This window comes from Hyperolius riggenbachi, chromosome 2 (assembly GCF_040937935.1).
Source record: "Hyperolius riggenbachi isolate aHypRig1 chromosome 2, aHypRig1.pri, whole genome shotgun sequence".
NCBI classification, from domain to species: Eukaryota; Metazoa; Chordata; class Amphibia; order Anura; family Hyperoliidae; genus Hyperolius; species Hyperolius riggenbachi.
Window position 1 is genome coordinate 564,981,038 of NC_090647.1, and position 126,723 is coordinate 565,107,760.

General features: G+C 46.3%; 1 protein-coding gene across 2 annotated transcripts; it reads right to left on the reverse strand.

The window, feature by feature from the left end:
- Positions 1-1,481: 1,481 nt before the first annotated feature.
- NR1I2 (nuclear receptor subfamily 1 group I member 2) lies at positions 1,482-96,662 on the reverse strand. Of its 2 annotated transcripts, none has more exons than XM_068270970.1 (9): positions 96,582-96,662; positions 47,395-47,665; positions 21,688-21,818; positions 15,311-15,498; positions 11,504-11,646; positions 8,978-9,123; positions 6,480-6,596; positions 5,149-5,257; positions 1,482-2,752 (listed from the first exon to the last, which is right to left on the reverse strand). In XM_068270970.1, the coding sequence occupies exons 2-9, from the start codon at positions 47,583-47,585 to the stop codon at positions 2,608-2,610; spliced, it is 1,170 nt and encodes a 389-aa protein (XP_068127071.1). In that variant the 5' UTR covers positions 47,586-47,665; positions 96,582-96,662; the 3' UTR covers positions 1,482-2,607. The 2 variants fall into 2 exon arrangements, with proteins under 2 accessions (XP_068127071.1, XP_068127072.1); XM_068270971.1 differs by lacking the exon at positions 96,582-96,662 and adding an exon at positions 67,355-67,506.
- Positions 96,663-126,723: the final 30,061 nt, after the last annotated feature.

Genomic DNA, 126,723 nt, shown 5'->3' on the forward strand with positions numbered 1-126,723 from the left:
ACCTCAGGAAATGGGGGGGATTGTAATAGAGGGAACCCAGACACTGGCAGCAATAACAACTGACAGACTCCATCCATTCCCTGCTTTGCCATGTGCCATTACTGGTGCCTGTGATCCAGTGCAGCAGCTCCTCCCCTTCCTGCTGCTGCCAACACAACAGGAAGTGCAGGGAAAACTTGCCCATTGGGGTGGAGACAGTCATAAAAATGCAAGTTTCAATCCCATAAAAAAGAAAAAAAAACAACCATTTGGCTGGAATGTCCCTTTACAGGATATAGAGAGAGAGAGAGAGAGAGAGAGAGAGAGAGAGAGAGAGAGAGGCCAATCAGCGCGATTTACTGAAGCTTCTATGCTGGAGAACGTTAGAAAAGCAATCGCGCCAGGATTTATTATAGAGTGTCAGTTCTGAGGTGACAAACGTCTGAAGCCCTTTCCTGGGTCATATAAGGATATAGCGAGGATGGCTGAGCGCTCAGCGATATAGCGGCCGTGTAATCGCAGTCACACCGACACTGAGAATGGTTTGCAGTAAATCTAACTGCTTCTGGATGGATCACAAAATACCTTCCAAGCTGTACATATCTGTCACTACACAGCCCTCGTTCTGATGTGACCCGGGCAGAAGCTGCAGACCTTCCCCAGCGCACAAGTCCAGACCAGGATTGCTGCATCACCCATGTTCTTCCAGCCTGGGGCATCTCAGGCCCAGTAATGGAATGTAAATGGTCAGTTGGTCCATGTGGTCATAGATTAGGAGTGTGACTAGGTCGGAGGACTTCTTAAAGAGGAACTCCAGTGAAAATAATGTAGTAAAAAAAGTGCTTCATTTTTTACCATAATTATGTATAAATGATTTAGTCAGTGTTTGCTCATTGTAAAATCTTTCCTCTCCCAGATTCACATTCTGACATTTATTACATGGTGACATTGTTACTGTGGGCAGGTTATTTAGCTGCTTCTAGCTGCTCTGTCTGTTACAGACAGCTAATAACAGCTATTTCCTGTCTCTGAACATTGTTACATTGTGGCAGTTTGCCAGCAGTACCGCGGTATTCAGAGCCTCTTGTGGGAGGGGTTTCAGCACAAAATCAGTCACACAGCGCCCCCTGATGGTCTGTTTGTGAAAATCATTGTCTTTCTCATGTAAAATGGGGTATCAGCTACTGATTGGGAAAAAGTTCAATTCTTGGTTGGAGTTTCTCTTTAAAGCTCCCTGCGGTCATTTATACGTCACTCTACCCTCAGCTAGAGAGGGACAATGATATGCTAATTACTTCTGCATGCAAATTATATGCAAACTGAAATTGGGCCAATGAATATCAGCACCACATGCGTCCGACTGGCTCCATTTCAAGGTGGATACAATATGCATAAAAGACGACATTAGCATTGATTTATAAAGCGCCAACATATTCCGTGGCGCTGTACAGAGTAAGAAACAAACATGGGGTACATCAAATAACAATAATAAATTAATAACATCTCATTAACCAGGTTTACTGAGAATGGACATTTCAATGTTTGGTGGAGGCTGAAGAGTTAAACTATATTAATGGCTTCTAACATCTCTTGTGGACTTCAGCGGAGAAATCTCTGCATTTCTGAGATCCCAGCTTTGCATACCTGCCACACCCATGGCCAAGGGTACCGCCCCCGCTGGACTTCCCATTTATATATTATTTATAATAATATTCATATTACATTTTACATTATGGAAAATTCAGTTGGAGAAGGAACACCACATGAAAGAACCACAAGGCCCAGAAAGTGAACTACAAGTCCCAGGATCTGACCCACGGGGCCCAGGATCTGAACCGTGAGGTCCAGTAGCTGGACCGCAAGGCCCCGGAATCTGAACAACAAGGCCCAAGAACTGAACCATGAGGCTCAGAAATTGAACCATGAGGCCCAAGAACTAAACCATGAGGTCCAGGAACAGAACTGTGTGGTTTCTAAGGAGACTAAGGAGCTAGAAACCAAGAGGCGCAGGAATTATGGTTGGTTGGTAGATCTCACACTAGAGCCCACAAGAGAGAAGAATACTCCCCCAACTATAACAAGTGTCACCTTTGGGGTGACTGAGCCTTTAATCCACCAGGCCAGATGACCAGCCACATTTGCATATCATTTGCATACTTGAGAGGGTGATACTGAGGTCACTGCTTTGTAATAGGTATATCTGGAGCTCCAGACACTGGACTGTTGGCTCGTGGTTGCAGCCGATTGGCTGCCGTTTGGGCAGTGGGTGGTTCCCACCACACCCGTGCAGCTTGCGAGTCTGTGGATAGGCATCAGCGGTTCCTGGACATCCAGCAGATCGGTTTCCCTGATCAGCGATTGTTCTGAGGCCAAACTTCACGCTTTGAGAGCAGAAATTGTGCAATGGCCGAGAATTCACATTCGTAAATCGATTCCGGTACCCGTTTCTGTTGAGAGAGAGAAGCAGCATCGCTCTGTGAGAACGTTTAGTGTTTCAGGTAAGTGATATCGTCTGTAGGTGGCGCTCTGTACACCAGCTGAGGAACCCCTGGCAACGTCCAGAAGTCTGTCTGCTCCCTGATTGGACAGATTGTTGCGTGATCCCACCCCCCTGCTGGCGGGTGCAAGTCACTCTTGCAGTTGGCTGAAGACCTCCAGCATGAGGGGGGTGCAGTCCGGCTGGATGTCCCAGGTTTGGAGCACCTGCTTGCTGTGTTCATCATTCATCGAGCGGAGTTCCGTCAGACACTCCGTGATCTTTGCAAACAAAAACCTGCAAACGACAAATCACAACCCAGGTCAATAAAGACAAGGGAAAATAGGCTCCGCCTCCAGCAGCTGCGATGTTCTAGCCCCACCCACTTCCTGCAGGTGCCGCCATTTATCTGCACATAGACACGGCTCAGAGACAAATCCCCTCATACCGGGAACTGCACTCCGTGGTCATTATAAATGAGAAGATCTTTCTGAGGCTTGTGTGAAATATCGCCCTGAATTTACTAACGCGAGCGATTTCACCTCACAGTCCTTCTCCTTACTGCTGCGGTGACCACTGTAAGAGGAACTTTACAGAAAGACAGTAATAGAGGGAATAATAAATCAGTACATTGTAAAGTGAGAAGTTCAAAAATTCACCGTGAGCCTGCAGGTCATCATCATAACTACTGGCAGACAAGGAAAAAAAGAAAGACGGAACCAACTGCAATTATCTATAAACATAAATAAACACACATATTTATAAATGCAAATACTAATTGGAGGCTTCATCAGGAGAAAGGGTGCAAAGTGCTAAGGGTGCAAAAATAGCATTCAAAAAAAAAATACAATATACTGTATACAACTATCTATGCACTTTGCACCATTTCTCCTGATGAAGCCTCCAATTAAAGGGGTGAAACTTGTTGAGTTGGTGGGGGGTTTAATGCAAATCGCAGCATTTCTAGTTGAGGGTATAGGGAAGGGATCTAGATCTCAATAGCCTAATTGTATATGGGGCTTAAAGAGACTCCGTAACAAAAATTGCATCCTGTTTTTTATCATCCTACAAGTTCCAAAAGCTATTCTAATGTGTTCTGGCTTACTGCAGCACGTTCTACTATCACCATCTCTGTAATAAATCAACGTATCTTTCTCTTGTCAGACTTGTCAGCCTGTGTCTGGAAGGCTGCCAAGTTCTTCAGTGTTGTGGTTCTGTGATGCATCTCCCCCCTCCAGGCCCCTCTCTGCACACTGCCTGTGTATTATTTAGATTAGGACAGCTTCTCTCTTCTCTCTTATCTTTTACAAGCTGGAAATCCTCCTCTGAGCTGGCTGGGCTTTCACATACAGAGGAATTACATACAGGCAGAGCTGTCTGCACTCTACAGGAAGAAACAGCCTGACACTTCAGTGGAAGATAGCTGCAGGGGGAAAGAAACACACAAATGATCTCTTGAGATTCAAAAGGAAGGGTGTATACAGCCTGCTTGTGTATGGTTGTATTTTCTATGTGTGGACATACTGTACATCAACCTAATTCCTGTTTTGGTGGCCATTTTGTTTGTTTATAAACAAACTTTTAAAAACTGTTTTTAACCACTTTTAATGCGGCGGGGAGCAGCGAAATTGTGACAGAGGGGAATAGGAGATGTCCCCTAACGCACTGGTATGTTTACTTTTGTGCGATTTTAACAATACAGATTCTCTTTAAAGAGACTCTGAAGCCTCTGAAAATGACCCTTTTTATTAGCCAGTCTTGTTGACCACTAATGTATTCGCTTAACCGCCGATATCCCGCGGCAAAACGAGCCCTAATCACCCCCAAACACTGAGGCAAAAATCCACGACTTTGGATTTTGTTGCCGGGGGAGGCAGAGCTTTGGGCTGTAGCTCCGCCTTCATTCACTTCTTATCTCCCGCGGTTATCCGCCTCCTCCCCGCCCCTCTCAGTGAGGGAAGACTGAGTGGGGCGGGAGGAGGCGGAGATCTACGGGAGATAGACGTGAATGGAGGCGGAGCTGCAGCTGAAATAGTTCTTCACTTCAGCACAGGACCTGGACTAATGATAATCTGGACTGTGTCTATCTGATCATCTGTGCTACATCTGCTGTTACTTAAAAAAATGTTCTCCTGGAATAATAGGATCTGCTTTAAAGGACAACTGTAGCGAGAAGAATATGGAGGCTGCCATATTTAGTTCCTTTTAAATAATACCAGTTGCCTGGCAGCCCTGCTGATCTATTTGGCTGCAGCAGCGTGTGAATTGCACCAGGAACAAGCATGCAGCTAATCTTGTTAGAGCTAACAATAATGTCAGAAACACCTGATCTGCTGCATGCTTGTTAAGGGGCTATGGCTAAAAGAGGCAGAGGACCAGCAGGACAGCCAGGCAACTGGTATTTCTTAAAAGGAACTAAATATGGCAGCCTCCACATACCTCTCACTACAGTTCTCCTTTAAACACAGAGATGAATCCCTCCCATTTGCCAGAGCCTTGGCTTGGGGGCACGGCCTGCATTGATAGCTGTAATTACAGGCAATGGGTGTTTTTTGTCATCTGTGGCTCTCATATCACTTTTCACAGAACCAGGGGGATGAAGAGGTCCTGGACGTCCCCAAAGCTTGGCAGCTGTTTTTTAGCTCAGAATATGAGAGATTTGAGAATGGCGTGTCTGCCAGATCTCCGCTCACCTGCTTTCCTCCGCCGGCTGCCGCTCCGCCTCTATGTACGCCACCAGCGTCAGGGCAAAGTCTTCCTGGATCTTATTGATGGTTTTGTGGTCGGTGACGCCGGGGCGATCTACAGCACAGGAAAGACAAAATGTCAGCTGATCAGAGTGATCACATGATCCTCCATGCTACACACGATGCTTGTCATGATGTTATTGACCAATATAGCGTTATTAGGGACTCCCTAGATGAGCAACCATTGGCAGCTGGAAATCTGATTCACTGGGTTTAGTTTTTCACACAAATGTTGGTTTTAGCCTTGTGTATCCATGGAAACTGCAAGTAATAGTGAATGGGCGATTTCCATTCACCACAGTACACAGGGCCGGGCTGAGGCTCAGTAGGCAGCAGCCTCTGGGAGCAGAGCCTTGAGGGCACAGTATGCAGGGCGGGGGCCAAGGCAGAGGCTCAGTAGGCAGCAGCCTCTGGGAGATGAGCCTTGAGGCCACAATATACATGGATGGGCATGGCAGAGTCTCAGTAAGCAGCAGCCTCTGAGAACAAAGCCTTGAGGCCACAGTATGCAGGGTGGGGCCGAGGCAGAGACTCAGTAGGCACCAGCCTCTGGGAGCAAAGCCTTGAGGCCACAGTATGCAGGGTGGGGCCGAGGCAGAGACTCAGTAGGCACCAGCCTCTGGGAGCAAAGCCTTGAGGCCACAGTATGCAGGGTGGGGTCGAGGCAGAGGCTCAGTAGGCACCAGCCTCTGGGAGAAGAACCTTGAGGCCACAGTATGCAGGGTGGGGCCGAGGCAGAGGCTCAGTAGGCACCAGACCCCTCCTCACCCGACCATTGTAGAGTTGTGGGTGGAGCGCTGTAGAAGTTACTCACCTCTTGGCACTGGAATCTCTTCAGCCATGTTGCAGCATCTCTTCTCTATGACTCCCTCTAGTGGCAGCTCTCATTACCTGCACCAGTGGTGGGAGCCATAGAGAGGAGACGCTGCGATCAGATCCCGGAGCCAAGAGGGGAGTAAATTCTGCAGCCCTTCTACGCCGCTTCACCTATTTCTGGCCTAATACTGGAGGTGCATCTGGCTATATAACTTGGTGAGTGAAGCCACCTATACTGGGGCCACATCTGGCTAACCTGGGGAGGAGGGGCTACCTAATATTGAAAAATAATATGGGGGGGGGGGGCTACATAACATAAGGAGCAAATATGCCTAAATCTAAACCGTGGGTGGAGCCTGCTTAATACTTGGGGGCACATCTGGCTACCTATACTGGGGTGGCCTCCAGCACCGGAGAACCTCGTTCTGCACAGAATAAAAGCAGGAAGGTAACAGAGGTACCTGAGGAGAAGAGGGAGATGGCCTGCATGAGAGCGTACTCCTCGTTCCTCAGCTTCAGCTTCTTCAGCATGCTGTGTACACGCACCAGAGGCTCCAGGAAGAGCTGGCGGAACCCCGCTACAGGGCGACACAGAGGGTGAGACAGAGAGGGTGAGACAGAGAGGGTGAGACAGAGAGGGCGAGACAGAGAGAGGGTGAGAGAGAGGGCGACACACAGAGAGAGACAGAGGGCGAGACAGAGAGGGTGAGAGAGAGGGCGAGACAGAGAGGGCACCACAGAGGGAGAGACAGAGAGAGAGAGACAGAGGGCGAGACAGAGAGGGCGAGAGAGAGGGCGAGACAGAGAGGGCAAGACAGAGAGGGCGAGACAGAGAGGGCGACACAGAGAGGGCGACACAGAGAGGGCGACACAGAGAGGGCGACACAGAGAGGGCGAGACAGAGAGGGCGAGACAGAGAGGGCGACACAGAGGGCGAGACAGAGAGGGCGAGACAGAGAGGGCGAGACAGAGAGGGCGACACAGAGGGAGAGACACAGAGAGGGTGAGACAGAGGGAGAGACACAGAGAGGGTGAGACAGAGGGCGAGACAGAGGGAGACACAGAGAGGGCGAGACAGAGGGAGACACAGAGAGGGCGAGACAGAGGGAGACACAGAGAGGGTGAGAGAGAGGGAAAGACAGAGAGGGCGAGACAGAGAGGGCGAGACAGAGAGGGCGAGACAGAGAGGGTGAGACAGAGAGGGCGAGACAGAGGGCGAGACAGAGAGGGCGAGACAGAGGGCGACACAGAGAGGGCGAGACAGAGAGGGCGACACAGAGAGGGCAAGACAGAGAGGGCAAGACAGAGGGAGAGACCGAGAGGGCGAGACACAGAGAGGGCGAGACACAGAGAGGGCGAGACACAAAGAGCGAGACAGAGAGGGCGAGACACAAAGAGCGAGACAGAGAGGGTGAGACACAGAAAATGAGACGCAGAGGGCGAGACACAGAGGGTGACTCAGAGAGGGCGAGACACAGAGTGCCACACCAAGAGGGCGACACAGAGAGGGTGAGACAGAGGGCGACACAGAGAGGGCGAGACAGAGAGGGCGACGCAGAGAGGGTGAGACAGAGAGGGTGAGACAGAGGGAGACACAGAGAGGGAGACACAGAGAGGGCGACACAGAGAGGGTGAGACAGAGAGGGTGAGACAGAGAGGGTGAGACAGAGGGAGACACAGAGAGGGCGACACAGAGAGGGTGAGACAGAGGGAGACACAGAGAGGGCGACACAGAGAGGGTGAGACAGAGGGCGAGACAGAGAGGGTGAGACAGAGGGAGACACAGAGAGCGCGACTCAGAGGGCGAGAGACACAGAGGGCGAGAGACACAGAGGGCGAGACAGAGGGAGACACAGAGAGCGCGACTCAGAGGGCGAGAGACACAGAGGGCGAGAGACACAGAGGGCGAGAGACACAGAGGGCGAGAGACACAGAGGGCGAGACACAGAGAGGGTGAGACACAGAGAGGGTGAGACACAGAGAGGGTGAGACACAGAGAGGGTGAGACACAGAGAGGGTGAGACACAGAGAATGAGATGCAGAGTGCCACACCAAGAGGGCGAGACAAAAACAGTGACACAGAAAGGGCGACACCGAGAGTGAGAGAAACAGAGGGGGACACAGAGGACACCGAGAGGGCGATTCAGAGAGGGCGAGACACAGAGGGCGACTCAGAGGGGCAAGACACAGAGGGTGAGACAGAGAGGGTGAGACAGAGGGCGAGACAGGGAGGGCGAGACAGAGAGGGCGAGACACAGAGAGGGCGACAGAGAGGGCGAGACACAGAGAGGGCGAGACACAGAGAGGGCGAGACACAGAGAGGGCGAGACACAGAGAGGGCGAGACACAGAGAGGGCGAGACACAGAGAGGGCGAGACACAGAGAGGGCGAGACAAAGAGGGTGAGACACAGAGAGGGCGAGACACAGAGGGCGACTCAGAGAGGGCGAAACACAGAGTGCTACACCAAGAGGGAGAGACAGAGAGGGCGAGACAAAAACAGTGACACAGAGAGGGCAAGATACAAAGGGCGACACCGAGAGTGAGAGAAACAGAGGGGGACACAGAGTACACCGAGAGGGCGACTCAGAGAGGGCGAGACACAGAGAGGGCGAGACACAGAGAGGGCGAGACAGAGAGAGGGCGAATGCTATTGGATGGAAAGATGACGGAGTTGCTTAGTCTTATCCATATTATTTCTATCCATTTCATATTATTCACTAGTAATGTTGCAAAAACTTTTCACTTCTACAAAACAAAAACATTCCCAGTCAGACATGCTTACATTACACATGTGAAGAATGTGATCGGCAGATCCTCATATGTGCAGAAAGACCAGTCACGTGGGAGGGGATTTATAATGAAATGATGGAATGCCTTATACTGTCTCCGCCCTCTGGACTCCGCCCCCTTAGGGTTATATAGTGTGATGTATATATCTGGGGGACGGCGACACTCACCCATCCCCAAGTCAGGGACGCTATAGGTCAGGTCTCCGCACTCCCAGGTACACGACTTCATGTTAAACACGGTATTGAAGCGGATGACACACAGCTCCAGCGCACAGCCCTTCAGAAGAGCGATCTGGTCCTCGATGCTGAGATTCCTGATAACAGAGAGAATTATATCTGTATCATACACAGTATATAGCAAACCGTGCTGTGTAAGGATTATACCATTTATGGCCAACACAAATCCTTTGGCTTGAGCATAACTTCAGTTCCCAAAACATGGTGTTTAGGGGTAATATTTGACTCCTCCCTCTCTTTTATTCCTCACATTCACTCCCTAACCAGCTCCTGTCATCTCCAACTCAAAAACATATCTTGCATCCTTTTCTTACTCAAGACTTAACTGTATGTTATTACCAGGGCTGTGGAGTCGGAATTGTAGTTGGAGTCGAGGAGTCGGGGCAGTTTTGGGCACCCGGAGTCGTTGATTTCATAAACTGAGGAGTCGGAGTCAGGAGTCGGATGATTTTTGTACAAAATCCACAGCCCTGTTAAGTATTAGACTAAGGAGTCGGAGTCGGGGCCATTTTGGGTACCCGGAGTTGGAGTCGTGGTTTTATAAACGGAGAAGTCGGAGTCGAAAGATTTTTGTACCGACTCCACAGCCCTGGTTATTACATGCTCATACAAGATCTCGTCTGGACTATTGTAACATAGTGCTTTGTGGACTACCAACTAACAGACTGACACCGCTCCAATCTGTACTGAACTCGGCTGCTCATCTCATTCATCTCTCTTCCCGCTCTTCCTCTGCTGACCCTCTCTGTCAAGCTCTTCATTGCTGCCAATTACCCAGAGGATCCAGTTCAAACTCCTAACCCTAACCTACAAAGTTCTCCACAATCGCTCTCCCTGGTACATCTCCTCACTAGTTTCCAGACACCAACCCAACCGCAATCTCAGATCTGCACATGACTTTCTTCTGTCCTCCTCTAGAATCACCTCCTCGCATTCAAGATTTCTCATGTGCCTCACCCCTCCTCTGGAATGCCCTTCCACAGCACATCCGCCACTCTCCCACCTTTGAAATCTTTTTAATTAACCAAAAGTGTTTTTTGGAGGATTTTGACAGTATAAGGAAATTGTTTTATTCAAATAACGAGTACAGCAATGTTATATAGACAACTGTTGACATTATCAATATTAAGGCAACTAATGACAAAGATATTGGAGGCTAGAACCATCATACATATTACCGGAGACCCAAATCCGGTAGTCATGTACTAAAACATAATAATAGTGTGTGCCTGTGGTGTGGACCTTAGAGTGTAAGCTCCTCTGGTGCACACACTATTATTATACATTATAGCTCTGACATATTCCACAGCGCTGTACAGAGATTACTGATCCATTCACATTAGTCTCTGCACCAGAGGAGCTTACACTCTAATGTCCTCACCACAGTCACACACTATTATTATTATACATTATATAGCTCTGACATATACCACAGCGCTGTACAGAGATCACTGATCCACTCCCATCAGTCTCTATACCAGAAGAGCTTACACTCTAATGTCCTCACCACAGTCACACACTATTATTATTATACATTATATAGCTCTGACATATACCACAGCGCTGTACAGAGATCACTGATCCATTCCCATCAGTCTCTGCACCAGAGGAGCTTACACTCTGTCCTCACCACAGTCACACACTATTATTATTATACATTTATATAGCTCTGACATATACCACAGCGCTGTACAGAGATCACTGATCCATTCCCATCAGTGTCTGCGCCAGAGGAGCTTACACTCTGTCCTTACCACAATCACACACACTATTATTATTATACATTTATATAGCTCTGACATATACCACAGCGCTGTACAGAGATCACTGATCCATTCCCATCAGTCTCTGCACCAGAGGAGCTTACACTCTGTCCTCACCACAATCACACACTATTATTATTATACATTTATATAGCTCTGACATATACCACAGCGCTGTACAGAGATCACTGATCCACTCCCATCAGTCTCTATACCAGAAGAGCTTACACTCTAATGTCCCCACCACAGTCACACACTATTATTATACATTTATATAGCTCTGACATATACCACAGCACTGTACAGAGATCACTGATCCATTCCCATCAGCCTCTGCACCAGAGGAGCTTACACTCTAATGCCCTCACCACAGTCACACACTATTATTATTATACATTATATAGCTCTGACATATACCACAGCGCTGTACAGAGATCACTGATCCACTCCCATCAGTCTCTGCACCAGAGGAGCTTACACTCTAATGCCCTCACCACAGTCACACACTATTATTATTATACATTATATAGCTCTGACATATACCACAGCGCTGTACAGAGATCACTGATCCACTCCCATCAGTCTCTGCACCAGAGGAGCTTACACTCTAATGTCCTCACCACAGTCACTAATATTTGCATATAGTTTCACACAGTTAAAATACTATAATGTATGACACATTTCACAGATGTACCTGAACTGGGGGATGATTTTGGCGAAGTTGATGACCCCCTCGATGATGTAGGTGACGAGATCGGATATGTGAGGTAGCATTAAGAAGACAGTGGAGGAGGTGGGCTGTAAGATGTCGGTAGGTTCTTGCTGTCGCTGTACTGGCTGCGAGATACAGAGACATGTACATCAGAAGTATCGCAAGCTGCATAGAGGTGGAGGTCGGGCAGAGATCAGGCAGGATATAAATACTGGGCTATCCACGAATTCACCTCCAGGGGGTGCTGCATTCTCCCCCACAATCTATAACCAGTACACAGAATTATCTCATACATATTACAGGAGCAAAGAAAAAAAAAATGACCTAGAGGTAAACAAACAAAGAAAAACTGGTTAACCACTTCACCTCCAAGGGTTTTTCCCCTCAAAGTGGACCCGAATTGAAAATACAAGATTTCAGAAATAAAATCTATTTTCTAACTTCTAATAATAAATAGCAGCCTTTTTTCAGCTGCATGATGACAAATAAATATTTTACATTTATTGGAGGAACCCCTCCCTTCCTTTCATATTGCCGGGACAGAATCCGGCAGACTGGTGGAGGAGATAAAAAGCAAAACACAGACTGCTACTGATGATGTCACAGGGGAGGTGATCTCAGCTTGTGTGAGATTTCACATAGACGACGCCCCTGTGAGGGAGGGTAGCTGATGACAAACACACCCATTATCTACAACCTCCCACTAAGCTCAGAAGTAATGGCTGCCACCTGTATAACCCTAGTGATGAAAAGAGAAGGGTGAAAAGCATGCACTGAAATGCTCATAGTGTTTATTTATCTTTGTATGTGTCAGAGTGGTGCAACGAAATATTTTGAATTAAAAAATAATATTTGGTTTGGGTCCGCCTTAAAGAGACTCTCTACTAAAAAAAAAAAAAAAAAAAAAAAAAAAAAGGTCAGGCTGTGTAATATTTACCTTTCCTTGTTCCGATACTGCGCCTGTGTTGGAGCCGGGAAGGTAAATATTTACATCCTCTCTGTTCAGAGGGGCACAGCGAGACCACCGTGGGACACAGGAGGACGGGGGAAACCTTGATAGGATCCAGAAGCTTCCCCCTCCCGAGGTGAGCCCCCCAAGGGGTGTTTTTTTTTAATACAGATTCTCTTTAAAAACCAGAGCAATTTTCACCTTTCAGCGCTGCGTCCATTAATCTGTCAATAACCTTTATCAGTACTGATCACACTGAAATGCTTTGGGGGTTTTTTTGTCACCAATTAGGCTTTCTTTGGGTGATACTTTTTGTTAAGAATAATTTTATTCTAAATGCGTTTTGATGGGAATAATATAAGAAAATGGAAAAAAAAAAATCATTATTTCTCAGTTTTCGGCCATTATAGTATTAAAATAATACATGCTACTGTAATTAAAAGCCACACATTTTATTTGCCCATTTGTCCCGGTTACACCATTTAAAATATTTCCCTAGTACAATGTATGGTGCCAATATTTTATTTGGAAATAAAGGTGCATTTTTTCAGTTCTGCGTCCATCACTATTTACAAGCCCATAATTTAAAAAGTAACAGTAATATACCCTCTTGAAATACATATTAAAAAAAGTTCAGTCCCTAAGGTAACTTTTAATGTATTTTGTTTTAATTGTAATTTTTTTTTTTACAAACATTTTTTGGGGGGTAACTATTGGGGAGTTTGGGAGGTAAGGGGTAACTTAATTTAAAAAAAAAAAAAATGTCTTAATGAAAAAAAATTTGTAAATGTAATTTTACTATTTGGCCACAAGATGTCCTCACTCATAACTTTCCTGTGCGTAGTATTACTATGCACACAGGAAGTAATGCGGACGTGTAAGTATCGGTTCTTGTGAATAACGTCGCCATCTCATTAATGGCGTCGGTCATTCACAGGGGGACTTGATCAATGAATGTGAACTGTGTTCCCTTTCATTGATCTCCCGTCTAGAGATCGGTGATGGTAACGAGCGCGGGAGCGCACAGGGGGGGCAAGCGGGCGTGCGCGGAGGGACGTAGCAGGTACGTCCCAGCAAGGGGAAGAGGGATTTTGCAGGGACGTAGTTACTCGTCCCGGGGGAGGGGAAGTGGTTAATAAGAGGCACAGCTTTTGAGGAGGAAGCAGTTAAAAAAAAATATAAATAAGAAAGTAGTTAAAGGACAACCTAAAGAGGAACTCTAGTGAAAATAACGTACTGAATATAACAGCTTTTTATAATATTTTTCATAATATTTATTTATAATCTATTTAGTTAATGTTTCCCATTGTAAAATCTTTCCTCTCTCTGATTTACATTTAGAAATGTATCACAAGAGGCAACATCTTTTACTGCTGGCAGGTGATCTCTGTGGAATGTTTGTTCACTGATAGCTCGAAGCCAGTACAAAATCTCCCGGGTCTCCCAGAATCCCTCTGGGAGTGAGAATGCCACATAGCTAACCATGCATCCTACGCTGAACATCACTGGGTGGGCGGGGCCACATGCCAATATACAACATAGTGGCTGGATAGCGTACTGGTTAATATGGATGTTTGCTTTTGAACAATACCAGTTGCCTGGCAGTCCTGCTGATCTCTTTGGCTGCTGTAGTGGCTGAATCACACACCTGAAACAAGCATGCAGCTAATCCAGTCTGGCTTCAGCCAGAGCACCTGACCTGCATGCTTGTTGAGGGGCTGTGGCTAAAAGTATTAGAGATACAAGATAAGCAGGAGAGTCAGGCAACTGGTATTATTTTAAAAGGAAAAAATATGGTGACCATAAGGGTACTAGTCCCTTTAACCCTCCTGGCGGTTTGTCAAAATCTGCCAGGGGGCAGCAAATACGTTTTAAAAAAAATGTTTTTTTTTCATGTAGCGAGACGAGGTCTCGCTACACGATAGCCGCTGCTCAGCGGCATCCCCCCAGCCCCAGGAGATCCCGTTCAAAGAACATGGCCATGGCGACGGGGCCGGATGACGTCAGTACGGGCTTACCGCCAGGGAGGTTAAGAGCACTACCTTTGACATGGGAGACCAGAGAGTTTGAATCCTGGCTAGGGTAATTTCCTATTCAGTAATAAGTCCTTGGGCAAGACTTCCCAACACTGCAGGGTGGTCTCGTCTCAGTAGCTGCAGCTCTTGAGAGCTTTGAGTCCAACAGGAGAAAAACGCTATACAAATGTTAGGATTATTATAATATATAGATTTCGGAAGTGTTTCTGATGCAGAAACCAGAGAGATTACTGAAAAAGTGGCTATGCAGAATAATTTGCTGTGTTATACTGAGTCACTAAAGGGCCTCTTTCAGAATTAAGTTTTTAGATGGTTTGGAAAGGAAATGGAAATGGAAATGTTTGGGTTTTTACTCACTTCAGTCATCAGTAAATCTACCCAGCTGGGGCAGAGACGGCAAGATTTGAACATATTTTGGGAAAGGGCCAGAAGCTCAAACCAACCTTTCAGCATTGCCCATGTCTGGGGCCGAGAGGGTTTATATCAGCGCTGAGGAGAGACAGGAAGTGGGGGACCGACAACAGTAAAAACCCATGAGGTCGTGACCGCTTTCTACAATATCCACAACAACCAGTAGGACCCCCTCTCCTGTCACATGACCCGCCCTCTCCTGTCACATGACCCCTCCCACTCCAGTCACATGACCCCTCCCACTCCAGTCACATGACCCCTCCCACTCCAGTCACATGACCCCTCCCACTCCAGTCACATGACCCCTCCCACTCCAGTCACATGACCCCTCCCACTCCAGTCACATGACCCCTCCCACTCCAGTCACATGACCTCCCCTTATGTTCTCCTTACCCGGAAATCCCTGAAGTAGGTGAAGTTGTAGTCGAATGTCCTCTTGTGGGCTTCGGTCATCTGTTCCACCAGCAAGCGCTGCTCGTCAGTCATGGTGGGGGAGGGGGACATGGTCTCCAGGAGCGTCACCTTCTGCCGCCTCTTAATGAGAGCGCGCCGCTTCTTCACTGCCTCGTCCGACATGATCACTGCAGGAGAAAGCTCGTGTGAGAACTCCAGAACATGGAGGAACCAACCAGAGCAACGCCAGGGAGGAAATCAAGCCAAAGAGCAGGACCTCTGCTGGGATTGTATACCTGTCTGTGCTCCAACTGAAGGAACGTTCACTTCCTGTGACTAACCACACCCACAGGAAGTAGGAGGAGTTTCCTCAGTGGAGTCAGACATCACCTGGGAGGTCCTCCCCCTCCTCCACTCCAATCAGAAAGAAATAAAAAGATCTACCATACTTTAAACTTGCTAGAAAGACGATTATTCTGACGTCTTAGCTTCCATGAAAGCAGGAAGTAGACAAACTGCACAGTTATTGCAGGATTTGTATCAGTTGTAACAAAGAATTTTTTTTGTGTGAAGATTATGATGATGTTGTGTAACTTTTTAGAGCAGAGAGGAAGTTCTGAGTTCAGGTCCGCTTTAAAAGTTAATTGGCCCAAGCCTTGAAAGGTTGTTTTTTGCTTCCCTCTGGATCAATTGTGATATGTGAGGGGGAGGGAGAGAAAGGTACCCAATGTTTTCTCATTTATTTATTTGGGGGGGGGGGGTTGGTTGGACCTGATGAATAAAGGTCTTCTTTCAACTAAACTGTGTAAATGTAAATAATGTATAATTGTTCTGACTGTAATGGTTCATTTAGTGCACCTGTTATGTAGTTATACAGATTTTAGGGCAGGTTTAAATATAGGGCGGGGCTAGAAGGGGGGTGTATTAGGATGGCGTTGTCATTGGTTGGCACCAGGCCTATACTGACTGACATATACAGCATCACATGACCGATATGGAACAATGTAAACAAACCGATATGCGATCCATGCACAATGCTAGATTATGGTTATTTGGAGCTTGATTACTTTAACCACTTAACGACCGCCTAACGCAGATAGGCGCCGACTGGTCGCAGTGGTGTTTCCATGGCGGCTGTTCCATGTCAGTTCACGGAGGGAGTCTCCGTGAACAGCCTGCGAGCCTCCGATCGCGGCTCGCAGGCGAAATGTAAACACGCGGGGAAGAAATCCCTGGTGTTTACGTTGCTGCTGTTGCAGCAGCGCCGTAAAGGAGATCGGTGATCTCCGGCATATGATAGGCTGAAGCCTATCAGAGGCGGTACAGGACTGATCGCCGTCCTGTGCCGCCCACAGAGAGTAGGAGAGGGAGGGAAGGAGAGGGAGGGGGGAATAGCGCTGCGGAGGGGGGCTTTGAGGAGTCCCCCCCGCTAGGCACACGTAAGCTGCGGCGATCAGACTCCCCCAGCAGGACATCCCCCTAATGGGGAAAAAGGGGGGGGGGGGGGGGAGGTCTGATCGCCATGCCTGCCTGCTGATCTGTGCTGGGGGCTGAAGTGCCCACCCAGCACAGATCCTGGAAAACACCATTGGTCCTTAAGTGGTTAAAGTGGACCCAAACCAAACATTTTTTTAATTCAAAATATTTACGGTAGTTGCAGCACTCTGACACATACAAAGATAAATAAACACTCCTTCAAGCCTATGAGAATTTCAGTGCATGCTTTTCACCCTCCTCTTTGCATAACTAGGGTTATACAGGTGGCAGCCATTAGCAATTCCTCCTTTGCTGGACACCTGCTACTCCACCAGTCTGCCGGATTCTGCCCCGGCAATATGAAAGGAAGGGAGGGGTTCCTCCAATAAATGTGAAATATTTTATAATTGTCATCATGCAGCTGAAAAAAGGCTGCTATTTATTATAATTTAGAAAATATATTTTATTTCTGAAATCTTGTTTTTTTAATTTGGGTCCACTTTAACCTCCCTGGCGGTATGAGTTTTTTAAACTTTTTTTTTAGCATGTAGCTAGCCTAGCGCTAGCTACATGCTTCCCTTCTCCCTGCGGCGTCCTCCCGTACCACCCGATCACCGCCGTATGCCCATCCGGAAATCCCGTTCTGAACGGGATTTCTATGAGGGCTTCCCCCGTCCTCCGCTGCGGCTTACCCAGTGTCCAGCACGGGGTTACCGCTAAGGAGGTTAACACTGCTGAAAAGTTTTAGAACTCCCCAATATCTCTATTGGAATTGGTCCATTTCAATGTCTCATTGAACTCTGAAATGAAAGCACAAGGCAAATAAACAACTAATGTTATAAAAGAAATGATGGAATCCATGTACACTCCAAACTTTTGACTCAGAGGAACCTGAAGGGAGAGGGATATGAAGGCTGCCATAATTATTTCCTTGTAAACAATGCAGATTGCCTGGCTGTCCTGCTGATCATCTACCTCTAATACTTCTAGCCACAGACCCCAAACAAGCATGCAGCAGATCAGGTGTTCTGACTGAAGTGTGGCTGGATTAGCTGCATGCTGGTTTCTGGTGAGCGATTCAGACACTACTGCAGCCAAAGAGATCAGCAGGGATGCCAGGAAACTGGTATAGTGACACTGAAGAGAAAAAAAAACCCCTTATGATATAATGAATTGTACAGTATGAATAGTACGGATAATAGTACATTAGTAGCAAAGAAAATAGTCTCATTTTTATTTTCCGGTATATAGCTTTTTTTTATAACATTGCATCATTTTCTAATATTTGCAGGTTACACGCTACACTCTGCATTTTAAATGATGAAACAGAGCAGCGCTAATGACCTTTTCAACTTTCCTCTGTAGTAAACAACATAAAAATGAGACAGTTGAGATAAAAGCTTCAGAAGACAGAGCTCTCTGGGACTTGACAAGTGGCAGAGCTCAGAGAAACTCTTTTGCATGGAAAACAACTGGAGTTTCTTAACTCTTCCTGTACTGGAAACAATATGAGACTCATATCTGTGCTGCTAATTTTGTATTTATTTCTTAGCTGTACTACACATACAATTCATAATAGAAGTTTATTTTCACTTCAGATTCCAAATAAATATGGCAGCCTCCGTATCCCTCTCACTTCAGGTTCCCTTTAAAGGATACCAGAAGTGACATGTGACATGAAAAGATAGACATCTGTACGTACAGTGCCTAGACCACAAATAACTAGGCTGTGTTCCTTTTTTTCTTTCTCTGCCTGAAAGAATTAAATATCAGGTATGTAAGTGGCTGACTCAGTCCTGACTCAGATAGGAAGTGACTACAGTGTGACCCTCACTGATAAGAAATTCCAACTATAAAACACTTTCCTATCAGAAAATGGCTTCTGAGAGCAAGAAAGGGATAAAAAAGGGAATTTCTTATCACTGAGGGTCACACTGTAGTCACTTCCTGTCTGAGTCAGGACTGAGTCAGCCACTTACATACCTGATATTTAACTCTTTCAGGCAGAGAAAGGAAAAAAGGAACACAGCCTAGTTAGTTGTGTGCATGGTACTGTACATACCCATGTCTTTCTCATCATGTCACACGTCACTTCGGGTGTCCTTTAAAGTTGACACCTCTGATAGGTAAACATTAACACTTGTAGCATTCCTTCTACAATGGAAATAAAATATTCTTCAGAAAGCTCCTCCCAGCCCTGCAGCAGAAGTTTCCATAAACGTGTGTTGTAGGTTACTTTTCTTCTACTCTTCTGTCCAGTTCATTCTGAACCAGCTGGATGGGGGTTACGTCTGGGGACTTTGCTGGCCACTTCATGTTTACAAGCTTTTTTTCCTAAGGTAGTTCTGACATAGCTTGGACTTATGCTTTGGGTCATCATCTTGCTGTAGAATAAAATAGGCGGATAACAGAGGGTGCTACATGGTGCTGTAGTGGCCGTTTTGGTCCCAGGTGCCTCTCACTGTATAAGTCACGGACCCTGCATCCACTCATGACCATCCCACTTCCTCCTCCATGTCTCACAGTTGATGTCACACACAGAGGAACCATACTTTCACCTGCTTGACGGCATCTTCCTGCCTGCGTGATAGACAAAAGATGTTGAATTTGGATTAATCATTCCATACCACCTTCTTCCAGTCTTCAGTAGTCCATTGGTGGTGTCCGCAGCCCAGACAAGCCTCACCATCTTATTCTGACGTCTTAGCTATGGCTTTCTTGCTTCATCTCGAAGTCTTCTCTTACAGCTGAAACTGAGACTTGCTTCTAATGACTGCAATGACTATGAATCTGTGCTGGAAGCTGTGGTCCGTGAGCCGCCCATCAGGCAAGCCGGTGTCTCTCGGGAACTTGTCTTCTCATGCGGTTGTGGCCTCTTCCTGTCAGAGGTTGCCCCAGTTTCTGAGGGCCTTCTGATGGTGAAGGAGATGTCCTCACCGACACCTTCACCTTCTTCATAATTTCTATGTAGCTCAAACACAAGGAGAGCAGAGCCGGATCATCCACAAGGCAGTTGCCTAGGGCCTACAGAGATTGTAGGGGCCTGGTGGATGCTAGCCCCACCAAACCTTACTAAAAAAAAAAAATGCCAGGTGGTCATCAGCGGTGGGCAAAGACTGCTATCTTGCCTAGAGCACCACTTTATCTGAAGGATAGGCAACTGTTTACTCACCAAGCAGCACTGGGTATTTGACCGGTCCGCAGGGAAAGCCAATCGTCTAATTTAAAGGCGCAATAAGGTTTCCTGGACCTGCACTACCAGATCTAGCATGGGCAGAACCCCTTACACTATCTCCTCTATCCTAAAAGCAGACATTCAGTTTCACATTGCAATATGGTAGCAGTGGCAGCCAGTCTCCATGGCACCCGCACTGCTATGTGACCTGGGAGCTACACAGGCCTGTTTCTAGGCTAAACTGCTCCCGGGGCAAGAGTGTAAGAGCAGAGACCCCTACCCCCAATTAACAATTAAAGAGGGACAGACCATAATAACACTTAAAAGGATACTGTAGGGGGGGTCGGGGGAAAATGAGTTGAACTTACCCGGGACTTCTAATGGTCCCCCGCAGACATCCTGTGCCAGCGCAGCCACTCACCGATGCTCCGGCCCCCGCAGACATCCTGTGCCAGCGCAGCCACTCACCGATGCTCCGGCCCCGCCTCCGGTTCACTTCTGGAATTTCCGACTTTAAAGTCAGAAAACCACTGCGCCTGCATTGCCGTGTCCTTGATCCCACTGATGTCACCAGGAATATATAGCACAATCCCAGTATGGTCTGTGTCTGCGCAGTACGCTCCTAGTGACATCAGCGGGATTGAGGACACGACAACACAGGCACAGTGGTTTTCTGACTTCAAAGTCGGAAATTCCAGAAGTGAACCAGAGGCGGGGCCGGAGCATCGGTGAGTGGCTGCGCGGGGCGCAGGATGTGTGCGGGGGACCGTTAGAAGCCCCGGGTAAGTTCAACTCATTTTCCCCCGACCCCTACAGTATCCCTTTAAAGGGCAACTGTAGCGAGAAGGATATGGAGGCTGCGATGTTTATTTACTTTTAAAGAGTAACTGTCAGGCTGCAGAAGCTAATTTAAACCTCTATTCTCCTGTGTTAAACAGTTTAGAAGGAAGCCCAAAAGCAATTAGTGAAGATAAAAATCTCAGTTACCTTTGATGTGTGCTTATCAGCAAGGCTGTTATTCTTAAGAAGACGCAAGCCGCATACCATACTGCAAAGCATTCTGGGGCTCTCCCCTCGGCTGCTAATGAGACGTTACAGCAGCTTGTAATCGAGTAGCACTGATAAATCTCGGGCAGAGTACACTGCAGGAGTCAGCTATTGTTACTAGCCACATGGCTCATTAATATTCACTGCACACTGTGTTATTCAAGTACAAGCTTATCTGTGATCAGGAAGCAGGCAGGACATGACGACACATTTGACAGAAAAACATGGAACCTGCCATGAGCTGTCAGGAGCATCATTCTCTGCAAATACTATATACAAATTCTGTGAAATCCAAACGTGGACAGTGAAATGCATATGTAATGTAAGTACAGCCAATCTTTAGCTACTGATATATGTGTTTATTTTCTCTGAGACCTTATACCTAACAGCTCCTCTTTAAGCAATACCAGTTGCCTGGCTATTCTGCTGATCCTCTGCCTCTGTTTTTAGCCAGAGCCCCTGAACAAGCATGCAGCAGATCAGGCGTTTCTGACATAATTTCAAGCTAATTAACGGACTTACACTTCAGTTTGAATTTCAAGAAAATTTGGGGTGTTCTAAAATGTCTGACCAGTGCAGCCCATTTGCGCATGTTTTCTATGGCCTGTGTTAGCACGCCCATAGTTCACAGTGGACACGCCCCTAAAAGATAAAGCCACACCTCATCCCACCAACTCACGCTCTTTCTTCATCCCGATGTCCAGGCACTTTTTCAGACGGCAGGCCTGGCAGTGGCGTCGGTTGCTCCGGTTGATGACGCAGGAGTTCTGGAAAGGGCAGCTGAGGCGTAAATTCCTTTTCATAGCTCGCCTGCAAGAGATCACATGACCCGGGTCACATGGGAGGGGCATACATAGTCTGGCGACAAAGAGCTAAACCCTATGTCTGTAATAAGGGATACCCCCGACTATAAGCAGAAAGAGGAGATACTCCCTGGGGGACTCTGACGCATAACCCCAGACTGAGATTATTAGATTGGATTGTGAGCTCCTCTAAGGACATGGTAGTGCAACAGCTCTGGGGTTCTCTGTTCCTTAGGACTGAGTTCCCGTTTTTCTGTTGAGGTAAGAAACCTCGTTTTTATCACATTTTAATTTTCACCTAGTACCTACATCCTGGGCGCCTCCCCACAACACCTATCCTCTGAGGACAGTCAGTGACATGACTATGTACTCTGTAATGTGCTGCAGAAGGTGTCAGTGCTATATAAATACATAATAATAATATGGTAGGACATTAGACTATGACTATGGTAGGATTAGAGTGTGAGCTCCTCTGAGGACAGTCAGTGACATGACTATGTACTCTATAATGTGCTGCAGAAGATGTCAGTGCTATATAAATACATAATAATAATATGGTAGGACATTAGACTATGACTATGGTAGGATTAGAGTGTGAGCTCCTCTGAGGACAGTCAGTGACATGACTATGTACTCTGTAAAGTGCTGCAGAAGAGGTCAGTGCTATATAAATACATAATAATAATATGGTGTCACAGGAGCCCCACTGGCCGTGAACATGCAAAACCGTCCGATCCGATTCTAGCACACAGATTGAGAGCTATGGACGCAATCTGCGTAGAATTGGCGGAGTTTGAGCGTCACGACGCAGTAGGGAGCCTGTGAGGTTACGAAAATACACTTTTACTCCAACCCAGGGGTAGATTCGCCACCATCTCTGTTTTCTATCAGCCCAGAGATAACTGCTAACTGGCTATAGACCTGTGAAACAAACAACCGGTTAAAACTGTGCAATTCCTATCTATCTATCAAAACAGTAGCGTCCCTTCGGAAGTTTAGGTCTCGTCTGTGTATACTGAATAGAAGGTTTTACTGAGAGGTAAAGACCTTTTAAAAAGCCTTTATTTGTTACAATATAAATAATTAATATATACAGACAATCGTGAACAATTAAACGATGAGAGACAGTGATAACACAGTACATAAAAGAAAAAGGGATAAAAAGAACGAATACTTATGATTCTGTGGAAAGTCCGTTCGGGAAAAGACAAAGTTCCTTTGTTGCAGTTAGTTCGCAATATGGCCGAACCACATGGCCGTTGCTCCGCCTGCAAGATGGCCACTGCTATTTCCCCAAGCAGTGGCAGTCTTTTCGGTATGATGGAAAGTGGGGGAATTGGCTGGGGGTCCTCATGCAATCAGTTTTGAGCACTGACATTTCTGGGCGGAGTCTCAAGCTCAGCCCAGGGGCGTGTCAGGCAGTGAGTTCTCAGGGGAGGAACTTCCAGCCATCCACAAAATATGTCCAATTTCATACCCCGCCGGGGTTTTGTCGCACATGCAAACCGATTTCATATTCAGATTGGGCTGAGAATACACGTTCATAGGACATCAAACTTGCAATATTTGGGGCGCACGGGGACCCCATTATTCATATCTCAGCCCCTGCTCGGGTTACCTGGCTATGTCTAGTATCACCATATTCTACAGAATTAGGGAAACAAAATTATGTAATTTTCATATTCCTCCCATGGATGGTATTTGCAAAATGTGACAAAGTTATCAACACCATGCATTCCATACTCAGTTTAGTCGGTGCCGTCAAGACTGGGAGGAATGTAGGTGTCAATAGACCTCATGCTGTGCTAGCTTCCCCTGTTGAATAGACTCTGTTGGTATTTCAGCTCTGCCCAATTAGCACATTAGTGTCACCAGAGCTTTTCCGGGAGCCTTAACAGGATTTCTTGCTAAACCAGGTTGCTTTAGCCATATGCTAACGCAGGCCCATTCAGCCCTCATGGCAAAAGGGGGGGGGGGGGGGGGAAGGCAGGAAGGAAAAACTTCTATTTTAAAATAAAGAATGTCAGTTTTCCGATCACGGTTGCGATCGGACAATCGGCCGCGAATCCTCGGACGACTGGGCGTCGCCCGGCGTCACACCTCCCCCTTCCCGAGCTCTGCTCAGGGAGGTGTCAACAGGACGCCTTCCGTAGCAGCTATTGGCGCTGTTGGGTCGGGTTCCCCCTGACACCGCGACAGCCCATCAGCGTTCTGGTGTCGGCTGCCTGCTTTGTGTTGGATCGTAAAGTCGTACTGCTGCAATGACAGGCTCCACCGTAGGAGCTTGCCGTTGGTTCCAGCAGTACGGTTTAGCCAACTCAGGGGATTGTGATCAGTGACGATCGTGAAGGAGCGGCCGTACAGATACGACTGCAGTTTCTGTAGGGCCCACACGATCGCCAGGCACTCCTTTTCAGTTGTGGAGTAGGCTACCTCTCGGGGCAGGAGCTTCCGGCTCAGGTAGAGGATAGGGTGTTCATCCCCCTTTCCATCCACCTGGCTGAGGACTGCGCCGAGACCGTAGTCAGAGGCATCGGTTTGCACCACAAACCGACGACTGAAGTCTGGGGCCTGAAGCACAGGGGCGCTTGCGAGGGCCTGCTTCAAGGCCTGGAAGGCATTCTCGCAAGCGGGGGTCCAGCTAACAACCTTGGGGTGCTTCTTGCTAGTGGCATCGGTCAGGGGCTTCGCCAGTGTACTATAGGCGGGAACAAATTTCCTATAGTAGCCGGCGGTCCCCAGGAACGCCTGGACCTGCTTTTTCGTGATAGGTCGAGGCCATGCCAGGATGGCGTCCACCTTTCCCGTGTCAGGTTTCAGGGTGTTACCCCCCACCCGGTGACCTAAGTACTGCACCTCGGTCATGCCAATCTGACACTTACTCGGTTTAACCGTCAGATTGGCCATGGCCAGCCTCTCTAGTACCTGGGACAGGTGTTTGAGGTGTTCTTCCCAGGTGGGGCTGAACACCGCAATGTCATCCAGATACGCTACAGCGAACCCTTGCATTCCCTCTAGCAGGTCGTTCACGGCCCGCTGAAACGTGGCAGGGGCGTTCTTCATCCCAAAGGGCATCATCGTGAACTCGAAGAGGCCGAAAGGGGTGATGAAGGCCGACTTTTGCCTCGCGTCAGGTGCAAGTGGTATCTGCCAATACCCCCGGCTCAGATCCATGATTGATAGGTACCTGGCTGATGCCAGTGTATCTAGCAGCTCATCAATGCGAGGCATGGGGTAGGCGTCTGTAGTGGTGATGGCGTTCAGTTTCCTGTAGTCTACGCAGAACCGAGTTGTCTGGTCCTTCTTGGGGACCAGGACAACAGGGGCTGCCCAGGCACTACTGGACTTTTGAACCACCCCTAACTCCAGCATCTCCCTCACCTCCTTCTGCATGTCCGCCTGTACCTCGGGAGAGACACGGTAAGCGGACTGCCTGATGGGGGGATGGGTACCTGTATCTACCCCATGCACCGCCATACTGGTCCGCCCCGGGATACCGGAGAAGGTGTGCTGGTACTGGCCCAGCACCTTCTGTAACTGCTCTTGCTGGGCTGAGGCGAGCTGTGGATTGACGTTTAGGTCGCCGTCCACATCTCGTACGTCAGCCAGCAGGTCTAACAGGGGGTCTGCCTCTCCCTGCTCTAACCGGCTGCACACTGGCAGCGCATACTGGGTCCTGTCATGGTGGGCCTTCAGCATGTTTACATGAAAGCTCTTCTGCTTCCTGCCCCCCATGCTCACTAGATACGTCAGAGGGTTTAACCGCTGCACTACAGTAAAAGGCCCCTCCCAGGCTGCTTGCAGCTTGTTCTGCCTCACGGGAAGAAGGGCATATACCTTGTCACCCACATCAAATGACCGCTCTCCAGCCAGCTGGCCCGTGGCATATGCAGTTAGTGGCTGAAGGCTACCATCCCTGTGGTCAGAGGAGGGGGAGGAGGCCGGAACCTCTTCCACCTGCTCTGAGCCCAGGTTCTGAGCAGCGCGGCTGCGTGTTACTGCCAGTACAGGTACACCTTCAGACTGGCACATACTGGCATTACTCACACCCTGGCTGCATGCATGAATTACAGTGACAGGTACAACAACATTTTCATCACAAACAATCGGTATATCAAACACAGGTACCTGTGACACAGGTACTATTGGACTCGGTACCCCTGGACTGGGCACATTCAACCCACCTCCCCCCTGTTCTTGCCCCTTGGTGCAAAGTACCTTAGTGTGGGCGGAGAGTCCGTCTCCCTCCTGGCAGTCTGAGGGGCTTGGGGCAGGTTCATAATAGGACACAAGCTTGCCCAGGTCGGTCCCCAACAAAACTGGGACCGGCAGTTGGTCCAGGACCCCAACAACCTTCTCTTGAACCCCCACCCCCCAATCGATGGACACCCGAGCCTGGGGAATGCGAGAAAGAGTGCCCCCCACTCCAGTGAGGGTAAGGTATTTGTCAGGGAGGATATTTTCCGTCGGGACCAGGTGCGCACGCACCAGGGTGACATCCGCTCCAGTGTCGCGGAAACCGGTAACAAGCTGGTCGTTCACTGTAACCAGCTGGTGGTTGCTCGTAGCGGAGTGGATCCCTCTCCCACCTGCGAACATGACGTTGTTGGGTGCTCCCGGCTGGGGTGCGCTGGCTGGCGGCAGTTGCCGTGGGCGAGGTGTAGGTGGTGCAGGAGCTGGCGCTGTCTGCCTCCGCTCCGGGCAGTTAAACTTCATGTGTCCGGGCTTGCGGCAAAAGTGACAGGTGATGCCCTCTGTTACTGCAGGCCTGGACGCAGCAGCTGCGCTGGATGGCCTCTGGGGCGCACGGCTCACAGAGGTAGGAGAGTCTGCAAAATTGTGGGACTGACCTCCTCTCCAGCTAGATGGGGCAGTCCTGCGGGTCTCCGGCACCCTGGTCGTTGCAAAGGTCTCAGCGAGGTCTGCAGCGACCGTCGCTGACGCCGGTCGGCGCTCCAGCACAAACTGGCGTACGTCAGCCGGGCAAATGTTCAGAAACTGCTCCAGGACGATTAAGTCCTCCAGGACACCGTAAGACCCTTTAGTGAGGCCTAGCGTCCACTGGCGGAGTGTGGTGAGCAGACTGCTGACCACATCTTGATAAGAATCAGTAGATTTTTTCTGCCAGGACCTGAACCTTTTCCGGTAGGCTTCTGGCGTCAGCTGGTACTTAGTGATTATAGCCTCCTTTATAGCGGTATAATCATTGTCCTTTTCCACAGGCAACTCTGAGAAAGCATCAAGCGCTTTGTAGCGCAGCAAGGGTGTCAGATGTCTGGCCCACTGGTCTTGGGACAGACGATACTGACGGCAGGCCTTTTCAAAAGACCTCAAAAACAAGTCAATGTCAGTGTCTTTTTCGATAATAGCAAATTTAAATTTTGCACTTACTGGAGCGGCAGTCCCTTCAGCAGGGAGGCTGGGCGTTGAACTCCGGCTGGCTTGCTGCACTTTCGCCATGTTCAGCTCATGCTGTCGTCTCTCCCGCGCCTCTGCAGATTGGCGTTCCTCTCGCTTTTGCTCCGCCATGTACTGCAGGTACTTGTCCACATCAGTTTCCATCAGCTTTTGCAATGCCTGCTGCATTACTGGATCAACATAACTGGACAGTCCAGTACTGGCCGGTTCCAGGCGAGTACTTTCAGGGGTTCTGGGGTCGGGGATCACACTGACAGCCTCCTGCGTATCTGTTGCCGCATTGCCCGCGGGTTGCTCAACCTCGGTACGCACAGGATCTTCAGTCTCTGGTTCCCCTCGACTTGCGTTAGATGAGCCGGTGTCCTCCACAGTGGACACCTCCAGCGTCCGCAGATTCTGGCTATCCCATCGGTACAAGTCCGTTATCAGGTCCTGCTGTTTCTTGCCGCGGATGTCCATGCCTCTCGCCTCGCACAGACTCTGCAGGTCGGATAGGACCATGACCTTGTAATTCCCGGACATTTCCATGCCAAATAAAAGAAAACTTAGGGGAGGGGTACTGGTTACACAGTCTCTCTGTATATATGAAAAATATATTGCACTCAGTCACTACCAACGAATTAGTTCGTTTCTCGATAGGGCTAATTCGATAGCCCTACCTGAGATACTATCAGCACACACAGATCCCACCACTGCCACCACTGTCACAGGAGCCCCACTGGCCGTGAACACGCAAAACCGTCCGATCCGATTCTAGCACACAGATTGAGAGCTATGGACGCAATCTGCGTAGAATTGGCGGAGCTTGAGCGTCACGACGCAGTAGGGAGCCTGTGAGGTTACGAAAATACACTTTTACTCCAACCCAGGGGTAGATTCGCCACCATCTCTGTTTTCTATCAGCCCAGAGATAACTGCTAACTGGCTATAGACCTGTGAAACAAACAACCGGTTAAAACTGTGCAATTCCTATCTATCTATCAAAACAGTAGCGTCCCTTCGGAAGTTTAGGTCTCGTCTGTGTATACTGAATAGAAGGTTTTACTGAGAGGTAAAGACCTTTTAAAAAGCCTTTATTTGTTACAATATAAATAATTAATATATACAGACAATCGTGAACAATTAAACGATGAGAGACAGTGATAACACAGTACATAAAAGAAAAAGGGATAAAAAGAACGAATACTTATGATTCTGTGGAAAGTCCGTTCGGGAAAAGACAAAGTTCCTTTGTTGCAGTTAGTTCGCAATATGGCCGAACCACATGGCCGTTGCTCCGCCTGCAAGATGGCCACTGCTATTTCCCCAAGCAGTGGCAGTCTTTTCGGTATGATGGAAAGTGGGGGAATTGGCTGGGGGTCCTCATGCAATCAGTTTTGAGCACTGACATTTCTGGGCGGAGTCTCAAGCTCAGCCCAGGGGCGTGTCAGGCAGTGAGTTCTCAGGGGAGGAACTTCCAGCCATCCACAAAATATGTCCAATTTCATACCCCGCCGGGGTTTTGTCGCACATGCAAACCGATTTCATATTCAGATTGGGCTGAGAATACACGTTCATAGGACATCAAACTTGCAATATATGGGGCGCACGGGGACCCCATTATTCATATCTCAGCCCCTGCTCGGGTTACCTGGCTATGTCTAGTATCACCATATTCTACAGAATTAGGGAAACAAAATTATGTAATTTTCATATTCCTCCCATGGATGGTATTTGCAAAATGTGACAAAGTTATCAACACCATGCATTCCATACTCAGTTTAGTCGGTGCCGTCAAGACTGGGAGGAATGTAGGTGTCAATAGACCTCATGCTGTGCTAGCTTCCCCTGTTGAATAGACTCTGTTGGTATTTCAGCTCTGCCCAATTAGCACATTAGTGTCACCAGAGCTTTTCCGGGAGCCTTAACAGGATTTCTTGCTAAACCAGGTTGCTTTAGCCATATGCTAACGCAGGCCCATTCAGCCCTCATGGCAAAAGGGGGGGGGGGGGAAGGCAGGAAGGAAAAACTTCTATTTTAAAATAAAGAATGTCAGTTTTCCGATCACGGTTGCGATCGGACAATCGGCCGCGAATCCTCGGACGACTGGGCGTCGCCCGGCGTCACATATGGTAGGACATTAGACTATGACTATGGTAGGATTAGAGTGTGAGCTCCTCTGAGGACAGTCAGTGACATGACTATGTACTCTGTAATGTGCTGCAGAAGATGTCAGTGCTATATAAATACATAATTATAATATGGTAGGACATTAGACTATGACTATGGTAGGATTAGATTGTGAGCTCCTCTGAGGACAGTCAGTGACATGACTATGTACTCTGTACAGTGCTGCAGAAGATGTCAGTGCTATATAAATACATAATAATAATATGGTGGGACATTAGACTATGACTATGGTAGGATTAGAGTGTGGGCTCCTCTGAGGACAGTCAGTGACATGACTATGTACTCTATAATGTGCTGCAGAAGATGTCAGTGCTATATAAATACATAATAATAATATGGTAGGACATTAGACTATGACTATGGTAGGATTAGAGTGTGAGCTCCTCTGAGGACAGTCAGTGACATGACTATGTACTCTGTAAAGTTCTGCAGAAGATGTCAGTGCTATATAAATACATAATAATAATATGGTAGGACATTAGACTATGACTATGGTAGGATTAGATTGTGAGCTCCTCTGAGGACAGTCAGTGACATGACTATGTACTCTGTACAGTGCTGCAGAAGATGTCAGTGCTATATAAATACATAATAATAATATGGTGGGACATTACACTATGACTATGGTAGGATTAGAGTGTGAGCTCCTCTGGGGACAGTCAGTGACAGGATTATGTACTCTGTAATGTGCTGCAGAAGATGTCAGTGCTATATAAATACACAATAATAATAATATGGTAGGACATTAGACTATGACTATGGTAGGATTAGAGTGTGAGCTCCTCTGAGGACAGTCAGTGACATGACTATGTACTCTGTAAAGTTCTGCAGAAGATGTCAGTGCTATATAAATACATAATAATAATATGGGAGGACATTACACTATGACTATGGTAGGATTAGAGTGTGAGCTCCTCTGAGGACAGTCAGTGACATGACTATGTACTCTGTAATGTGCTTCAGAAGATGTCAGTGCTATATAAATATAAAATAATATGGTAGGACATTAGACTATGACTGTGGTAGGATTGGATTGTGAGCTCCTCTGAGGACAGTCAGTGACATGACTATGTACTCTGTAAAGTTCTGCAGAAGATGTCAGTGCTATATAAATACATAATAATAATATGGGAGGACATTACACTATGACTATGGTAGGATTAGAGTGTGAGCCCCTCTGAGGTCAGTCAGTGGCATGACTATGTACTCTGTAATGTGCTGCAGAAGATGTCAGTGCTATATAAATACATAATAATAATATGGTAGGACATTAGACTGACTATGGTAGGATTATATTGTGAGCTCCTCTGAGGACAGTCAGTGACATGACTATGTACTCTGTAATATGCTGCAGAAGATGTCAGTGCTATATAAATACATAATAATAATATGGTAGGACATTAAACTATGACTATGGTAGGATTAGAGTGTGAGCTCCTCTGATGACAGCAGGGCTGTGGAGTCGGTCCAAAAATCCACCGACTCCGACTCCTCAGTTTAGGATTCCACCGACTCCGACTCCACGACTCCGACTCCTCTAATTTGCATATTACAATTTTGTTGATTAAAAGTATGTAACATGAAATTCGTCTCTTAACTGCCAACGCTTAGGAATTTTACAAGACAACTGAAGTGAGAAGGATATGTAGACTACTATATTTATTCCCTTTAGACTAAAACTAGTCCTTGGTAAGAGTACTTGTAAAAGGTACAAACCGGAACAAAGACCATCTATCAGGCCCTAGGCAATGTAAGTGTGGGTACATGTAAGAATGATGTGCAGGTACTCTGCAGGGGAATGAGGAGATTGTAAACAGACAACACCTCTGTGTTCAATGTGCACAGCATTCTCAGTGGATTCCCTGCAGCTCTGTGGGGAGTGCATATGTAGAGTATAGTACTACTGTGTAACAAAGTAAACCTGAGACAGATGAAATTAAAGTTTTATACATACCTGGGGCTTCCTCCAGCCCCCTTCAGGATAATCAGTCCCTCGTTGTCCTCCTTCGCCACCTGGATCTTCTGCTATGAGTCCAGGTACTTGAGCCAGTCAGGCGTAGTGCGCATGCACACACTCCGCCGCCAGGAGCATACTACACCTGTGCAGCACTATTGCACAGGTGCAGAATGTTCCTGGCTGTGGGAGCGGCATGCGGCCGGACAGCGCTGACTGGCTGAATTACCGGGACTCATAGCAGAAGATCCGGGTGGTGAAGGACAGCGAGAGACTGATTAGCCTGAAGGGGGCTGGAGGAAGCCCCAGGTATGTATAAAACTTTACTTTTCATCCGTCTCAGGTACCCTTTAATTTGTAGTCACCAAACCAAATTTTAACAACATATCAAATTATTTGATTTCATCAGCAAAGGGAGTGCATACATTTGCATAAATCAGCATCAATGCAGAATTATTTCCATCTCGTTGACCATCTCTATTAGTGACACAGCTACACATCAGGCTTTATTCTTACAGCATAGATGTTATTTAGTATATATAAGAGATTCCTGTGTACACATCATATATACAGTCACAATCTGATATGTATATCTGACCTTAAAAATACGGGGACTGCTTTATTGAAGCAGCACAAGTAACTAATTTTGATTGGTTTATTTCATTTTTGTGGGCTATTACTGTATATATACTGTATATATACATTATTTTTAATGACTATTATCTGAGAAATAGAACATTTTATCATATTTTCTATTTTAATTACAGTTACAAATTCATTAGGAGTCGGAGTCAGTGCATTTTTTCCCGACTCCGACTCCAGGCACCCAAAATTGCCCGACTCCACGACTCCGACTCCACAGCCCTGGATGACAGTCAGTGACATGACTATGTACTCTGTAATGTGCTGCAGGAGATGTCAGTGCTATATAAATACATAATAATAATAATAATAATATGGTAGGACATTAGACTATGACTATGGTAGGATTAGATTGTGATCTCTGAGGACAGTTAGTGACATGACTATGTACTCTGTACAGTGCTGCAGAAGATGTCAGTGCTATATAAATACATAATAATAATAATAATAATAATATTATAGGACATTAGACTATGACTGTGGTAGGATTAGCGTGTGAGCTCCTCTGAGGACAGTCAGTGACATGACTATGTACTCTGTAATGTGCTGCAGAAGAGGTCAGTGCTATATAAATACATAATTATAATATGGTAGGACATTAGACTATGACTATGGTAGGATTAGATTGTGAGCTCCTTTGAGGGCAGTCAGTGACATGACTATGTACTATATGTACTACATAAATACATATTATAATAATATGTACTAGCCAACCCGCGTCGTAGCATACGCCGCATCTATCTATCTAATAGAGTGCGTGCCTGAACCTTGAAGCAAGAAGAAGTAGGCATTCCATGAGAAAATGTATGCGTGCTCAAACACCAAGTTTAACCCTAGCAAGTCTGGCTTTGCAAATCCGGCCTAATTGGCTATTCATGAGGCAATGCTCATGCAAATATGCATTTGCTTTCGCATGCAGGGTCAAAAAACCAATACTGCAAAGTGCTCTCTCGCTGCCTGGGAACCACAGCGGCACCCCGGAGTGGGAGGCTGGGTGGCGCAGCCGCCCCCCCCCCCCCCCACAAGCGTGGCCAGCGCTGGGGAGAGCCGTCCGCACCCACCTCCTAATATTAAAAACAGCCACTTACCTTAACGTCCGTTGGGTTCTGCTACATGCGCATCAATTTTCTCATGGAAAGCATTTTTGTGCAGTTTGTATCCTTTGGAGGCAGGTGGTGGATGGCTTGCTCCGGTGGTGTGAACCCTGGAGTGAGTGCGCCTGTCCTCCCCCCCCCCCCTCTGGAGTGCTGCATGTGAGCCAGCCCTGAGCTCTAAAGCTCGGGGTGACCCATGCTTCTCTCCTTTCTCATGTGGTGCCCCCAAATTAATGCGCATGTAGCAGAACGCAATAGACGTTAAGGTAAGTGCCTGTTTTTAATATTGGGAGGTGGGTGCAGACGGCTCTCCCCGGCGCTGGCCACACTTGGGGGGGGGGGGTCGTCCACGCCACCCAGCCTCCCCCTCCGGGGTGCCGCTGTGTTTTCCAGGCAGTGAGAGAGCCTGGGACCCTGCGGTCCCCCCAGTTGTATAAAAAGGGGGCATTGGGAATCCTCCCCATGGCGCTCCTGGAGGCCTGGAGCACACCAAAAACTGCTAGCAGATCCGCAAAATGCTAGCAGATTTTTAAACGCTTTTTCTTATTTTTCTGTAGCATTTCACCTAGCATTTTGCGGTTTTGTAAAGCGTTTTTGGTGTAGTAGATTTCATATATTGTTACAGTAAAGCTGTTACTGAACAGCTTCTGTAACAAAAACGCCTGCAAAACCGCTCTGAACTGCCGTTTTTCAGAGCGGTTTGCGTTTTTCCTATACTTTACATTGGAGGCAGAAACGCCTCCGCAATCCAAAAAATGCCTCACCTCGGGAGTATGCGTTTCAGCAAAACGCCTCCCGCTCTGGTGTGCACCAGCCCATTGAAATACATTACCCAAGCGTATCCGCAGCCGCAAGTGGATCGTAAAATGCTGCCGAACCGCTCTGGTGTGCACTAAGCCGGATAGTGCTAATGTAGCATGTAGCAGGGTGACTGCTTTGTGGTATTGGTTTGTGCATGCATTTGCATGAGCATTGCCTCATGAATAGCCAATTAGGCCAGATTTGCAAATGTCAGACTTGCTAGGGTAAGGCCTTTTTTCCATGGACTGTGAATAGGCAGTGCAATGGCTCTCAAACTCTCACAACTGCTCGCTGCTGCCTGGTAACTGCTCGCTGCTGCCTGGTAACTGCTCGCTGCTGCCTGGTAACTGCTCGCTGCTGCCTGGTAACTGCTCGCTGCTGCCTGGTAACTGCTCGCTGCTGCCTGGTAACTGCTCGCTGCTGCCTGGTAACTGCTCGCTGCTGCCTGGTAACTGCTCGCTGCTGCCTGGTAACTGCTCGCTGCTGCCTGGTAACTGCTCGCTGCTGCCTGGTAACTGCTCGCTGCTGCCTGGTAACTGCTCGCTGCTGCCTGGTAACTGCTCGCTGCTGCCTGGTAACTGCTCGCTGCTGCCTGGTAACTGCTCGCTGCTGCCTGGTAACTGCTCGCTGCTGCCTGGTAACTGCTCGCTGCTGCCTGGTAACTGCTCGCTGCTGCCTGGTAACTGCTCGCTGCTGCCTGGTAACTGCTCGCTGCTGCCTGGTAACTGCTCGCTGCTGCCTGGTAACTGCTCGCTGCTGCCTGGTAACTGCTCGCTGCTGCCTGGTAACTGCTCGCTGCTGCCTGGTAACTGCTCGCTGCTGCCTGGTAACTGCTCGCTGCTGCCTGGTAACTGCTCGCTGCTGCCTGGTAACTGCTCGCTGCTGCCTGGTAACTGCTCGCTGCTGCCTGGTAACTGCTCGCTGCTGCCTGGTAACTGCTCGCTGCTGCCTGGTAACTGCTCGCTGCTGCCTGGTAACTGCTCGCTGCTGCCTGGTAACTGCTCGCTGCTGCCTGGTAACTGCTCGCTGCTGCCTGGTAACTGCTCGCTGCTGCCTGGTAACTGCTCGCTGCTGCCTGGTAACTGCTCGCTGCTGCCTGGTATCTGCTCACTGCTGCCTGGTAACTGCTCGCTGCTGCCTGGTAACTGCTTGTTGCTGCCTGGTATCTGCTCACTGCTGCCTGATAACTGCTTGTTGCTGCCTGGTAACTGCTCGTTGCTGCCTGGTAACTGCTCGTTGCTGCCTGGTAACTGCTTGCTGCTGCCTGGTAACTGCTTGCTGCTGCCTGGTAACTGCTTGTTGCTGCCTGGTAACTGCTTGTTGCTGCCTGGTAACTGCTTGTTGCTGCCTGGTATCTGCTCACTGCTGCCTGATAACTGCTTGCTGCTGCCTGGTAACTGCTTGCTGCTGCCTGGTAACTGCTTGCTGCTGCCTGGTAACTGCTTGCTGCTGCCTGGTAACTGCTTGCTGCTGCCTGGTAACTGCTTGCTGCTGCCTGGTAACTGCTTGTTGCTGCCTGGTAACTGCTTGCTGCTGCCTGGTAACTGCTTGTTGCTGCCTGGTAACTGCTTGTTGCTGCCTGGTAACTGCTTGTTGCTGCCTGGTATCTGCTCACTGCTGCCTGGTAACTGCTTGCTGCTGCCTGGTAACTGCTTGCTGCTGCCTGGTAACTGCTTGCTGCTGCCTGGTAACTGCTTGCTGCTGCCTGGTAACTGCTTGCTGCTGCCTGGTAACTGCTTGTTGCTGCCTGGTAACTGCTTGCTGCTGCCTGGTAACTGCTTGTTGCTGCCTGGTAACTGCTTGTTGCTGCCTGGTAACTGCTTGTTGCTGCCTGGTATATGCTCACTGCTGCCTGGTAACTGCTTGCTGCTGCCTGGTAACTGCTTGCTGCTGCCTGGTATCTGCTCACTGCTGCCTGGTAACTGCTTGCTGAGCACACAGCTCAACAGTCCGTGGAAAAGAGGCCTTAAACTTGGTGTTTGAGCACGCATAAATTTTCTCATGCAAAGTACTTCTTCTTCTTGTTTGAAGGTTGAGGCACTTAGTCTATTATATATATAGATATGATAATAATATGTATAGGAATACATAATAATAAACATTTGTCTTGAGTTCCTTTAAGTCACTTTTACTGCAGTGTTGAATTACAGTTGGCTGATCATATATTATTTGAACATAAGGAGACACATGTATGAGGAGACACATGACGGTAAGCACTCCTTGCTCCCATAAGAAGCCTGCTTGAATGCCACCACCCCCCCCCCCCCCCCCCCCCCCCCCGAGACAATTCTGCTCTATGAATAAACCTTCATCCTACGCGTAAGTAATGGGCTGAATAAGAGGTGCCCCCTCCCCCTTCCATCTTACTCCTCTGGATGCTGAAAATACTCCGGAAATTACAGGAAGAATGCGTCTCCTATAAGCTGCTCTGCTGTATGAATAGATCCCGGCAGACAGGAGGACCTCGACTCGAGTTCTCCATCTACAAGAATATAATTCTGAACTCATTCATCTGACTGAACAAAACACAAAATAATCACAATGCCGATACTCTATGACCTTCCAGGAGAGAGAAAGCCATGGAGAGAGAGCTGCGCCTTCTTCTGCAGAGCGAGACCTTGAAAAGCTCCTCCAAGGATTCGATTCAGGACTCCACGACAACGTTTAATGATTTAATTACTGAAGCTGATGGCACGAGAGCAGAAAAGCCACGAGAGACTTCATACAATCCCTAAGCCACGGCCACCAGAGCAGAGCAAGGCGAATGTCACAACAGAGGTGCAAGAATGTCAGTGCCACAACCTCAATGCAACAGAAAGGCTGTGGCATTCACTGGAAGACCTTGCTGCTCAAATGTTTTTCTAGAAATTTCAAATTTTTTGTTTTCATAGATTTGCATGGCGAAGAAGCAAAAGGGGAGCGATAAGAAGAATAAAAAGTCTTGCTACTGCATTCATGACAGATTGTAGACACCCGCCATTGTGGTCCAAATACAACATTAGCGAATCCTGTAATAGTCTATGTGAGAGATAATAAGAGCAGGTACCAGGAGTTGTTAGCTATGTAAGGATTTGAAGGGACAGCTAGAGATACAGTATGTCCCAGAGGAGGGGAACAAAGGGAAGGGGACTAGCTCAGTTTTATTCAGGTAGAATTTCAGGTGCCTGTCAAACATCCATGAATGATATGAGGCAACATTAACCATTTTGCAGGACATAGATGGAGACAAGTCGGGGTCAGAATGGTATTTGAGGGGGTCATCAGCATACAAATAGTACTGAGGCCAAAGGAGGTGTAAAGAGAGAAGGGAACAGGTCCAAGGACTGAGCCTTGGGGGACGCTGATAGGAAGGGATTTAGAGAAAGAGCTACCACTGAAAGAGACCTGGACTGAGCAGGCAGATGTGTAAGAAGAGCTACCAATTTGTAAAGGATACACAAATTATTACCAGGCCATATACATCCCACTGGCCCAAAGTCACTGAACACACGCAAGTTCTTCCAATAACAGTTTTGAGGGGAGTGTATCCACTTTATAAGCATTATACTGTTTATGTACAGCCTGGGTCTTTACAGGTTACAATATTGTCCTGGAAACCCAATCAGAGCTGCAACAATCAATACAGCGGCAACCATTTAGGTGTTAAAATGACCATCCATTCCTTTCTTAAAGGGAACCTTAACTAAGAGGGATACGGATGTTTCCTTTTAAACAATACCAGTTGCCTGGCTGTCCTGCTGATTTCTTTGGCTGCAGTAGCGGCTGAATCACACACCTGAAACAAGCATGCAGCTAATCCAGTCTGACTTCAGTCAGAGCACCTAATCTGCTGCATGCTTGTTCAGGGGCTGTGGCTAAACGTAGCAGAGACAGAGGATTAGCAGGAGAGTCAGGCAACTAGTATCATTTTAAAAGGAAAAATTCAAATCTTCCTACAGTTGTGAAGCACACAAAAAGTACGCTGTGCACCTTACTCTTGCATGTTTCTTTTATTCCATCCTTCAGCCAACAGCCAGCATGAATGACATAGAAAAACAGAACAGTCAAACCTGGATCGATGTGGGTGCCAGGGTGAGCGGGGAAGAGGTGACCAGGGGATAGGTGGACGGCACTACAGCCGTTTCACGCCGTCTGGCGCTTGTTCACGTGCGTGTGTCCAATAACGGGGCAGCGCTGTGCGGCTTCCTACATAGAGTCTTCAAGCCGCGCCCCCAGCGCTGTCCCATTGGTGTAAGTTACGTGGGAGTGAAGGTCGGGGGTGAAGAGGCGGAGACTCGCCGCTAGAATCGAGCGTGCAGCTTATATCATCATGCTAGGCTGCGCTATGCAGCCGGGTAAAAGTGACAAGTGCAAACCAAGTAATTACGTGAGATACACACATTACATTTGTGGACACAATTTCATGCCAAAACCATTCGTTTAACCTAAATAACATATTAATCGAACAAAGTGCATATAGTCAAAGTGCTACAGTGCATAATTAAGGGCATACATAGACGCCGGCATTCTGGCTTAGCTGCCTGGGATCCTGAAACATTAAATGTTTAAAATTAATCCCTTTATTAGTATACACTTAAAAAAGGGGGAAACAAAGGATACCACCCCATAGACCCACCCCAAGGGGGCTCCCACTTAAAAACAAGATTAGGGGGTAAAGTTGCGTGCAAAGAGATCTAAATGGGGCACACTCACATTCTCATCACGATTCGGGCCTGCCCCCGTATGGAATCCATGGGTGTTCCCCCATTTCGTGGGTCCCACTTTTCCCTCCCTTTCTCTCCCAATGACCAATTAGACATCTGCTGGTCACTTGATTCTGATTCAAAACGCATCTGGCTTAAATCCAGGGCGCTGGCTCTTTAAAGCGCTCCCCGTCAAGGGGATGATCTGTCCCCCTCTCTTTGAATATACAAAAATGAGGTGGCCTCCGGTCATTTGTATGTGGGGTGGGCAGTCCGGAACCTTCACTCCCTGTAGGAGTATAGGCACACTATAGAATGTGAGTGTGCCCCATTTAGATCTCTTTGCACGCAACTTTACCCCCTAATCTTGTTTTTAAGTGGGAGCCCCCTTGGGGTGGGTCTATGGGGTGGTATCCTTTGTTTCCCCCTTTTTTAAGTGTATACTAATAAAGGGATTAATTTTAAACATTTAATGTTTCAGGATCCCAGGCAGCTAAGCCAGAATGCCGGCGTCTATGTATGCCCTTAATTATGCACTGTAGCACTTTGACTATATGCACTTTGTTCGATTAATATGTTATTTAGGTTAAACGAATGGTTTTGGCATGAAATTGTGTCCACAAATGTAATGTGTGTATCTCACGTAATTACTTGGTTTGCACTTGTCACTTTTACCCGGCTGCATAGCGCAGCCTAGCATGATGATATAAGCTGCACGCTCGATTCTAGCGGCGAGTCTCCGCCTCTTCACCCCCGACCTTCACTCCCACGTAACTTACACCAATGGGACAGCGCTGGTGGCGCGGCTTGAAGACTATGTAGGAAGCCGCACAGCGCTGCCCCGTTATTGGACACACGCACGTGAACAAGCGCCAGACGGCGTGAAACGGCTGTAGTGCCGTCCACCTATCCCCTGGTCACCTCTTCCCCGCTCACCCTGGCACCCACATCGATCCAGGTTTGACTGTTCTGTTTTTCTATGTCATTCATGCTGGCTGTTGGCTGAAGGATGGAATAAAAGAAACCTGCAAGAGTAAGGTGCACAGCGTACTTTTTGTGTGCTTCATGTCCAAGTTTGTGCTCTGCACTGTTTTTAAGCTAGCTGCACTACTCTCTGCTTGGACTGTGAGCTAACTATCAGGTGCCAATGCATGGGTGAATCCTTTTGCAGGCTCATTGGAGCTACTTCTATCCCCCACCTAACCAGCTGTGTGCCAAGTGATTTTTTCTACTAAAGTGTACTTCCTACAGTTGTCACCCCAGGCATCTGCCTGGTTCACCTATGTCTAAAAACGGCCTTGACAACTAGATCTACAGCTGGAGTGGATGATTAGCAGGTGAAAAGCGGAAGACACAGGAAAGTTGTGTTGATTTAATCGGTTTTACGCAGGGGGTGACTCCAGGCATGCGCTTTGTGCCACTCACAGAAGGCAATGGAAGCTGTGAAATCATCTTATCAGCAGATCCTGCGGCCCTCTGGGGGGCATCATCTGAACTTCTGAGAAAAGCTCTTCTGAATTTGCCAACGTCCTGACTTTCAGAGTTTTGCCGGCAAAAACTTTGTTTTTCCAAATACTTAGGTGCCCATTTGTACTGTACCTAGGCAAATTCGCACTGAAAAAAATGCATGCAAATTTGCATGCATATGCGAATTCGCATGTACTTGTATATGCGTTTTCGTGCGAATTCACATTTTTTCCCCATGCTGTAATATGTAAAAAAAAATTTTTTTTTTTTTTTACAGACATTAAACTGTGACTTGAGAGAAGAAAAAAACAAAAAACAAAACAAAAAAACGTTGTCAGCGAAAACACTTGTGGAAAAAAACGTGCAATGAAACCGCAAGCAAATTTCCCATTAAATACATAACGTGCGATTTACACCTCCCACTCGCAGCATGCAGAAAATTGTGACAGAGCCATCCGATTTACATCACATTCACATTAAAACACATTGCTAGACGAATTTGCGTGTGACTAATGCACGCAAATTCGCCATAATGGAAACGGGCCCTAACAGTTGCAGCACTGATTTTTGTTATTTTATTGGCACAGCTGACAGCCTATTGTGAAGGGATTAGAAGAGAGCCAATTACAAGAGCAGGGGAGGGAGATCCTGGAACATCTTAGCTGTGAGCGGCCGCCGTGACGTAGGGAAGAGATATTTGATCTCCGCAGCCGTTACAGAATATCCTGCTCTGATAATAATAACAACCGTATAGCTGTAACCGGACCGTGTGTGTGATAATCGCTACGCAGCTCTGCGATGCTAGGATAGTGCGATTTCCATCAGCCGCTGTGTAGGAGTCACAGAGTTCTAGGAATACGCCATGAATTCCCAGAGTTCCCCTCTTCCTCCCATCCATCCCAGGTCTAGCGAGACACTAATGAACCCTCTGCTCCTCCAGCAGCACTTCCACTATGGAGTCCGCCCGGTCACCTAGCAACCCCCATCTTTCCCTGGTAACCCATGGAAATGGGATGATGGAGGGTGAATGGGCCTCGCCTGGATGGCCTTTTATGTCACTCGCCACATCAAGAGCCTCTTTCAAACAAATCCATCGCTTCTTCAAGGATAATGGTGCCCTTATTACATACATGTGTTTACATGTGCGGCACCTGGTCTGCCTAGCACTGCATGGGAACAGGTCTGCTGATCCCCTCCCCCATCATAAGATCATCTCTGTCTTACATGGAGGATCAGTGTCAGAGTTCGGCGAGTTCAGCGCCCGCCTGGCGCCACGCAGGGCCCGATTTGGGCGCTGCCCTAGGCCGTAATATTAAATACAGCCCAAATTACGCTAGACTTAGTCTAATTCGGGTGCTGGCAATATCCAGATCCGGAGATACACATCCAGAGGAAGAAATTACATAATCAGTAAAGGTGGCCACTAACGATACAATTTGCCGAACGATTCTTTGTATGAACGATTAGAAATGATCGTTTGCAACCACTAATGGACAAAAATCTCCTAACCAATCCGATCAGATTATTGAAATCTACCCGAAAACTTGGTTAGGAGATTTTTGTCCATTAGTGGTCCCAAACGATTATTTCAGAACCTTCATATGAAGAATCGTTTGTAAACGATCGTTCAGCAAATTGTAACGTTAGTGGCCACCTTAAGGCGACATATTTATTATATTACACCATATCACCCTAACCAATTAATGACCACCATACCGACAGGTGGGGAGACTTAACCTGACCCCACTCGGGTTTTAAAAGTCGCTCTTTATGGACAATTGAGGGTAAGAAGGTGCAGAGAGGAGCTGCTGACCAGTCCCAGCAGAGTAGTCCTGATATGGAGCCCCAAAACCTACCAAGGACAGCTGCAGTGTCAGAGAGGTGTAAGCAGGGGAGGGGACAGCTGCAGTGTCAGAGAGGTGTAAGCAGGGGAGGGGACAGCTGCAGTGTCAGAGAGGTGTAAGCAGGGGAGGGGACAGCTGCAGTGTCAGAGGTGTAAGCAGGGGAGGGGACAGCTGCAGTGTCAGAGAGGTGTAAGCAGGGGAGGGGACAGCTGCAGTGTCAGAGGTGTAAGCAGGGGAGGGGACAGCTGCAGTGTCAGAGAGGTGTAAGCAGGGGAGGGGACAGCTGCAGTGTCAGAGAGGTGTAAGCAGGGGAGGGGACAGCTGCAGTGTCAGAAAGGTGTAAGCAGGGGAGGGGACAGCTGCAGTGTCAGAGAGATGTAAGCAGGGGAGGGGACAGCCGCAGTGTCAGAGAGGTGTAAGCAGGGGAGGGGACAGCTGCAGTGTCAGAGAGGTGTAAGCAGGGGAGGGGACAGCTGCAGTGTCAGAGAGGTGTAAGCAGGGGAGGGGACAGCTGCAGTGTCAGAGAGGTGTACGCAGGGGAGGGGACAGCTGCAGTGTCAGAGAGGTGTACGCAGGGGAGGGGACAGCTGCAGTGTCAGAGAGGTGTACGCAGGGGAGGGGACAGCTGCCGTGTCAGAGGTGTAAGCAGGGGAGGGGAGAGCTGCCGTGTCAGAGAGGTGTAAGCAGGGGAGGGGACAGCTGCAGTGTCAGAGGTGTAAGCAGGGGAGGGGACAGCTGCCGTGTCAGAGAGGTGTAAGCAGGGGAGGGGACAGCTGCCATGTCAGAGAGGTGTATGCAGGGGAGGGGACAGCTGCAGTGTCAGAGAAGTGTAAGCAGGGGAGGAGACAGTTGCAGTGTCAGAGAGGTGTATGCAGGGGAGGGGACAGCTGCAGTGTCAGAGAGGTGTAAGCAGGGGAGGGGGCAGCTGCAGTGTCAGAGAGGTGTAAGCAGGGGAGGGGACAGCTGCAGTGGCAGAGAGGTGTAAGCAGGGGAGGGGACAGCTGCAGTGTCAGAAAGGTGTAAGCAGGGGAGGGGACAGCTGCAGTGTCAGAGAGATGTAAGCAGGGGAGGGGACAGCCGCAGTGTCAGAGAGGTGTAAGCAGGGGAGGGGACAGCTGCAGTGTCAGAGAGGTGTAAGCAGGGGAGGGGACAGCTGCAGTGTCAGAAAGGTGTAAGCAGGGGAGGGGACAGCTGCAGTGTCAGAGAGATGTAAGCAGGGGAGGGGACAGCCGCAGTGTCAGAGAGGTGTAAGCAGGGGAGGGGACAGCTGCAGTGTCAGAGAGGTGTAAGCAGGGGAGGGGACAGCTGCAGTGTCAGAGAGGTGTAAGCAGGGGAGGGGACAGCTGCAGTGTCAGAGAGGTGTACGCAGGGGAGGGGACAGCTGCAGTGTCAGAGAGGTGTACGCAGGGGAGGGGACAGCTGCAGTGTCAGAGAGGTGTAAGCAGGGGAGGGGACAGCTGCCGTGTCAGAGGTGTAAGCAGGGGAGGGGAGAGCTGCCGTGTCAGAGAGGTGTAAGCAGGGGAGGGGACAGCTGCAGTGTCAGAGGAGTAAGCAGGGGAGGGGACAGCTGCCATGTCAGAGGTGTAAGCAGGGGAAGGGACAGCTGCCGTGTCAGAGAGGTGTAAGCAGGGGAGGGGACAGCTGCCGTGTCAGAGAGGTGTATGCAGGGGAGGGGACAGCTGCAGTGTCAGAGAAGTGTAAGCAGGGGAGGAGACAGTTGCAGTGTCAGAGAGGTGTATGCAGGGGAGGGGACAGCTGCAGTGTCAGAGAGGTGTAAGCAGGGGAGGGGGCAGCTGCAGTGTCAGAGAGGTGTAAGCAGGGGAGGGGACAGCTGCAGTGGCAGAGAGGTGTAAGCAGGGGAGGGGACAGCTGCAGTGTCAGAAAGGTGTAAGCAGGGGAGGGGACAGCTGCAGTGTCAGAGAGATGTAAGCAGGGGAGGGGACAGCCGCAGTGTCAGAGAGGTGTAAGCAGGGGAGGGGACAGCTGCAGTGTCAGAGAGGTGTAAGCAGGGGAGGGGACAGCTGCAGTGTCAGAGAGGTGTAAGCAGGGGAGGGGACAGCTGCAGTGTCAGAGAGGTGTACGCAGGGGAGGGGACAGCTGCAGTGTCAGAGAGGTGTAAGCAGGGGAGGGGACAGCTGCCGTGTCAGAGGTGTAAGCAGGGGAGGGGAGAGCTGCCGTGTCAGAGAGGTGTAAGCAGGGGAGGGGACAGCTGCAGTGTCAGAGGTGTAAGCAGGGGAGGGGACAGCTGCCATGTCAGAGGTGTAAGCAGGGGAAGGGACAGCTGCCGTGTCAGAGAGGTGTAAGCAGGGGAGGGGACAGCTGCCGTGTCAGAGAGGTGTATGCAGGGGAGGGGACAGCTGCAGTGTCAGAGAAGTGTAAGCAGGGGAGGAGACAGTTGCAGTGTCAGAGAGGTGTATGCAGGGGAGGGGACAGCTGCAGTGTCAGAGAGGTGTAAGCAGGGGAGGGGGCAGCTGCAGTGTCAGAGAGGTGTAAGCAGGGGAGGGGACAGCTGCAGTGGCAGAGAGGTGTAAGCAGGGGAGGGGACAGCTGCAGTGTCAGAGAGGTGTAAGCAGGGGAGGGGACAGCTGCAGTGTCAGAAAGGTATAAGCAGGGGAGGGGATAGCTGCAGTGTCAGAGGTGTAAACAGGGGAGGGGACAGCTGCAGTGTCAGAGAGGTGTTTTTAGAATAAGAAGACAGTTAGCTAAGGATTACCACTATACAATGCACATATAGAGGAGTATATTACCAGCATAGCACCAATGAAAAGCTAATAAGATAGATGAAGCAAGTCCCCTAGTGGGCCCCTCTGGTCCAGGGGCCCGGCGCAGTGACAACCTCTGCATCACCTATTGCTTAGTCACTGCATTGTGTTATTTTCACTACAGGTCCTCGTTAAGGGAGTGGAATATGGAATGTCTCCAGAGACTTTGTGATGAAATGTAAGAATGCGGAAGACGTGGAACATCGCCTTACACAACACAACGGGGTATTATCAGTTTCATCCTTCTCTTAGCGGGCTTGCCTTACTCTGCTGACAACCTAACTGACTGGTTACCGTAAAATGAACCGGAACTGGGAGGGGCTTCTCTCTGATAAAATGATAAACCTCTCATCGGTTTATGGGATCTCTCAGTCTTCACCTATCCTCACCTCTTCTATTGTAGATTGTGCTAGCATTCACCAATAGCAGCTGCTCCCTGCTGGGCCAGATTTAACTGTAGGCACACTAGGCAGAAGCCTAGGGCCCCCAGTGTACAGAGAGGTGACTGTCGCAGGAGTCTTGGCTCACTATCCTGGAGTGCCGATGACATCACTGCCCCCGGATGATAAGGAGCCAGCCAGGGAATAAGGGCAGCCAGCACAATCGCAGGTCGGTGAGATTTTTGGGTTCATTGGAGGGCGGAGTTTATTGTGCCAGAGCTTCATTGCCGATACGCCACCAAGATGTAAATCTAGCTCTGGCTACATTGTGCGTTTGCGGCTTCCACTGGGGTATATTCTGAAGCAGATGTCACAACAGCTGCTATGACCCAGTGGGAAAACTCTCTAGTCCTTGCGGAGTTGTCCTTTAAGTCACATGACTTGTTGCGGAGTCACTTCGCCAGTAACCATCACTAGGGAGGATATACAGGTGAGAGGAAGCTTCAATCTCAGCATTCAGCAGCCAACAATAGCTCCGTGTAGAACAAGGACCAGAGAGGTAGAACCAGTTCTACAGCCCGGACCATATAGCAGCCCTGGGAGGAGCCTCTGTGCTGCTGGGGTCACATGACACGCGTTCAGCCGGCCCCGCCCACACATTGCACAAGAGCCTCTGCAGAGGAGATTTTACTCTTTATATAGCTGGTTCATGCTTGTGTATTGTGAGGAATAGATCATACTCTGAAATGCACAAAATTTTCTGCCTTACAGGTAAATCATCTTTGCATTATATACGTTTATTACCTGAGCAGCTGGATTTACAATGCGGACTACCTGGGTAAATGTCAGATGCAGCTTGGTTTGACTGACCAGCAGTATATAAGCTATCCAAACCCCTCCCCCATCCAATCATCACTCACAGGAGGAAGTCAGGGAGGAACTGGGAGGGGCATTAGCCAATCCTTTTCTGTGAGCAAAGCGCTGATCCCACCCACAAGAGGGAGGAGAGGGAGGGGGTGGGGGAACCTCTGATAAGGAGCAAAGGCAGGAACCAGTGTCAGACGAAACACAGGACATTCCGTACAGCACTCTGAGGATGAAAATGCCAGGATATAAATGAAAATATAATATAAGAAAATAACTTTTACGTTATGTTAAATGTGCTGGACATGTGCACAGTCACTATATAGTCAAAGTCCAGGCAAAGGCCGGCGCTACCCCGGAGCCAAACTAGGCAACTGCCCAGGGCCCCAAGTCAGTTTTCAGAGGTCACAATAACTTTACTGTCAGCAGAGTAGCATACGTTACTTTACATAGCATAAGCTACGTTAATTAGTATAGTAATAGTTCAATATAAAATATAAGCTATGTTAATGTTTGTCCAGGGCCTCAGTTTTATTTTTAAGACCACTGCTGGTCCAGGAATAGATCTGAACATGGTATTCACAATACAACAACATTTCTAAGGTGCTTTTCTCCCATAGGGCTCAAAGGGAATAGATCAGATGCAGATCAATATATACTTGCAGGGAGAATGCATTACAAAGGGAATATACAAGTGTTTCTAAATTCCAGACATAACAAGTGGCATTTTTGGTTTGGCTTTAAATGCCTCCAGGGTTGGAGCTATACTGTTTAGGTATGGGAAGGTGTTCCAAAGGGCAGGGGCAGCATGACAGATGGCTGTGGCCCCAAAGGTTTTAAAGTGGATTCTGAGATTTACCAAGTTATTAGATCCTTTTGATGCTAGAGCAGAGTAACCAAATGTTATTGGTTGCTGCTAAAAATCCAATGGTAAACAATATGGTGGCATGACCTGACGCGGCAGAGCTGAAAGAGTTAAAAGCAGGTTCCTCATATTGGGTTAATGGTTGGTCCATCATGAACATGGTGTGAAAACTGCAAGGGGGAGGAACATGGACAGAGCAGCCTGACATGATCAAAGCCTGAGGTCTGGCAGTCTGACACACAGAGGAGCTCACAATCTAATCCTACCATAGTCACAGTCTAATGTCCTACCATATTATTATTATGTATTTATATAGCACTGACATCTTCTGCAGCACATTACAGAGTACATAGTCATGTCACTGACTGTCCTCAAATAGCTCACAATCTAATCCAGGCATGGGCAAACTTGGCCCTCCAGCTGTTAAGGAACTACAAGTGCCACAATGCATTGCAGGAGTCTTACAGCCACAGTCATGACTCAAAGGCAAATGCATTGTGGGACTTGTAGTTCCTTAACAGCTGGAAGGCCAAATTTGCCCATGCCGGATTTCTAATCCTACCAGTCATAGTCTAATGCAATTCCAAGCTGCAGACAATTTGCATTATACTTTCATGCAAGCTGGAATCCCTGGCACCCACCTGAAGAAGCCCTTGCAGCCCTCACAGGTCATGGCATTGAAGTGGTAGCCGGTGGCCTTGTCCCCGCACGCCTTACAGATCTTGGGTTCCCCATCGTCCTCCTCGTCCAGCGTCACAGGGCTGTTGGGGGGCTCATCTTCCTCCTCTTCCGCTTCTTCCTCCATTGAGAAGTCGTCCTGCTCCACAGACATTGCTGGGTGGCGGAGACCCGACGCCCGGCGGCCGCCACTTCTCGTCCGGTGCGTGCGACTTCCTGGGAGTCCGGCGGCCGCTATAAGGAAGAAGAGAACTGCGTTAGTAGGATCACCCTGAAGGATGGCCGACAGCAGAGACTGTTAGAGATTTAAAAACACAGTTACTTTAAACTGCAGTATAGTAAAACAACCACAAGACGTCACTGTCTGTAAAATGTGATCTATATGGGATTGTTATTTCCTGTATTCACTCTGTATTCTCTCTGTTCTGAGTAAGCTGCATTTCCTGATGGCGGTGTATGATATATCGCTGCATGTTTTTCTTCAGTAATAAGAGTTCTGACTTGTTATACTGGGTGCTGATCTGTATCTACAGACCACTCTGCTCCAACAGAGACCACCTTTCTGTACAGAGGAGAAAACGCCAATCTAATATTTACACCGCAATAATGTGATAAAGACTCACTGACAGCATACGAGCCTCTGCTATAGTCTGGCGATCGTGCGCAATGCGATCTTTACCTAAGCGCAACCATACCGCTTGCTGCATCTTCCTGCGATTGTGCGTAGGATGGAGGCTATGGGAGTGCATGAAAAATCACATTTAAAAATAAATAAAATAGGCAGATTTATAAAAAAAACAAAATCACAGTACTGTCATTTTTCTTTTTTGTAATTTCCCTATGCAACCTGAAACCCTGCCCCTTATCATGGCAAACATAACAACGAACATACACCCCCCCCCCCAAAAAAAAAAAAGTTGAGGCTGCCATATTCATTTTCCGTTTATACAATACCAGTTGCCTGGCAGTCCTGCTGATATATTTGGCTGCAGTACTGTCTGAATCAAACTCCTGAAACAAGCATGCAGCTAATCCAGTCTGACTTCAGTCAGAGCACCTGATTTGCATGCTTGTTCAGGGGCTGTGGCTGAAAGCATTAGAGGCAGAGTGTCAGCAGGGCAGCCAGGCAACTGGTATTGCTTAAAAGGAAATAAACATGGCAGCCTCCATACACCTCTCACTTCAAGTGCGATTTATCTTCTTGTGTAATTAGGAGAACGCCTGGAAGATGTATTTCTGCAGAAAGTTAAATACAATGTGAAATGTTTATGGAAAGGGGGCTTACAGTACAGATTAATCAAATAACAAGAAAAGGGTTAAGTACACAGCATGCACAAGCGCTTGGTTGTACTGGGCATGCTCTGAGCTGACTCGCACGTGCCCAGTACAGATGTGAGCATCCATGGGAGGGGCGTGGCTGGAGTTGCATCTTCTGAAGCACTTTACAGATTACAAAGTGATGTAGAATATGTATAGAGGGTCTCTGCGCTGTGTGGTGGGCTGCAGATCCCTCTGGACCATCCTTCCCACTACTCAGGTAAGTATCTCATTTAAGAGAACCTGTGCTGAAGCTGGGGGTCAGCAACAAATACTTACCTATGGAGAGGGAAGCATCCTGATGAGACTCCCCTCGCTGTCCTCTGGTCACCCCTCGCTGCCTGGGACCCTCCAGCTGATGGGGGCTGCTCTCCTCTCCAGGCAGGAGCGTGTTTATGCAGCTGATTACTGTGCAGGCGCGGGTGTACTCGCGCAGGTGTACTATGGCTGCACAAGTGCTTGAAGAAGAGCGCAGCCTGCATCAGATTACAGACAAGCACTTGTTGGGAATCTTTGTAGGGTCCGCCCTCTGGGACTGGAGGAGGACGGTGAGGGGCATCATTAGGGTCCACAGGATTCCATCTTTTTAGGCAAGTATGCAATTTTGTACCTGTGACCTTCAGCTCAGATACACTGTAAAGAGTCCCTGTAAGGACATATAGTGGAATGCAGTAAATTATTCAGGATATCCACTTTGACTGTCATTTTTTCTCGTTTCAGCTTCAGGCTTCAGGCCAGCTTTTGCACTTTACTCTTTTACCCTCATCAAGATGTTTCTTAACTACATAACGACCGGGTCACGACGATAAGCGTGAACGCGGCGGCTGTAAAAAAATGGAAAAAATTCATTATTTGTCAGTTTTCGGCCATTATAGTTTTAAAATAATACATGCCTCCATAATTAAAACTCACGTATTGTATTTGCCCATATGTCCCGGTTATTTCACCATTTAAATTATGTCCCTATCACAATGTATGGCGACAATATTTTATTTGGAAATAAAAGAGCATTTTTTCCGTTTTGCATACATCACTATTTACAAGCTTATAAAAAAAAAATATAGAAATATTTCATCTTTACATAGATATTTAAAAAGTTTAGACCCTTAGGTAAATATTTATGTTTTTTTTTTTTATAGTAATGTTTTTTTTGATTAAACATTTTATGTGGGCATTTTTGGGAGGGTGGGATATAAAAGTGTTTTATTTGGGGAAATATTGGTGTATTGTAATGTTTTTGGGCATTTACTTGTAGTTTTACTTTTTGGCCACAAGATGGCAATCTCGATTTTTTTTACATGACGTCACTCTAAGCGTACAATGTACGCTTAGAGGGACACAGCTTCAGAAAGAGCGAAGCTTCCGAGAGAAGCTGCTGCTTTTTCAGCGGGGGAGAGGAATCAATGATCGGGCTCCCTAGCCCGATACATTGATTCCGTGGCTACCGACTCCGCGGCCGGGAGTGCGCGTGCACGCGCGCGATCGGGCGCGGGAGCGCGCCTGTCCTCCTTGACGTTTTTATACGTCAAGGAGGACAAAGTGGTTAAAAGACAAACCAACAAAAAACATCCCAGCAGCGATCAGAGCCCAACAGAAAGCTGTGTTGCTGAGCAGAAGGGGGGGGAGGGGGAAATCACTTGTGTGTTGAGTTGTACAGCCCGGCAGCAAGCCCTTAAAGCTGCAGTGGCCTGAATTGTAAAACAAATAGCCTGGTCACTGGGGGGGTGTAAGCCTACAGTCTTCAAGTGGTTAATTCTTCTTTACTTTCTGCCATAACAGTCGTATCACCCGCATATCTGAGGTTGCTGATATTTCTTCTAGCAATCGTAAATGTGTAATAACGATAATCTTCCCGCTCGCTGTATGATGTCTGCCGCTCTGCGCAGATCTCCGGCACATATATCTTCATTATCAGAGGACAGAGGCAATGGGAGGAATGTCGGAAGTGGAGAGAATTGATTAACCTTTCAGCGCTTATAGAAGGGTCGGTTAAAATGTTACTTTCCAAATCAATCGGTCCGGAGGGACAGAAGTCATTTCATCTGACGTTAGAAGTCACAAGCTATTCTCACTACAAGACAGCTATAGAATTCCAACAAACGTGTGCTGGAAATAAGACGACGGACCAATAATTCTCAGAACAAGTGAGAGGAACCAGGCAGACAAGGATGTAAAGCTGCAATTACTCTTTAGAACCTCAGAAAGTCCAGCCGGAAACACATCCCAATTCTCAGCAAGATTCTCGGTTCTTCACATCACTTGAATTCTAACTGAAGGGATAAGCATGTAGAAGCAACGCAAGATAAACCATCATGCTTGCAATCAAAGGAGGCTACATGTGTCGTGCATCGATGGTGGTTTCCTCCCGATTCGGGCTGCCGGTCCAACAATTCTACCTCCAGAAACCACACTAAATATATTCAGTCGCTTTACGCTTCTGCTGAAAAGATTTTGGTACAATTTTCACCCTGACCTCTCACCAGACTATAACAATGACCCTTCTCTAGACTCCAACACTGACCTTTGACCCAGCCATGACCCTGACCTTTCACCCAGCCATGACCCTGACCTTTCACCCTGCACTATTCCTGACCTTTCACACAGCCATGACCCTGACCTTTCACCCAGCCATGACCCTGACCTTTCACCCTGCACTATTCCTGACCTTTCACACAGCCATGACCCTGACCTTTCACCCGGCCATGACCCTGACCTTTCACCCGGCCATGACCCTGACCTTTTCCCTGACCGTAACCTAAACTTATTGTGCAGACTTCTGGAAATAGCGATACTGGATTTTCTGGATTTGGGAGGCCTACAGAAGGTTAGACCATCCAATGCCAAAGGCAGCTGCTGTGCTCTATTACCTACATTACTCCCATTTGTATCACATCCACTGTGTACAGACAGATTGTATGACTAGCAGATCCTGTATTATGTCAAGTTTATGCACGACTATTGAAAACAACTACATAACTGTACAGATCTGCTGGTTTATAGCACAGATACAGCCTAAATATACAGCCATTTATCCAACTGTACCTCCAGATCTGCTGGTCTATAGCACAGATACAGCCTAAATATACAGCCATTTATCCAACTGTACCTCCAGATCTGCTGGTTTATAGCGCAGATACAGCCTAAATATACAGCCATTTATCCAACTGTACCTCCAGATCTGCTGGTTTATAACACAGATACAGCCTAAATATACAGCCATTTATCCAACTGTACCTCCACATCTGCTGGTTTATAGCACAGATACAGCCTAAATATACAACCATTTATCCAACTGTACCTCCAGATCTGCTGGTTTATAGCACAGATACATCCTAAATATACAGCCATTTATCCAACTGTACCTCCAGATCTGCTGGTCTATAGCACAGATACAGCCTAACTATACAGCCATTTATCCAACTGTACCTCCAGATCTGCTGGTCTATAGCACAGATACATCCTAAATATACAGCCATTTATCCAACTGTACCTCCAGATCTGCTGGTTTATAGCACAGATACAGCCTAAATATACAGCCATTTATCCAACTGTACCTCCAGATCTGCTGGTCTATAGCACAGATACAGCCTAACTATACAGCCATTTATCCAACTGTACCTCCAGATCTGCTGGTTTATAGCACAGATACAGCCTAAAATACAGCCATTTATCCAACTGTACCTCCAGATCTGCTGGTCTATAGCACAGATACACCCTAAATATACAGCCATTTATCCAACTGTACCTCCAGATCTGCTGGTCTATAGCACAGATACATCCTAAATATACAGCCATTTATCCAACTGTACCTCCAGATCTGCTGGTTTATAGCACAGATACAGCCTAATATACAGCCATTTATCCAACTGTACCTCCAGATCTGCTGGTCTATAGCACAGATACACCCTAAATATACAGCCATTTATCCAACTGTACCTCCAGATCTGCTGGTTTATAGCACAGATACAGCCTAAATATAAAGCCATTTATCCAACTGTACCTCCAGATCTGCTGGTTTATAGCACAGATACATCCTAAATATACAGCCATTTATCCAACTGTACCTCCAGATCTGCTGGTCTATAGCACAGATACAGCCTAACTATACAGCCATTTATCCAACTGTACCTCCACATCTGCTGGTTTATAGCACAGATACAGCCTAAATATACAGCCATTTATCCAACTGTACCTCCAGATCTGCTGGTTTATAGCACAGATACAGCCTAATATACAGCCATTTATCCAACTGTACCTCCAGATCTGCTGGTCTATAGCACAGATACACCCTAAATATACAGCCATTTATCCAACTGTACCTCCAGATCTGCTGGTTTATAGCACAGATACAGCCTAAATATACAGCCATTTATCCAACTGTACCTCCAGATCTGCTGGTCTATAGCACAGATACAGCCTAACTATACAGCCATTTATCCAACTGTACCTCCAGATCTGCTGGTCTATAGCCCAGATACATCCTAAATATACAGCCATTTATCCAACTGTACCTCCAGATCTGCTGGTTTATAGCACAGATACAGCCTAAATATACAGCCATTTATCCAACTGTACCTCCAGATCTGCTGGTTTATAGCACAGATACAGCCTAAATATACAGCCATTTATCCAACTGTACCTCCAGATCTGCTGGTTTATAGCACAGATAAATCCTAAATATACAGCCATTTATCCAACTGTACCTCCAGATCTGCTGGTCTATAGCCCAGATACATCCTAAATATACAGCCATTTATCCAACTGTACCTCCAGATCTGCTGGTTTATAGCACAGATACAGCCTAAATATACAGCCATTTATCCAACTGTACCTCCAGATCTGCTGGTTTATAGCACAGATACAGCCTAAATATACAGCCATTTATCCAACTGTACCTCCAGATCTGCTGGTTTATAGCACAGATAAATCCTAAATATACAGCCATTTATCCAACTGTACCTCCAGATCTGCTGGTCTATAGCACAGATACAGCCTAACTATACAGCCATTTATCCAACTGTACCTCCAGATCTGCTGGTCTATAGCACAGATACATCCTAAATATACAGCCATTTATCCAACTGTACCTCCAGATCTGCTGGTTTATAGCACAGATACAGCCTAATATACAGCCATTTATCCAACTGTACCTCCAGATCTGCTGGTCTATAGCACACATACACCCTAAATATACAGCCATTTATCCAACTGTACCTACAGATCTGCTGGTTTATAGCACAGATACATCCTAAATATACAGCCATTTATCCAACTGTACCTCCAGATCTGCTGGTCTATAGCACAGATACAGCCTAACTATACAGCCATTTATCCAACTGTACCTCCAGATCTGCTGGTTTATAGCACAGATACAGCCTAAATATACAGCCATTTATCCAACTGTACCTCCAGATCTGCTGGTTTATAGCACAGATACATCCTAAATATACAGCCATTTATCCAACTGTACCTCCAGATCTGCTGGTTTATAGCACAGATACAGCCTAAATATACAGCCATTTATCCAACTGTACCTCCAGATCTGCTGGTTTATAGCACAGATGCAGCCTAAATATACAGCCATTTATCCAACTGTACATCCAGATCTACTGGTGTATAGCACAGATACAACCTAAATATACAGCCATTTATCCAACTGTACCTCCAGATCTGCTGGTTTATAGCACAGATACAGCCTAAATATACAGCCATTTATCCAACTGTACCTCCAGATCTGCTGGTCTATAGCACAGATACAGCCTAACTATACAGCCATTTATCCAACTGTACCTCCAGATTTGCTGGTCTATAGCACAGATACAGCCTAAATATACAGCCATTTATCCAACTGTACCTCCAGATCTGCTGGTTTATAGCACAGATACAGCCTAATATACAGCCATTTATCCAACTGTACCTCCAGATCTGCTGGTCTATAGCACAGATATACCCTAAATATACAGCCATTTATCCAACTGTACCTCCAGATCTGCTGGTTTATAGCACAGATACAGCCTAAATATACAGCCATTTATCCAACTGTACCTCCAGATCTGCTGGTTTATAGCACAGATACATCCTAAATATACAGCCATTTTTTCCAACTGTACCTCCAGATCTGCTGGTCTATAGCACAGATACAGCCTAACTATACAGCCATTTATCCAACTGTACCTCCACATCTGCTGGTTTATAGCACAGATACAGCCTAAATATACAGCCATTTATCCAACTGTACCTCCAGATCTGCTGGTTTATAGCACAGATGCAGCCTAAATATACAGCCATTTATCCAACTGTACATCCAGATCTACTGGTGTATAGCACAGATACAACCTAAATATACAGCCATTTATCCAACTGTACCTCCAGATCTGCTGGTTTATAGCACAGATACAGCCTAAATATACAGCCATTTATCCAACTGTACCTCCAGATCTGCTGGTCTATAGCACAGATACAGCCTAACTATACAGCCATTTATCCAACTGTACCTCCAGATTTGCTGGTCTATAGCACAGATACAGCCTAAATATACAGCCATTTATCCAACTGTACCTCCAGATCTGCTGGTTTATAGCACAGATACAGCCTAATATACAGCCATTTATCCAACTGTACCTCCAGATCTGCTGGTCTATAGCACAGATATACCCTAAATATACAGCCATTTATCCAACTGTACCTCCAGATCTGCTGGTTTATAGCACAGATACAGCCTAAATATACAGCCATTTATCCAACTGTACCTCCACATCTGCTGGTTTATAGCACAGATACAGCCTAAATATACAGCCATTTATCCAACTGTACTCCCAGATCTGCTGGTTTATAGCGCAGATACAGCCTAATATACAGCCATTTATCCAACTGTACCTCCAGATCTGCTGGTCTATAGCACAGATACACCCTAAATATACAGCCATTTATCCAACTGTACCTCCAGATCTGCTGGTTTATAGCACAGATACAGCCTAACTATACAGCCATTTATCCAACTGTACCTCCAGATCTGCTGGTCTATAGCCCAGATACATCCTAAATATACAGCCATTTATCCAACTGTACCTCCAGATCTGCTGGTTTATAGCGCAGATACAGCCTAATATACAGCCATTTATCCAACTGTACCTCCAGATCTGCTGGTCTACAGCACAGATACAGCCTAAATATACAGCCATTTATCCAACTGTACCTCCAGATCTGCTGGTTTATAGCACAGATACAGCCTAAATATACAGCCATTTATCCAACTGTACCTCCAGATCTGCTGGTTTATAGCACAGATAAATCCTAAATATACAGCCATTTATCCAACTGTACCTCCAGATCTGCTGGTCTATAGCACAGATACAGCCTAACTATACAGCCATTTATCCAACTGTACCTCCAGATCTGCTGGTCTATAGCACAGATACATCCTAAATATACAGCCATTTATCCAACTGTACCTCCAGATCTGCTGGTTTATAGCACAGATACAGCCTAATATACAGCCATTTATCCAACTGTACCTCCAGATCTGCTGGTCTATAGCACACATACACCCTAAATATACAGCCATTTATCCAACTGTACCTACAGATCTGCTGGTTTATAGCACAGATACATCCTAAATATACAGCCATTTATCCAACTGTACCTCCAGATCTGCTGGTCTATAGCACAGATACAGCCTAACTATACAGCCATTTATCCAACTGTACCTCCAGATCTGCTGGTTTATAGCACAGATACAGCCTAAATATACAGCCATTTATCCAACTGTACCTCCAGATCTGCTGGTTTATAGCACAGATACATCCTAAATATACAGCCATTTATCCAACTGTACCTCCAGATCTGCTGGTTTATAGCACAGATACAGCCTAAATATACAGCCATTTATCCAACTGTACCTCCAGATCTGCTGGTTTATAGCACAGATGCAGCCTAAATATACAGCCATTTATCCAACTGTACATCCAGATCTACTGGTGTATAGCACAGATACAACCTAAATATACAGCCATTTATCCAACTGTACCTCCAAATCTGCTGGTTTATAGCACAGATACAGCCTAAATATACAGCCATTTATCCAACTGTACCTCCAGATCTGCTGGTCTATAGCACAGATACAGCCTAACTATACAGCCATTTATCCAACTGTACCTCCAGATTTGCTGGTCTATAGCACAGATACAGCCAAAATATACAGCCATTTATCCAACTGTACCTCCAGATCTGCTGGTTTATAGCACAGATACAGCCTAATATACAGCCATTTATCCAACTGTACCTCCAGATCTGCTGGTCTATAGCACAGATATACCCTAAATATACAGCCATTTATCCAACTGTACCTCCAGATCTGCTGGTTTATAGCACAGATACAGCCTAAATATACAGCCATTTATCCAACTGTACCTCCAGATCTGCTGGTTTATAGCACAGATACATCCTAAATATACAGCCATTTTTTCCAACTGTACCTCCAGATCTGCTGGTCTATAGCACAGATACAGCCTAACTATACAGCCATTTATCCAACTGTACCTCCACATCTGCTGGTTTATAGCACAGATACAGCCTAAATATACAGCCATTTATCCAACTGTACCTCCAGATCTGCTGGTTTATAGCACAGATGCAGCCTAAATATACAGCCATTTATCCAACTGTACATCCAGATCTACTGGTGTATAGCACAGATACAACCTAAATATACAGCCATTTATCCAACTGTACCTCCAGATCTGCTGGTTTATAGCACAGATACAGCCTAAATATACAGCCATTTATCCAACTGTACCTCCAGATCTGCTGGTCTATAGCACAGATACAGCCTAACTATACAGCCATTTATCCAACTGTACCTCCAGATTTGCTGGTCTATAGCACAGATACAGCCTAAATATACAGCCATTTATCCAACTGTACCTCCAGATCTGCTGGTTTATAGCACAGATACAGCCTAATATACAGCCATTTATCCAACTGTACCTCCAGATCTGCTGGTCTATAGCACAGATATACCCTAAATATACAGCCATTTATCCAACTGTACCTCCAGATCTGCTGGTTTATAGCACAGATACAGCCTAAATATACAGCCATTTATCCAACTGTACCTCCAGATCTGCTGGTTTATAGCACAGATACATCCTAAATATACAGCCATTTTTTCCAACTGTACCTCCAGATCTGCTGGTCTATAGCACAGATACAGCCTAACTATACAGCCATTTATCCAACTGTACCTCCACATCTGCTGGTTTATAGCACAGATACAGCCTAAATATACAGCCATTTATCCAACTGTACCTCCAGATCTGCTGGTTTATAGCACAGATGCAGCCTAAATATACAGCCAGTTATCCAACTGTACATCCAGATCTACTGGTGTATAGCACAGATACAACCTAAATATACAGCCATTTATCCAACTGTACCTCCAGATCTGCTGGTTTATAGCACAGATACAGCCTAAATATACAGCCATTTATCCAACTGTACCTCCAGATCTGCTGGTCTATAGCACAGATACAGCCTAACTATACAGCCATTTATCCAACTGTACCTCCAGATTTGCTGGTCTATAGCACAGATACAGCCTAAATATACAGCCATTTATCCAACTGTACCTCCAGATCTGCTGGTTTATAGCACAGATACAGCCTAATATACAGCCATTTATCCAACTGTACCTCCAGATCTGCTGGTCTATAGCACAGATATACCCTAAATATACAGCCATTTATCCAACTGTACCTCCAGATCTGCTGGTTTATAGCACAGATACAGCCTAAATATACAGCCATTTATCCAACTGTACCTCCACATCTGCTGGTTTATAGCACAGATACAGCCTAAATATACAGCCATTTATCCAACTGTACTCCCAGATCTGCTGGTTTATAGCACAGATACAGCCTAACTATACAGCCATTTATCCAACTGTACCTCCAGATCTGCTGGTTTATAGCGCAGATACAGCCTAATATACAGCCATTTATCCAACTGTACCTCCAGATCTGCTGGTCTATAGCACAGATACACCCTAAATATACAGCCATTTATCCAACTGTACCTCCAGATCTGCTGGTTTATAGCACAGATACAGCCTAACTATACAGCCATTTATCCAACTGTACCTCCAGATCTGCTGGTCTATAGCCCAGATACATCCTAAATATACAGCCATTTATCCAACTGTACCTCCAGATCTGCTGGTTTATAGCGCAGATACAGCCTAATATACAGCCATTTATCCAACTGTACCTCCAGATCTGCTGGTCTACAGCACAGATACAGCCTAAATATACAGCCATTTATCCAACTGTACCTCCAGATCTGCTGGTTTATAGCACAGATACAGCCTAAATATACAGCCATTTATCCAACTGTACCTCCAGATCTGCTGGTTTATAGCACAGATAAATCCTAAATATACAGCCATTTATCCAACTGTACCTCCAGATCTGCTGGTCTATAGCACAGATACAGCCTAACTATACAGCCATTTATCCAACTGTACCTCCAGATCTGCTGGTCTATAGCACAGATACATCCTAAATATACAGCCATTTATCCAACTGTACCTCCAGATCTGCTGGTTTATAGCACAGATACAGCCTAATATACAGCCATTTATCCAACTGTACCTCCAGATCTGCTGGTCTATAGCACACATACACCCTAAATATACAGCCATTTATCCAACTGTACCTACAGATCTGCTGGTTTATAGCACAGATACATCCTAAATATACAGCCATTTATCCAACTGTACCTCCAGATCTGCTGGTCTATAGCACAGATACAGCCTAACTATACAGCCATTTATCCAACTGTACCTCCAGATCTGCTGGTTTATAGCACAGATACAGCCTAAATATACAGCCATTTATCCAACTGTACCTCCAGATCTGCTGGTTTATAGCACAGATACATCCTAAATATACAGCCATTTATCCAACTGTACCTCCAGATCTGCTGGTTTATAGCACAGATACAGCCTAAATATACAGCCATTTATCCAACTGTACCTCCAGATCTGCTGGTTTATAGCACAGATGCAGCCTAAATATACAGCCATTTATCCAACTGTACCTCCAGATCTACTGGTGTATAGCACAGATACAACCTAAATATACAGCCATTTATCCAACTGTACCTCCAGATCTGCTGGTTTATAGCACAGATACAGCCTAAATATACAGCCATTTATCCAACTGTACCTCCAGATCTGCTGGTCTATAGCACAGATACAGCCTAACTATACAGCCATTTATCCAACTGTACCTCCAGATTTGCTGGTCTATAGCACAGATACAGCCTAAATATACAGCCATTTATCCAACTGTACCTCCAGATCTGCTGGTTTATAGCACAGATACAGCCTAATATACAGCCATTTATCCAACTGTACCTCCAGATCTGCTGGTCTATAGCACAGATATACCCTAAATATACAGCCATTTATCCAACTGTACCTCCAGATCTGCTGGTTTATAGCACAGATACAGCCTAAATATACAGCCATTTATCCAACTGTACCTCCAGATCTGCTGGTTTATAGCACAGATACATCCTAAATATACAGCCATTTTTTCCAACTGTACCTCCAGATCTGCTGGTCTATAGCACAGATACAGCCTAACTATACAGCCATTTATCCAACTGTACCTCCACATCTGCTGGTTTATAGCACAGATACAGCCTAAATATACAGCCATTTATCCAACTGTACCTCCAGATCTGCTGGTTTATAGCACAGATGCAGCCTAAATATACAGCCATTTATCCAACTGTACATCCAGATCTGCTGGTGTATAGCACAGATACAACCTAAATATACAGCCATTTATCCAACTGTACCTCCAGATCTGCTGGTTTATAGCACAGATACAGCCTAAATATACAGCCATTTATCCAACTGTACCTCCAGATCTGCTGGTCTATAGCACAGATACAGCCTAACTATACAGCCATTTATCCAACTGTACCTCCAGATTTGCTGGTCTATAGCACAGATACAGCCTAAATATACAGCCATTTATCCAACTGTACATCCAGATCTACTGGTGTATAGCACAGATACAACCTAAATATACAGCCATTTATCCAACTGTACCTCCAGATCTGCTGGTTTATAGCACAGATACAGCCTAAATATACAGCCATTTATCCAACTGTACCTCCAGATCTGCTGGTCTATAGCACAGATACAGCCTAACTATACAGCCATTTATCCAACTGTACCTCCAGATTTGCTGGTCTATAGCACAGATACAGCCTAAATATACAGCCATTTATCCAACTGTACCTCCAGATCTGCTGGTTTATAGCACAGATACAGCCTAATATACAGCCATTTATCCAACTGTACCTCCAGATCTGCTGGTCTATAGCACAGATATACCCTAAATATACAGCCATTTATCCAACTGTACCTCCAGATCTGCTGGTTTATAGCACAGATACAGCCTAAATATACAGCCATTTATCCAACTGTACCTCCACATCTGCTGGTTTATAGCACAGATACAGCCTAAATATACAGCCATTTATCCAACTGTACTCCCAGATCTGCTGGTTTATAGCACAGATACAGCCTAACTATACAGCCATTTATCCAACTGTACCTCCAGATCTGCTGGTTTATAGCGCAGATACAGCCTAATATACAGCCATTTATCCAACTGTACCTCCAGATCTGCTGGTCTATAGCACAGATACACCCTAAATATACAGCCATTTATCCAACTGTACCTCCAGATCTGCTGGTTTATAGCACAGATACAGCCTAACTATACAGCCATTTATCCAACTGTACCTCCAGATCTGCTGGTCTATAGCCCAGATACATCCTAAATATACAGCCATTTATCCAACTGTACCTCCAGATCTGCTGGTTTATAGCGCAGATACAGCCTAATATACAGCCATTTATCCAACTGTACCTCCAGATCTGCTGGTCTACAGCACAGATACAGCCTAAATATACAGCCATTTATCCAACTGTACCTCCAGATCTGCTGGTTTATAGCACAGATACAGCCTAAATATACAGCCATTTATCCAACTGTACCTCCAGATCTGCTGGTTTATAGCACAGATAAATCCTAAATATACAGCCATTTATCCAACTGTACCTCCAGATCTGCTGGTCTATAGCACAGATACAGCCTAACTATACAGCCATTTATCCAACTGTACCTCCAGATCTGCTGGTCTATAGCACAGATACATCCTAAATATACAGCCATTTATCCAACTGTACCTCCAGATCTGCTGGTTTATAGCACAGATACAGCCTAATATACAGCCATTTATCCAACTGTACCTCCAGATCTGCTGGTCTATAGCACACATACACCCTAAATATACAGCCATTTATCCAACTGTACCTACAGATCTGCTGGTTTATAGCACAGATACATCCTAAATATACAGCCATTTATCCAACTGTACCTCCAGATCTGCTGGTCTATAGCACAGATACAGCCTAACTATACAGCCATTTATCCAACTGTACCTCCAGATCTGCTGGTTTATAGCACAGATACAGCCTAAATATACAGCCATTTATCCAACTGTACCTCCAGATCTGCTGGTTTATAGCACAGATACATCCTAAATATACAGCCATTTATCCAACTGTACCTCCAGATCTGCTGGTTTATAGCACAGATACAGCCTAAATATACAGCCATTTATCCAACTGTACCTCCAGATCTGCTGGTTTATAGCACAGATGCAGCCTAAATATACAGCCATTTATCCAACTGTACATCCAGATCTACTGGTGTATAGCACAGATACAACCTAAATATACAGCCATTTATCCAACTGTACCTCCAAATCTGCTGGTTTATAGCACAGATACAGCCTAAATATACAGCCATTTATCCAACTGTACCTCCAGATCTGCTGGTCTATAGCACAGATACAGCCTAACTATACAGCCATTTATCCAACTGTACCTCCAGATTTGCTGGTCTATAGCACAGATACAGCCAAAATATACAGCCATTTATCCAACTGTACCTCCAGATCTGCTGGTTTATAGCACAGATACAGCCTAATATACAGCCATTTATCCAACTGTACCTCCAGATCTGCTGGTCTATAGCACAGATATACCCTAAATATACAGCCATTTATCCAACTGTACCTCCAGATCTGCTGGTTTATAGCACAGATACAGCCTAAATATACAGCCATTTATCCAACTGTACCTCCAGATCTGCTGGTTTATAGCACAGATACATCCTAAATATACAGCCATTTTTTCCAACTGTACCTCCAGATCTGCTGGTCTATAGCACAGATACAGCCTAACTATACAGCCATTTATCCAACTGTACCTCCACATCTGCTGGTTTATAGCACAGATACAGCCTAAATATACAGCCATTTATCCAACTGTACCTCCAGATCTGCTGGTTTATAGCACAGATGCAGCCTAAATATACAGCCATTTATCCAACTGTACATCCAGATCTACTGGTGTATAGCACAGATACAACCTAAATATACAGCCATTTATCCAACTGTACCTCCAGATCTGCTGGTTTATAGCACAGATACAGCCTAAATATACAGCCATTTATCCAACTGTACCTCCAGATCTGCTGGTCTATAGCACAGATACAGCCTAACTATACAGCCATTTATCCAACTGTACCTCCAGATTTGCTGGTCTATAGCACAGATACAGCCTAAATATACAGCCATTTATCCAACTGTACCTCCAGATCTGCTGGTTTATAGCACAGATACAGCCTAATATACAGCCATTTATCCAACTGTACCTCCAGATCTGCTGGTCTATAGCACAGATATACCCTAAATATACAGCCATTTATCCAACTGTACCTCCAGATCTGCTGGTTTATAGCACAGATACAGCCTAAATATACAGCCATTTATCCAACTGTACCTCCAGATCTGCTGGTTTATAGCACAGATACATCCTAAATATACAGCCATTTTTTCCAACTGTACCTCCAGATCTGCTGGTCTATAGCACAGATACAGCCTAACTATACAGCCATTTATCCAACTGTACCTCCACATCTGCTGGTTTATAGCACAGATACAGCCTAAATATACAGCCATTTATCCAACTGTACCTCCAGATCTGCTGGTTTATAGCACAGATGCAGCCTAAATATACAGCCAGTTATCCAACTGTACATCCAGATCTACTGGTGTATAGCACAGATACAACCTAAATATACAGCCATTTATCCAACTGTACCTCCAGATCTGCTGGTTTATAGCACAGATACAGCCTAAATATACAGCCATTTATCCAACTGTACCTCCAGATCTGCTGGTCTATAGCACAGATACAGCCTAACTATACAGCCATTTATCCAACTGTACCTCCAGATTTGCTGGTCTATAGCACAGATACAGCCTAAATATACAGCCATTTATCCAACTGTACCTCCAGATCTGCTGGTTTATAGCACAGATACAGCCTAATATACAGCCATTTATCCAACTGTACCTCCAGATCTGCTGGTCTATAGCACAGATATACCCTAAATATACAGCCATTTATCCAACTGTACCTCCAGATCTGCTGGTTTATAGCACAGATACAGCCTAAATATACAGCCATTTATCCAACTGTACCTCCACATCTGCTGGTTTATAGCACAGATACAGCCTAAATATACAGCCATTTATCCAACTGTACTCCCAGATCTGCTGGTTTATAGCACAGATACAGCCTAACTATACAGCCATTTATCCAACTGTACCTCCAGATCTGCTGGTTTATAGCGCAGATACAGCCTAATATACAGCCATTTATCCAACTGTACCTCCAGATCTGCTGGTCTATAGCACAGATACACCCTAAATATACAGCCATTTATCCAACTGTACCTCCAGATCTGCTGGTTTATAGCACAGATACAGCCTAACTATACAGCCATTTATCCAACTGTACCTCCAGATCTGCTGGTCTATAGCCCAGATACATCCTAAATATACAGCCATTTATCCAACTGTACCTCCAGATCTGCTGGTTTATAGCGCAGATACAGCCTAATATACAGCCATTTATCCAACTGTACCTCCAGATCTGCTGGTCTACAGCACAGATACAGCCTAAATATACAGCCATTTATCCAACTGTACCTCCAGATCTGCTGGTTTATAGCACAGATACAGCCTAAATATACAGCCATTTATCCAACTGTACCTCCAGATCTGCTGGTTTATAGCACAGATAAATCCTAAATATACAGCCATTTATCCAACTGTACCTCCAGATCTGCTGGTCTATAGCACAGATACAGCCTAACTATACAGCCATTTATCCAACTGTACCTCCAGATCTGCTGGTCTATAGCACAGATACATCCTAAATATACAGCCATTTATCCAACTGTACCTCCAGATCTGCTGGTTTATAGCACAGATACAGCCTAATATACAGCCATTTATCCAACTGTACCTCCAGATCTGCTGGTCTATAGCACACATACACCCTAAATATACAGCCATTTATCCAACTGTACCTACAGATCTGCTGGTTTATAGCACAGATACATCCTAAATATACAGCCATTTATCCAACTGTACCTCCAGATCTGCTGGTCTATAGCACAGATACAGCCTAACTATACAGCCATTTATCCAACTGTACCTCCAGATCTGCTGGTTTATAGCACAGATACAGCCTAAATATACAGCCATTTATCCAACTGTACCTCCAGATCTGCTGGTTTATAGCACAGATACATCCTAAATATACAGCCATTTATCCAACTGTACCTCCAGATCTGCTGGTTTATAGCACAGATACAGCCTAAATATACAGCCATTTATCCAACTGTACCTCCAGATCTGCTGGTTTATAGCACAGATGCAGCCTAAATATACAGCCATTTATCCAACTGTACCTCCAGATCTACTGGTGTATAGCACAGATACAACCTAAATATACAGCCATTTATCCAACTGTACCTCCAGATCTGCTGGTTTATAGCACAGATACAGCCTAAATATACAGCCATTTATCCAACTGTACCTCCAGATCTGCTGGTCTATAGCACAGATACAGCCTAACTATACAGCCATTTATCCAACTGTACCTCCAGATTTGCTGGTCTATAGCACAGATACAGCCTAAATATACAGCCATTTATCCAACTGTACCTCCAGATCTGCTGGTTTATAGCACAGATACAGCCTAATATACAGCCATTTATCCAACTGTACCTCCAGATCTGCTGGTCTATAGCACAGATATACCCTAAATATACAGCCATTTATCCAACTGTACCTCCAGATCTGCTGGTTTATAGCACAGATACAGCCTAAATATACAGCCATTTATCCAACTGTACCTCCAGATCTGCTGGTTTATAGCACAGATACATCCTAAATATACAGCCATTTTTTCCAACTGTACCTCCAGATCTGCTGGTCTATAGCACAGATACAGCCTAACTATACAGCCATTTATCCAACTGTACCTCCACATCTGCTGGTTTATAGCACAGATACAGCCTAAATATACAGCCATTTATCCAACTGTACCTCCAGATCTGCTGGTTTATAGCACAGATGCAGCCTAAATATACAGCCATTTATCCAACTGTACATCCAGATCTGCTGGTGTATAGCACAGATACAACCTAAATATACAGCCATTTATCCAACTGTACCTCCAGATCTGCTGGTTTATAGCACAGATACAGCCTAAATATACAGCCATTTATCCAACTGTACCTCCAGATCTGCTGGTCTATAGCACAGATACAGCCTAACTATACAGCCATTTATCCAACTGTACCTCCAGATTTGCTGGTCTATAGCACAGATACAGCCTAAATATACAGCCATTTATCCAACTGTACCTCCAGATCTGCTGGTTTATAGCACAGATACAGCCTAATATACAGCCATTTATCCAACTGTACCTCCAGATCTGCTGGTCTATAGCACAGATATACCCTAAATATACAGCCATTTATCCAACTGTACCTCCAGATCTGCTGGTTTATAGCACAGATACAGCCTAAATATACAGCCATTTATCCAACTGTACCTCCAGATCTGCTGGTTTATAGCACAGATACATCCTAAATATACAGCCATTTTTTCCAACTGTACCTCCAGATCTGCTGGTCTATAGCACAGATACAGCCTAACTATACAGCCATTTATCCAACTGTACCTCCACATCTGCTGGTTTATAGCACAGATACAGCCTAATATACAGCCATTTATCCAACTGTACCTCCAGATCTGCTGGTTTATAGCACATATACAGCCTAAATATACAGCCATTTATCCAACTGTACCTCCAGATCTGCTGGTTTATAGCACATATACAGCCTAAATATACAGCCATTTATCCAACTGTCCTACCAGATCTGCTGGTTTATAGCACAGACACAGCCTAAATATACAGCCATTTATCCAACTGTACCTCCAGATCTGCTGGTTTATAGCACATATACAGCCTAAATATACAGCCATTTATCCAACTGTACCACCAGATCTGCTGGTTTATGGAATAAGACAGATCAAGAGACAAAATTAATGATTTCTAATGATCCTCTGCAGATAGCGGAACTACAGACAGTTTACCTTTTGTGAATTGCAGATTCAGCAGAATTCTCACACTGCCTGTGGGGGAGACAGCAGCCTCCTCTCACATGATTCTGTCTTGCCCCCCTCTCATGCTCGGGGCGTGGGCAGGCCTGTAGGGGGCAGCGCGGGTAATAAGCTGGATGCAGTGATGCTGGCAGTCATCGGTTATCGCCCCAGTGCTATCAGTGGGCTGCAAACAACCGATGTGACGTGTTTCAGGCAGAGGAGGCCTCGTCACACATGTTGTCACCACCATGGGGTACACAGGGGACCGGAGATTTAGGTGAGAAGTCGTCAGCCCCGGGGGAGGGGAAGCTGCAGAACAAGTTTACCTTGTGTTGTCACTCGTCAGTCTGACAGGACTAATAAGGGTGACAACTGTACACCGAGGACAGAAGAGGCTGCTATTTCCACATGACAGCCAGGCACAGGGAACCGCAGATTTAGGTGACAAGAAAATCGGGAATTGCAGCAATTTTACAGCGATTTTAATGCAAGTCAACGGGAGCGTTTTTGTTAACGCTGAGAAAGCGCTGATGGTCAGAAAAGCTCTCAGAAAGCGCTCATGGTGTGTCTACAACCTAAGGGCCCATTCACATTGGGGATCGCAAACCGCTAGGGATTAGCGCTAGCATTTAACGCAAATGTTTTGCTGTACATTTTTGCGATTGACCGATTGCAAATTGCACTTTAACATTTCAATTGCAATCGAAGAAAAAAAAAAGTGCTGTATGCGCTGCGTTTGCATTTACCACGAATCCCTGGCGATCGCGGCGGTGAGATCACTGCCATATACTTTAAATCATACTAGCGCTTTAAAAAGTGCTAGCAATCATCGGCGGTTAGCGGTAAACGGCCGCTAATCTCCACAATGTGAATGAGCCCTTACGGTGATTTTCCTGGTTTCAGACTCAGGAACACTTCCTGTATCTGTACCCCGATCACAATGGCGATCATGTTGCCCCTTTACTAGTAACGGTAATGCGATTGGATAATTCCGGCAATGCTTGGCATGTTACGTTTTTCATGCGTTCGGGTTTCAATTTTCTACAAACGTTTGAGAAAACCCGAACGCAATCACAGTGTGAAAGTGACCAATCGCATGAAAGTCACGCAGCAAAAAACGCTCTGTGTAACATAAAAATCATAGTCGTAGTGTGATCACCATTTTCAGAGGAAAAGGGCCCGAGGCCTGGAACCCGCTACAAATCGCAAATCGCTAGCATTTATAATGAGCATTTTGTAAGCGATTTCATGAGCCTTTTCTGGCAATTTTGGTAGCGATTTTAAAAAGTGTAAGCTTTTTGCCAGCGATTGTGATAGCGATTTTAATTCTGATTGGTCCTTTTAATTTATTTTAATTTCTTTACAATTTGCAGATCGCACACAAATCACTATGTGTAGAGATTCATGAGTGATTTGCCAGCCCTTCAATACTTTACATTGAAGCGCAAATGCTCCCAAAATGCTGCATGTCCTGGGATTGCAATTTTGCTAAACGCAATCGCTACATTTATTTACAAGCCAAACCAATTGTGATAACCAATACTGCTGCATGTGCATATAAAAATTTAAATTTTATTATGTGACAAACTTCACAATATTACACCGGTCAAAAAAGGACAACACTTTAAAAACAAATGCCTAAAAACATGGACCAGCACAGTGAGCACATGATGCTAATCCATATGGACCTTAGATTGCTTACGGTCCATCCAAATCGCCTGGCGCAAGCCTATGCGAAAACAGGGTGACCCCACATAATAAAATTTAAATTTGTATATGCACATGCAGCAGTATTGGTTATCACAATTGGTTTGCCTTGTATAAAAAATTTTAACCAGTAGAGCGCCTCTTTTTGAGTAGTGCATTTTGCAAACAGGGCAGGACGCTCACACTATATTTTCCTGTGGTTGCTACATTTATTTACACTGGTAGAAGGCTTAGGGAAAATCGCTAGTGATTTAAAGTGATCCCTGAATGCTCAAAAAAATCTCTCTAGTGGGTTCCAGGCAGCACGGTGGTGTAGTGCTAAGCACTCTCGCCTTGCAGTGCCGGGTCCCTGGTTCGAATCCCAGCCAGGTCAACATCTGCAAGGAGTTTGTATGTTCTCCCCGTATCTGTGTGGGTTTCCTCCGGGCACTCCGGTTTCCTCCCACATCCCAAAAACACACAAATAAGTTAATTGGCGTCCCCCTAAAATTGGCCCTAGACTACAATACATACACCACACCATACATACATAGACATATGACTATGTAGGGACTACATTGTGAGCCCCTCTGAGGGACAGTTAGTGACTAGACAATGTACTCTGTACAGCGCTGCGGAATATGTCAGCGCTATATATATACTTAAATAAATATATCTCCCTACTCTAGGGCTAGACATACACTCTTGACCCCGGCAGTATCTGCGTGCCTGGAGGCACCTCCTGCAATCCTGTCTGAAACGAACACACGGGGGGGGGGGGGGGGGGGGGGGTTGAAGCCAGTTCTGTGAGACAGGGTGTTTTTTGTTCTTTTTGCAGAGCCCCAAAGTCAACCGTTTACTGTAACAGAAAACATACAAATACTGTCACAGCATTGTGGAGTTCTTCTGAAGTTAATTAAAAGACTGAAACAGAAATGAGGTCCGATATCTCGGAAACCTGGTTCTCCCCATCCATTGCATCAGCGATTGGGCGGGAATGTTGTGGCACAGATTCTCATCCAATTCGATATCAGATGCTCAATCAGGCCGCAAAATCGCTAGATCTCCCTTAAAGCGGATCTGAACTCAGAACTTACTCTCTTCTCAAAAAGATAAGCAACAGCATAATAACCTTTACAGAAAAACATTTGTTACAGCTGATACAAATCCTGCAATAAATCTGCAGGGTGTCTACTTCCTGCTTTCATGGAAGCAGACATAGGTTTAACATCCTGGGTTTACAAATTAGCCCCTCTGCCATGGCAGTCAGCTGAGGGAACAAATTACAACTTGTGATTAGACATGAATGAGGGGGGGGATTAGACAGGCTAAACTCTCTAAATACACACAGGGTGCATTTCTCTGTGTTTTCCTTCTGTCCTGTGCAAGGGTTCAGCTCCACTTCAAAAGTGTATATTACTGACTCAGACCTTTCCAGATAATAAATGTCAATGACCTTAAAAGGAGATTAAATACTGGTAAGAGATCAGGGTTCTCGGAGGTGAACCTTCAGGGTCGTTCCTCTGACTCCTTCTATTCAGGGTGTGCACACAGGAAGATTACAGAATTGAATGGAAATCATTTATGAGAATAATCAGCTGTTGGGTTTCAGGCCATCCAGAATGAAACATTTCTATATGTGGAGGTAACTCCACCATTCGTCGTATTTCTGGGATGTCAGAGGAGACCGGAGCACCTGGAGAATAGATACAAACTCCATGCAGACGTTGTGCTGGTCAATATCCCAAACTATAGCTGCTAATCCTAGCTTAAAGCGGTATTGTCACCATAAAAATCAAATTTCAACAGCAACTGGTCTGAGTGTATTAAGTGATAAAGAAGCTAATCCTGCATTCAAAACTTTCAAAACTTTTTCTGCTGTTATGATTTGGAGTTATCACATACTTAAGGAGCACTGGCCCTTTAGTAGTCGTGCCAAAGAATTGCATGCTGGGGGTTCTTTTTATCTATAATCTATTCCTCCTCTTCCCTTTATTTCCCTGCCAGCTTCTTATCTGAAACCTAATCCCCTACTCACTTGTGTTTACAAGCAAGGCTGAGGTGACTCAGCGATTGGAGGAGACAAGAAAAAAAGTAAAGGGCAGAAATGACATCACGAGTTAGCCTTAACTGTGGGCAATAGACATGGCCCCCACCAGGAACAGAATTCTCGTAATTTACTATATAACATTCACTGCAATCAAAACGAGGACAGTACAATACATGTGTTATGTAAGTAGATCAAGTATTTATCTACTTATATGTGTGTTTTTTTTTTCAATGGAATAGTATGGCTGATTCTACTGCTTTAAAGGGAACTAAGCACCCTTTATTTCCCTGTAATTTCTCCTAGTTTGTAGTAGCTATCGGAGCTGCAAAGTTCCCCCCTCCCCTTCCTTATTTACAGAAGTCACAGATGCTATCTTCACACATTCCCTCTAGATAAGCTCTTTGAAGAAATTGTCCTAATTACCCCTCCCCCCCCCCCCCCCCCCCCTCTGTTGATGAAAAGGTATCGTTTACTTCTTGGTAATGAGCGCAATAAAACAATTACTTAAGTCTTTAGCTTTCTGAATTCTCTGCATAGGGGTCTGATGGGCAGGCCTGCTGAAGTAGGAGGTTTTTGTTTGAACTCAGATTACTCCTTTGAATCAAAACACAGTAACATAAATGTATAGTGGTTGAACTGAAGTGAGAGGGATATGGAGGCTGCCATATTTATTTCCTGTTAAACAATACCAGTTGCCTGGCAACCCTGCTGGTCTATTTGGCTGCAGTAGTGTCTGAATAACAGAAACAAGCATGCAGCTATTCCAGTCACCCTCATTTAGAGCACCTGATCTGCCGCATGCTCGTTCAGGGGCTGTGGCTAATAGTATAAAGCTAGCCATACATCTAGCGATTCTGATTCAACTGACAAAGCGATCGACTTTATTGGGGAATCGACTTCAGTATGGTTGATCGAAAGTCTATCGACTAGTGGCCCACACACTACAGGCGATATCCTGGCGATTAACCTTCACTAATCGATCTGACCGATGTTGTGTCTCCATGCTCTGATTGCAACAATCGATTCAGAGTCGATCGGATGATACGTAAACAGTAGCAGATTCCTGTGCGATCGACCGATTTCTTGCATCCTGCTCGATCCACTAAGCTGGTCAATTTGACAGGATATCAGCCACTTTTCATCGATTGTGCCCACTGGTACACACTCGATTCCCTCTCGACTCGATAACATGATTGAATCGAATAATCGATCGTACAGCTAAATCAGTAGACATATGGTCACCTTTAGAGGCAGAGGATCAGAAGGGGAGCCAGGCAATCTGCATTGTTTAAAAGGAGACACATATGGCAGCCTCCATATCCCTCTCAGGTCAGTTGTGCTTTAAGTTGGCCATATATTAGCCGATCTGCCAACAGATCGACCAGCAAATACATCACTCCTTGATCAAATCTTATCAAAACTTACCTGGCCACACAGTGTAGACAGATTTCCAATAGAGAGGAAGAGAGGCAAAGCTGGCAATGCAATTAGGGATTGTTATTAGTAATTGTGTGAAGTCACTTGTGGCCGCCAGGTCACAGTCCCCCTGCGGACGACCGTTTCACACCGCTGGCGCTTGTTCACCGCAATGGGGATTTTGGAGAAATTGTTCTCCCCATTGCGGTGAACAAGCGCCAGCAGCGTGAAACGGTTGTCCGCAGGGGGGCTCTGACCTGGCGCCCACTTGATCCGCTGTAGCTCTCTTCTGCTTTGTTGACTGTAAGTGACTTTACACAATTACTAATAAAAATCCCTAATTGCAGAGCCAGCTTTGCCCCTCTTCCTCTCTCAGAATCATTGTCACATATTCACAGCTTGGACACGCTACTTAAAGCGCATCCGAGATGAAAAACTAACTAACAAGTAACTTGCCTATATATCTTATCCAAAGTTTAGATAGTTTACACAGCAAATCTAGCTGCAAACAGCTTCAACAGTATATGATTATTTCTTTCTGTGATACACTGACAGCAGCCATGTTGTTTGTAAGCATTACACACGGGCAAGCTTATCTGCATCTTCAGCACTCAGCCTGTGAAAAAAACCTAACCCCCCCCCCCCCCCCCTCCTCTGAAATCTCTAGCTAGTAACACCTCCCCCTCCTCCTGCCCAGACTGAGCTCCCATGAGCCCTTGCTACTGTCTGAAAATGCCAAGGCACTCTGAAGAAGCTGTGGGTGAGGCTTGTTTAGTTTATAGGGAATTAGAGTATTAAAACAAAAACAAAAACAGTATTTGGCTTGAGGAATGCCCTATAAACAATAGGAAAGGAACACAATTATGCAATGAGTACAAGTTCATCTCAGATCCACTTTAAAAGGGACTAGTACCCTTATGGTCACCATATTTTTGCAGACCAGTCCGGCCTCCTGCCGCAGCGTTTCTGAGTGCTGGAACCTTCAGCTCCTCTTCCAACAGATATCCAATAGATTCCAGCATGAAATTATAGAAATCCTCATATAGTCGCCCTCTCCTCCTGCCGCCCTCCCCTCCCTGTGGTGAGAGCTGCAAGCTCACCTGTCACGCTTCCTAGCCCCCTGCTGTGTTCAGCAGCTTTCTGAATTGTCACTGTAAGCGGCTGTACCATGTGACACCAGTGCATGTAATGACATCAGTACATGTGGCGGTGTACAATACGATTACTACGCTTTGTGTTGGTCAAGACTTACAGACACACATCAATAACAAAAACGGTCGAGAGAATTCACTAACGACTCAGCAGACAAATCAATCGATTGAGATGCAGATTGGATGGCGTGAGCTTACCTGCTGGGATGGAGAGTATTGATAATTCCCTTCCACAAATATCAGCTGTTTGGATCGGCCGTCGCACGCTGCATTATTGTACACAGACTGAAGCCGTTCTCACCACAAAACAACCGAAATGTCTAAAAATACCACAACAACATGTTATTAAGTACCCCAGCTGCATGGCGTGTGCTGTGCGCCTGAACGCCTGGTGTGTGTTATGTCTGAGTGCCGGCCCCCAGGAAACTCTTATCTATACAACCTCACCTATAGAGGCAGATAGCACCCCTCCCCCACCCACTAGCAGAGCGAGTTGTACACAGCCAGGAATAGAAAGCGACTCTAGGATGGAGGAATCCTACACACACACAGATTCATAGCAGATCTGGCTATCAAGCGATAAAACGCAAGTTTGAAAGCCGTTTGATCGCCTCCTTCGTAATTACTATATCAAGCGAGTGATCCGATCGACATTCAAAGCTGAAATCGATCGATTGTACAACAAAGCTACATACATTCGCAATTTTTGTTTTTCAAATTTATATTTTTTGAATGGTCAGTACAGGGGCGTGGGGGCAGCACGATGGTGTAGTGGATAAAGCTCTTGCCTTGCAGCGCTGGGTCCCCAGTTTGTCTCCCAGGCAGTGCATTATCTGCACAGAGTTTGTATGTTCTCCCTGTGTCTAGAAAAACAAAAGTTTTCTTTCCTAAAGGCCCATACACACGGGCTACAACTGTTGCTTGAAACACATGGCGCGCGCATGTTGCGGCAACAGGTCCTCCATGTGTATGAGGCGCGCGCAAGCAACTGTTGCTAATCAGAGCTGTCTCCAGGCGATTGACTTGTTCAATCCCCGGCAACAGCTGTTGCAGCAACCGTCCCTAGTCTCAAGTCGGTGCGGTCCTGTGTGTGCTAGTCTCTAGCAACTCTTGTGAGTCCGACAGTTCATTGAACCTGCGACAGAAGTTGCTGAGCAACAGTTTCCGCTATGTTGCAGACAGGTTGTTGCCGCGTGTATACAATCGTTGCTTGTATACAACTGTCGTTGCTGGAGACTTTCAACTGTTGCTTGTCTCCATGCAACTGCAGACATCCGTGCCTCGTGTGTATGTAGCTTAAAACAGAAAGCATCTGCGATAATTCAGGTTGGAGTGAGCTCCGAGATGTCTCCCAGTGCATCACTGCTGAATATATGCAAATTAACCATTGTACCCTTAGAAGCTAAACACACCTCCAGAACTGCTGGAATGCAATGATCTGTCAGCTTGTTAATTTGTACAGAGCCATAATAATCCAACATGCATACAGACTGTTTCGGATTGTTTGATCCTCATCAGTGCATGGCATGGATTAATTTGGCTCTATGCAGTAGGGCTTGTAACACCGAGAGGCACAGACTAACCAGCAAGCTCATGGTGACCCAGAACTCATTGGAGTGTGTAAGGGACTACAATGGTCCTAAAAGCCCCCTTAGGCCTCTTGCACACTACAAGCAATTCAGATTCAGATTCCGCTTTTTAATCTGTTTTTACTTCCGATTCAGATTCAGATTTGCAGTTTGCTCCTTGCACACTGTAAATCTGAATCTGAATCGGAGGTAAAAACTGATTAAAAAGCGGAATCTGAATCGGAATCGCGTGCAGTGTGCAAGAGGCCTTACTAAGATGTGTCTGCGTGGGTTTTCTCCTGGCACTCCGGTTTCCTCCCACATCCCAAAAATACAGATAAGTTAATTGGCTTACCCCTAAATTGGCCCAAGACTATGATACACACACTACACGATACAGACACTACACCATACATACATAGACATATGACTACGGTGGGATTAGATATGCAAAAAGCATCTTCAAAGCTCCCACCAGGGCACCCCATTGGTCCACTATAAGTAGGCTAATGTGCAACAAGCAGAATCCTCCTCTGCCAGGGGGTGTCAGAGATCAGTATGTGCCGGGGGGAGCCAGAGATGTGCCAAGGTGGGGCTGTCCGATTGGCGTGTGCCGGTGGGGGGATTGTCAGATCGGAGGGTGTCAGAGATTGGTGTGTCCCGGGAAAGGAGGTGTCAGAGATCGACGTGTGCCAGAGGGGTGTCAGAGAATGGTGTGTCAGATATCAGAGATTGGTGTGTCCCGGGGCAAGAGGGAGCGGTGTCAGAGATTGGTGTGTCAAGGGGTGTCAGATATTAGAGATCGGTGTCAGACATCGGTGTGTGGCGGGGGAAGAGGGAGTGGTATCAGAGATCGGTGTGTGCCGGGGGAAGAGGGAGCGGTGTCAGAGATCGGTGTGTGCCGGGGGAAGAGGGAGCGGTGTCAGAGATCGGTGTGTGCCGGGGGAAGAGGGAACGTTGTTAGAGATCGGTGTGTGCTGGGGGGTGTGAGAACGGTAAGTGTCGATGTGTGTGTGCCAGAGATTGGTGCGTACCGGGGAAGGGGGTGTCAGATCAGTGTATACCAGCGGGGGCGGGGTGTCAGAGATTGGTGTGTGCCAGCGGGGGTGGGGAGTCAGAGATCGGTGTGTGCCGGGTAGTGGGAGATACCTGCGTCTGCCGGGGCGGGTAACAGTGATCAGTCTGTGTATTATGAGTATTTGCAGTTTGGAATATTGCTGTATCTGTCTCTCTGCAGCAGACGGCCAGAGCTGGCACTCCCTGCTTAGGGTGAAGGGTTCATTGTAAAGTTACTCTGCAGAGCTGGTGTCTGAGTCTTGCCCTGCGGTCATGGGCCGTGCTGGCAGATATCTGTGTGTATGTGGACATGGCTGGCCCATAGCTCTCCTCTCACTCTGCTGGTAAATAGATTGTGTATGCAGAGGACACAGCTGAGAGGGACACTGTCACACTTCTGATCATTTTTCGAATAACAACCAACCCTATATCAACTGAAAGTGTCCAGGACAACAGATGTCTGGCAGATTCGATAAAAGTGTCGCGAGACATATATGGCCAGGTTTAGGCGACCTTAGTAGATCAGGGCCACTGTGTGACCTTCAACAAAATTATTACATGTCTGCCACAATCTGTATCTCTTCCCCAAAGACACTCCCTCTCTGGAAACCAGCGCCCTCCTGTGCCAGTACCAGTACTGCAGCCTGGAACACCAACTGCCTCTGAAAATTAAAAAAAAAAAACAAAAAAAAAAAAACCTCAAAATAAACACACACATCATACTTACCTCCCATGTGGTCTACTCAATCATCTCTTTCTCTTCTCCTGCATCCTTTTTGTCCACTGCGATCAATGGAATTCTCCATCCTCCATTTGGCCATTACCCCATATCAGCTTCCTTGTCAGCAAACTGTTAAACTGTAGTATCGCCCACTTGAACCATAGGGAAACATGGACATTACCTTGCACATCATTTGTCCTTTCAGTTATAACGGACAGCAACTGATATATAACTGACACGGTGGGAGTTTGGTAGCGTTCCCTGAGACAGCAGGAACTCAACAGGAAAGTGGCGCCCCAAAGCATAAAGTCTACGGCAAACACACAACCATTTAGCGGTAATGCATGACATGCAGTGTGTCACCATAACATAACCAGTCAAACCGCCGCGCACCCGCCCACTGTCTACGTCACACAGGTGGTGCATTGCAGTACGGTAACCCGCGTTACAAAGCGTCAGTTACACCGCACTGCGTCGCACCACTGGGACCGAGGCCTAAGACTTCAGCTATACACAAATGCCGAAGCGACCCCAATAGAGTTATCCTTACCCAAACTCCTGCAAAAGTTGTTCTAAGGACCAGCTGATGACTTCAGTGGGGAGACCGAGAAACGGACTTGGGTGATTGACACCGATTGGTCCTGCTGGTCTCACAGAGGAACTACAAATCCCAGCCAGTAACGCAAGTTCCGCTCCTGGTGTCAGTGAAGGCCGCAGAGCCAGGCTGGTCTGATCTGTGGAAGAGTTAACCCTGCGCAGAGTCTGGTAGAGATATGTGTGGGCGTCTCCACGGATACAGCGACTTCATGAATGATCAATTACCATATTATTAAACCAGTGTGAGTATAACATAAAGCAACATACGACGTCTGTAGAGAGACACGTGAGCGATCACGCCTGTCAGGTGTATTATGGAACGACGTACTCTGTACAGCGCGATAACAGACGTGGGCTCTGCAGCCGCGACGCAGCGGAATGTCTATGAAACGCGTAGGAGTGCTCACAGGATTTTCAATGGTTTTCAAAGGGAATCTGAAGTAAAAATAAAGTACTTGTGATAATGATATAATGAATTGTATGTGTAGCACAGCTAAGAAATAGAACATTCATAGCAAAGAAGAGTCTCATATTGTTTCCAGTACAGGAAGAGTTACAAAACTTCAGTTATCTATGCAAAAGAGCTTCTCTGAGCTCCCCGACTAATTTAGTCAGAGAGCAGTACTATTTTCTGAAGCACTTATACATCAAAGGAACAGTGAAAGGCCAGTGCACACCAAAAACCTCTAGCAGATCCACAAAACGCCAGAGATTTCTGAAACAGATTTCAGAGCGATTCTAGGCATGTAGAGAGGTTTTCTTGGAGGCTTGTTTGGAGTGTTTTTGTGTAGCAGATTTCATATATTGTTACAGTAAAGCTGTTACTGAACAGCTTCTGTAACAAAAACGTCTGGAAATCCGCTATGATCTGGCGTTTTGCAGAGCGGTTTGAGCTTTTCCTATACTAGATTGAGGCAGAATCGCTTCTGCAAACTGCAAAAATGCTGCAGGACCCGAGTTTGCTGTTTGCTAAAAACCTCAAACCGCCGGTGTGCACCATCCCACTGAAATACATTAGCCAAGCGTTTTCACAGGCGGCAGCGGTTTTGAAAACGCTACCAAAAACGCTTGGTGTGCACCAGCCCAAAGACAACTTCAGATAAGGTTTTACTGCAAGGAAGTTCAAAGGGTCATCAGCGCTGCTCTGTTTCATAGTTTAAAATGCAGAGTGTAGTGTGTAACCTACAAATACTAGAGAATGATGCAATGTTATAAAAAATAATAATAAAAAAAAAAAAAAAGCTATACTACTGAAAATAAAAATAGGAGACTCTTTTCTTTCTTATTAATGTTCTATTAATTATCTGCACTACACATACAGTTAAATATATCGTTTATTTTTAGCTTCAGTGTCACATTAAGCGTCTATCAGGTGACACCATACACTGAGGAACTGTCACAGTTTAGCAGTTACATATTCAAAAAAATAGGATCGCAAAACAGTGATGAAAAGTCTATGCGTTTCGCGATGCATACAGTGCCATAGATATCTGCGTGCAATGCAGCCGTGACCGCGTGCGTTATTCAGTAGCGCATTTTATGCTGTACGTTCTCCTGACGGATATCATCGCACCACAAACGCAACGGTGTCTAAGCACTATTGAAATATAACTGCATCGCACTGCAACTGACGTAATGCAAAAGGAGACACCCATAAACTGTACCACATGCTTTCCTCCGATGCAACCAATCCATCAGATATTTGCAACCGTATTGTTCAGAATTCTATAGACATAATCAACGTAATATGATTGTATGGTCGATTGGAATACAGAATTCTGTTGATCATAATGTTGGATTTATTTTACGATCGGATCTGAAAAGAGAAAGCGTCCTAATTGACTTGTTTAAGTGAACAATCGATAATTACTTTCCAATTACTAAAGGTGGCCACTAATGATCCAATTTCTAGCGAAAAATCGTTTGAGCCATCAGATAATTCTGATTGGAAAAAAAATCGTTCACTACACCATCAACGAATCAGTCTTTGCTTCCTATCACAACCAACAAGAAAATCCACAATTTAGTTTGACCAAAATCCAATCGGACGACTATATTAATAAACATTTGTAATCGATTGTGCCCATCAACTGAGATTATTTACAACCAATCCGATCAGAATTTCTGATCGCTCTAACGATTTTTCGCTAGAAACTGGTGTGTTAGTGGCCACCTTTACGATCCCACAAATCTGATCGATTTATGTCATCTGCGAAAACATTGTACCATTAATGGACATCCTTAGCCATGTGGCGTTTGGCTGGGTCCAAACGCATTTCAACTTGTTTGGATATTTTAAACACATATTTTACAACAATAAAAAGGACAGATCGCGCCATGTTCACTATATGTCCTCACATGCGATGCCGAAATGATGCATGTTGACAAGAACATGCTCTGATAAAATCCCTGAAAACAATATTTCTGCTACTGAATCACATGGACAACACTAAATGACATGGACGGACAGTATTTCACACCTTATGGTGTGCTAATACCGATGAACTGATTCTCTCAGGTATCCTTTTGTGTTTAAAGAGGTCTGTGAGGCAAGTTTCACACTGTAATTTGGCGTCAGCGTTCTGGTGCGGCGCGCCCACCGCACAAAATAGGCCTTCAGGGAATACAGTGTTATTATGCGGTATTCCCTGTTGGTGTCCGGCCAAACAGGAAGTGATGTCACTTCCTGCCAGCCAAGCGATAACGTGCGCGGAAGCGTATTGAAAAACAAATATGCTTCGGTGCATGCGCGACACGTAAAACCTGCAGCGGGTTTTCACACTGACAAGCGTCGCCATAGACACAGGACTTCCGGTCCGCCGCACTATGAATTTGCCCATAGAATTTCACAAATTGACGCAACGCCACAGTGAGGAAGGGCCCTGAAGCTGAACCCGGCAATATAGACGAGAAGGGACAGGAGATAGGAGGAGCCAGCAAGGGACAGGTGAGCCAAAACTACGCTGCAGCACTCAGCATGGGCCCGGGGTACGCACTGCATACTGGGGGGGAGGGGCAAGACTGGCCGGGGGTCCATCGATGGTCGAGAAATCAAACACTGCCATTCCGGATCAATCATTTCGATCAATTTAATCTGGAAGTCAAACTGGGCAGCCACATTGTGGTATTGATCTCAGCCATACTCGATCGTTATGCTCGAATCTGTGGGATATCCATGTAATGTATGGGCACCTTAACTTGTTTCTCCTGTTATCTTTCAGACTCATTCCCATATACGAGTCCACCGGCTAGCTAATGTTTTCCAGACAGCAGCATGAGCCCTTGTTACTTTCTTTACAACTGCATGACTCCACTGATTGGTTGATGGCTGCAGCACACCCATGTGACCCCTCCCTCCTGGCCGCCTAGCCTAGGCACTGGGAGTCTGTGCTGCTGTCACTGCAAAGACACTGTTGTATTGCCCTGAGGAAGCAGGTGAATTCCACGAAACGCATCATCCTTTATTGGTGGTCAATGAAAATTTCTTAACCTCCATACCGAAGTACGACTGTTCTAATGTATCTATCCCATATATACCTTATCCTGACATATTGGGCTGGCTCCTCCCACTGTATATAGATTGCCCCATATACTGGGGTTACCCCCTGTGATAATTATCCAGCGTTCTTTTGGTATTTTGTCTGGAGTGTGACCCCCCAGGTCTGAAAGAAGATTTCACATCCATTATGGAGACAGGATTCTCGGCTAGCTGGATAATGTGGTTGCCTGATAGCAGCCGGCGTCTGTAAGCAGTATTTGTTTGATTAGTTGGCCCCGATATCTAGAAATACTGCACCATATCGGCGCTCTCTGTATCTCTGGCTTTCTTTCCGGTCCTGGAGTTCAACAACCGAATTTCACCCACCGGATAACCAGCATTAAATGTGGGTGTGTTTAGGGGTCCGGTAAGTTTAGGGTGGAGGGGTTATTTTTGGAAGGGTGAGGGGATAGGGTCCAGCCACTTTTCTGTAAGTTGGCAGAGATGGGCGCTGTGTATGTCCTGGCAATGTGCAGGGCTGGTATAATGGGGGCTCATCTGTAATAATTCCCTGACCTAATAATAGGGGGTTCCCTCCTCACACGGCTTATATAGGGGGGGTGTGATGGTGGGAAAGTCTGGGCGGTCTGTGTGCCGGGAGCTCCAGCAGCTGTGAAATACAAACTGCCTCGTAATAAACAGCGATAAGAAGCCAGATTGTTACACTGTATTATGTACACACACACACACGCTAAATGTATGTACACACAGACACACGATTACACACACACACACACACGCTAAATGTACAGTGGGTTGCAAAAGTATTCGGGCCCCCTTGAAGTTTTTCACATTTTGTCACATTACTGCCACAAACATGAATCAATTTTATTGGAATTCCACATGAAAGACCAATACAAAGTGGTGTACACATGAGAAGTGGAACGAAAATCATACATGATTTCAAACATTTTTTTACAAATCAATAACTGCAAAGTGGGGTGTGCGTAATTATTCAGCCCCCTGAGTCAATACTTTGTAGAACCACCTTTTCATGCAATTACAGCTGCCAGTCTTTTAGGGTATGTCTCTACCAGCTTTGCACATCTAGAGACTGAAATCCTTGCCCATTCTTCTTTACAAAACAGCTCCAGCTCAGCCAGATTAGATTGACAGCGTTTGTGAACAGCAGTTTTCAGATCTTGTCACACATTCTCGATTGGATTTAGATCTGGACTTTGACTGGGCCATTCTAACACATAGATATGTTTTGTTTTAAACCATTCCATTGTTGCCCTGGCTTTATGTTTAGAGTCATTGTCCTGCTGGAAGGTAAACCTCCGCCCCAGTCTCAAGTCTTTTGCAGTCTCCAAGAGGGTTTCTTCCAAGTTTGCCCTGTATTTGGCTCCATCCATCTTCCCATCAACTCTGACCAGCTTCCCTGTCCCTGCTGAAGAGATGCACCCCCCGAGCATGATGCTGCCACCACCATATTTGACAGTGGGGATGGTGTGTTCAGAGTGATGTTCAGTTTTTGGCCAAAAAGTTCCATTTTGGTCTCATCTGACCAGAGCACCTTCCTCCACATGTTTGCTGTGTCCCCCACATGGCTTGTGGCAAACTGCAAACGGGACTTCTTATGCTTTCTGTTAACAATGCCTTTCTTCTTGCCACTCTTCCATAAAGGCCAACTTATACACACACACACACACACACACACACACACACACACACACACACACACACACACACACACACACACACACACTCTGGGCCTGATTCACAAAGCGGTGCTAACAGTTAGCACGCTGGTGAAAAGCCCTTTATCATGCCTAAACTCAGTTTAGGCATGATAAGTTTAGGTGTGATAAGTTTAGGCATGTTAAGTTTAGGCGTGATAAGTTTAGGCATGATAAGTTTAAGCACCAACTGGGTTAGCACCGCAGTGCACAGCTGATCAAAAGTTTTGCGCTAGCAAAGTCTGGTTCACTTCGCATAGAGTTTAATGGCGCTGCTTTGCGTGCGGGACTTTGCGTGCGATCTAAACTTATCTAAACTTATCATGCCTAAACTGGCTTTCCATCAGCGTGGTGCAATGGTTATCACGCCTAAAGTCTTTTAGGCGTGCTAACTGGGTTAGCACCGCTTTGTGAATCAGGCCCTATATGTATACACACACACACACACTATATGTATATATACACACACACACACACACACACACACACACTATATGTATACACACACACGCACACTATGGGCTCGATTCACAAAGCGGTGCTAACCCAGTTAGAGACTTTAGGCATGATAACCATTGCACCACTCTGGTGAAAAGCCAGTTTAGGTGTGATAAGTTTAGGCATGATAAGTTTAGGTGTGATAAGTTTAGGCATGCTAAGTTTAGATAAGTTTAGATCGCTTGCAAAGTCCTGCACGCAAAGCAGCGCCATTAAACTTTATACAAAGTGCACCAGTCTTTGCTAGCGTAAAACTTTTGATCAGCTGTGCACTGCGGTGCTAACGCAGTTGGCGCTTAAACTTATCACACCTAAACTTATCACACCTAAACTTATCATGCCTAAACTTATCACACCTAAACTTATCACACCTAAACTTATCATGCCTAAACTGAGTTTAGGCATGATAAAGGGCTTTTCACCAGGGTGCTAACTGTTAGCACCGCTTTGTGAATCAGGCCCTATATGTATATATACACACATACACACACACACACACACACACACTATGTGTATATATACACACACACACACACACACACACTCACTATATGTGTACACACACACACACACACACACACTATGGGCTCGATTCACAAAGCGGTGATAACCCAGTTAAAGACTTTAGGCGTGATAACCATTTTTATCATGCCTAAACTCAGTTTAGGCATGATAAGTTTAGGCATGATAAGTTTAGGCATGATAAGTTTAGATAAGTTTAGATCGCGCGCAAATCCCGCACGCAAAGCAGCGCCATTAAACTCTATGCAAAGTGCACCAGACTTTGCTAGCGCAAAACTTTTGATCAGCTGTGCACTGCGGTGCTCACCCAGTTGGTGCTTTAACTTATCACGCCTAAAAACTTATCACACCTAAACTTATCATGCCTAAACAGAGTTTAGGCATGATAAAGGGCTTTTCACTAGCGTGCTAACTGTTAGCACCGCTTTGTGAATCAGGCCCAATATGTACACACACTATGGGCTTGATTTACAAAGCGGTGCTAACCTACTTAGCACGTCTAAAGTCTTTAGACGTGCTAACCAGGGTGCTAAGTAGGTTAGCACCGGATTTCTCAATCAGATCGCGCACTAACTTTGCGCGCGCAAAGTCCTATGCGCGCTAAGTCCCATAGGCTTTAATGGGCACTTCGCGCGGAGCGCCCTGCGCTCTATGCAATGCGCGTGTAAAGTTTTATGCGCGTAAAGCTCGTTTAGACGTGCTAAGGGGGTTTTCACAGGCGTGCTAACAGTTAGCACCGCTTTGTGAATCAAGCCCAAAATGTATACACACACTATGGGCTCGATTCACAAAGCGGTGCTAACCCAGTTAGCACGCCTAAAAGACTTTAGGCATGATAACCATTGCACCATGCTGGTGAAAAGCCAGTTTAGGCGTGATAAGTTTAGGCGTGATAAGTTTAGGTGTGATAAGTTTAGGCATGCTAAGTTTAGATAAGTTTAGATCGCTTGCAAAGTCCCGCACGCAAAGCAGCGCCATTAAACTTTATACAAAGTGCACCAGTCTTTGCTAGTGTAAATCTTTTGATCAGCTGTGCACTGCGGTGCTAACGCAGTTGGCGCTTAAACTTATCATGCCTAAACTTATCACACCTAAACTTATCATGCCTAAACTTATCATGCCTAAACTGAGTTTAGGCATGATAAAGGGCTTTTCACCAGCGTGCTAACTGTTAGCACCGCTTTGTGAATCAGGCCCCATATGTATATACACACACACACACACACACACACACACTATGGGCTCGATTCACAAAGCGGTGCTAACCCAGTTAGCATGCCTAAAAGACTTTAGGCATGATAACCATTGCACCATGCTGGTGAAAAGCCAGTTTAGGCGTGATAAGTTTAGGTGTGATAAGTTTAGGTGTGATAAGTTTAGGCATGCTAAGTTTAGATAAGTTTAGATCGCTTGCAAAGTCCCGCACGCAAAGCAGCGCCATTAAACTTTATACAAAGTGCACCAGTCTTTGCTAGCGTAAAACTTTTGATCAGCTGTGCACTGCGGTGCTAACGCAGTTGGCGCTTAAACTTAGCATGCCTAAACTTATCACACCTAAACTTATCATGCCTAAACTTATCACACCTAAACTTCTCACACCTAAACTTATCACACCTAAACTTCTCACACCTAAACTTATCACACCTAAACTTATCACACCTAAACTTATCATGCCTAAACTGAGTTTAGGCATGATAAAGGGCTTTTCACCAGCGTGCTAACTGTTAGCACCGCTTTGTGAATCAGGCCCCTTATGTATACACACACACACTATGGGCCTGATTCACAAAGCGGTGCTAACAGTAAGCACCCTGGTGAAAAGCCCTTTATCACGCCTAAACTCTGTTTAGGCATGATAAGTTTAGGCATGATAAGTTTAGGTGTGATAAGTTTTTAGGCGTGATAAGTTTAAGCACCAACTGGGTTAGCACCGTAGTGCACAGCTGATCAAAAGTTTTGCGCTAGCAAAGTCTGGTGCACTTTGCATAGAGTTTAATGGTGCTGCTTTGCGTGCGGGACTTTGCATGCGATCTAAACTTATCTAAACTTAGCATGCCTAAACTTAGCATGCCTAAACGTATCATGCCTAAACGTATCATGCCTAAACTGAGTTTAGGCATGATAAAAATGGTTATCATGCCTAAAGTCTCTAACTGGGTTAGCACCGCTTTGTGAATCGAGCCCTATATGTGTATACACACACACACACACACACACACTATGGGCTCGATTCACAAAGCGGTGATAACCCAGTTATCACGCCTAAAAGACTTTAGGCGTGATGACCTTTTCACCACTGAGTTATCACCGCTTTTTCCTGCTCTTCGCGCGAAGTTACCGCGCGTTCGCGCGTGAGAGCGCGCGCAAAGTCCCATAGGGCTTAATGGGAGCTTCGCGCGAAGCGGGGACGCTGCGCGCGCACGCGCGCGGTTGCGCGCGCAAAACTTTGCGCGCGGCAACTTCGCGCGAGTTTCTACTTATCATGCCTAAAGTGACTTTAGGCGTGATAAGGGCCTTTTCACCACGGTGCCAACACTTTGCACCGCTTGGTGAATCGAGCCCTATATGTATGTACGAGCACACACTATGTATATACACAACACACACGTGTACAGGGAGAGCGCGGGAATGTTATCAGCTGAGATAAGGCGGAGGGGAAGTGCTTGTAATACAATACACAGAGTAATTCACAGGCAACAAGAATGCTATACATCCGATTCCAGCGCGTATAATCCTGACGCTGCTCTCAGCACCATAGCAACCAGCAGCAATGTATAGTATATATATACACACACATTGCAGTGTGTCCGTACAGAAGTACACGGTATATATTAGCGCATCTCAAAAAGTTAGAACATCAAAACATTTTTTTATTTCAGTAATTCAATTTAAAAAAATGAAACCCGAGTATAATATAGGTGAGGGAATCTGTGCAGCATTAACACCAGAGCGAATAATGCATAACTCAGCAGTGCCACAGGCCGCCCACCTCTATGCCACACCGCACATCCTGGGCTGACATATTACCTCAGCAGTGCCACAGGCCGCCCACCTCTATGCCACGCCGCACATCCTGGGCTACCATATCACCTCAGCAGTGCCACGGGCCGCCCACCTCTATGCCACGCCGCACATCCTGGGCTACCATATCACCTCAGCAGTGCCATGGGCCGCCCACCTCTATGCCACGCCGCACATCCTGGGCTACCATATCACCTCAGCAATGCCACGGGCCGCCCACCTCTATGCCACGCCGCACATCCTGGGCTACCATATCACCTCAGCAGTGCCACGGGCCGCCCACCTCTATGCCACGCCGCACATCCTGGGCTGACATATCACCTCAGCAGTGCCACGGGCCGCCCACCTCTATGCCACGCCGCACATCCTGGGCTACCATATCACCTCAACAGTGCCACGGGCCGCCCACCTCTATGCCACGCCGCACATCCTGGGCTGACATATTACCTCAGCAGTGCCACGGGCCGCCCACCTCTATGCCACGCCGCACATCCTGGGCTACCATATCACCTCAGCAGTGCCATGGGCCGCCCACCTCTATGCCACGCCGCACATCCTGGGCTACCATATCACCTCAGCAATGCCACGGGCCGCCCACCTCTATGCCACACCGCACATCCTGGGCTGACATATCACCTCAGCAGTGCCACGGGCCGCCCACCTCTATGCCACGCCGCACATCCTGGGCTACCATATCACCTCAGCAGTGCCACGGGCCGCCCACCTCTATGCCACGCCGCACATCCTGGGCTACCATATCACCTCAGCAGTGCCACGGGCCGCCCACCTCAAGCCACGCCGCACATCCTGGGCTACCATATCACCTCAGCAGTGCCACGGGCCGCCCACCTCTATGCCACGCCGCACATCCTGGGCTGATATCACCTCAGCAGTGCCACGGGCCGCCCACCTCTATGCCACACCGCACATCCTGGGCTGACATATCACCTCAGCAGTGCCACGGGCCGCCCACCTCTATGCCACGCCGCACATCCTGGGCTACCATATCACCTCAGCAGTGCCACGGGCCGCCCACCTCTATGCCACACCGCACATCCTGGGCTGACATATCACCTCAGCAGTGCCACGGGCCGCCCACCTCTATGCCACGCCGCACATCCTGGGCTGACATATCACCTCAGCAGTGCCATGGGCCACCCACCTCTATGCCACGCCGCACATCCTGGGCTACCATATCACCTCAGCAGTGCCACGGGCCGCCCACCTCTATGCCACGCCGCACATCCTGGGCTACCATATCACCTCAGCAGTGCCACGGGCTGCCCACCTCTATGCCACGCCGCACATCCTGGGCTACCATATCACCTCAGCAGTGCCACGGGCCGCCCACCTCTATGCCACGACGCACATCCTGGGCTACCATATCACCTCAGCAGTGCCACGGGCCGCCCACCTCTATGCCACGCCGCACATCCTGGGCTACCATATCACCTCAGCAGTGCCACGGGCCGCCCACCTCTATGCCACGCCGCACATCCTGGGCTACCATATCACCTCAGCAGTGCCACAGGCCGCCCACCTCTATGCCACGCCGCACATCCTGGGCTACAATCATACCTCAGCAGTGCCACAGGCCGCCCACCTCTATGCCACGCCGCACATCCTGGGCTGACATATCACCTCAGCAGTGCCACGGGCCGCCCACCTCTATGCCACACCGCACATCCTGGGCTACCATATCACCTCAGCAGTGCCACGGGCCGCCCACCTCTATGCCACGCCGCACATCCTGGGCTACAATCATAACTCAGCAGTGCCACGGGCCGCCCACCTCTATGCCACGCCGCACATCCTGGGCTACAATCATACCTCAGCAGTGCCACAGGCCGCCCACCTCTATGCCACGCCGCACATCCTGGGCTGACATATTACCTCAGCAGTGCCACGGGCCGCCCACCTCTATGCCACGCCGCACATCCTGGGCTACCATATCACCTCAGCAGTGCCACGGGCCGCCCACCTCTATGCCACGCCGCACATCCTGGGCTGACATATCACCTCAGCAGTGCCACGGGCCGCCCACCTCTATGCCACGCCCCACATCCTGGTCTTCCATAACACCTCAGCAGTGCCACAGGCTGATAGCATCCATGCCCCGCCCCACATCCTGGGCTACCATAATACCTCAGCAGTGCCACAGGCTGATAGCATCCATGCCCCGCCCCACATCCTGGCCTTCCATAACACCTCAGCAGTGCCACAGGCTGATAGCATCCATGCCACACCCCACATCCTGGGCTTCCATAACCCTTCAGCAGTGCCACAGACTGATAGCATCCATGCCCCGCCTTACATCCTGGGCTACCATAACACCTCAGCAGTGCCACAGGCTGATAGCATCCATGCCACACCCCACATCCTGGCCTTCCATAACACCTCAGCAGTGCCACAGGCTGATAGCATCCATGCCCCGCCCCACATCCTGGCCTTCCATAACACCTCAGCAGTGCCACAGGCTGATAGCATCCATGCCACGCCCCACATCCTGGGTTTCACTTTCCATAACACCTCAGCAGTGCCACAGGCTGATAGCATCCATGCCCCGCCCCACATCCTGGCCTTCCATAACACCTCAGCAGTGCCACAGGCTGATAGCATCCATGCCACGCCCCACATCCTGGCCTTCCATAACACCTCAGCAGTGCCACAGGCTGATCACCTCCATGCCACGCCCCACATCCTGGGCTACCATAGCACCTCAGCAGTGCCACGGGCAACCCCCTCAGTGTCACGCCACACATTGCGTGATACAATTTATTTTTTTTATATACTACCACTTTTTCTGTTTATTGTGCACTGTCTTACCTCCTTTTGTGACCTGTATGCTACCTGATTGTGCCAAAATCAACTGCCTAAATCAAATGACCCAGTCATGCTTGGGAAAATAAAGAGGATTCTATATAGCAGAGTACACACAAAGAGTAGTATATAGCCCTGTAGTGGGACACTAGTATGCAGTATATACACACTGCAGTTATACTTAGTGTATATAACAGTATACAGTATGTAGCAGAATATATACATAACACTTTTACAATATATAGCACTGTATACAGGGAGTGCAGAATTTTTAGGCAAATTATTATTTTGACCACATCATCCTCTTTATGCATGTTGTCTTACTCCAAGCTGTATAGGCTCGAAAGCCTACTACCAATTAAGCATATTAGGTGATGTGCATCTCTGTAATGAGAAGGGGTGTGGTCTAATGACATCAACACCCTATATCAGGCGTGCATAATTATTAGGCAACTTCCTTTCCTTTGGCAAAATGGGTCAAAAGAAGGACTTGACAGGCTCAGAAAAGTCAAAAATAGTGAGATATCTTGCAGAGGGATGCAGCACTCTTAAAATTGCAAAGCTTCTGAAGAGTGATCATCGAACAATCAAGCGTTTCATTCAAAATAGTCAACAGGGTCGCAAGAAGCGTGTGGAAAAACCAAGGCGCAAAATAACACCCATGAACTGAGAAAAGTCAAGCGTGCAGCTGCCAAGATGCCACTTGCCACCAGTTTGGCCATATTTAAGAGCTGCAACATCACGAGAGAGAGAGAGAGAGAGAGAGAGAGAGAGAGAGAGAGAGAGAGAGAGAGAGAGAGAGAGAGATTTGTATGTAGCAGTATACGCACACAGCAGTTATAGGAGTTTACAGCAGTGTATATACAGTAGATCATATTTGGCAATATGTAAACACAGAGCAGCACAGAGTATATAGCACCGTATACACAAAGTAATATGACAGTGGCACAGGGGACAATATTAGTACTATACAGATATACAGAGTGGCATGGAGTGGCAGTTTATACAGTATATAGGAGTAGTAATATATATAGGGTGGCATGGAGTAGCAGTATATAGGGGAGGGGGGGTAGTATATATAGAGTGGCATAGAGTAGCAGTATATAGGGGAGGGGTGGTAGTATATATAGAGTGGCATAGAGTAGCAGTATATAGGGGAGGGGTGGTAGTATATATAGAGTGGCATAGAGTAGCAGTATATAGGGGAGGGGTAGTAGTATATATAGGGTGGCATGGAGTAGCAGTATATAGGGGAGGGGTAGTAGTATATATAGAGTGGCATAGAGTAGCAGTATATAGGGGAGGAGTAGTAGTATATATATATATATATATATATATATATATATATATATATATATATATATATATATATATATATATATATATATATATAGAGTGGCATTGAGTAGCAGTATATAGGGGAAGGGTAGTAGTATATATAGAGTGGCATAGAGTAGCAGTATATAGGGGAGGGGTGGTAGTATATATAGAGTGGCATAGAGTAGCAGTATATAGGGGAGGGGTAGTAGTATATATAGAGTGGCATAGAGTAGCAGTATATAGGGGAGGGGTAGTAGTATATATAGAGTGGCATGGAGTAGCAGTATATAGGGGAGGAGTAGTAGTATATATAGGGTGACATGGAGTAGCAGTATATAGGGGAGGGGTAGTAGTATATATAGGGTGGCATGGAGTAGCAGTATATAGGGGAGGGGTAGTAGTATATATAGAGTGGCATAGAGTAGCAGTATATAGGGGAGGAGTAGTAGTATATATATATATATATATATATATATATATATATATATATAGAGTGGCATTGAGTAGCAGTATATAGGGGAAGGGTAGTAGTATATATAGAGTGGCATAGAGTAGCAGTATATAGGGGAGGAGTAGTAGTATATATATATATATATATATATATAGAGTGGCATAGAGTAGCAGTATATAGGGGAGGGGTAGTAGTATATATAGAGTGGCATAGAGTAGCAGTATATAGGGGAGGGGTGGTAGTATATATAGAGTGGCATAGAGTAGCAGTTTATAGGGGAGGGGTAGTAGTATATATAGAGTGGCATAAAGTAGCAGTATATAGGGGAGGAGTAGTAGTATATATATATAGGGGAGGAGTAGTAGTATATAGGGGAGGGGTAGTAGTATATATAGGGTGGCATGGAGTAGCAGTATATAGGGGAGGGGTAGTAGTATATATAGAGTGTCATGGAGTAGCAGTATATAGGGGAGGGGTAGTAGTATATATAGAGTGTCATGGAGTAGCAGTATATAGGGGAGGGGTAGTAGTATATATAGAGTGGCATAGAGTAGCAGTATATAGGGGAGGGGTAGTATATATACAGGGTGGCATGGAGTAGCAGTATATAGGGGAGAGGTAGTAGTATATATAGAATGGTATAGAGTAGCAGTATATAGGGGAGGGGTAGCAGTATATATAGAGTGGCATGGAGTAGCATTATATAGGGGAGGGGTAGTAGTATATATAGAGTGGCATAGAGTAGCAGTATATAGGGGAGGGGTAGTAGTATATATAGAGTGGCATGGAGTAGCAGTATATAGGGGAGGGGTAGTAGTATATATAGAGTGGCATAGAGTAGCAGTATATAGGGGGGGTAGTAGTATATATAGGGTGGCATGGAGTAGCAGTATATAGGGGAGGGGTAGTAGTATATATAGAGTGGCATGGAGTAGAAGTATATAGGGGAAGGGTAGTAGTATATATAGAGTGGCATGGAGTAGCAGTATATAGGGGAGGAGTAGTAGTATATATAGGGTGACATGGAGTAGCAGTATATAGGGGAGGGGTAGTAGTATATATAGAGTGGCATGGAGTAGCAGTATATAGGGGGGGAGTAGTAGTATATATAGGGTGACATGGAGTAGCAGTATATAGGGGAGGGGTAGTAGTATATATAGAGTGGCATGGAGTAGCAGTATATAGGGGAGGGGTAGTAGTATATATAGGGTGGCATGGAGTAGCAGTATATAGGGGAGGGGTAGTAGTATATATAGAGTGGCATAGAGTAGCAGTATATAGGGGAGGGGTAGTAGTATATATACAGGGTGGCAGGGAGTAGCAGTATATAGGGGAGGGGTAGTAGTATATATAGGGTGGCATAGAGTAGCAGTATATAGGGGAGGGGTAGTAGTATATATACAGGGTGGCATGGAGTAGCAGTATATAGGGGAGGGGTAGTAGTATATATAGGGTGGCATGGAGTAGCAGTATATAGGGGAGGGGTAGCAGTATATATATATATATATATATATATATATATATATATATAGAGTGGCATGGAGTAGCAGTATATACAGGGTGGCATGGAGTAGCAGTATATAGGGGAGGGGTAGTAGTATATATAGAGTGGAATGGAGTAGCAGTATATAGGGGAGGGGTAGTAGTATATATAGGGTGGCATGGAGTAGCAGTATATAGGGGAGGGGTAGTAGTATATGTACAGGGTGGCATGGAGTAGCAGTATATAGGGGAGGGGTAGTATATATACAGGGTGGCATGGAGTAGCAGTATATAGGGGAGGGGTAGTAGTATATATAGAGTGGCATGGGGTAGCAGTATATAGGGGAGGGGTAGTATATATACAGGGTGGCATGGAGTAGCAGTATATAGGGGAGGGGTAGTAGTATATATAGAGTGGCATGGAGTAGCAGTATATAGGGGAGGGGTGGTATATATACAGGGTGGCATGGAGTAGCAGTATATAGGGGAGGGGTTAGTAGCATATATAGAGTGGCATGGAGTAGCAGTATATATGGGAGGGGTAGCAGTATATATAGAGTGGCATAGAGTAGCTTTATATAGGAGAGGGGTAGTAGTATATATAGAGTGGCATAGAGTAGCAGTATATAGGGGAGGGGTAGCAGTATATATAGAGTGGCATGGAGTAGCAGTATATAGGGGAGGGGTAGTAGTATATATAGAGTAGCATGGAGTAGCAGTATATAGGGGAGGGGTAGTAGTATATATAGAGTGGCATAGAGTAGCAGTATATAGGGGAGGGGTAGTAATATATATAGAGTGGCATGGAGTAGCAGTATATATAGAGTGGCATGGAGTGGCAGTATATATAGAGTGGCATGGAGTGGCAGTATATAGGGGAGGGGTAGTAGTATATATAGAGTGGCATGGAGTAGCAGTATGCATGGAGTGGCAGTATATATAGAGTGGCATGGAGTAGCAGTATATAGGGGAGGGGTAGTAGTATATATAGAGTGGCATGGAGTAGCAGTATATAGGGGAGGGGTAGTAGTATATATAGAGTAGCATGGAGTAGCAGTATATAGGGGAGGGGTAGTAGTATATATAGAGTGGCATAGAGTAGCAGTATATAGGGGAGGGGTAGTAGTGTATATATAGAGTGGCATGGAGTAGCAGTATATAGGGGAGGGGTAGTAGTATATATAGAGTGGCATAGAGTAGCAGTATATAGGGGAGGGGTAGTAGTATATATAGAGTGGCATGGAGTGGCAGTATATATAGAGTAGCATGGAGTAGCAGTATATAGGGGAGGGGTAGTAGTATATATAGAGTGGCATGGAGTAGCAGTATATATAGAGTGGCATGGAGTAGCAGTATATAGGGGAGGGGTAGTAGTATATATAGAGTGGCATGGAGTAGCAGTATATAGGGGAGGGGTCATAGTATATATAGGGTGGCATGGAGTAGCAGGATATAGGGGAGGGGTAGTAGTATATATAGAGTGGCATAGAGTAGCAGTATATAGGGGAGGGGTAGTAGTATATATAGGGTGGCATGGAGTAGCAGTATAAAAGGGGATGGGTAGTAGTATATATAGAGTGGCATAGAGTAGCAGTATATAGGGGAGGGGTAGCAGTATATATAGAGTGGCATGGAGTAGCAGTATATATAGAGTGGCATGGAGTAGCAGTATATAGGGGAGGGGTAGTAGTATATATAGGGTGGCATGGAGTAGCAGTATAAAAGGGGATGGGTAGTAGTATATATAGAGTGGCATAGAGTAGCAGTATATAGGGGAGGGGTAGTAGTATATATAGAGTGGCATGGAGTAGCAGTATATATAGAGTGGCATGGAGTAGCAGTATATAGGGGAGGGGTAGTAGTATATATAGAGTGGCATGGAGTAGCAGTATATAGGGGAGGGGTAGTAGTATATATAGAGTGGCATGGAGTAGCAGTATATATAGAGTGGCATGGAGTAGCAGTATATAGGGGAGGGGTAGTAGTATATATAGAGTGGCATGGAGTAGCAGTATATAGGGGAGGGGTCGTAGTATATATAGGGTGGCATGGAGTAGCAGGATATAGGGGAGGGGTAGTAGTGTATATATAGAGTGGCATGGAGTAGCAGTATATAGGGGAGGGGTAGTAGTATATATAGAGTGGCATAGAGTAGCAGTATATAGGGGAGGGGTAGTAGTATATATAGAGTGGCATGGAGTGGCAGTGTATATATAGAGTAGCATGGAGTAGCAGTATATAGGGGAGGGGTAGTAGTATATATAGAGTGGCATGGAGTAGCAGTATATATAGAGTGGCATGGAGTAGCAGTATATAGGGGAGGGGTAGTAGTATATATAGAGTGGCATGGAGTAGCAGTATATAGGGGAGGGGTAGTAGTATATATAGGGTGGCATGGAGTAGCAGGATATAGGGGAGGGGTAGTAGTATATATAGAGTGGCATGGAGTAGCAGTATATAGGGGAGGGGTAGCAGTATATATAGGGTGGCATGGAGTAGCAGTATATAGGGGAGGGGTAGTAGTATATATAGAGTGGCATAGAGTAGCAGTATATAGGGGAGGGGTAGTAGTGTATATATAGAGTGGCATGGAGTAGCAGTATATAGGGGAGGGGTAGTAGTATATATAGAGTGGCATAGAGTAGCAGTATATAGGGGAGGGGTAGCAGTATATATAGAGTGGCATGGAGTAGCAGTATATAGGGGAGGGGTAGTAGTATATATAGAGTGGCATAGAGTAGCAGTATATAGGGGAGGGGTAGTAGTGTATATATAGAGTGGCATGGAGTAGCAGTATATAGGGGAGGGGTAGTAGTATATATAGAGTGGCATGGAGTAGCAGTATATATAGAGTGGCATGGAGTAGCAGTATAAGGGGGGGGGTAGTAGTATATATAGAGTGGCATGGAGTAGCAGTATATAGGGCAGGGGTAGTAGTATATATAGGGTGGCATGGAGTAGCAGGATATAGGGGAGGGGTAGTAGTATATATAGAGTGGCATGGAGTAGCAGTATATATAGAGTGGCATGGAGTAGCAGTATATAGGGCAGGGGTAGTAGTATATATAGGGTGGCATGGAGTAGCAGGATATAGGGGAGGGGTAGTAGTATATATAGAGTGGCATAGAGTAGCAGTATATAGGGGAGGGGTAGTAGTATATATAGGGTGGCATGGAGTAGCAGTTTATAGGGGAGGGGTAGTAGTATATATAGAGTGGCATAGAGTAGCAGTATATAGGGGAGGGGTTAGTAGCATATATAGAGTGGCATGGAGTAGCAGTATATAGGGGAGGGGTAGTAGTATATATAGAGTGGCATGGAGTAGCAGTATATAGGGGAGGGGTAGTAGTATATATAGGGTGGCATAGAGTGGCAGTATATAAGAGAGGGGTGGTAGTAGTATATACAGAGAAGTATGTAGTAGCAGTCTATAGGGAAAGTAAGGGGGGGGGGGGGGGGGTGGACGTGCAGGAAGCACGGGAGGGCTCGGGCAGCAGTGATATACACAGTATAGAGTGGTATATTGCAGTGTAGGGAGGGAGATGCAGGAAGTGCGGGATAGCGCCCGGTGGTGGGCGTGGCTGCTGGTGACACGTAGGAAGCAGCGCCCGGTAGTGGGCGGGGAGGTCGGGCTCCTCTTACCTGCGTATCTCCGCTCCTCTCCGGCTCCCCTGGGTCACCTGAGCCGCCTCCTCCGCACTGACAGCGGTTTCCTGCCTCCGCTTCAGCCCGGCGCGCCTCCTCCAATCAGCGCCCAGCGGGGCGGGGCCATCACTCTGCGCCGCCAATTACTGGCCTGCAGGCGGAGAAATGCAAATATGTGACGTCACCAATTCCAGGTAATCCGGCAGCAGCTCAACCTCACCTGAGCCAAGTCAGAGAGCTACAGACGGAGTGCAAGTGTGTTGTGTAATAATGCCTGCTATTATATAATATATCATTATTACACTGATGTGTATGGGGGAGCAGCAGAGAGAATGTGTGTTGTGTAATAATGCCTGCTATTATATATTATATCATTATTACACTGATGTGTATGGGGGGAGCAGAGAGAGAGTATGTGTGCTGTGTAATAATGCCTGCTATTATATAATATATCATTATTACACTGATGTGTATGGGGGAGCAGCAGAGAGAGTGCATGTGTGTTGTGTAATAATGCCTGCTATTATATACTATATCATTATTACACTGTGTATGGGGGGAGAAGCAGAGATAGTGCATGTGTGTTGTGTAATAATGCCTGCTATTATATATTATATCATTATTACACTGATGTGTATGGGGGGAGCAGTAGAGAGAATGTGTGTTGTGTAATAATGCCTGCTATTATATATTATTATTTTATTATTATTATTATTATTATTATTTAGTATTTATATAGCGCCGACATATTACGCAGCGCTGTACAGTGTGTGTATATATATATATATATATATATATATATATATATATATATATATTCTCTTGTCACTAACTGTCCCTCAAAGGAGCTCACAATCTAATCCCTACCATTGCCATATGTCTATATTATGTAGTGTAAGTACTGTAGTCTAGGGCCAATTTTTTAGGGGGAGCCAATTAACTTATCCGTATGTTTTTGGAATGTGGGAGGAAACCGGAGTGCCCGGAGGAAACCCACACAGACACAGGGAGAACATACAAACTCTTTGCAGATGGTGCCCTGGCTGGGATTCGAACCAGGGACCCAGCGCTGCAAGGCGAGAGCGCTAACCACTACGCCACCGTGCTGCCCCATATATTATATCATTATTACACTGATGTGTATGGGGGAGCAGCAGAGAGAATGTGTGTTGTGTAATAATGCCTGCTATTATATATTATATCATTATTACACTGATATGTATGGGGGGAGCAGCAGAGAGAGTATGTGTGTTGTGTTATAATGCCTGCTATTATATATTATATCATTATTACACTGATGTGTATGGGGGGAGCAGCAGAGAGGGTGCATGTGTGTTGTGTAATAATGCCTGCTATTATATATTATATCACTATTACACTGATATGTATGGGGGGAGCAGCAGAGAGAGTATGTGTGTTGTGTTATAATGCCTGTTATTATATATTATATCATTATTACACTGATGTGTATGGGGGGAGCAGCAGAGAGGGTGCATGTGTGTTGTGTAATAATGCCTGCTATTATATATTATATCACTATTACACTGATATGTATGGGGGGAGCAGCAGAGAGAGTATGTGTGTTGTGTTATAATGCCTGTTATTATATATTATATCATTATTACACTGATGTGTATGGGGGAGCAGCAGAGAGAATGTGTGTTGTGTAATAATGCCTCCTATTATATATTATATCATTATTACACTGATGTGTATGGGGGAGCAGCAGAGAGAGTGCATGTGTGTTGTGTATTAATGCCTGCTATTATATATTATATCATTATTACACTGTGTATGGGGGAGCAGCAGAGAGAGTGCATGTGTGTTGTGTGATAATGCCTCCTATTATATATTATATCATTATTACACTGATGTGTATGGGGGGAGCAGCAGAGAGGGTGCATGTGTGTTGTGTAATAATACCTGCTATTATATATTATATCATTATTACACTGTGTATGGGGGAGCAGCAGAGAGGGTGCATGTGTGTTGTGTATTAATGCCTGCTATTATATATTATATCATTATTACACTGTGTATGGGGGAGCAGCAGAGAGGGTGCATGTGTGTTGTGTAATAATGCCTCCTATTATATATTATATCATTATTACACTGATGTGTATGGGGGAGCAGCAGAGAGGGTGCATGTGTGTTGTGTAATAATGCCTGCTATTATATATTATATCATTATTACACTGATGTGTATGGGGGGAGCAGCAGAGAGAGTGCCTGTGTGTTGTGTAATAATGCCTTCTATTATATATTATATCATTATTACACTGATGTGTATGGGGGGAGCAGAGAGAGAGTATGTGTGTTGTGTAATAATGCCTGCTATTATATAATATATCATTATTACACTGATGTGTATGGGGGGAGCAGCAGAGAGGGTGCATGCGTGTTGTGTAATAATACCTGCTATTATATATTATATCATTATTACACTGATGTGTATGGGGGAGCAGCAGAGAGGGTGCATGTGTGTTGTGTAATAATGCCTTCTATTATATATTATATCATTATTACACTGATGTGTATGGGGGAGCAGCAGAGAGAGTGCATGTGTGTTGTGTAATAATGCCTCCTATTATATATTATATCATTATTACACTGATGTGTATGGGGGAGCAGCAGAGAGAGTGCATGTGTGTTGTGTAATTATGCCTGCTATTATATATTATATCATTATTACACTGATGTGTATGGGGGAGCAGCAGAGAGGGTGCATGTGTGTTGTGTAATAATGCCTCCTATTATATATTATATCATTATTACACTGATGTGTATGGGGGAGCAGCAGAGAGAGTGCATGTGTGTTGTGTAATAATGCCTCCTATTATATATTATATCATTATTACACTGATGTGTATGGGGGAGCAGCAGAGAGAGTGCATGTGTGTTGTGTAATAATGCCTGCTATTATATATTATATCATTATTACACTGATGTGTATGGGGGAGCAGCAGAGAGGGTGCATGTGTGTTGTGTAATAATGCCTTCTATTATATATTATATCATTATTACACTCAGGGCCGGATTTGTACTTTTTACCTCCCAAGGCCCACTATCACCAGATGCCCCCTGACAACAGTATCCTAAACCCCCCCAACACGGCAGGGTTCAGATTGTAGGCACCTCTGAGGACAATTAGTGAAGTGATGGCTGGATTAAAATTATAAGATCCTCTGAGGACAGTTAGTGACAGGATGGCAGGGATTAGATTGTAAGCTCCTTGGCACATTCAGTCAGAGACAGGCAGATCGGAAATCCCTGTAAGTGCCCTTTTGCTGCCCCTTTGTGCCCTAATTGCCAGATCTGGCTGTTGGTAGCCACCCACCACTATGTGCAAACTCTCTGTGTAGCAGGACGAATGTTCAGCAGGCTAACTGATACTACCATCCTTCTGCCTACAGCCCGCCCCTTGCTTTCCTGGTGCCCTAGGCCATGGCCTATGCGGCCTTGCCTGAAATCCGGCCATGATTACACTGATGTGTATGGGGGGAGCAGAGAGAGAATGTGTGTTGTGTAATAATGCCTGCTATTATATAATATATCATTATTACACTGATGTGTATGGGGGAGCAGCAGAGAGGGTGCATGTGTGTTGTGTAATAATGCCTGCTATTATATATTATATCATTATTACACTGATGTGTACGGGGGAGCAGCAGAGAGTGCATGTGTGTTGTGTAATAATGCCTGCTATTATATAATATATCATTACACTGATGTGTATGGGGGGAGCAGCAGAGAGAGTGCCTGTGTGTTGTGTATTAATGCCTGCTATTATATAATATATCATTATTACACTGATGTGTATGGGGGAGCAGCAGAGAGAGTGCCTGTGTGTTGTGTATTAATGCCTGCTATTATATATTCTATCATTATTACACTGATGTGTATGGGGGAGCAGCAGAGAGTGCATGTGTGTTGTGTAATAATGCCTCCTATTATATATTATATCATTATTACACTGAAGTGTATGGGGGGAACTGCAGAGAGAGTGCATGTGTGTTGTGTCATAATGCCTGCTATTATATATTATATCACTATTACACTGATATGTATGGGGGGAGCAGCAGAGAGGGTGCATGTGTGTTGTGTAATAATGCCTGCTATTATATATTATATCATTATTACACTGTGTATGGGGGAGCAGCAGAGAGAGTGCATGTGTGTTGTGTTATAATGCCTGCTATTATATATTATATCATTATTACACTGATGTGTATGGGGGAGCAGCAGAGAGGGTGCATGTGTGTTGTGTATTAATGCCTGCTATTATATAATATATCATTATTACACTGATGTGTATGGGGGAGCAGCAGAGAGAGTGCATGTGTGTTGTGTAATAATGCCTCCTATTATATATTATATCATTATTACACTGATGTGTATGGGGGGAACTGCAGAGAGAGTGCATGTGTGTTGTGTTATAATGCCTGCTATTATATATTATATCATTATTACACTGATGTGTATGGGGGGAGCAGCAGAGAGAGTGCCTGTGTGTTGTGTATTAATGCCTGCTATTATATATTATATCATTATTACACTGATGTGTATGGGGGAGCAGCAGAGAGAGTGCCTGTGTGTTGTGTATTAATGCCTGCTATTATATATTCTATCATTATTACACTGATGTGTATGGGGGAGCAGCAGAGAGTGCATGTGTGTTGTGTAATAATGCCTGCTATTATATATTATATCATTATTACACTGTGTATGGGGGAGCAGCAGAGAGGGTGCATGTGTGTTGTGTAATAATGCCTGCTATTATATAATATATCATTATTACACTGATGTGTATGGGGGAGCAGCAGAGAGAGTGCATGTGTGTTGTGTAATAATGCCTCCTATTATATATTATATCATTATTACACTGATGTGTATGGGGGAGCAGCAGAGAGAGTGCATGTGTGTTGTGTCATAATGCCTGCTATTATATATTATATCACTATTACACTGATATGTATGGGGGGAGCAGCAGAGAGGGTGCATGTGTGTTGTGTAATAATGCCTGCTATTATATAATATATCATTACACTGATGTGTATGGGGGAGCAGCAGAGAGGGTGCATGTGTGTTGTGTAATAATGCCTGCTATTATATATTATATCATTATTACACTGATGTGTATGGGGGAGCAGCAGAGAGAGTGCATGTGTGTTGTGTCATAATGCCTGCTATTATATATTATATCATTATTACACTGATGTGTATGGGGGAGCAGCAGAGAGGGTGCATGTGTGTTGTGTAATAATGCCTCCTATTATATATTATATCATTATTACACTGATGTGTATGGGGGAGCAGCAGAGAGAGTGCATGTGTGTTGTGTAATAATGCCTGCTATTATATATTATATCATTATTACACTGATGTGTATGGGGGAGCAGCAGAGAGAGTGCATGTGTGTTGTGTAATAATGCCTGCTATTATATATTATATCATTATTACACTGTGTATGGGGGGGAGCAGTAGAGAGAATGTGTGTTGTGTAATAATGCCTGCTATTATATATTATATCATTATTACACTGATATGTATGGGGGAGCAGCAGAGAGGTGCATGTGTGTTGTGTAATAATGCCTGCTATTATATAATATATCATTATTACACTGATGTGTATGGGGGAGCAGCAGAGAGGGTGCATGTGTGTTGTGTAATAATGCCTGCTATTATATAATATATCATTATTACACTGATATGTATGGGGGAGCAGCAGAGAGGTGCATGTGTGTTGTGTAATAATGCCTGCTATTATATAATATATCATTATTACACTGATGTGTATGGGGGAGCAGCAGAGAGGGTGCATGTGTGTTGTGTAATAATGCCTGCTATTATATATTATATCATTATTACACTGATGTGTATGGGGGAGCAGCAGAGAGAGTATGTGTGTTGTGTCATAATGCCTTCTATTATATATTATATCATTATTACACTGATGTGTATGGGGGAGCAGCAGAGAGGGTGCATGTGTGTTGTGAAATAATGCCTGCTATTATATATTATATCATTATTACACTGTGTATGGGGGAGCAGCAGAGACAGTGCATGTGTGTTGTGTAATAATGCCTGCTATTATATAATATATCATTATTACACTGAAGTGTATGGGGGGAACTGCAGAGAGAGTGCATGTGTGTTGTGTAATAATGCCTGCTATTATATATTATATCATTATTACACTGATGTGTATGGGGGAGCAGCAGAGAGAGTGCATGTGTGTTGTGTCATAATGCCTGCTATTATATATTATATCACTATTACACTGATATGTATGGGGGGAGCAGCAGAGAGGGTGCATGTGTGTTGTGTAATAATGCCTGCTATTATATAATATATCATTATTACACTGATGTGTATGGGGGAGCAGCAGAGAGAGTGCATGTGTGTTGTGTAATAATGCCTGCTATTATATATTATATCATTATTACACTGATGTGTATGGGGGAGCAGCAGAGAGAGTGCATGTGTGTTGTGTAATAATGCCTCCTATTATATAATATATCATTATTACACTGATGTGTATGGGGGAGCAGCAGAGAGAGTGCATGTGTGTTGTGTCATAATGCCTGCTATTATATATTCTATCATTATTACACTGATGTGTATGGGGGAGCAGCAGAGAGGGTGCATGTGTGTTGTGTAATAATGCCTCCTATTATATATTATATCATTATTACACTGATGTGTATGGGGGAGCAGCAGAGAGAGTGCATGTGTGTTGTGTAATAATGCCTGCTATTATATATTATATCATTATTACACTGTGTATGGGGGGAGCAGTAGAGAGAATGTGTGTTGTGTAATAATGCCTGCTATTATATAATTATATCATTATTACACTGATATGTATGGGGGAGCAGCAGAGAGGTGCATGTGTGTTGTGTAATAATGCCTGCTATTATATAATATATCATTATTACACTGATATGTATGGGGGGAGCAGCAGAGAGAATGTGTGTTGTGTCATAATGCCTGCTATTATATATTATATCATTATTACACTGATGTGTATGGGGGGAGCAGAGAGAGAATGTGTGTTGTGTAATAATGCCTGCTATTATATAATATATCATTATTACACTGATGTGTATGGGGGAGCAGCAGAGAGGGTGCATGTGTGTTGTGCAATAATGCCTGCTATTATATATTATATCATTATTACACTGATGTGTATGGGGGGAGCAGCAGAGAGAGTGCATGTGTGTTGTGTAATAATGCCTGCTATTATATATTATATCATTATTACACTGATGTGTATGGGGGAGCAGCAGAGAGAGTGCATGTGTTGTGTAATAATGCCTGCTATTATATATTATATCATTATTACACTGATGTGCATGTGTGTTGTGTCATAATGCCTGCTATTATATAATATATCATTATTACACTGATGTGTATGGGGGAGCAGCAGAGAGAGTGCATGTGTGTTGTGTCATAATGCCTGCTATTATATATTCTATCATTATTACACTGATGTGTATGGGGGAGCAGCAGAGAGGGTGCATGTGTGTTGTGTAATAATGCCTCCTATTATATATTATATCATTATTACACTGATGTGTATGGGGGAGCAGCAGAGAGAGTGCATGTGTGTTGTGTAATAATGCCTGCTATTATATATTATATCATTATTACACTGTGTATGGGGGGAGCAGTAGAGAGAATGTGTGTTGTGTAATAATGCCTGCTATTATATATTATATCATTATTACACTGATATGTATGGGGGAGCAGCAGAGAGGTGCATGTGTGTTGTGTAATAATGCCTGCTATTATATAATATATCATTATTACACTGATATGTATGGGGGGAGCAGCAGAGAGAATGTGTGTTGTGTCATAATGCCTGCTATTATATATTATATCATTATTACACTGATGTGTATGGGGGGAGCAGAGAGAGAATGTGTGTTGTGTAATAATGCCTGCTATTATATAATATATCATTATTACACTGATGTGTATGGGGGAGCAGCAGAGAGGGTGCATGTGTGTTGTGCAATAATGCCTGCTATTATATATTATATCATTATTACACTGATGTGTATGGGGGGAGCAGCAGAGAGAGTGCATGTGTGTTGTGTAATAATGCCTGCTATTATATATTATATCATTATTACACTGATGTGTATGGGGGAGCAGCAGAGAGAGTGCATGTGTTGTGTAATAATGCCTGCTATTATATATTATATCATTATTACACTGATGTGCATGTGTGTTGTGTCATAATGCCTGCTATTATATAATATATCATTATTACACTGATGTGTATGGGGGAGCAGCAGAGAGAGTGCATGTGTGTTGTGTAATAATGCCTGCTATTATATATTATATCATCAGGGGCGTAGCAATAGGGGTTGCAGAGGTTGCGACCGCATCGGGGCCCTTGGGGCAGAGGGGCCCCGAAGGGTCCTTCCTCAACTACAGTATTAGCTCTCTATTGGTCCTGTGCTCGTAATAATCACTTCTATAGATACTTTGAATAGTGATAATCATTAACAAACTGTTCCCCATCCCCTTCTTGCACCTCTGACACTGTAGTTGCCATTGGCAGGTTTTGGTGCACCATATCAATTATGTATAGAGTGCTTAGGGGCCCCATTGTAAAACTTGCATCGGGGCCCTCGGCTCCATAGCTACGCCACTGTATATCATTATTACACTGTGTATGGGGGAGCAGCAGAGAGAGTGCATGTGTGTTGTGTAATAATGCCTGCTATTATATGCTATATCATTATTACACGGTGTATGGGGGGAGAAGCAGAGAGGGTGCATGTTATTGCATATTATATCATTACTAGCGTTGCCCGGGAATGTATTTGGCTGGTGTTGGCTCCACCCACTTTTTCTAACCCTTCCAATGAGCAAGTTTGTGAGCGTTGGGGTCTTTGGCATAAATAATTTGTATATTCCCATAGAAATTAAATCAGATTGGCTGTTTGTGGCTCCTCCCCTCTCCAGCATTTGAACCCCAGTCACCCAATCACCAACTGTAGCAGGTTTGAGGCATCTGCTATTAGCAGTGTAAAAATGGCAGCAATTTAAATATTCCACTTGAAAATGAACAGGTGAATTTTGATTGGCTATTATAGGCTCCACCCACTTTCCTGAATATTAATCTCAGTCACCCAGTGACCATCTGGGCAATGTTTGGGAACCCTGCAATAAACAGTGTAAGAAGGGCTGCAGTTTATATTTTCCCAGTGAAACTTGTTTTTGGCTCCACCCACTTTTTGTAACTTGGACATAAAGTAACTCAATGACCAAGTTTGTGAGCTTTGGGGTCCTTGGCTTCAATCATTTATAGTTTCCCAGTGAAATGAAACAAATCTAATTGGCTGTTTGTGGCTCCGCCCCTTTTCTGAATTTGAACCCCAGTGACCCAATGACCAACTGTACCAGGTTTGAGGCCTGTGCCATTAACCGTGCAAGAATGGCAGCAATTTAAATTTTCACCTTGAAAATCAACAGGTGAATTTTGATTGGCTTTTTCAGCTCGACCCACTTTTCTGAATATTAATCCCAGTCACCCAGTGACCAACTGTGTCAAGTTTGGGAACCCTGCCATTAACAGTGTAAGAATGGTTGCAGTTTAAATTTTCCAATTTTAAAAGTTGTTTTTGGCTCCGCCCATTATTTCTAATCTTGACATACAGTCACTCAATGACCAAGTTTATGAGCTTTGGGGTCCTTGGCATCAATAAGTTGAAATTAAACAAATCTGATTGTCTGTTTGTGGCCCGCCTTCTTTTCAGAATTTAAACCCCAGTCTCCCAGTGGCTGACTGTACCAGATTTGAGGCCTCTGCTATTAAGAGTGTAAGAATGGCAGCAATGTAAATATTCTCCTTGAAAATCAATTGGCGAATTTTGATTGGCTGTTGTAGGCTCCACCCACTTTCCGGAATATTAATGCCAGTCATTCAGTGACCAACTGCGTCAAGTTTGAGAACCCTGCCAATAACAGGATGCCTGAAATCAATCTACCATATCTGATTGGCTGTTTGTGGCTCCACCCCCTTTAGTGAATTTGGACCCCAGTCACCCAATGACTGACTGTATTAGGTTTGAGGCTTGTGCCATTAACAGTGCAAGAATGTCAGCAATTTTAATATTCACTTTGAAAATCAATAGTCAAATTTTGATTGGCTTTTTTAGGCTCCACCCACTTTTCTGAATATGAATACCACTCACCCAGTACCAACTGTGCAGAGTTTGAGAACCCGTCCCTACCATTAACAGTGAAGGGCTGCAGTTTACATTTTTCCAGTGAAATTTGTATTTGACTCCACTCACTTTTTGTAACCTTGGCACACAGTCACTCAATGACCAAGTTTGTCAGATGTCCGATTCCTGGCATGAAAAATGTGTGAATGGAAGCAGTTTATCCACCAAGGAAATCTGATTGGCTGTTTGTGGCCCCGCCCCTTTAGTGAATTTGGACCCCAGTCACCCAATGAATGACTGTAGCAAGTTTGAAGCCTTTGCCAATAACATTGTAAGAATGGCAGCAGTTTAAATATTCCCCTTGAAAATCAATAGGTGAATTTTGATTGGCTGTTGTAGGCTCCACCCACTTTCCTGAAACTTAACCTCATTTACCCAGTGACCAAGTGTGCCAAGTTTGAGAACCCTGCGATTAACAGTGTAAGAATGGCTGCAGTTTACATTTTCCCATTGAAAATGAACGGCTGAAATTTGATTGGCTGTTTAATGCTCCACCCACTTTTCCTGGATTTGTAACCTCGGTCACCAAGTGACCAACTGTGCCAAGTGAGGGGTCTCTCTCTCTCTCTCTCTCTCTCTTCCCCCCCCCCCCCTCGATCTATATGGGGGAGCAGCAGAGAGAGTGCATGTATGTTGTGTAATAATGGCTATTCTATATTACTAGCAGACCCAAGCCCGTTTAAAAACGGGCTCTAGGTCTGTGTTTCTCGCCACCCCTGCCGCATGTTACTGCGCACACCCGGCCGCCTGCTCACACGCCCGCCCATCTCCCTGGCCCCGCCCTCCCGCCTCTGTGACGCTGGGTCAATGCTGCGCAGTAGCAACAAGCACGGACCCAGCTACACAGGGACAGCGTGATGTAGGGACACAGGGGTTTTATTATAAAGAATATCATTATTACAGTGATGTGTATGGGGTGTGTGTGAGCAGCAAAGAGAGTGCATCAGTGTGTTCTGTAATACTGCCTCCTATTATATAATTATTACAGTGATATGGGATGATTGTGTGCTGTGTAATGATTCCTCCTATTATATATTATACCGATTTTATCATTGTGTGTGTGTGTGTGTGTGTGTGTGTGTGTGTGTATATATATATACAGTGTGTGTGTGTGTGTGTGTGTGTGTGTGTGTGTGTGTGTGTGTGTGTGTGTGTGTGTGTGTGTGTGTGTGTGTGTGTGTGTGTGTGTGTGTGTGTGTGTGTGTGTGTGTGTGTGTGTGTGTGTGTGTGGTGTGTGTGTTTGTGTGTGTGTATATACAGTGTGCGGTGTGTGTGTGTGTGTGTGTATACAGTGTGCGGTGTGTATATATATATATATACAGTGTGTGGTGTGTGTGTACGGTGTGTGTGTGTGTGTGTGTGTGTGTGTGTGTGTGTGTGTATACAGTGTGCGGTGTGTGTGTGTGTATGTATGTATACAGTGTGCGGTGTGTGTGTGTGTGTGTGTGTGTGTGTGTGTATGTATGTATGTATGTATACAGTGTGCGGTGTGTGTGTGTGTGTGTATATATATACAGTGTGTGTGTACTGTGTGTGTACGGTGTGTGTGTGTGTGTACGGTGTGTGTGTGTGTGTGTGTGTGTGTGTGTGTGTGTGTGCGTACACGGTGTGTGTGTGCGGTGTGTGTGTGTGTGTGTGTGCGTGCGTACGTACATACGTGTGTGTGTGTGTGTGTGTGTGTATATATACAGTGTGCGGTGTGTGTGTATGTCCAGAGCAGCAGAGAGGCTGCATGACGTGCAAGAGATATCGGTGCGGGAGACTTGGGCGCAGGATACAGCCAATATACGGCTTACCCTGCTGCTGCACAAGTCCTGGCGGTGTTTAATACTATTCCCCCTCCAGGTCCATGTGGATAGTGGGGGAATTATGTAATTTGTCTTCCAGCTATTGCCGGAGGCTGAATTATAGGGTTTTATAAGTAACTTCAGCTCCGCCTTCTGATGACGCCGACGTTACTCCCTGTGCGCCCAAGTCTCCTGCGCTGGATTTACTGTGTTCGGGCTGCATGTGTGTGTTGTGTAATTATGCCTCATCGTAGTGTTATATTACTACAATGAGATTATTACAGTGATGTGTATGGAGGGGAGAGCAGGACAGAGTGCAGGAGTCCCTGTGTGTGTTGTGCAATGCCCAGTATTATTATATTTTATATCATACTGATATTATTACAGTGATGTGTATGGAGGGGAGAGCAGGACAGAGTGCAGGAGTCCCTGTGTGTTGTGCAATGCCCAGTATTATTATATTTTATATCATACTGATATTATTACAGTGATGTGTATGGGGAGAGAGTGCAGGAGTCTGTGTGTGTTGTGTAATAATTATTCCTCCAATTATTACATAATTACCTGACAGGACATCCCAGCATAACAGTGCTGGTGACCACCTATGGATACTCCTGTTATTACATTACTAGGCAACCAGGTCCGTTTCAAACCCGGGTGCTGGAAGCAGCGACCGCCACACACCTGTCCGCCCGCAGGCACGCGCCTCCTGTGCACCCGCAGCTACACGCCTGCGCACTTACCTGACACGGATCTGTGTGTAGTGTAATACCTTATATTATATTATTATAGTGAGATAGAGTGAGACTGTGACTGCAGGACCTGAGGGCTGGAACCCACTACAGTGATTTTTTTTTGAGCATTTAGGGAGCGATTCAAAACGCTAGCGATTTCCCTAAACGCTGAGCTAATGTTAATGGATGGGCCAAATTCCACTGGAGCGATTGTTATTAGCAAAACCAATTGCAGGACATGCAGCATTTTTAGCGATTAGCATTAGCGTTTCTGCAATGTAAAGGACATAAACGCTGGCATAATCGCTCATGAATTGCTATACAGAGAGATTTTGCTAGCGTTTTGAAATTACTACACACTGTAAAAAGAAAAAAAAATGGACCAATCAGAATTAAAAATGCTAATCGCTACACAATCGCTGGCAAAACGCTTAAACTTTTAAAAAATCTCTACCAAAATCGCCAGAAAACGCTCATTAAAAACCCTAGCGATTAGTGATAGCGCTTTGTAGTGGGTTCCAGGCCTGAGATGAGAGTCCAGCGACCAATCGCCATCCATGTAACCGACACCTGGCAACGAGGAGAGCTGGACCTGACTGACTGGACATCTCCTGGCGAAGGATTCACTCCAACTCTCTGAGGATCTCCTCATTGTTCACCAGCGTCACACCGCAGTGCTGCATTGCATTATACCATTCACACTAAAACATGAGCAGTGACATGCGATGTAATATAGGCAAGGTGGCAACTGACCAGTCTGTACGTGAGTGGTGTGAGCCAACCACATCTGTGGACTGAAAAGACTCGAGAAAAAAAAAACAAAACAGGAACAATAGTGAAAATGATGCAAATTAAGAGTATTACACACAAAGTTCTGGTTGCAAGAGTTCTGCAATCCCCAATTAGGCTTGCAGAGCACTTCCTGCCCCCATTCAGGTGTGCGACAGAGGTGGATTAAAGGACAACTGTAGTGAGAGGGGTATGGAGGCTGCCATATTTATTTGCTTTTAAACAATACCAGTTGCCTGGCAGCCCCGCTGATCTATTTGGCTGCAGTAGTGTCTGAATTAGACCAGAAACAAGCATGCAGCTAATCTTGTCAGGTCTGACAATAATGTCAGTAACACCTGATCTGCTGCATGCTTGTTCAGGGGCTATGGCTAAAAGTATTAGAGGCAGAGGATCAGCAGTATTAGAGGCAGAGGATCATATTCCTTAATATGAAGTAAATATGGCAGCCTCCTTGTATCTTTCACTACAGTTGTCCTTTAAGATATAATGGGGCCCCCCTGAGGTCCTTTTGGTAAGCTAAAGTGGAGAAAGGTCAGAGAATGTGACAGCCTGGTGGGCCCCTTGACACCCACTAGGCCCCAGGCACCTGCCTTAGGCTGCCTGGTGGATGATCCTGCTCTTGTATGCGGGGTGCTCAGAGGGGCGCTCTTACAGTGGTTTTTTTTTTTTTTTGTAGATCGTGATAAAAACAAGAACTACGGTAAAAATACCACCACCCCCAACAGAGGTGTAGAGATGGAGGTGCTCAAAATGATTAAAATAATTAAACTGTATAAAAAGGCGAGGAATGGTTGGCTGGCCTCTCCTGAAGGCCTCACAGTAGTCGGCATCACTCGATATCTCTTAGAAAGGTAATTTCACACGGTAGGTTTTCAGCAATGGGAAACCTATCCTGAAGGTGGCCACTAATGATACAATCTAGATTGTACAATTTAACCAAATGTATGCAGTAGCAAGGGTAAACTGAGTGAATACACTTTGCCTGGATACTTTAGGTAGCCCCTTATATTACATAAATGTGGTAAGATTGTATACAATCGAGATTGTATCATTAGTAGGCTCCTGCATGTAACATGCCGCTGGGTCTCAGGGAGCAGGCGCCAGTATTCGGGGATGAAGGCGGAAGGACACAGGTAAGTGCGCCCCGTTGCAAGTACCCTGCTGAGGCCCGACGGGAGCACTACTAGCTGGGGGAGGGGGGTGTCACTGGCTATGGGGCCCTGTACAAATGCCTACTGCCATGCCACGCCCCTTTTTAACCAAGAACTTCCATCAGTAGTTTTGTTATGTCCAAAAATCAGGATGTCATCTATGTACTGTTGACATTTCACATAGGTACATAGCAGAACTCTCCTAGTTGTAAGTAGTGGATAGCACTTGCTTTGCAGTGCTGGGTCAAGACAAGACAGAACATTTGTGTCAAGCTTTTCTCCTGGCGGACTCAAAGCAACAGAGCTGCAGCCACTGAATGCGACTCCACGGGCGACCAGGATCATTAGGGGGCCTTGCCCAAATATTCCTTACTGTTTTACATAATGGCTTGAGTCGGGATTCAAACCCTGATCAAAGGCTAAAACCCTACAAAGGCAACAGCCTTACCAGAATGCTATCCAGCTGACCTCAGGTCAAGTCCCAGTCACGGCACTATCTGCAAGGAGTTTGTATGATCTCCCTGTGTCTGCGTAGGTTTCCTTCAGGTGCTCCATTTCCCTCTCATATGCCAAAAACATACAGGTGAGTTAATTGGCATCCCCATAATTGTCCCTAGACTATGATGGACATATGACTATGGCAGGATTAGATTGTGAGCTCCTCTGAGGACAGTCAGTGACATGACTATGTACTCTGTAATGTGCTGCAGAAGATGTCAGTGCTATATAAATACATAATAATAATATGGTAGGACATTAGACTATGACTATGGTAGGATTAGAGTGTGAGCTCCTCTGAGGACAGTCAGTGACATGACTATGTACTCTGTAATGTGCTGCAGAAGATGTCAGTGCTATATAAATACATAATAATAATATGGTAGGACATTAGGCTATGACTATGGTAGGATTAGATTGTGAGCTCCTGTGAGGACAGTCAGCGACATGACTATGTACTCTGTACAGTGCTGCAGAAGATGTCAGTGCTATATAAATACATAATAATAATATGATAGGATATTAGACTATGACTATGGTAGGATTAGATTGTGAGCTCCTCTGAGGACAGTCAGTAACATGACTATGTACTCTGTAATGTGCTGCAGGAGATGTCAGTGCTATATAAATACATAATAATAATATGGTAGGACATTGGACTATGACTATGGCAGGACTAGAGTGTGAGCTCCCCTGAGGACAGTCAGTGACATGACTATGTACTCTGTAATGTGCTGCAGAAGATGTCAGTGCTATATAAATACATAATAATAATAATAATATGGTCGGACATTGGACTATGACTATGGCAGGATTAGAGTGTGAGCTCCTCTGAGGACAGTCAGTGACATGACTATGTACTCTGTAATGTACTGCAGAAGATGTCAGTGCTATATAAATACATAATAATAATAATATGGTAGGATATTAGACTATGGTGGGATTAGAGTGCAAGCTCCTCTGAGGACACTGTCTGGCAGGGTGTGATAGTGATATAGGGTGCATGGCATTATCCTGTGTCTGCAGTAACGGACGTACGAGGGTCCTGGTCTTGTCGGTCGCAGCAGAGCTGAGAGATGCGTGGAGTGACCCCCATTATGCCCCATATATAATAATAGGTGATTAGGTGGAGCGCTCTGCAGATAATCCATCCTCTTTACTTCGCATTCTCTATGAAAAGAGCCTCCACTTCATGCAGCTTCAATCAGACTTGTAATTGGGAATTAGAGTAATAACAGTTCAGCCCCTTCCCGCCGGCCGCCTTTCCCTCTGATATTCAGAACACACGAGATCTGCTGATTGCAAAGATGCCGCCAATATAATGGAAGACCCCGCGCCATTTCTCCACTATGGTGATTTTTTTCCCCAAATGGTGGAGTCGTGGTGCAGGCGGCGTTTTCCCTGCGTTTGCGTTAAAGCAACGCAACTGCACTGTAAAAATAACCGATCGCATGAAAATCACGCCAAAACGCTGGGAAAACTCCTAAAACGATGAATATTCTTGATTAGAGCCCTAATAATTATAGCGCCCATGTTAGGTCTCTGTACAGTGCTGTAGAGTATAGTCTGGTCTGGTACACTCCTTCAATTATGATTGGCCAATCACTGACCAATGTTACCACCTCCCTGTAGTATGATAGTCAACAGATATCGAATCCTATGAGCAGATTGTGTGGGTAAACCCTCCTACTACATGGGGGAGGTAAAATTGATCAGTAATTGGCCAATCCAGTTTCAATTGACCATTGATTGACCAATTGCACCAGCTGCATGTAGTATGAGGGTTTTACCTACACAATGTGCTCATAGGATTCAATATCTGGTGACCCTCATACTGCATGGTGGTGGTATAATTGGCAAGTCATTGGGCAATCAAAATTGGATGTGTGTACCAGCCTTATGTCAGCTGTGAATGGAATGTTGGTTGTCACGCGGCTCTATAATAACACGAGGAAATGTAAGGCTATGTTCCCAGCGGGTGTTGTGTTCTCGGTTACCGCAGGAACGCAATGGAACAGGAAAGTCTGTGTGTTGCATCGCTTACAGTGAAGCACACAGTCGATAAATAGTATGGTTCACTGTCCCTATTAACGGGCATGTTAAGCTGTAATGCACTGCGTTGGGATGGAGCACGTTTTTGCGCTGTAGACGTCGCATGGGTGGTGCATTGCAGCGCGGATTACAATGCGACCATTACACCGCACTGCACCCCTGTAAATCTGGCTTCATGGAGATTGATTGGTTTCTGATGCAGATTTGCAGGGGAAGGGGGACGTTGCGGATTCAGCCCCAGTGTGCGATTTGCGTGGAGCAGTTTCTCCCCCCTCAGGTGTACTTTGTCCTCTCACTCATCTGACACCATCAGTTCCAACACAGGGCGGTGTGGATTATTACTGGCAATACGCCTTTCCCATAATCCACCCTCCCCCCTAAAATAAAATACAATCATCCTCCTCCCCCCTTCTGAAAACCCCTCCTCTAATATAAACACCCCCGTATCAGATAAATGAAGCAGGGGCTTCGGGGACAGAGGTTGACACACCTCAGTGCCGGAGATAATTGTTTCGTTGATTTGTTGCACTTCGTAAAGCAGGACTTGTTTTGTGTCAGCCGCTTCTGAACACTGATCTAAATATGCTGTGCGATAGTAAATAAGCCCGACTTTTACAGCATTAGCGCCAATTTCCACCAGGGTGTCATGTTTGGAAATGGAACCCGTACTGATGCCAGTTCTCATCCAATTCACTCTTGCCATGCATGCGATTCAGACAGCAGCCTATTGATCTCAATACGCTGCAATTCCGCTTACAAATTTGCATGCAGGGAAACACTGCGAATCAGATATAGGGGAGATTGTACCTGCTGCATGTAAACATAAGCTCACGGGACTGAGGGGTGCTGCATGTAAACATAAGCTCACAGGACTGAGGGGTGCTGCATGTAAACATCAGCTCACAGGACTGAGGGCTGCTGCATGTAAACATAAGCTCACGGGACTGAGGGCTGCTGCATGTAAACATAAGCTCACGGGACTGAGGGCTGCTGCATGTAAACATAAGCTCACGGGACTGAGGGCTGCTGCATGTAAACATAAGCTCACGGGACTGAGGGGTGCTGCGTCATGTAAACATAAGCTCACAGGACTGAGGGCTGCTGCATGTAAACATAAGCTCACAGGACTGAGGGCTGCTGCATGTAAACATAAGCTCACAGGACTGAGGGCTGCTGCATGTAAACATAAGCTCACAGGATTGAGGGGTGCTGCATGTAAACATAAGCTCACAGGACTGAGGGGTGCTGCATGTAAACATCAGCTCACAGGACTGAGGGCTGCTGCATGTAAACATAAGCTCACGGGACTGAGGGCTGCTGCATGTAAACATAAGCTCACGGGACTGAGGGCTGCTGCATGTAAACATAAGCTCACGGGACTGAGGGGTGCTGCATGTAAACATAAGCTCACGGGACTGAGTGGTGCTGCATCATGTAAACATAAGCTCACAGGACTGAGGGCTGCTGCATGTAAACATAAGCTCACAGGACTGAGGGCTGCTGCATGTAAACATAAGCTCACAGGACTGAGGGCTGCTGCATGTAAACATAAGCTCACAGGATTGAGGGGTGCTGCATGTAAACATAAGCTCACAGGACTGAGGGGTGCTGCATGTAAACATCAGCTCACAGGACTGAGGGCTGCTGCATGTAAACATAAGCTCACGGGACTGAGGGCTGCTGCATGTAAACATAAGCTCACGGGACTGAGGGCTGCTGCATGTAAACATAAGCTCACGGGACTGAGGGGTGCTGCATGTAAACATAAGCTCACGGGACTGAGGGGTGCTGCATCATGTAAACATAAGCTCACAGGACTGAGGGCTGCTGCATGTAAACATAAGCTCACAGGACTGAGGGCTGCTGCATGTAAACATAAGCTCACAGGACTGAGGGCTGCTGCATGTAAACATAAGCTCACAGGATTGAGGGGTGCTGCATGTAAACATAAGCTCACGGGACTGAGGGGTGCTGCATGTAAACATGAGCTCACAGGACTGAGGGCTGCTGCATGTAAACCTAAGCTCACAGGACTGAGGGGTGCTGCATGTAAACATAAGCTCACGGGACTGAGGGGTGCTGCATGTAAACATGAGCTCACGGGACTGGGGGGTGCTGCATGTAAACATAAGCTCACGGGACTGAGGGGTGCTGCATCATGTAAACATAAGCTCACAGGACTGAGGGCTGCTGCATGTAAACATGAGCTCACAGGACTGAGGGGTGCTGCATGTAAACATGAGCTCACGGGACTGAGGGGTGCTGCATGTAAACATAAGCTCACAGGACTGAGGGGTGCTGCATGTAAACATGAGCTCACAGGACTGAGGGGTGCTGCATGTAAACATGAGCTCACGGGACTGAGGGGTGCTGCATGTAAACATAAGCTCACAGGACTGAGGGGTGCTGCATGTAAACATCAGCTTACAGGGCTGAGGGGTGCTGCATGTAAACATCTGCTTATAGGACTGAGGGGTGCTGCTGGTAAACATCTGCTTATAGGACTGAGGGGTGCTGCTGGTAAACATAAGCTCACAGGACTGGGGAGTGCTGCATGTAAACATAAGCTCACGGGACTGAGGGGTGCTGCATGTAAACATCTGCTTATAGGACTGAGGGGTGCTGCATGTAAACATCTGCTTATAGGACTGAGGGGTGCTGCATGTAAACATCTGCTTATAGGACTGAGGGGTGCTGCTGGTAAACATAATCTCACAGGACTGAGGGGTGCTGCTGGTAAACATCTGCTTATAGGACTGAGGGGTGCTGCATGTAAACATCTGCTCACAGGACTGAGGGGTGCTGCATGTAAACATAAGCTCACAGGACTGGGGGGTGCTGCATGTAAACATAAGCTCACAGGACTGAGGGGTGCTGCATGTAAACATCAGCTTACAGGACTGAGGGGTGCTGCATGTAAACATGAGCTCACAGGGCTGAGGGGTGCTGCATGTAAACATCAGCTCACAGGACTGAGGGGTGCTGCATGTAAACATCAGCTTACAGGACTGAGGGGTGCTGCATGTAAACATCAGCTCACAGGACTGAGGGGTGCTGCATGTAAACATCAGCTTACAGGACTGAGGGGTGCTGCATGTAAACATGAGCTCACAGGACTGAGGGGTGCTGCATGTAAACATCAGCTTACAGGACTGAGGGGTGCTGCATGTAAACATCAGCTTACAGGACTGAGGGGTGCTGCATGTAAACATCAGCTTACAGGACTGAGGGGTGCTGCATGTAAACATCAGCTTACAGGACTGAGGGGTGCTGCATGTAAACATGAGCTCACAGGGCTGAGGGGTGCTGCATGTAAACATCAGCTCACAGGACTGAGGGGTGCTGCATGTAAACATCAGCTTACAGGACTGAGGGGTGCTGCATGTAAACAGGGAATCTGGCTATTTGGTGGAGCAGCAGAACCAGCTGATGTTGCTTTACAGTAAAAGTTACGCTAAGTACAGATTTGCCTTCCTAAGTGGTCTCACACCTCTCAGCTCTATGAAATGGGAAGAGGGGACGTCTCGGGGGCCCCCCACAGCTGATGTAACCTCCTGTGACTGATGGAGGACCCAGAACAGATCGGAGCTGTCACACTATTCTGCTAAAAGCCTTTCAAGGAACTGGTATTCTGAGCAGTTCATACAGCAGCCCCGACCTCAAACACAATAGGGGAATGATAGCTGAGTGAGTTGTACGCCCATCCTACACTGTGCCCTAAGGCTCGAGCCTCTCTCTCTCGCCTCTGCCTCGCCATGCGCCCTGAGGCTGGAGCCTCTCTTGCCTCTGCCTCGCGCCCCTCCTACACTGCGCCCTGAGGCTGGAGCCTCTCTTGCCTCTGCCTCGCCCTGCGCACCCTCCTACACTGCGCTCTGAGGCTCGAGCCTCTCTCGCCTCTGCATGGCCCTGCACCCCCTCCTACACTGCGCCCTGAGGCTGGAGCCTCTCTCTCCTCGGCCTCTGCCTCGCCCTGCACACCCTCCTACACTGCGCCCTGAGGCTGGAGTCTCTCTCGCCTCTGCCCCGTCCTGTGCCCCCTCCTACACTGCGCCCTGAGACTGGAGCCTCTCTCGCCTCTGCCCCGCCCTGTGCCCCCTCCTACACTGCGCCCTGAGGCTGGAGCCTCTCTCGCCTCTGCCCGGCCCTCGATCTCAGGGCTACAGAGCTCTCACCAGTCTGTGGAGAGCAGCATGGCGAAGTCCTGTTATATAGATGGTTGGATTGACTCCAGGCTTCTGTTATGTAACGTGTTGATAACAGCAGAGCTGAATCATTCCCTTTCCTGGGATTATTGGATACATTTGGCAGCAGTTGGACCACTGCGGTCCCAGATCTCTATCGTTTTCACGGCAATCTGCATCTGACAGGGATGTGTCAGCTTTATACCAGGCTGATCTAATTCCCATGGTAACTGTTGCTAACTTCTTATGCCAACAACTCAATACCTATTTACTGCAATGAGAGGGAAGCGTCAGCGAGAGAAGGAGGGGCTAATTCCTGCCCAAGTACTAGAAATACAGCAATTATATATATCTCGAGAGGCCATGACACCCCTCCCCCTCCCCCCGCACCCAGAGGGTGTTGATGACACTCTGGTGTGTGCAGAGAGTGGGGCGTGGACCTCTGGTGTGTGCAGAGAGTGGGGCGTGGACCTCTGGTGTGTGCAGAGAGTGGGGCGTGGACCCTCTGGTGTGTGCAGGGGGTGGGGCGTGTGCAGAGAATGGGGCATGGACCTCTGGTGTGTGCAGAGAGTGGGGCGTGGACCTCTGGTGTGTGCAGAGAGTGGGGCGTGGACCCTCTGGTGTGTGCAGGGGGTGGGGCATGTACCCTCTGGTATGTGCAGGGGTGGGGCGTGGACCCTCTGGTATGTGCAGGGGGTGGGGCGTGGATCCCTGGCGTGCAGGGGGTGGGGCTTGGACCCTCTGGCGTGTGCAGGGAGTGGACCCTCTGCTTTGTGCAGGGAGACGGGCGTGGACCCTCTGGCGTAGATTCCTGATGTGTGCAGGGGGTGGGGCGTGGAGCCTCTGGCGTGTGCAGGAAGTGGGGCGTGGACCGTCTGGCGTGTGCAGGGAATGGGGCGTGGACCCTCTGGCGTGTGCAGGGAGTGGGGCGTTGACCCTCTGGCGTGTGCAGGGAGTGGGACGTTGACCCTCTACGTGTGCAGGGAGTGGGACGTTGACCCTCTGGCGTGTGCAGGGGGTGGGGCGTGGACCCTCTGGCGTGTGCAGGGAGTGGGGCGTGGACCCTTTGACGTGTGCAGGGAGTGGGGCGTGGACCCTCTGGCGTGTGCACGGAGTTGGGGCGTGGACCCTCTGGCGTGTGCAGGGAGTTGGGCGTGGACCCTCTGGCGTGTGCAGGTGGTGGGGCGTGGACCCTCTGGCGTGTGCAGGTGGTGGGGCGTGGACCCTCTGGCGTGTACAGGTGGTGGGGCGTGGACCCTCTGGCGTGTGCAGGTGGTGAGGCGTGGACCCTCTGGCGTGTGCAGGTGGTGGGGCGTGGACCCTCTGGCGTGTGCAGGTGGTGAGGCGTGGACCCTCTGGCGTGTGCAGGTGGTGGGGCGTGGACCCTCTGGCGTGTGCAGGTGGTGGGGCGTGGACCCTCTGGCGTGTGCAGGTGGTGGGGCGTGGACCCTCTGGCGTGTGCAGGTGGTGGGCGTGGACTCTCTGGCGTGTGACCCTCTGGCGTGTGCAGGGGGTGGGGCGTGGACCCTCTGGCGTGTGCAGGGGGTGGGGCGTGGACCCTCTGGCGTGTGCAGGTGGTGGGGCGTGGACCTCTGGCGTGTGCAGGGAGTGGGGCGTGGATCCCTGGTGGATGCAGCAGAGATTAATAAGCCAGGGGAGGTCAGAGTTTCTGTTGAGTCATCCCATTCCCAGCAGATGCAGCAATACAAGCTGTGTGGTATCTGAACTTTATCACCCTAGAATCTCTGGATGACTACAAATATATTTACTATTTCAGTAAGCCCTGCACTCTGTGACCTGTAGCAGGTGTAACCACTTGACCACTGAGGGGTTTTTACCCGTTTAGGACCAGAGCAATTTTTACCCGTCAGTGCTCCTCCCTTTGTTTGGCTAATAACTTAATCACTACTAATTACAACAAAATGATCTATATCTTGTTTTTTCACCCCCAATTAGGCTTTCTTTGGGAGGTACATTACGCTAAGAAGTGTTTTATTCTAAATGCATTTTAATGGGAATAATAAGAAACATTTTTTGAAAAATGTATTATTTCCCAGTTTTTGGCCATTATATTTTTAAAACAAAATGTTCTGCTGTGGAAAAAACCCAGCCCCATTTTATTTGCCCTTTTGTCCCGGTTATTGCAAAGTTTAAAATATTTACCTATCACAATGTATGGCGCCAATATTTTATTTGGAATAAAAGGTGCATTTTTTCAGTTTTGTGTCCATCACTAATTACAAGCCCATAAATAAAATAAAAAAAACAGTAATATTTTGACATACATATTAAAGCTCAGTCCCTTAGGGTAACTTTGTTATTTTTTTAATTGTCTTTTTTTTTTTTATGCAAAACATGTATTTGGGTAAGTACAGCAGGAGACATTGGCAGCGCTTCCAAACAGAGGCTGCACCCGAATTAACTACCTGCAATAGATGTGCAGAGCTCCACAATGTGGACTAAAATACACAACATGCATTCAAAACCGGTACAGCAAAGGAGGAGGTTAGCTTCAGTATAAATAATATGTGTACAAATTATTCCCTACTAGACTTCCCCACGGCGGTGACGGGTCCTCTCGGGGAAGACCTACCGCTAGTCTAACGATAAAAACACGTTTTTTTCCTAGTGCTGCTAGTCATAAAATAGTATACACATTTCTCTCAAACAGACATCAAGCAAATGACAGTGCTCATAGGCTGCAACTGAATTGTAGACCAACAGAGGCATGCAGAGCTCCACAGGGGCTAAATACATGCCTTGAATACAAATCAGATGCAAATCATGTACTAGTCCTAATCTATAATTTGAATGCAAATTGATGCACATGGATGCAGCTAGCCATAAGTATACTTACATGTGTATACCATTTTATGACTAGCAGCACTAGGAGTAAATCATGTCTTTATCGTTAGACTAGCGGTAGGTCTTCCCCGAGAGGACCTGTCATTGCCGTGGGGAAGTCTAGTAGGGAATAATTTGTGCACATATTTATACTGAAGCTAACGTCCTCCTTTGCTGTACCTGTTTTGAGTGCATGTTGTATATTTTAGTCCACATTGTGGAGCTCTGCACATCTATTGCAGGTAGTCAATTTGGGTGCAACCTCTGTTTGGAAGCGCTGCCAATGTTTCCTGCTGTACAAAACTCATGTAAGTATACTTATGGCTAGCTGCATCCATGTGCATCAATTTGCATTCAAATTATAGATTAGGACTAGTACATGATTTGCATCTGATTTGCATTCAAGGCATGTATTTAGCCCTGTGGGGCTCTGCATGCCTCTGTTAGTCTACAATTCAGTTGCAGCCTATGAGCGCTGTCATTTGTTTGATGTATGTATTTGGGTAAAGTAAGAGCTTATTTGAGAGGTAATGCGTTAATGTTAAATGCAAGTGGGGGTCTTTTTATTTAAATAGGTGTCATTGTACTATTTGGCCACAAGACGTCCTCGCGCATTATTTCCTATTAGCATACTATAAGTACGTGAACAGGAAGTAGTGCGTGGATGTATTACTTCGGTAATTACAAATGACCGCGGCATCTCATCGATGCTGGCAATCACTCACATGGGGGCTTGGATTAATAAATGGGAACTGCGCTCTGATTCATTCATCTCCCCTCTAGCGGGAGCGAGCAGCGGAAGACAACTATTTACCCCCCTGGGACATCAGGTGGAGTTTCCCTGGATGTGATTATACTCCACCTGGTGCAGTAAGTGGTTAAAATAACTTTAACTTCTTGCTTGCTGGTAGCTTGAAGCAGACCTGAACTCAGTAGTTCCTCTCAACTCTAAAAGATAAGCAACAGCATAATAACCTTTAAAGAAAAACACTACTGCAGTGTGTCTACTTCCTGCTTTAACGAAAGCAGACATAGGGTTAACATCCTGTGTTTACAAATTAGCTGCTCTGCCCGGGCAGCCAGCTGACACAGCTGAGAGTTCAAATTACAACTTGTGATTAGACACAAATGAGGGGGGATTAAACAAACTAAACTCTGTAAATACATACAGGGCGTATTTCTCTATGTTTTCCTTCTGTCCTGTGCAAGAGTTCAGGTCCACTTTATGAGGCATTTTATTGACTAGGTTTGAAAATATATCCTAATAGAAATCTTAGGAGGAAAAGTGGCTTGAATAAGATCCATTATCTCGTTAGTGGCGATGCGAGGTAACAGCCATAATGGCATATAAGTGGCTGCATTGTGAGATACAGAAGCGAGGAAATGGTGTATAATTGCCGAGGAAACCTCGTGTCACAAGTGTAATGCTTAAAAAGTGTGTGTGTAACGCCTGGTCACATGTAGCGCTGGCAGAGAGAGAGAGTGTGTGTGTGTGTAACGCCTGGTCACATGTAGCGCTGGCAGAGAGAGTGTGTGTAACGCCTGGTCACATGTAACGCTGGCAGAGAGAGAGTGTGTGTGTGTAACGCCTGGTCACATGCAGTGCTGGCAGAGAGAGAGTGTGTGTGTGTAACGCCTGGTCACATGCAGTGCTGGCAGAGAGAGAGAGTGTGTGTGTAACGCCTGGTCACATGTAGCGCTGGCAGAGAGAGAGAGTGTGTGTGTAACGCCTGGTCACATGTAGCGCTGGCAGAGAGAGAGTGTGTGTGTGTAACGCCTGGTCACATGCAGTGCTGGCAGAGAGAGAGTGTGTGTGTGTAACGCCTGGTCACATGCAGTGCTGGCAGAGAGAGAGAGTGTGTGTGTAACGCCTGGTCACATGTAGCGCTGGCAGAGAGAGAGAGTGTGTGTGTAACGCCTGGTCACATGTAGCGCTGGCAGAGAGTGTGTGTGTGTAACGCCTGGTCACATGTAACGCTGGCAGAGAGAGAGTGTGTGTAACGCCTGGTCACATGTAGCGCTGGCAGAGAGAGTGTGTGTGTAACGCCTGGTCACATGTAGCGCTGGCAGAGAGAGAGTGTGTGTGTAACGCCTGGTCACATGTAACGCTGGCAGAGAGAGAGTGTGTGTGTAACGCCTGGTCACATGTAGCGCTGGCAGAGAGAGAGTGTGTGTGTAACGCCTGGTCACATGTAGCGCTGGCAGAGAGAGAGAGTGTGTGTGTAACGCCTGGTCACATGTAGCGCTGGCAGAGAGAGAGTGTGTGTGTAACGCCTGGTCACATGTAGCGCTGACAGAGAGAGAGTGTGTGTGTGTAACGCCTGGTCACATGTAGCGCTGGCAGAGAGAGAGAGTGTGTGTAACGCCTGGTCACATGTAGCGCTGGCAGAGAGAGAGTGTGTGTGTAACGCCTGGTCACATGTAGCGCTGGCAGAGAGAGAGTGTGTGTGTGTAACGCCTGGTCACATGTAGCGCTGGCAGAGAGAGAGTGTGTGTATAACGCCTGGTCACATGTAGCGCTGGCAGAGAGAGAGTGTGTGTGTGTTACGCCTAGTCACATGTAGCGCTGGCAGAGAGAGAGAGAGTGTGTGTGTGTGTAACGCCTGGTCACATGTAGCGCTGACAGACAGAGAGTGTGTGTGTGTAACGCCTGGTCACATGTAGCGCTGACAGACAGAGAGTGTGTGTGTGTGTGTAACGCCTGGTCACATGTAGCGCTGGCAGAGAGAGAGAGTGAGTGTGTGTGTAACGCCTGGTCACATGTAGCGCTGACAGACAGAGAGTGTGTGTGTAACGCCTGGTCACATGTAGCGCTGGCAGAGAGAGAGAGAGTGTGTGTGTGTGTGTAACGCCTGGTCACATGTAGCGCTGGCAGAGAGAGAGAGTGAGTGTGTGTGTGTGTAACGCCTGGTCACATGTAGCGCTGGCAGAGAGAGTGTGTGTGTGTGTGTAACGCCTGGTCACATGTAGCGCTGGCAGAGAGAGAGTGTGTGTGTGTAACGCCTGGTCACATGTAGCGCTGGCAGAGAGAGAGTGTGTGTGTAACGCCTGGTCACATGTAGCGCTGGCAGAGAGAGAGAGTGTGTGTGTGTGTGTAACGCCTGGTCACATGTAGCGCTGGCAGAGAGAGAGAGTGAGTGTGTGTGTGTGTAACGCCTGGTCACATGTAGCGCTGGCAGAGAGAGAGTGTGTGTGTGTGTAACGCCTGGTCACATGTAGCGCTGGCAGAGAGAGAGTGTGTGTGTGTAACGCCTGGTCACATGTAGCGCTGGCAGAGAGAGAGTGTGTGTGTAACGCCTGGTCACATGTAGCGCTGGCAGAGAGAGAGAGTGTGTGTGTGTGTGTGTAACGCCTGGTCACATGTAGCGCTGGCAGAGAGAGAGAGTGAGTGTGTGTGTAACGCCTGGTCACATGTAGCGCTGGCAGAGAGAGAGTGTGTGTGTAACGCCTGGTCACATGTAGCGCTGGCAGAGAGAGAGAGTGTGTGTGTGTGTAACGCCTGGTCACATGTAGCGCTGGCAGAGAGAGAGTGTGTGTGTAACGCCTGGTCACATGTAGCGCTGGCAGAGAGAGAGTGTGTGTGTAACGCCTGGTCACATGTAACGCTGGCAGAGAGAGAGTGTGTGTGTAACGCCTGGTCACATGTAGCGCTGGCAGAGAGAGAGAGTGTGTGTGTGTGTGTGTAACGCCTGGTCACATGTAGCGCTGGCAGAGAGAGAGTGTGTGTGTAACGCCTGGTCACATGTAGCGCTGGCAGAGAGAGAGAGTGAGTGTGTGTGTAACGCCTGGTCACATGTAGCGCTGGCAGAGAGAGAGTGTGTGTGTAACGCCTGGTCACATGTAGCGCTGGCAGAGAGAGAGAGTGTGTGTAACGCCTGGTCACATGTAGCGCTGGCAGAGAGAGAGTGTGTGTGTGTAACGCCTGGTCACATGTAGCGCTGGCAGAGAGAGAGTGTGTGTGTGTAACGCCTGGTCACATGTAGCGCTGGCAGAGAGAGAGTGTGTGTGTGTAACGCCTGGTCACATGTAGCGCTGGCAGAGAGAGAGTGAGTGTGTGTGTAACGCCTGGTCACATGTAGCACTGGCAGAGAGAGAGTGTGTGTGTAACGCCTGGTCACATGTAGCGCTGGCAGAGAGTGTGTGTGTGTGTAACGCCTGGTCACATGTAGCGCTGGCAGAGAGAGTGTGTGTGTAACGCCTGGTCACATGTAGCGCTGGCAGAGAGAGAGTGTGTGTGTAACGCCTGGTCACATGTAGCGCTGACAGAGAGAGAGTGTGTGTGTAACGCCTGGTCACATGTAGCGCTGGCAGAGAGAGAGTGTGTGTGTAACGCCTGGTCACATGTAGCGCTGGCAGAGAGAGAGAGAGAGAGAGTGTGTGTGTGTAACGCCTGGTCATATGTAGCGCTGGCAGAGAGAGAGTGTGTGTGTAACGCCTGGTCACATGTAGCGCTGGCAGAGAGAGAGTGTGTGTGTAACGCCTGGTCACATGTAGCGCTGACAGAGAGAGAGTGTGTGTGTAACGCCTGGTCACATGTAACGCTGGCAGAGAGAGAGTGTGTGTGTAACGCCTGGTCACATGTAGCGCTGACAGAGAGAGAGTGTGTGTGTGTAACGCCTGGTCACATGTAGCGCTGGCAGAGAGAGAGTGTGTGTGTAACGCCTGGTCACATGTAACGCTGGCAGAGAGAGAGTGTGTGTGTAACGCCTGGTCACATGTAGCGCTGACAGAGAGAGAGTGTGTGTGTAACGCCTGGTCACATGTAGCGCTGGCAGAGAGAGAGTGTGTGTGTAACGTCTGGTCACATGTAGCGCTGGCAGAGAGAGAGTGTGTGTAACGCCTGGTCACATGTAGCGCTGGCAGAGAGAGTGTGTGTGTGTGTAACGCCTGGTCACATGTAGCGCTGGCAGAGAGAGAGAGTGTGTGTAACGCCTGGTCACATGTAGCGCTGGCAGAGAGAGAGTGTGTGTGTAACGCCTGGTCACATGTAGCGCTGGCAGAGAGAGAGTGTGTGTGTGTAACGCCTGGTCACATGTAGCGCTGGCAGAGAGAGTGTGTGTGTGTAACGCCTGGTCACATGTAGCGCTGACAGAGAGAGAGTGTGTGTGTAACGCCTGGTCACATGTAGCGCTGGCAGAGAGAGAGTGTGTGTGTAACGCCTGGTCACATGTAGCGCTGACAGAGAGAGAGTGTGTGTGTAACGCCTGGTCACATGTAGCGCTGACAGAGAGAGAGTGTGTGTGTAACGCCTGGTCACATGTAGCGCTGGCAGAGAGAGTGTGTGTGTGTAACGCCTGGTCACATGTAGTGCTGACAGAGAGAGAGTGTGTGTGTAACGCCTGGTCACATGTAGCGCTGGCAGAGAGAGAGTGTGTGTGTGTGTAACGCCTGGTCACATGTAGCGCTGGCAGAGAGAGTGTGTGTGTGTAACGCCTGGTCACATGTAGCGCTGGCAGAGAGAGAGTGTGTGTGTGTAACGCCTGGTCACATGTAGCGCTGGCAGAGAGAGAGTGTGTGTGTGTAACGCCTGGTCACATGTAGCGCTGGCAGAGAGAGAGTGTGTGTGTGTAACGCCTGGTCACATGTAGCGCTGGGAGAGAGAGAGTGTGTGTGTGTAACGCCTGGTCACATGTAGCGCTGGCAGAGAGAGAGTGTGTGTGTAACGCCTGGTCACATGTAACGCTGGCAGAGAGAGAGTGTGTGTGTAACGCCTGGTCACATGTAGCGCTGGCAGAGAGAGAGTGTGTGTGTAACGTCTGGTCACATGTAGCGCTGGCAGAGAGAGAGTGTGTGTAACGCCTGGTCACATGTAGCGCTGGCAGAGAGAGTGTGTGTAACGCCTGGTCACATGTAGCG

Coding starts and splice junctions, on each gene's coding strand:
- NR1I2 (XM_068270970.1), bottom strand. CDS start 47,585: ATGTCTGTGGAGCAGGACGACTTCTCAATGGAGGAAGAAGCGGAAGAG. Junction 21,819..47,394: donor GGCTGCAAGGGCTTCTTCAG/GTGGGTGCCAGG, acceptor GATCTCTTGCAG/GCGAGCTATGAAAAGGAATT. Junction 2,753..5,148: donor CAGCCGGCGGAGGAAAGCAG/GTGAGCGGAGAT, acceptor TGTCGTTTGCAG/GTTTTTGTTTGCAAAGATCA.